General features: G+C 46.9%; 1 protein-coding gene across 1 annotated transcript; it reads left to right on the top strand.

The window, feature by feature from the left end:
- Nucleotides 1-3,820: 3,820 nt before the first annotated feature.
- MREG (melanoregulin) lies at nt 3,821-66,347 on the top strand. The gene is made up of 5 exons (XM_038585112.1): nt 3,821-3,965; nt 24,892-25,051; nt 62,436-62,526; nt 63,752-63,915; nt 64,700-66,347. Exons 1-5 carry the CDS (start codon nt 3,871-3,873, stop codon nt 64,832-64,834), a joined length of 645 nt encoding a protein of 214 aa, XP_038441040.1. The 5' UTR covers nt 3,821-3,870; the 3' UTR covers nt 64,835-66,347.
- The last annotated feature ends 38,688 nt before the right edge of the window (nt 66,348-105,035 follow it).

The raw sequence follows: 105,035 nt of genomic DNA, 5'->3' as shown, positions 1-105,035 counted from the left end.
GTTCATCATCTCCATTTCACAGATTAGAAAATCGAGGTTCAGAAAAATTTAGTGACTTGTCTAAGAGCAAAGCTAGCAAAGGAGCAGAGCGCCTACAGTTTCCAAGGGCTGAAAACCTTTTCTGATTTATCCACTCAATAAATCCAACTCCAGTTGTTAACAGAAGCTGCCAGGCCCTAGCCTGCATCATCTTGCTGGCTGAGTTCACATCTTGGCAGCCCTCTTTACCCACTTTCTACTTAATCTAGGTGGATTGACTCACATTCAAAATCCAATTTTAGGAACTAGCGCATTCTCCTGAGGGGTTTTCCAGCCGGGGCAAGTTTACTGTCAAGAGCAACACTTGGGGGCAGCCCCGGTGGCACAGTGGTTTAGCGCCGCCTGCAGCCCAGGGTGTGATCCTGGAGACCGGGGATCAAGTCCCACATCAGGCTCCTTGCATGGAGCCTGCTTCTCCCTCTGCCTGCGTCTCTGCCTCTCTCTCCCTCTCTCTCTCTGTGTTTCTCATGAATAAGTAAATAAATAAATCTTTAAAAAAAAAAAAAAGAGCAAAACTTGGGGACGCCTGGGTGGCTCAGCGGTTGAGCATCTGCCTTCGGCTCAGGTTGTGATCCCGGGGACCTGGGATGGAGTTCATCGGGCTCCCCACAGGGAGCCTGCTTCTCCCTCTGCCCATGTCTCTGCCTCTCTCAGTGTCCTCATGAATAAATAAATAAAATCTTTAAAAAAAAAAAAAAAAGAGGGATCCCCGGGTGGCTCAGCGGTTTGGTGCCTGCCTTTGGCCCGGGGTGTGATCCTGGAGACCCAGGATCGAGTCCCACATCAGGCTCCCTGCATGGAGCCTGCTTGTCCTTCTGCCTGTGTCTCCACCTCTCTCTCTTTCTCTGTCTCTAATGAAAAAATAAATAAAATATTAAAAAAAAAAGAACAACACTTAGCCTCCATCCTGCCATGGTTGCAAGTGATAAATGATGTGGAGCTGGGGATTGAGCCCACAGCCCTGTGCTGCCTGGCAACAGCTGGTACCCTGTAATGTTGGCTTTTCATCATGGGTCTTTATCCCATCTCCCCAACTAAGTCAAGGTGTTAGGAACCTCCTCTTACTCTCTATCCTTCCATAGCCAGCCTGTCAATGAGCACGTACTGATAAGTTCCTTCAGCTTCATAACGTAGCCAGAATAGGACACAGTTAGGTGTCGCAACACATTTAAAAAATTAATATACTTCGGGCAGCCTAGGTGGCTCAGCGGTTTAGTGCCAACTTCAGCCCAGGGCATGATCCTGGAGACCCGGGATCCAGTCTTGCATCGGGCTCCCTGCAGGGAGCCGGCTTCTCCCTCTGCCTGTGTCTCTGCCTCTCTCTCTCCTCTCTCTCTTTCTGTGTCTCTCATGAATAAATAAATCTAAAAAAAAGAATGAATGCCCATGAGAATGGACACTTGAGAAAATAAACTCTTGCTCTTCCTCCTCACCCCTGCAAACCTGGTCCCCCCACACTCCTCTCTATCTCCATCAATGGCAAGTGAACCTTCATAGCTTGTCAACCTGAAACCTTAGAGTCGCTCCTTCCTTTTTTTTCACACCCTATTTCCAATCCTTTGGCAAATCTCGTTGGTTCTACCTTCGAATTCCATCCAGAGTCCATACCACCTCTACGGCGACCTCCCTGGTCTGTCCCCTGAATCTTTAGAATAGCCTCTGTTCGCATCCTTTGAACAGCCTCTGCACTCAGTTTCTTCTCAAGATAGCAGCTAATGGAGCCCTTTGCCATCTAGATAGATCATATCACTCCCTCTACTCAAAAACTTCCAAATCTGAGCTTAACTCAGAGCAAAGTCCAGCATCCTTGCAAAGTCCTACCAGGTCTCATGTTCCATCATTTCCTATGACTTTCTCCTGGCCCCCTTTCTCTCCAGGGTCCCTAGAATTCTCCTTTTCATGGGATTTTGCACAGTCTCACTCTCCCTGAAATGCTCTTCCCTTGTGATATCAGAGCTAAGCTTGCTCATCTCCTTCAAGTATTGGCTTAAATGTCACCATATTAGGAAGCTTCCTGTGACCAATCCATTTAAGTGTAGGCACCATCCCTCTCCCCAGGACACACTCACATGCGCACACACACAGACACACACACACACCCCTCTCTGGCACTTCTTGTCTCCTTCCCTGCCTTATTTTTCTCCATAGCCTGCATTACCATCCAACACACTAAAGAACACACTTGGTTTGCTTGTCTAACTCTCCTAGAATGTTTGCCCCAAGTGAATAGGGATTTTTGTTTTTCTTGTTCACTGCTGTTTCCCCCAGAGCCTAGCACAAATCTGGCACATAACAGATGCTTATTAAGTATTTGTTGAATAAATCAGTTTGGCAAAGATGAAAAATTAGATGGTACTGATTGGTGGGGGGATAGGGAAATAGCTACTTTCATATGTTGCTGGTCAGAGTACAAATTGCAGTCGCCTCCCCAGAGAGCAATCTGGCAAGATGCATTAAAATTTAAAAAGGCGTCTTACCAAGACCCAGCATTTAGCTGCCAAGCATTTACTCAATAGATGTACATGTCCAAACACATGATTCAAGGATGCTCATTGCTGCATTATTTTAATGACAAAAGGCCAGAATGAACTGAAATGTCGGTAGATGGGGGGTCTGATGGAATAACATATGGGCATCCGTATGACTGCATAATAGGAAACTTGAAATGACAGAGGAAGATATCCACTTATTGCTGTGGGACAGTCTCCAGGATCTACTGAGCGGAACAAGCCAGGGTGCAAATGTGTGCAGTGCACCACTGTTTGGGGGAAAAAAAAAAAAAAAGAGGGGGATGTAAGCCCAGTACTTCCAAGTTCCTACAAGCATACATAAATAGATACATGAGTACATAACAGCCCTGGAAAATGGCAAGAAACTAATGGCCTGTTCTGAGGGATCTATTTTTTTTTCTTAAGATTTTGTTTATTTATTCCCGAGAGACACACAGAGAAAGGCCGAGACACAGGCAGGGGGAGACGCAGGCTCCACGCGGGGGGGCCCCATGCGGGACTCGATCCCGGGGCCCTGGGGTCACGCCCTGAGCCGGAGGCAGATGCTCAACCACGGAGCCACCCAGGCGTCCCTCCGAGGGAGTTATTTAAGGGCTCGGGGGCTTGAAAACGCCTAAAAAAAGAAAAGAAAAGAAAAGAAAAAAACCATGGTGAATATAGGACTTGGAAAAACCCCGCTTCTGGGGGCGTCTGGCTGGCTCAGCCGGCGGAGCGTGGGCCTCTCGATCCGGGTTTGGGTTTGGGCCCCCGGTTGGCGTGGAGAGGACTTAAAAAATGATAATAATAATAAAAAAACTGTGAAAGGAAAGCAAGCCCTCGGTGCCGTCCTGCTTTTACTCCGCGGGGCAGGCCCGGTGCAGAAGGAACGGAACGCCCCCCTGCGCTGAGGGCGGGGTGGGAGCAGGGCCCTCCCTTCCCGGGGAGCCAAGCCCATAAAACGTATGAATGGATGCGGCCCAGCCTCGTGCTGCGTGACCCCCCCCGCCCCCGGCCGCCCCGCCGCGGTGCCCGCCGCCTGCAGTGCCCGCTTCCTCCTTGGGGCAGCAGCCGCGCGGCGCCCGACGCCTCCCCCCCCCCGCCCCGCACCTGCGTCCGGGGAGTTAAAGACCCGGGGAGACGCGTCCCTAACGAGACGGGGCGGGAGGCGCGCGGCCGCGCAGCTCGGGCCGAGGGGGCGTCCCGGCCTCGCCCGCGTCCCCGCCGCCGCGTGATGCGCTCGGAGCCGGCCCCGCACCTGCACGCCGCCCCGCACCTGCACGCCGCCCCGCACCTGCACGCCGCCCCGCTCCGGCCGCTCCGCCCGCGGGGCTCGTCGCCGCGCATGGGGCCGCGGGGCTGGCTGAGGACCGTGTGCTGCTGCTGCCCGTGCAGGTGCCTGGAGGAGCCCGGCGCGCCCGAGAAGGAGCCCCTGGTCCGGTGAGCGCGCCCCGGGGCGCCGGGACCCCCGCACCCCCCCCCCCCCCGCGCCGGAGCCCGCCCTGCAGCCCCGGGGCCTCGGGTCGCACCTGCGCCCGCGGGGAGGGAGCTGGGAGGGGCGCGGGCCGCGGGGGGGGAGGGGGGAGGTCGCGGGGGAGGAGGGGGAGGTCGCGGCGGGCCCCACTGGGTGACGCGTGGTCGCCGTGGATTCACCAGGTGGATTTCGGTGACGCGGGCGACCGTGCGTTTCTGCTTCGCCCGGGCAGAAAGTTGGACACTCCGCATTGCATTGCGTGCTGTGACCAAAGAAAAGGCGACTTAGGTGACCGAGCCCTGGAGATATTTTTCACATTAAAAAAAAAAAAAACAGCCAGCACCCCACAACTGCGCGTGTCTGGAGGGCGCAGCCTGTCCCGGCCCACCTGGCGGGCTCGCTCAGGGAGCGCAGGCTGCAAGGTGCGCGCCTGCTCGGCTCCGGCCCCCCCCCCCCCCCAGCTCGGGGCTGTCCCCGTCGTGAGGACCCCAGTGGAGGTTCCAGGACACAAGCCCTGGATTTAAAATGAAACTAGGGACTAGGGAGCGGTGCATGAGGCCCGAAGCCGAAGCCGGGGTTGCTTGTGAGACATGCGGCTGCCCCGAGGAGCCTTTCACAACTTCTCAAAAGCATAATTTACCTTTTCCTCCTCTGTCAAGTCCGAACACTTCCCTTGACTTTTGAGGCCTTACGTCACCCCTCACTGCCTGTCCGCTGGCATTTTCCAGCATATGAAACACTCCTTGCTCCTTGATTTAATCGGACAGGCATCCTGGCAGCTCTGGGAACGATCCAACCTTCTGATTCCCCCCAAGCTCGCCTCAAGGAGTGACCTTTATCCTTCCTGCCCCCTCCTAAATGCTGGTTCTCAAGCCTCTCCCCACCCCGGCAGTTCCCTTGGATTGCTTTGTGCTTATTCATCCCCCACTCCTATGATTTAGGATTTCAAATTGACCATCTGCCTGTGCAGTGAGCGCACACGTATGTGAATATACGTGTCATGTTCGTCTTATATATAGAAACAATTGTACAGGGGATCCCTGGGTGGCTCGTCGGTTTGGCGCCTGCCTTTGGCCCAGGGCGCGATCCTGGAGTCCCGGGATCGAGTCCCACGTCGGGCTCCCTGCATGGAGCCTGTGTCTCTGCCTCTCTCTCTCTCTCTCTCTCTCGAATAAATAATAAATAAAATCTTAAAAAAAAAAAAAGAAACAGTTGTACACACTCTTGCTGACGGTTTCAGCCAGAAACCTAGATTATGAGGGTGATATGGGCAGGGGGGTGTCTAGTAAACTACTCCAAATCTTAAAAGAAGTAGGCAGCAGGGATCCCTGGGTGGCGCAGCGGTTTAGCGCCTGCCTTTGGCCCAGGGCACGATCCTGGAGACCCGGGATCGAATCCCATGTCAGGCTCCCTGCATGGAGCCTGCTTCTCCCTCTGCCTGTGTCTCTGCCTCTCTCTCTCTGTCTCTCTCTGTGACTATCATAAATAAATAAATAAATAAAAAGTAGGCAGCAATCTAGAATTTCATGCTCGATTGTACGTGCAGCTTGTCAACATTCACTGTAACGAGAAATAACAGCACTCATCCTCGGTGCCTTGGGTCTTTCGAATTTTCCATCCCCAGATGGCTATTTGAGTTAATAGTGTTGGTTATTTAAAACTCTTGACCTGCCCCGGTTCACATCGTTAAGTCGATGAATTTTGCAAGGGATCTTAAGAAGACAGAGTCGTTCGGGACGGAATGGCGTGGTATTCGTGAGTCGGATTGCCTGGGGTTGAAGATCCCAACTGGGTGACCGGGCACTAATTATGAAACTTATTTGTGCCTTAATTTCCTCATCTGTAAAATGGGGGAGGATAACAGTGTGTACCTCAAAGGGTTGCAGCGAGAAATGAAATGAGCCAAGCCACGTACAGTGGTTAGTCGAGGGTCTGACACATAGTAAGCGCCCTGTAAATTCTAGTTATAGTCACTCATCGTTGTTATTCCTCTGAGCATGTGACCAGGAGTGGACTGGGCTTCTGTGGTTTCATGTCAGCTCTGGCCTCATTTCAAGGCAACACAGATTTGGGAAGAAGCAGGGTTAGGTGTGTGTATGGGTTCCTGTATCTTCCTTCCTACTCAAGTCATCAGCAGGTCTAGTTGGAAACTTTTTTTTTGTTTATTTATTCTAAAGTGGGAGGTTCAGTGGTGTTTCGTGTATTGACACCGTTGTGCAGTCATCAGCACTATCTAATCTAGGACATTTTCATCAATCCCAAAAGAAACCCCACACCCATTAGCAATCCCTCGCCACTCTCCCTGCCTTGCCCCCACCCCATCCCCTGCACCCACTGACCTGCTCTCTTGTCTTCCTGGATTTGCCTAATCTGGACGTTGTGTATAAATGGAATCATACACGATGCGGCCTTGGCACCTGGCTTCTTTCACTCAGCATTGTGTTTTCGAGTTTCATCCGCATTTTAGCATTTATTAGCGCTGCATTCCTTTTTAAGGTTGAATACTGTTCTTCTGTTTGGCTTCGCTGCATGTTATTTATCCATCCACCAACGGATGGACGGTTTGGGTTGTTTCCCCCTTCTGGCTGTGAACGTCTGTGTACAGGTTCTTGTGTGCACGTATGTTTTCAGTTACCTTGGGTGTATACCTAAAAGTGGGATGGCTGGGTCATACGGGAATGCTGCATTAAACTTTTTGACAAACTGCCAGGCTATTTCCCAAAGTGGCTGGTTTGAAATCTTGATGTGGTGAAATCATGTGGCCAGATGGTCTTAATTTTTATTTTATGGAGAACTTCATTCTTTAGGTCTTTTTTTTCATTTATTAAAAAAAAAGGGGGGGGGGTTTGTGTATAAGCTCTCCTCCTAACTAAATCCTTTAGGGTAAAGCAATGGTTTTCAAGTATTGTTTCATGCCCCAAGGGACCAGTGCCTGGAAGAGGTGTGGTTGGGGGAATGATGTGTGTCATTTGTGTCCACGGTCACCTGCAGGCCTCTTCCAAAACGCACCAGGGATTCTTGTTAGTTCAAGAAAAGCAGCTCTTAGAGTCTCATCTCCTTTGCCGATCTGATCATGTCTTTTATGTTTCGACCTCTTTCTTTTTGCCTTTTCTGGAACTTTATACCTGAAGGGAAATACCTGTTCCTTGTCTGGTTTGTCTATATTTCTTTCTGTTCCACTAGTTCTTTCTTTCTCCTTTTTTCTGGAAATATACTGAGGCCTCCCCCTACCTGGAAATTCATCCTGATATTGCCAAGCCCATCAGTTATCATCCTCTGCTTTTTTTGTGTGTTGAGCACAAATGTCTTGAAGGGGTTGTCAACTGTGCCCCCCACCCCCACTTTCTTCTTTATGACCCATGCACCATGAAATCTGGTTCCTCCCTCTCTCTTTCTTTCTTTCTTTCTTTCTTTCTTCTTTCTTTCTTTCTTCTTTCTTTCTTTCTTTCTTTCTTTCTTTCTTTTTCTTTCTTTCTTTCTTTCTTTCTTTCTTTCTTTCTTTCTTTCTTTCTTTCTTTCTTTCTTTCATCTTTTTAAAAAAGATTTATTTATTTTAGAGGGGGAGGGGCAGAGGGAGAGAGAGAATCCCAAGCAGATTCCCTGCTAAGCAGGGAGCTGGGCACAGGGCTGGATCCCACGACTCAGATCATAGCCTGAGCTGAAATCAAGAGTTGGAGAGGCTCAACCGACTGAGCCACCCAGGTGCCCCTTAAATCTGGTTTCTGGCCCCTGCCCGATTCCATGAACATTGCTGTCTTGAAAGTCACAAGGAAGAGAAATCTGATGTTCTTTTCTCAGTGTGCGAGCCATACCTCTGTGCTGACCATCCGTGCCTGCTTTCACGCTTCTTTCCCTGGCTTGTCTGATTCTGCATTCTCTGGTCTCTGCCTGTGATGGGTCCAGTCATGCAGATCCCCCCGCCACCCCGGGGGCTTTGCTGATCCCATATTTGTTAGCCAGGCATCCTGTCCTGTTTTGTACTTCTTAAGCTTCTACTCTGGTCTTCAGGCCCATTTCAGTTGCCACCTTTGTGTGGAAGCCTTAGAAAGTCTCCCCAAGCAGTTGTGGCGTCTCCTATTCTCTCTTTCCCCGCTCGGGGCACTTACCTCTGGTTATTACAGTTCTCAGCTGGGTGCTGCAATCCCAGCCAGATTGGAGGTTCTAACCTAGAATGGGGGGGCTCAACCCAGCTCACCGGACTGTTCCTCGCCGTGCCCAGCACAGTGCTCGACATAAATCAACTGAAAATCTACTTTTTGATTGGTAATGATTACAATAAGAGCTGTTCATTTGTTAATTTCTATGTACAATTTTTTTTTTTAATGTATTTAAAACAAAATGCTATAGGGGCTCCTGGTGGTTCAGTCATTTAAGCGTCTGCCTTCAGCTTAGGTCTTGATCCCAGAGTCCTGGGATTGAGCCCTGCGTCGGGCTCCCTGCTCAGTGAGGAGCCTGCTTTTCCCTCTCCCTCTCCCCCACCCCTCTACTTGTGCACTTTCCCTTTCCCTCTCTCTCTGTCAAATAAATAAATAAATAAATAAATCCTTTAAAAATTAAAAAAATAAAACAAAATGCTAAAAAGACTAGTAGAGCCAACACACGTATACTCGTCCACCTTAAGAAAACAGTTATAGAATTGAAGCCTCTCCCCATGTGTCTCTCATGACTGCATCTACCTTCATTCTTAACTTTATAGAAATGGTGAATCTTGGGCGGGTGTCATTGCACCAATGAGGTTTCTTTGCATATCTTTTGTCATTAGTCATCCCTAGGACTGGATGAAATAGGAGTTATTTATCTCCATTTTATAAAGGAGGAACTCAAAGCTTAGAGAGTTTAAATGGATTCAAAGTCACATTTGGTAAGTTGGAGCGCCAGAATTTGAATCCATGTCTGTCAGGCTTCCAAGTTCATGCCTGGCACTGTAGAAAATTCAGAAAACTACCAAATATTTTCCAAAAGTAACTCGTAGTATTTATGCACAAGAAACGGGTGGATATCAGTAGCCTTAGCTCCCGTGTGTCTTGGCCCCTTATTCCTTCCCTTCTTCCATGTCCTTCATGGGTGTAGTTCTTTTACCTAGAAGTGGAAGCAACCTGGACCTATGACCCAAGCCCAGTGGGACGTAGGAGACCTGAGTCCTAGTTTCAGTTATTAACTAACTGTGGGATTTGGAGGAGGACCTCTCTTACTTTCCTCAAACTTTAGTGTTCTTTTTCTTCTACAAAATGGGGAAATCAACAATTTTTTTTTTAAGATTTTACTTATTCATGAGAGACACAGAGAGAGAGGCAGAGACACAGGCAGAGGGAGAAGCAGACTCCCTGCGGGGAGCTCGATATGGGACTCGATCCCAGGACCCCGGGATCATGACCTGAGCCAAAGGTGGACGCTCAACCACTGAGCCATCCAGGTGCCCCTAAAAAGGATTCATTTATTTGTTTGAAAAGAGAGAGCGTGCACATGCCAACAAGGGGAAGGACAGAAGCAGAGGGAGAGAGAATCCTCAAGCAGACTTCTTGCTGAGGGCAAAGCCTGATTCAGGGCTTAATCTCACAACCCTGAGATCATGACCTGAGCCGAGATCAAGAGTTGGACACTCAATGGACTGAGCCAGCCAGGCAGGCGGCCTGGGAAATCAGACTTAGAAGTGTGATCTTGCAGGGCTGTTTCAGGCTTGACACAAGTTGGCCTCTTCCTGTGGCCTTGTGTCAGCTGAACTCGTCTGCCTTGGACTCTAGGGGCAGGGAGACCGTCGGGGTCCAGGGAAGGAGCCTGAAGGCCCAGGGCGTGTGAATCACAGCTGCTTGTCCAGCTCCTTAGCTGCCCAGGGCTGTTTCAGCAGCCCTGAGTAGGTGAGCAGTCATCTCTCATGCCAGGCAGCTTCAAAACAGGTCTGGAGAAAGGACCTGGGGCCTGACCTTAACTCCAGGCTTCAGGCCCAAGGACAGCCAGAAGTTTGGTTCAGTCTCAGTTTTCTCGCCTTCACTCCAACTTTAGGACAGAGTCCTAGAAGGCTCTTCTTTTCAATCATCTTGGAAGGTTTGAGGTTCTGCATGCCATTCTTCTCTACCCTGCCTCTGTGCCTAAAATAAATGGTGATCAAACCACAACAAACCGGTGTGCGCTGAGGACACATGGATTGTTTTGGGATGTAATGGCTTTGGTCATTTGTAAAGTAGTGAATGACTTTTTGGCTCAAGATTTCATGCTACTAATTAAAAGAAACATATGGGGTGTGTATCATGGTGTCCTAGGGCTGGCACGATGCATTACCACGAATCTCGTAGCTTAAACCAACCGAAATGTGTTCTCACGGTGCTGGAAGCCAGGAGGACTCTAGGGACAATTGCTTCTTGCAGGTTCCAGCTTCTGGTGGCTGGTGGTGTCCTTGGCTTCTGGCTGGCCACTTCCGGTCTCTGCCTCTGTTTTCTTCCATGTGCTTCTCCTCCTCTGTCTCAAATACGCCTCTCTTTGCTCTTGTAAGGACACCAATCATTGCATTTCGGGTCCATCATAAATCCAGCTTGATCTCCTCTCAAGATCCTTAATCACATCAGCAAAGCCCCTGTTTCTGATGAAAGTCACATTCACAGGAACCCAGGGTTGGGATTTGGGCATGTCTTTTTTTTTGGTGGGGGGGGACACTATTCAACCCACTATAGGGTACCTTTGGGAAAATGTCTGAGTTCAGAGCTTTGGGATTTTTTTCGATTTTATAGCATGGCTTCCTTCCATTGTGGTGAAGGCGTGCTCTTGCATATAAAACTTATAACCCCCCCCCCGCCTCCCCCCAGCATGAGTTGTGGCCCTGGAAATGATATGATTCTGGAGGCACAGCTGCCATCAGCCTTTGAGCGGGGCGATGTCCAAGTGGTCGGGTGCCAGAGTCCACTGCCCTGTGACATCCCGGATGGACAGCCATCGAGGTCCGGAGGGCCATGTGAAGGAAGTGCCATGCAAACGCCACACACTGAGGCCTAGTTCCCAGGGCCCCTCTGAAGCGTTTCTGGGAAGTACAGTCTTAGGCTTTAGTGTTTACCTACTTGGATCTCTGAGTTTTATCAGAACAGGTAAGCCCCGCGCCCGTCCTGTTACTGACAGGCCCAAGGACAAAGGGAGAGAATTACTCTGTGGCTCAGTTTTGGTCCGTGGCTGTCAAGCCACCTCGTGAACCGTGTCATGAGCGTCCACACTTCTTAGCTCCCGGCTCTCCTCCATGCACCCCCTCCCTGAGCCTCTGGTCTTTTTTTTTTTTTTTTTTTTTAAGATTTTATTTTATTTATTCATAAGAGACACAGAGATGCAGAGACAAAGAGGGAGAAGCCTGCTCCTCGCAGGGAGCCCTCCGGTCCCTGCACAGAACTTAGGCCCCTGTGGATCTGCGGCCAGTGCCCCGGGAACAGCCGGCCGTGCCTCCTGCCGCGGTGCCTGGAGTTCCCGGAGGGGGAAATAAAACAAAATCGCACGTGGCCCTGGGGGGTCGTGATTCCGAGAAGGAATGGAACCGGGCCTTGAGGGGGGGCAGCAGGCTGGAATTTCCCGGGCCTCCGAGGGCGCAGTGAGCGCGCCTCCTGCTGCAGCGCCAGCCCAGGGCGCGGGGGGCCGGGCTGAGAGCCTTCCCCGGGCAGCTTCCCCACCTCCGGGGGGTTCTGCTTGGGGCCCACCTCCTGGAGCTCCTGCTTGGGGCCCACCTCCTGGGGTCCTGCTTCGGACCGAAGTGGGCTTGGTACCGTCTTTGGATCCACTTCTTGGCCATGACCCTGGAGGCACACGCGGTTCCTGCCACGCATGGCAGCTGCATTCTGTAGTCCCCGCAGGTGCAGCATGATAGGCTGCTGAACCATTTCTCCCAAATCCGGGAAAATCCAGGGTCAGGGTCCTGCCGGCCGATTGGTCAGCTGCTCACTACGGATCTTATGTTGTGTGTTTCTGCTTCAAAACACCTTGTTGTCTGGATGTCGTTGATTCATTCACGTTGAGCTCCCGGCCAACAGCACCATCACTGATGCCTGAACGAGGCTTATCTAACACACATGTTTTGGGACTTTTGCACTATGCTTGGGGGCCGTCCTAAACAGCGGAATCACCAATAAAAAGCTCGAAAATGAAAAAAAAAACAAGTGGCACTAAAGATACCACGACAAGGACGCTTGTCTACATCGTGAGAGCTGATGTGAGAAATCAGAGCATCGTCTTGTTGGACCCTAGCCGGGGACGTGCCCCTAGGGTGCTGCGAAGGCACCACCAGTATCGGTTTGGGGTGCCAGATAAACTTTAGTAAGTGGGTAAATGTGCAGATATGGGGGCGATGGGGTTCAAGTGTCGTGCCTGTCATCCTGACTCGATGGTTGAAGAAACTGAGGCCCTAGAGCTTCAGGAGCTGGCGCAGAGGCATACCTGGCTGAGCTGGGACTCAAACCCTTTTATGTTTCAGCGCCGTAGGAAGAGCAGGGGCTGCCTAGCACGCAGCGAGACGTGTGACTAGCTGCTTAGGTGGTACGTGTGAGAGATCGTGTTTGCAGTTGAGACTTGCCCCGAGTTGTGGTCGAGAGCTCCTGGGTCCATTTTTCGGTATTGGGGCTGCTGAAAGCAGGTGCCCGTGGGAAAGAAGGGCGGTGGGTTTAAGACACTCGAAAGGCAATCCCCACCAGCTCCGGAGGGACAATGATCCTTTACATGTGCGCTTTCCATCGCACAGCATGGACTCACATGACCTCGGAGCTGAATAAATCGTCTTCTGCCCTTGGAAGGGCTTAAAGAAACGTTGGCTGAAGTGTTTGTGCCAGTGAGATCTCTCAGACCGGGGCCCAGATGGCCGGATTCTTTTCCCAGAGTGTGGGCAGGGCTCCCTGAGCTAACACAGCTCAGCCACGACTCCCTGCAGAACCTGCAGGTGCAAGGCCTGGAGCCCCGGCCAGACGGTGATTCAGAGGAAGTGCCTGCCGAGGCATAGACCATCCCCACTGCAGGGAGGGGCTCCGGGCTTGCTCGAGGAATCCATTGCAAAGCCTGGATGCACTTCTTACCTTCTTGAAAGATGGGGGAGAGAGAGGCGTGGGTCAAGGGCCCAGTTCCCAGAAGGGGCCTCAGGTCTAATGAGTAGGAGGTAAACGCTTTCCCAAGGAGTCACCCAGTCGAGGTTCCCATAAGGATGGCTCATTTTTTGTTTTTAAAGATTTTATCCATTTATTCACAAGAGACACAGAGAGAGAGAGAGAGAGGCAGAGACACAGGCAGAGGGAGAAGCAGGCTCCATGCAGGGAGCCTGATGTGGGACCCGATCCGGGGACCCCAGGATCACACCCTGAGCCCAAGGAGGATGCTCAACCGCTGAGCCACCCAGGTGTCCCGAGGATGGCTTGTTAAAGGTTCCCTTCGTAGGCGACCTCCAGCAAACCCCCTTTCCCTTTTGCGAGTTGCATGAGTCAGCCGCAGAGACTTCGGAAATTCCTGAGAAGATGGAAGTTTCGGTCTCTCACGCATCACGTGATCGAGGCTTTCTGGAAGCTTTCTGTTCTCTAGATATCTTGAAGTGATCTTATCACTACACCTTTGTTTAAAAAGTAAATTGTGCTTCAGTGCTGGGTAAACTATTTTGTGAGTGATCGAAGTCGTTTCTAGCCTGCTTGATGCATATTTGTTTTGTGCCAGTTATATACTGTGCACTCTGTTCTTTTGGGGCTTTTTTTAAGGGAATAAATTTGGCAGGACAGCGTGTGTATCTGAAGTACCGCCCTACTGCCTGGAGGGTGGTAAGAGTTTACTGAATTCCCCTTACTTATTACTTTTTTTCTTAACTTGAAGAAATTCAGGCTTGTATATGTGATAGCAGAAGCTAAAAACATGTAAAAATATGTACAGTATAAACAACTATAGAGTGAGTATTCTTGTGACCACCCCCCGGGGCAAGAGATCGCTATGGGCAGCCCTGTATCCTGCACCCCTGATTGTATCTCCCCTTTCGTGGTAGTGGTTTCCTGGCTGTTCTTTATAGCTTTATCATCTTGGTGTGCACCTTGCAAATGTATTTTAGTTTTGCCTGCTTTTAAACTGTACCCGAATGACATCAAACTAGGTGAGATCCATCCAGGTGGCGGCGTGTAGCTTACCTCGTGATTCTCACTGCTCTGTGGGGTCTCTATGTTGTTCACCTGTTCTACTGTTTGTTTGTTTTTAAAGATTTTATTTATTTATTCATGAGAGACACAGAGAGAGAGAGAGAGGCAGAGACACAGGCAGAGGGAGAAGCAGGCTCCATGCAGGGAGCCCGACGTGGGACTCGATCCCGGGGCTCCAGGATCACACCCTGGACTGAAGGCGGCGCTAAACCTCTGAGCCACCCGGGCTGCCCCTGTTCTACTGTTGGTGGACTTGTGGGCGGCTTCCACGTGAGGGTTGTTACGGCAGGTTTAGATTTTAAAGTCAGCACCATCAGGTGACATCGTTCATCCTTCAGCCACACTGGCCTTCCCTTGGGGCCTCACATGCACCAAGCACCCTCCTGTCTCAGCGCCTTTGCACTTCCTGCCCTGCCTGCTTAGAATGTTCTTCCTCCACTTGACCTATATGGGTAACTCCCTCCCTTTCTTCAAGTCTCTGCTCGAAATCAATAGCCCCTTTTAAAACAGTGGCCTCACCCCCTGCGCCCAGTCTGTCTCTTATTCACCATCTATTCCTTCCGAGCCCTGAGCATCACTTGACATAAATGTATGTGCTTATTGCCTGGGCCCTCCCGTGAGACTATGAGCCCCACCTTCATAAACTTAAATAGCTAAGAAATGTTAAAAGCTTGTCTGTGAGTCTGCAGGCCGGGATTCCAGCCTCCTCTGTACCATTCAGAGCCCTGTGACCTTGGGAAGCAATATTTCATCTTTCAGAAAATATTTATTGAGCATCTGCTACGTGCCAGGAGCTGTTCTAAGCCCCTGTGCTGTAGGCAGTGATCCTCTTCCTGTGGGGCTTTTATTCCAGTGGGTGGCGGGGGAGGGGGGAGGGAAGCAGCAAACAACAGTAAATTGGATGATAGATAAGTGTGTAGGAAATAGAAGGGACAGAGCATGGGCAGGGGAGCACACTTGCCATTGGTTAGGGCAGGCCTCATGGAGGAACTGATGTTTAAACAAAGGTGGAAGGAGGGGAGCGGGGGAGGCATGTGGCTATCAGGGGGGAAAACATTCTAGTGAGAAGGATCAGTCAGTGTGCCTGGGGGGGTGGTTCAGGGAACAGCAAAGAGGCCAGAGAGGCTGCTGGGGTGTCACCTGGGGCCTAATAGAACAGGGTATGACTGGCTTATATTCGAGGTCAAATGGGAGCCACTGCAGGGTTTTGAGGGGTGACACGGCCTGATTTACATAGTAAGGGGATCACTCTTTGGCTGTTGTGTCAGGGATGGAATTGGTGGGGGGCAACGGTAGCAGGAGGGAGGCGGAGAAAATGATGGGGGGCGGATTCCTGTGCAAGACGTGAGACCCACCCCCCCTGGCCCAGCAGCCTGCCAAGCCAAGAGACTCAAGGCCCGCGCAGTCGGAGGGGTGGCGTTTCGGTGATCTGAGTGGAGACTGCGGGTGGGGAGGCGGGTGGGAAGACCGGGTGCTTGGCTTGGAGCGTGGCGAGCTCGAGCTGTCTATCAGTCACCCACAGAGGGGGAAGGAGCCATAGGGTGGGAGCCTGGGGACACAGGTGTAGACTTGGGGATGTTCCTCCTGTAGGTGGTATTTGAAGCCACGGGAAGGGGTGCATGGGAGCAGAGGAGAGGCCAGGAATGGGTGGAGTCGTCCTGAACCCCCTGTCCATGTCATAGGGTTCTGGTCAGGGCTGTCTTCAAGCCTGAAAGCACTAGGAACGCACTAGGAACGCACGTTCGGCCAGGGGAGCGGAAGGCAGCGGGGCAGGGGCAGGGGCAGGGGCAGGAAGGAGGCCCCTGGGTGGTGCTTTTCATGGACCTCGGTGGTGAAAGGCTGAGGAGGACTCTGGCATCTCTGGAACCGTGTTTAGACTGGGGGTGAAGTCACGGATGGGCCAGGTGTGAGAAAGAGCCAGAGTATCCAGCGGGAGGGAAGGAAGGATAAAGGGAGGGAGGGAAGGAAGGAGAGAGAGACATCAAGGAGGGATGGAGGGGGGAGGGCAGGGGAGGGAGAGGAGCTGGGGTCCACCTGCTGCATCACTGGGACGGTTCCTTAGCAAGAGGCAGGGAAAGGTCTGGAAGCCAGGGGGCTCCACAGGCAGACACCCGGAATCAGATGAGGTGTCCTTAGGTAGTCAGGGGGGGTGCCACCAAATAGCCTCCGAGATCTGTTTTTTGAGACGTTTGGTTGCTATTTATTGAAGATTGATTGATTTTTAAAGATTTTTATTTATTTATTCATGAGAGACACACAGAGAGAGGCAGAGACACAGGCAGAGGGAGAAGCAGGCTCCATGCAGGGAGCCCGATGTGGGACTCAATCTCGGGATCACGCCCTGGGCCGAAGGCAGATGCTCAACTGTTGAGCCACCCAGATGTCCCATTTATTGAAGATTTAAATAAAAAAATATTTATTGCTGTATCAGGGGTGGGGAGGGGCAGAGGGAGAGGCAGTGAGGATCTCACGCAGACTCCCTGCTCCGCTGGGGAGCCCAGCACGGGACTGGATCTCACGACTCCGAGATCACGACCTGAGCTGAAACCAAGAGTTTCGCACCCAACCGGCACCACCCAGGTGCCCCACTGGAGATTTTTATCTCCTCGCTGCCTTAGGGGTTTCAGTCTCACATCAGAGATCTCCAGCACGCAGCCTGCCTGTCTGTGCGCAGAGCTGTATGTAGAGTCACTGCAACTGCTGCTGTCACCAGCCACCTGTGCGCATGGTATTTTGTGGGGCCTTCCAAAATCCTGTTGGTAGGGAGGACTCGTGGAAAACTCTAGAAACTCCTGGTAAGCAGTCTGAGTGCCCCCGGGGCACTTTGCACCCCGCAAGCCCCAGGTAGGGAGTCCAGGTCTCCTGAATCACCTGTGAGCTGGAGGTGGGTTAAAAGCAAAGACTCCCTGGGGATTGCGTTCCTGTGCCCCCAGGTGGGACTAGGGGTGGAGTCATCCTACCTTTTGGGAGCAACAGCCCCTTCTGCTTCTAATGTAACTTCAGAGCCACCTCTCAAATGCCTGAGGTTCATAAAATATTTATCACCAGCAGATGGTGGCCGGAGGCAAAACAGCTGCTCTCACTTTCTTTAGGACCTTTTGGAAATCATTATATGGAGGAGGGAGAGAAAGTGAAGTTCCTGGTTCAACACCCCCTCCCTCGCTGCCTTATGTCCTCCCTGGGCTTCCTGGGCTCAGACCTCAGGGCCTTTGCACAGAATTCTCCTTACACAAGCCTCGGAGTCCTTCACAGAGGTTCCCAAGCTGCTTCTCCAGTTGTTTCCTTTAGACACTTCTTTCCTTCTGGACTCTCCACCTTCAGGGTTTACATCTTATTTTATTTTATTATTTTTTTATTTAAAGATTTTACTTATTTATTCATGAGAGCCACAGAGAGAGAGGCAGAGACACAGGCAGAGGGAGAAGCAGGGAGCCTGATGAGGACTCGATCCCAGGACCCCGGGATCATGACCTGAGCCAAAGGGAGGTGTCCCCAGGGTTTACCATTGCAAAATAAAGTGGGCTGATGCCTGGACTGGGGGGTGGTTTAGGATAAAAGGAGCAAGGACTAGCATGCTGGGGCACAGAATCCGGGACCCGGTGAGCCCGGTGGCCTATGACAGAGCCTTCTGAAGGAACCTGCACCCTCCTTGACCTTCATCGTGCCCGGTGGCTGGCTGAGAAGACGCGCGGCCCGCGGCCCAGACCCCGGAGGACGGCAGGAGCCACAGGCCAACAGCACGGAGGCCTTGCTCGCTCAGAGACAGAAGCTCTCGATTCTCTCTCCTGCTGTATGTGGTCCCCTGGGTGTCAGTGACTAGGCAATGTGAGGCTCGTGGGACGCCAGGGCAACACTGCGCCCCATTAGGGCCGCGCTACGTGTGGAGAGGGCTCTGGAGGCCCCCGCCGTCTGGAGACGGGAGCCCTCCCACACGGGCCCTGTTGGCCTTCCTGGAGAGCTGCATTTGGGTTTGCAGACCAAGCAGGAGAGGCTGTGTTTTGCATTGGCTGGAGTCCAGCATGTTCACGTGTGTGTGTGTGTGTGTGTGTGTGTGTGTGTGTGTGTGTGTGTTGGGGTGAGAGAGAGAGAGACAACGAGGTAAAGAGGGAGAGAGGATGGGTCTAGGGGGTACTAGCCAGGAAGGCACCTGTCCTAATCTCCTCTAAACATGCAAAGAAATTGTGGATTTCTAGCAAAAAGTGTCCAGATCTGGGGGGATCCCTGGGTGGCTCAGCGGTTGGGCGCCTGTCCTTAGGCCCAGGGCGTGGTCCTGGAGCCCTGGGATTGAGTCCCGCATCGGGCTCCCTGCATGGAGCCTGCTTTTCTCTCTGCCTGTGTCTCTGCCTCTCTCTCTCTCTCTGTATTTCTCATGAATAAATAAATAAAATATTTTTAAAAAGTGGCCAGATTGTTCATGATCAGTTGTCGCTGGTTGATTATGCAGGTGGATATTAGCTAATTTCCCAGCGTCCTGCTTTGAAAGGGCAGTTTTAAAAAAGTGGTGGCAGTGACTTATGTTTGAGGTTTCCTTTAACAGCTCATTTGTCACATTCAACACAATTGTTGTTGTTGTTGTTTTTATTTTTAAATATTTTACTTATTTATCCATGAAGGAGAGAGAGAGAGAGAGAGGCAGAGACACAGGCAGAGGGGGAAGCAGGCTCCCTGCGGGGAGCCCGACGTGGGACTCGATCCCGGGACCCTGGGATCCCTGAGTGGGAGGCAGCCGCTTCCCCGGCTGAGCCACCAGGCGCCCGTCAGTGGGGATTCTGACAGCGCCTCCTCCGTGCCCGGCCCTGCCAGGCGGTGCGGGGTCAGAAAGCACAGACCACCGTCGCTGCCCTCGGGGAACTCCACCGGCTTGTCTAGGAGTCGAGACTTAGAGCAAGGAAGCTGACCAGGGGCGAGGCAAAGAGCGGTTCCGGGAAAGTCCTAGGGTTTCGTGGCCCCGGAGGGACACGCACGGTGGCATCAGCCGCGGTTGCAGTTCCTGCGTCCCGCCGGGGTCTCGATGCCCGGAGATGCCACCTGGAGAATTGGCCGGTTTGTGCATCCTCGTTACCTGAGCCGCTCCCCTTGGGGGTGGATATTGGAGCCTGGGAGCCTGGTTGCTGGGAGCCACCCCCCGGGGACCTCATCCTGGGAGGACTGTCTGCAGAGGGGACAGCGCTACTTCCCCTTGTGACCCCAGACGGTTGTGAGCCGGGGGGATGGGCCTGTGCGATGCAGTTTATCAAGGGCTGTGAAATGTGCTTGTGCACAGGAACGTGGGCAGCGCCCTTCACGTTAGAGACCCCTTCCCGGGGTCGGCCTCCGGGCCCCAGCTCCCGGCTTCTCACCTGCTCTCTGCACCCCCTCTCCCCGCCCCAGGCCGAGCTCGTCCCCGAGGACTTCCTGGGTCCCCAGGCCCAGCCAGCCGCTGATGCTGGGGTTTGCAGGCCATGCAAACGCCTTTCTCCCAGGTCGAGGCGTCCAGCCCCGGCCTTTTGCTCCCAAGCCCCCGTCCTGACCTCCCCGGAGGCTCACGGCCCACGCCGGCCTCCCCCGAGCTGTCCCACGGAGAGGCGTCCTTGTCTCACAGGACCCTGCTCACACCCCTGGGCTCTGACCACAGACTCCAGCGCTGCCAGTGTCCCCTTGTCCCTCCTAGGACGCTGGAGGGCATCCCCTCGTGTCCATACCCCCCCTCCAGTGTCCCCAGCCACAGCCCCGCTCCTGCTCGCCCCAACCAGTACTTCAGATGCTCAGGATGACACAGGGATCTATTAGCAGAACTCCACCTGCGCCCCAAAGAAACCTTCCTGGAAACTCTTAGCCGATGAGATTTAAATCGAGTGGCCGATCTGGTGGTGGCAGGGTTGTGGGCTTCTGTCCCTGCCTGCCAGGGGAGCCCTGCCCCTCTCCGGCTGCACTCTGCGCCCCCCCCCCCAGCCACCCCTGGGCCCCCCAACAAAGGACCTCAAAGATCAGGTCACGCCTTGGGACAGACTCCCAGGCCACGTCCTTGTTCCTTCCTCCCCCGGAGTTATTTCTAAAACCCAGAGCTGACGAGGCTCAAAATCCCCTTAACTTTTCAGCGTTCACAGAATAAAGCCCCAACTCCAGCGCTGTCACCCATCTGACCCCAAATGACCTTTTCTTCTTCCCATCCTTCTGTCTCCCTCTGTGGGCACAGTGTGCGGTGTCGCCATACAGGGAGGCTTGGAATCCCCCAGCCCTGTGGGCACCTCAGGCCTCTGTGCCCCGCTCCTGCTGTTCCCTCTGCTGGGCATGCCTTTCCCTCGGCTTCTCCTCCTGGCCACAGGCTGAGCATCCCGCAGGTCTGGGTTCCGTGTAGCCTCCATGAAACCTTTCTTGAACTCCCTTCTCTCATCACACAGGTTGTCAGTCCTCCCCTGGTCCTTTTTTTTTTTTTTTTTTTAAGATTTTATTTATTCATGAGAGACAGAGACAGAGAGACAGAGAGAGAGAAGCAGAGACACAGGCAGGCTCCATGCAGGGAACCTGATGTGGGACTCGATCCTGGGACTCGAGAATCATGCTGTGGACCGAAGGCAGGCGCTAAACTGCTGAGCCAGCCAGGGATCCCCCCTCCTCTGGTCCTAAGACATTCTGTTTATACCTAAAAAAAAAAATTTTTTTTAAGATGTGTATGTCTCCTTTTTTTAAAAAGATTTTATTTGTTTATTCATGAGAGAAACAGAGAGAATGAGAGCTAGAGACAGAGGCAGAGGGAGAAGTAGGCTCCATGCAGGGAGCCCGATGTGGGACTCGATCCTGGGTCTTCAGGATCAGGCCCTGGGCTAAAAGCGGCGCTAAACCGCTGGGCCACCCGGGCTGCCCTAAAAAACTTTATTTTCACTTATCTCATTGCATTATAGTCACACTAGGGGCAAAGGCAGGGACAATGTCCTATTTGTTTTCAAGTCCCTGAAGCACCCATCCTGGTGCTCAGTATACAGCAGGCGTCCATTCCATGTTTGTTGAGTCAACAGCTGAAGGATGAATGAATCAATTTGACATCGTTAAAGGCCTGTGTGGCCAGGGCACAGAGGCCTTATTTGCCTCTTCTTTTGTCAGCTCATCATCATTATTATTTTTATTTTTATTTAAAGCCAATTTAGTGGGATGCCTGGGTGGCTCAGCGGTTGAGTGTCTGCCTTTGGCCTGGTGTGTGACCCTGGGGTCCCGGGATCGAGTCCCACATTGGGCTCCCTGCTTCTCCCTTTGCTTGAGTCTCTGCCTCTCTGTGTGTCTCTCGTGAATAAATAAAATCTTAAAAAAAAAATAAAGCCAATTTAGTTATCGTGTAGTGTAGTATTAGTTTCAGGGGTAGAATTTAGTGCTTCATCAGTCTCATATAACACCCAGTGCGCATCACGTCACATGCCCTCCTTAATGCCCGTCCCCCAGTTACCCCATCCACCCACCCTCACCTCCCCTCCAGCGACCCTGTTTGTTTCCTGTGATTAAGAGTCTCTGATGGTTTGTCTCCCTCTCTGATTTCATCTTATTTTATTTTTCCTTCTCTTCCCCTATGATTCTCCGTTTTGTTTCTTAAATTCCACATATAAGTGAAATCACATGGTATTTGTATTTCTCTGACTTATTTCGCTCAGCATAATACCCTCTAGTTCCATCCACGTCATTGCAAACAGCAAGATTTCAACCTTTTTGGTGGCTGAGTAATATTCCATTGTATACAGATACCATATCTTCTTTATCCATTTATTTGGGCTCTTTCCATGGTTTGGATACTGTGGACACTGTTGCTGTAAACATTGGGGTTCAGGTGCCCCTTTGGATCACTACATTTGTATCTTTGGGATAAATACCCATTAGTGCAATTGCTGGGTCATAGGGTAGCTCTATTTTTAACTTTTTGAGGAACCTCCACACCGTTTTCCAGAGTGGCTGCACCAGCCTGCATTCCCACCAACAGTGCAAGAGGGTTCCCCTTTCTCCACAGTGTCCCCAACACCTGTCGTTTCTTGACTTGTTGATTTTAGCCGTTCTGACTGGAGTGAGGTGGGATCTCATTGTGGTTTTGATTTGTATTTCCCTGATGCTGAGTGATGTTGGGCAATTTTTCATGTGTCTTGGCCATCTGTATATCTTCTTTGGAGAAATGTCTCTTCACATCTTCTGCCCATTTCTTGATTAGCTTCTTTGTTGGCTCATCATTCTGAAGAAGAACTGCACTCTACGTTGCGGCCTTTGGCATGTCGGGCAGCCCATATGAGAGCAGGGTGGCTGAGAACAGTGTGGCCGGGCAGCGTCCAGTTCCCCATAGGTTGCTCTGTTCCCAATAGCTCTGATCTCTTTATTTTATTTTTATTTTTAAAAAGATTTTATTTATTTTTTCATGAGAGACACACACAGAGAGAGAGAGAATGTGGCAGAGACACAGGCAGAGGGAGAAGCAGGCTCGATCCCAGGACCCTGAGATCATGCCCTGAGCCAAAGGCAGACCTCAACCACTGAGCCACCCAGGGGTCGTCCCAGCTCTGATCTCTGTATCGAGCCCCGCACCCTGCACCTCATCCTGCAGCTGGAAGGGTTTCGGGGTCCGGTGTCTCGGCCCTCTGTCTGAGGCAGAGAGCTGGCCTCCTGCCAGCCTTGGTTCCAAGATCCCCTCCCCACTTTTGCTCCAGTTTGTTTACAAGCTCTCCTAAGTGTGAGTCTCTGGTAGCCTGACGCCCTCACCCTGCTGCTGAAGCCCATTTTAGTGACCGGCACTTTGCTTCCTAGTGCAAGATTTCCTTAGCACCAGCTTGTCTACATCCCGATATTAACCTTCAGCCCCTCTGCCAGTTTACATCTGTCCCTCCTTCCCAGGCCCTGCTTATCTGGGTGTCTTCCGGTGGTCCTCATTTGTCATTGCCTCGTGTCACATCTGCAGGTGTGCCGGCCACCCCGTGGCCTTAGGGGCTTCCAGCTCTGCTCCAGGGAATGGCAGCTGTCACCGTCCGGGTGAATGGGCCAGAAAGCCTCTGCTTTCTCCACATTCCCCAAAATAGTGCACTTCCCTTCATACCGTCGTTCAGTTCCTCATACCTGTCACGTCTCACCTGAGTCATCTCACGAGTTCACGAATCTCCCAAATCCACTCTTGGCCCTCTAAAGCATTCTCCACACTTTAGCCAGAAAAAGCTTGAAAGATGTAATTCTGTTTGTGTTTCACCATCATGCAGCTTCGAGCCCTTTCACATCTTACCTCGTATTTAGGAATAAAGACCGCATTTCCAATCAGTGTGAGAAAACGTGGCCCTAGCTCCCTCTCCAGCATCTCGTCTGCTTTCTGGCCAATATTCCCATTTTTTCTAATTGGTACACCCTGCATCCTCCTCCCCCAACCCAGAGCCTTTGAATGTGTTGTTTCACTTGCCTGGAACTCTGTTCTTGTCCTTAGCGGAACGCCCAAGCACCCCTCCTTTACGCTGCCTGCCTGACACCTTCCCCCGCTGGCTCTCAAGGCTCCCTGAACTCCCCCCTTAGAACACTTGCCCCATTTTGTTATCATATAGTCACCTGATCATTCATTAGTATGTTTCCCTCCCAGGCTGTGGTGAGATCCGAGGACAGGGATCATGTGTGTTTTGTTCACAATTTTCCCGAGCCCTGTGATTAACATGGAGTCAGAGCTTCATACTTATAATTAGATGAAGGGAAGAGCCCCGGCATGACCCTGCCTGCACCGTCCCACAGAAGCCAAGCAGGGCCATGTAGGAGCACGTCCTGAGTATGAGGCTTTGCTGCTCCCCTCCTCCGTAAGCGCCCGCTCGGATACCAGCCCTGAAAAGGGCAACTCATAAAACAGACGTACTGAAGTTCTTACTCAACATCCCACATTGTTTCCTGAATGTATTTGGTTATGCATATTCATTTCTTCATCTTCTTGCAAGGGTCTTGATAGACATTCCATGCGAGTGTGCTCTAAATGTACTGTGCTCCCTTGAACTCCGGAGCCCGAGAAAAGTTCACCTCTTCATGTTGATTGGCAATTTCTTTTAATCAAGCAGGAATTTTATCCCTCCGTTGGATTTCCTTTTTTTTTCTTTCCCCACTGCTCAGACGTGCAGTGCTAAATTTCATATTGAACGTAGTAAAATCACCCCTGCCCAGGCATCGGGTTACATCTCTTCTGTGCCCTTTCTAAAGTGATGTTTAAAATTGTTCTATGCTTAATTATTATGCATAATTAAAATTGTTCTTATGCTTAATTATTAGAGACAATTGAAGCCTTTAAAAAAAAAGATTTTGCTTATTTATTCATGAGAGACACACATAGAGAGGCAGAGACACAGGCAGAGAGAGAAGCAGGCTCCCTGCAAGGAGCCCGATGTGGGACTCGATCCTGGATCCGGGGATCACGCCCTGAGCTAAAGGCAGATGCTCAGCCGCTGAGCCCCCCAGGCGTGCCCAGTTCAGGCCTTGTTATTAGAAATATATATATGGGGATCCCTGGGTGGCGCAGCGGTTTAGCGCCTGCCTTTGGCCCAGGGCGTGATCCTGGAGACCCGGGATCGAATCCCACGTCGGGCTCCCGGTGCATGGAGCCTGCTTCTCCCTCTGCCTGTGTCTCTGCCTCTCTCTCTCTCTCTGTGTGCCTATCATAAATAAAAAATAAAAGAAAATTAAAAAAAAGAAATATATATGGTATACAGTATATAACACATTTTATTAATATTATAGATTACGTGCATATGAAGTATTATGTATATTGCAAATATTACAAAAGCACTTCTACCCCTTTCCTTGAACACCATAGTGATGGCAATCCATATTCTTCGTTTGGAGCAACTCTGGCGAGAGATGATGAAAAGAATTTGTGGAGCATGCCCCACGATGCGTCCCACACAGAGGCAGACGATGACAGGATCCTGTACAATTTGATAGTCGTTCGAAATCAGCAGGCCAAAGACTCAGAGGTAAGCAAGCACCTGTCGAGATCTTGCTGCGTGCCGGTGATAACGGCCAGTCAGAAATAGCAGTGCCCGAGGAGGCCAGCTTGGAATAAAGAAGGAAAGGTGAGATGTTCGGATTGAGGACAGGTATTTTAGCAGCCTGTGGTGGCTAATTCTAGCTGGTCTTGGTCGACCTGCTGGCTATAAAGATAAGACTAACTTCCAGTTATGACCTCGCTGATGCAAGGCTTTCAGAAACAGCCGGCCAGTGCTGCTGAAGGTGGTGACAATAGTCGATCGTCCTCCATGGCTTAGTCGGTGCTTCTGTAATTTTTCCGGTTGCTTAGCAAGCCACAGCCAGAGAGATTCAGACTGAAGTGGAAGGGTATTTTGCATGATCACCAATCGTGAATTAGTAGGGCCTGAATTCATTGTATTTCCTTTCTCTGTTGATAGCTTCTTAACTGGCACATGTTGATTAGACAGCAGCGTATCATAATTTTTTGTGATGAGGCATAAAATCGATCTTTTTTTTCTGGTAGTAGCAATTTTTGAAACTATTAATTTTTCAGAACAGTTTTTAGGCTTGTAGAGAAATAGAGCAGAAAGTACAGCCACAACCTCCACAGTCGACGGTTTCCCTCATGATTAACATCTTGCATTGGAGAGGGGTGCATTTGGTACAGACCGTATGGATCCATTTAGCTAAAGTCCATAGTTTGCATCAGGTTCACTCTTTGTGGCATATATTGTAAGGGCTTTGACAAATGGATAATGACAGGTACTGAAAGGACTTTTTTTCTTTTCTTTTTTAATTTATTTTTTAAAAGATTCATTTATTTGTTCATGAGAGACACACAGAGAGAGGCAGAGACAGAGGCAGAGGGAGAAGCAGGCTCCCTGTGGGGAGCCCGATACAGGACTGGATCCCAGGACCCCGGGATCATGACCTGAGCCGAAGGCAGATGCTTAATGGACTCCGCCACCCAGGCACCCCTGGAAACACTCTTGATGAACTCTTATCCCCAAGTTACTGGTATGGGAATGATGGATTATTGAAAAGGAGAGAACTATAGTAAGTTAAAAGAAAACAACAGGATGGGTATCATTTTCTGAGGCCTGGGGAGGGGTGGATTGGAGAGTCTGCAGTGGCTGTTGATGAGCGTCCTCTCTTGGGTGTGGAGTGCTGATGAGGACATCTCTGCTAGACATCTGTCACAGGGGCACAGCATCCCACAAGTGGCTGTGTCCTGCACTGTCCCCGGGGAACAGTTCCCTCCTCCGCTAACACCAAAAGCACATCATAAAGCTGCTCCAGCCAAGTCCTGCCACCCTGGCTGCCCTTCTCAAGCATATGGACAGGAGGAATGTGTCACCTTGCTTTCCCTTGGTGAGAAGGGCCAACCCTTACCCTACTAAACTGGGCTGGTCAGTCAAGGTTTCTTTCTGCAGGTGGGACTAGACCTCTTCTGAACCTACCATGTCCAAAAGCTCCTAATAGCAAGAGGGCCCATAATACATCACCCACCCCCCCCTCTCTCCAGGACCCCAAGTAAATGTGAAAGGGTTGTTTGGAGCTGAGCCTGGCAGCTCTCTCTGGAGGAGCTCCTGCCTCTCTGCCTTACTTTTCTTTACTGTTGAAAAGCCAGGGCAGGAGGCAACGCGAGCTACAAAGCACCGTGGATATTGCAGCTTCCCAAGTGGCCTGTTGTGTCATTTCTGTGCTGCTCTCAGGCCTGTGTGTACGGCTGTGCAGGAGGCTTATTTATTTATTTTAGAGAGAGCGACGGAGGGAGGGAGAGAAACTTCAAGCAGACTCCAGGCTGAGTGTGGAGCCTGACGTGGGGCTCGATCTCATGACCCTGAGATCATGACCTGAGCCCAAACCAAGAGATGGGCACTTAATGGACTGAGCCACCCACGTACCCTGTGGAACTTTTGATTTTTAATGGAAGCTGAAAATCCAAATTGACATATAAAATATCCAGATTTTTAGATGATGATGCACATTAAAAAATTGCATCAGCTAAACAAAACATGTTTATGGGCTGCAAATATCTAGGGAACATTTACAGCAAGGGTGACTACTACGTAGCATTAGTGCTGTGCTGTCTGGTATGAGTGAAAAACAAACCCACCATCAATTAAGAAGGTGGAGTTGGGAAGCCGGTCAGGTTGTGTGTTAAGTTTGAAGGAGTTTCCTTGTTTATTACTGTAGCCTATTTTCTTTTTCACAAAGGATGAAACTGGTACAAATGTTAAGGAGGATTTCAGTTTTGAAAGACAAACAAACTTCCTACTGAGGTATAAGGAGCTCTAGGTATTCTTGTATGATACAATTTAGAAACTCAAGCAAGGCATTAAGGAAAGCCGAGCATTATGGTTTCCCTTGAGTAGCAGTAGCATGATGGGAATGTCCATGTTTGGAATTCCCTTAAAAATGAAAAATAATTTCTTTTCTTTTTTTTTAAGATTTTATTTATTTATTCATGAGAGACACACAGAGAGAAGCAGAGACACAGACAGAGGGAGAAGCAGGCTCCATGCGGGGAGCCTGATGTGGGACTCGATCCTGGGCCTCCAGGATCACACCCTGGGCCGAAGGCAGGTGCTCAACCGCTGAGCCACCCAGGCACCCCCGAAAAATAATTTCAAACAGCGTGTGTACTACCTCCATTCCCCTAGTAGAGGAAACGCTGCGAATAGTTATAGCTAAATTCGCTCTGTTTCCCCAAAATGAAAAAAAAAATAAGATAAGCAATGTATGCAGAGCAAATAACAAAGCCAAACGTGAACTTAAAGTTACTTGCAGTCACAGAAGATGTAAAGTGTGACATTATTGAAATGGAAGAGAATGCACTTTCATTTGCAAAAGCTTCAAAAGCTAATTGAAAACAGACTTTCAGTAGAAGAAATAATGCATCTGCAGAGCTCCAAGCGGTGGAAAACTTACTGCTCTTGTCTTTGAATGATGCCGTCAAATACTTTATGTTTGAGAAATAGTGAACAACCTCAAAATCATGCCACTGAATGAGTATCGTTATGTTCATTCTCATTAAACTAATTGTACTTTACTTAATCCACCCTGTTCTAGGGAGCTTACAGGGGTTTATGAGATGTCAATGCCTCTTATTTATTTGTATATGTAATATTAGTCACACTGAATGATCTTGCCTCCCAAGATATCAATAATAATGAAAACAGTGAGGACACCTGGGTGGCTCAGAGGTTGCGCATCTGCCTTCGGCTCAGGTCATGATCCCGGGGTCCTGGGATCGACTCCCACGTCGGGCTCCCGGCATGGAGCCTGCTTCTCCCTCTGCCTGTGTCTCTGCCTCTCTTTCTGTGTCTCTCATGAATAAATACATAAAATCTTTCAAAAAAATAATGAAAACAGTGCCAGGCACGTTTCACCCACTATTCATGTTCACTACATCCTTTTCACAACAGCACGGTGAGGTAAGTACCATGATTATTTCTTTTGGAAGCAACTTGTCCGTGGTCACCCAGCTGAAAATGTGAGCCGAGAAAATGTGATGTCGTGCCAGGGACATCATATATAACGAGTACCATGACTGAAATCCTGAGAGAGGAATAGGTTCCAAGATGGGTGAGCCAAGGCTGTCCAAAGCCTGTTTCTGTGACTTGTAGATACCAGGGATGAGAGCTGTGTTTGAGGTTGAGGATTATGATGTTTTGGGAAGTGTTGTTGGTTGTAACCATAGCACACCTCTCTCAGGTGATGCTTTTCCATGGTGACCACAGCCGGTTAAAGCTCCTATCCCAGGCTTCAGGCTTCTGTTTTGCTATTCTTTTATTATTATTATTATTATTATTATTATTATTATTATTATTAATTTACAAGACATTTTATCTTGTGCCCTTCCATCTCTTCTCCACTTAGTGGTCTCTGACTTAGGTTATTTGATGTCCTTTCTGATGGTTCAGTAACAGTCAACATTATTATTCTGCTAAAATAAAAAAAGGACTTTTACTTGTCTGTCTAGGAAGATAAATGCTAAAAGTCAAATTGTTCTTCTAAACACTTTTAAGCACCATTTTGGCTCAAAATTGGTAGTGTTTATTTGGTGTAATCAGTGATAGACATTCTATGCCTGTTTTTAAAGTTATGCCTGTTTTTAAAGTTATTAAGTCATTATATGCTCAGAAATGTATGCAGTTCTCATGCCCCAGTGCCTGCCTCCCTGTCACCGAGCAAGGCGGTGTTTAGACACCAGCAGGACGTGTGAGCGTCAGATGCTTGTGTGGCTGGAGTGTTCCATAAAAACCACACTCTGCTGAGTCATGCGGAGCAGCTAAATGGTGTTATTCTTTAAAACCATAGAGGCAAAAACAGAAAATGTTCCTGGGTGATAATTTGCTTGCTCTTCCCGTGTGTCAGGATTCTGCTGGAAGAGTGTTGCCAGGCATTGTAGGTAAACAGTTCCTATAAAATGTTTAAAATAGCAACAGCCCTTCCCAGGGGTTGTCAGCGGTGTCTGGATTATACCCTTAGCCTGTCATATCCCTGCTACTGGAAAGAAAGAGAAAACAAGAGTCGAGGGGAGGACCTGGTGGGAGTATGTGAGGAAGTGAGAGGGAGGGTTGTGTACCAGCTATGTCACCGGGAAGCTCGCAGAGACCAGGATAGGCCAGTTGGGCTCTGCGTGACGGTCTGGACAGGGCCCCACACGTGGGGTAAGACGTGCTCTGGCAGGGCCACCTGACTTCTCTGCAAGTGGGCGAACGTCGGCTACGGGTGGAGATAGGATTGCAAGCTCTATGCCAAGCCTGGACAGCAAAATAGTAGAAAATGCAAGCAACTTCTCTGGATAACTCTGGGTTTTTTGCTTTGGGAGCCCAGATGGTCTGGGTGGTTGAAGCGGCCATTCTATTTGCTAGTGGGTATTTGGGTTCATGGGGGAGAGAATAAAAATATTCCTTAGGATCTGAGAATCCAAGTGGTCTCACCCTCAGTTTTCTAGGTAGTAACATCGAGTGCTACACTGTGTGCTGAGCAGCACACCGCACTCTGTCCAGGCAAAGACCGAATCCTCACAGCAGGCCTCGAAGGAGGCATTTGGACCCTCAAGATGAGAGATTTTGAGTCATCGGTACAAGGTGCTGGAGGGAACGAGTGGGAAGTTGGGATCCCAGCTCAGTCTGCATGACCCAGAAGCCAGTAGGGAAAGAAACACTGCTCCCTTCTCTCTAGTGAGGCTAGAAAAAGCCTCAGTGGAATCTTTTTGGTCAAAGATAAATTTACCGGATGGACGCTGACTTCCTGCCTCAAGCAGATGCTCCTGTCTGTGTGTTTGGCATCACGTGCCCTGTACCAGCTGAAGCACAGAGTGACTTTGGTGTTTGTTTAATATCAGTGTCTGTGTTGGCCACTGCATGTAACATCCTCCAGGTGCTGTTGCTTTGGGGCTTTTTAACACCGCAGGCATCATCCCCAGCTCGAAAACCCAATGGACCACGCCAGAAGACATTCTGTTTGTGATGTTTCTTCCTATTTTTGCCCACCTATCCTTTTTTTTTCTTTTTCTTTTTTTTTTAAGTACACATATAAGCATTTCTGGAGATAAGCATTAAGGTAATGTTTCTTACTAGGCAGGTAGCACATCAAAGCTCTGTGTTAGGCAGCAGAGTTGAAATGAAAAATACTAGAAAACTTGATGTAGACCGGGGAAAGCATTAGACCCTCGGTAGGGTGTGAGGTCGTAGAAAGCATGGGCTTTGGAATTAGGTTTAGGGATAAGACAGATACTCTTCCCATGCTTTAGCTGGATGACAGGGTTCCCGGAACAGTTACCATGCGGTTTGGGACACAGTCATAGGGCTTCACTAAAAGGAAAAGGAGGCACTAATATCAAGTATGCCAGGCCAACGATATAAATTGGGGTCACCCCCAAGCTGGGGCGTATGATCACCTTTCTTTTTTTCTGATTTCTCTCTATCTTTTTTTTAAAGATTTTATTTATTTATTTGAGAAGAGAGTGAGAGCCAGAGAGATCACAGAGGGAGAAGCAGAGCAAGAAGCAGAACGAGAAGCAGACTCCCCACTGAGCAGGGAGCCCAATGCAGGACTCAATCCCAGAACCCTGAGATCATGACCTGAGTTGAAGGCAGACGCTCAACTGACTGAGCCACCCAGGAGTCCTGATCACCTTTGTTTTTTTAATTGTAAAATTGTGACATAGCATAAAATGTATCATTCTAAGCATTTAAAGAATGATTTATTTAGTTATTTTAGAGGAGGGGGAGAGGAGCAGAGGAGAGAGAGAGAGAGAACCTTAAGCATACTCTCCACTGAGCATGGAGCCCCGTGCAGGGCTCGGTCCCACCTGCCTGAGATCACAACCTGAGCTGAAACCAAGAGTCAGACACTCCATTGACTGTGCCACCCAGGTGCCCCCATTCTAACCATGTTTAAGTGTCAGTTCAGTGATAGAAGTGCATTCACGTTGATGAGCAACCATCACCACCACGCATCTTTCAGGGCTTTTTATCTTCCCAAGCTAGGGCGCCTGCGTGGCTCAGTGGTTGAGCATCTGCCTTTGGCTCAGGACATGATCCCAGGTTCTGGGATCGAGTCCCACATTGGGCTCCCTGCAGGGAGCCTGCTTCTCCCTCTGCCTGTGTCTCTGCCTCTCTCTGTGTCTCTCATGAATAAATAAAATCTTTAAAAAAAATTATCTTCCTAAACTAAACTCCATACCCATTAAATAATATTACCCCTTACATCTCCCTCCCAGAGCCTGGTAACTACCACTTTACTTCCTGTCTCTATGAAGTTGACTGCATTAGCCCCTCATATCAGTGGAATCCTATAAGATTTGACTTTTTTTTTGTTTTTTTTTTTTTTTTAAGATTTGACTTTTTTTGTGACTGGCTCACTTCACTTAGCATCATGTCCTCAGGGTCTGTCCATATGGTAGCTTATGTCAGGATTTCTTTCCTTTTAAAAGCAGAATCATATTCCATTGTATGTATAGACCACATTTTGTTTACCCATTTGTTTACTGATGGGCACTTGGGTTGCTTCCACCTTTGGGCTATCGTGAGTAATACTGCTATGAACACGGGTGTACAAATATTTATGTGAGTTCTTGCTTTTAATCCTTTTGGGGATATGCCCAGAAGGATCATATGGCAGTTTGCTGTTTAATATTTTATTTTCTTTTTTTAAGATTTTATTTATTTATTCATGAGAGACACACAGAGAGAGGCAGAGACACAGGCAGAGGGAGAAGCAGGCTCCCTGTGGGGAGCCTGATGTGGGACTCGATCCCAGGACTCTAGGATCACGACCTGAGCCAAAGGCAGACACTCAACCAATCACTGAGCCACGCGGGCATCCCTGTTTAATATTTTCCCAGTGCCTGCACCATTATTCCATCAGCAATGCACAAGGGTTCCAGTTTCTCCATATCCTCGCTAACACTTGTTATTTTGATCACCTTTCTTAACCTCTGGATTAATCAGTAAGACAGCTGATGGTTCCAGATCGGTCAGGGTCAACATCTACATAGAGCGGATTCAGTCGTGGCCAGTCCCTGCCATGGAATGTCAGCACTGGGGAGGTGAACCCAGAGAGGTTGATGCCTGGCAGGGCTGCTTGGCTGCGGAAGGGAAGTAGAGAGGTCAGAAAACTAGGGCCGAGCCTAACTTTTCATACCTGAATTCTGCTGTTTTTCTGGGCATCCTTGTACTAGAATGTAATGTCCAGGCCTCTTTCTTTTGCTGCTCTTTAGACTCTGCCCCCCATAGCCTCCTTTCTCTAGGGCCCAGAAGGAGACATGCAAGTCAGTAGATAATGGACCTTGGAGCACCGATGGGTCAGTGTAACAGAGGATAGACAGGAACTTGGGGACCTCCAGGAAAATGCAGGAGGGGGAAGGGCAGGAAGCAGGCCCACTTTCTCCGCATCTGGAACTTCACTGTCCCAGTGACTGATGGCTGTGCCCCTGTGTTTCCTGCATTCCTGTGCCCATGAGGGTGGAAATTTTCCAGAAGAGGCCACATATTTATTGGCAGGTATGTGCAGGATACTTCACTGACAGCAATGGTATCTTTCCATCAGATTTTTTTTTTTTTTTTTACAACTTGACACCAGTTGAGTCTGAGCAGAAAGTGAAACCATGAAGCTGCCATCAAAGTTGTAATTTTTAAAAATTACCATTGACTACTTATCAATTTGAAATACCAGAGATTAATACCAAGTTAAGTCTCTGGTAACCCACCTCAGCGTTGGCTTTGGTTTACATCAGAATAAATGAGATCATCAGAAACATATGGTCAGAGTGCTTCCTACGTGCCTTACCTGGCTCTCACTGCAGCCTTTTGATGTAGACAAACTGTTAAAAATGAGAGAGAGAGAGACCCAAAGAAGTTCAGTGACTTTTCGTGATAGTGTCCAAGCAGAAATGGGTTTCCTATTCAGCGTTCTGTACCCTGGACTACAGAGTAGAGAAGGAAGGCCATCAGGTTTCAAGGATTTAGAGCAGACAGCTGAATGATTTTCTTTGTATTTTATTTTATTAATTTATTTATTTTTAAGATTTTATTTACTCACAAGAGACAGAGAGAGAGAAGCAGAGACATGGGCAGAGGGAGAAGCAGGCTCCATACAGGGAGCCTCATGTGGGACTTGATCCTGGATCCTGGGATCATGCCCTGAGCTAAAGGCAGATGCCCAACTGCTACCACCCAGGTGTCCCTATTATTACTATTTTTTATTTAATTCATTTATTCATGATAGAGAGAGAGAGGCAGAGACATAGGCAGAGGAAGAAGCAGGCTCCCCGTGGGGAGCCTGATGCAGGACTCGATCCCAGGACCCCGGGATCACACCCTAAGCCAAAGGCAGTTGCTCAACCGCTGAGCCACCCAGGCATCCCGTTTTTTAAAGATTTATTTATTTATTTGACACACATAGAGAGAGAACTCGGGCTAGCATGTGCATGCACAGCCACACAGGAGCAGGCCAAGAGGCAGAGGAAGAGGGAGAAGGAGAGAAAGCAGGAGCAGACTCCCCCCCTGACCGTGGAGCCCTATGCCGACCAGTCCCAGACCCAGAGATCATGACCTGAGCCCAAACCGAGAGTCAGATTCTCAACCCACTGAGCCACCCAGGCATCCCTGTCCTTTATTTAAATGTAAACAGGAATAAAGAGGTGTTCAAATAAGTTGATAGCCATAGAACTTTGTAGAAAAATCCACAGTGCCCTGTAGAACATACACTGTCCAACTTATTTCCCTTCTAAGGCAATGCCAGTGGGTGATTGTGTTTTCAAAGGTGTCTAGGCTATTCTCATAGACAAGATTTGTTTCCGCAAAAGCTCAGACTCTGCCTGAAGTGTCAATTTATTGGTTAATTTTGTTTAAAATAATGATGTATCTAATGTTGAATCGAGCAGGTTTGATTTGGAATTACAGTGTTGTCAGTTCTTCATATACCTGAGAGGATATGAGGATATATATCTATATCTATATCTTAATATAGAGAGAGAGCATGATGCGTGTGTGCATGAGCAGGGGGTTTGGAGGGGCAGAGGGAGGGAGAGAATCTCAAGCAGACTCCCAGCTGAGTGAGGAGCCTGACTCGGGGCTTGATCTCATGACCCTGAGATCGTGACCTGAGCTGAAATCAAGAGTCAGACGCGGGATCCCTGGGTGGCACAGCGGTTTGGCGCCTGCCTTTGGCCCAGGGCGCGATCCTGGAGACCCCAGATCGAATCCCACATCGGGCTCCCGGTGCATGGAGCCTGCTTCTCCCTCTGCCTGTGTCTCTGCCTCTCTCTCTCTCTGTGACTATCATAAATAAATTAATTAATTAAAAATTAAAAAAAAAAAAAGAGTCAGACGCTTAACTGCCTGAACCGCTGAGACACCCCAGACTAATATTTTTTAGTCTTGATATTAACTCAGTGTCAACAGTGTAGGAGGGTTCTTTTCTGTTCTTCCTAGATCCCCCACCTCTCAACTCAGTAGGAGAACTAACTGGTTGGAACTTCTATTAAGTTAGTTCCTACTTTCATCATAAAAAGGACTCACTTCTAGCTTCACGGCTATTTTTAGGCCAGCGTGATGGGTGTGTATGTGAGGGAGGCTGGGTGGTTGTTGATGCAAACAAAGCTCACAGGCTTGCGATACCGTGGGCGGTGTCACTTCTGCCCGAGATCTGGTGGTCAGTCTTTGCACTAGAATTTTTCAGGGCATCTAGAACCATATGAACACAGAGAGTAGTATTAGCCAGAGTTCTTTGGAGAAAGAAGCCACAGAAACTGTCTATCTAATCTATCTACCTATATCTATCCATCTACCCCATCTATCTATCTAATTTATCTACCCCTCTATCCCCATCTATCTTTTTTTTTAAGATTTTATTTATTTACTCATGAGAGACCCAGAGAGAGAGAGAGAGAGAGAGAGAGAGAAAGAGAGAGGCAGAGACACAGGCAGAGGGAGAAGCAGGCTCCATGCAGGGAGCCCAACATGGGACTCGATCTGGGTCTCCAGGATCACGCCCTGGGCTGAAGGCAGGCGCTAAACTGCTGAGCCACCCAGGGATCCCTCTATCTATCTATCTTATCTATCTATCCATCTATCTTATTTATCTAATCTATCTATCTATCTATCTATCTATCTATCTATCTATCTATCTATCTATCTATCTATGTATCTATCTAATTATTGACGGATATTTATTTTAAGGAACTGGCTCACCGTTGTGATGGCTTAGTAAGCCCGAAATCTGTCGAGGGAGGCTGGCGGGCTGAAGACTCAGGGAAGAGCTGCAGTTTAAGTCCAAAGGCAGTCTGCTCGGCAGCATTCCTTCTTGCACGGAGATTACTCTTTATTCTAGTAAAAGCCTTCAGGTGATTGGTTGGGGTCCATCCATATTATGGAGGGTAATCTGCTTTACTGAGAATATACCAATTAAAATATTAATCTCATCCCCAAAATACCTTCACAGAAACATCCAGAATAACGTTTGACCAAATATCTAAGTACTGTGGCCCAGTTGAGTTGATGTAAAAGTTAACCCTCCAACGGGGTTTAACCAGCAGTAACCCAGATCATAAGAGATGGTTGTATAAACCCAAATGCATTTAACCATTTGGTGGGCCGCAAACCTGAGTGGGCCCTGCCTCTCTCCCCTATAATAAAATCTGTAAGGGAAGCCAGTGACCAGGCGAGGAGGTAGCTTGGTGAAAAGGAATCAGACAATGAGGACAATGGCAAGGGGCATTTATGGAGCCCTTAGTGTGTACCAGGTGCTGCTCTAAGGACATTACATATCCTACGCTAACTACCATTGTCCTCCACGTGTGATCATGGTCTCCTGGTGCTTTCACCTCCGGTATAAAATTTTTCGTATCATTTGATTAGGACATCTTGCCCCCGGCTGGTAGTAGCTAGATATTTCTGAACACCACTCCCAGGAGAACAGTAGCCTCAGACACTGGACTCAGGCATGGATCTGGGAGGGCAAGCAGCAGAATGTAGAATCAAGAGAAATCTAGAATAATGCAACATCTCTAGGCATTGTAGTCCGAAGGAAGCAGACAATTGCAAATAGAATTTAAGGCACTGCCAAGCCTCGGCGAGTCCCACTACCCCATTTTCTGCCGTGAGACCTCTTGGCTGTTTTCTCAATTAAATAATGATATCCTCTTGACTCATTTTCTTGATTTATTACTTAATATATAAAGCTGCATGTAGGACACAGAAATCAATGAGGCTATTGAGCTCTGAGGAATCTCTGCCCAAACAGAATGTGCCAGAATTCAGTAAAGACCTACATTTTTTTCTCTTGGCTGAGACAGGGAGTTAGTTCAGGAGGAGCTGGATGGAGAATGCCCACGGGAAGTGGTTGCCCCAGAATGGGATCCCTTGTGATCAAAATAGCGCCTCTGCTTCCCCATTTGTCAGGTTGGCTCCATTCACCAGCCTGAAATTCTCTTTGTTAAGGTGGCGTAGCCTAAATATGGAATCTGAACTAAATCAGGTCCCTCAGCAGTTTCGCTGTTGGGAGACCATCCCACGGATAGTCTCACGCCGTTAAACAAAGATCTACGCTTTCCGACGTATTGTTTTGAAAAGGAAAAATCTGGAAAGAAAATACCCAATGAAAGTCGTAGTTAAAAAATCATGGGGGAGGGGCGGTTCGTAGGTACTGACTTCGAAAGGCAGTTACAGTCTGCTGCTAAGGGGGTGTGCATAGTGTCATCTCGTTCGTGTAAAAGCTAATGCCAGTATATGGTAGTGAACTTTCTGGAAGATCGCCCATAAGCTTGTCAGTCGTGGTGACCTCCGGGCAGTAGCAATGGGAGCAGGGAGGAGACCTTGGTTTTCCCTTAACTTCACGGTCTCTGTACTGTTTGAAACCAGTTTTAGATCACGCGCATGTATTATGCCACGTATGTATACTTCGTGTCATTCATTCTTTGCCAGCACACTCGGTGGTGGAGGTGGCGGTTTCCCTGGGGCCTTGGAAATTGTTGTGCTGGGGAAAGGGGAAGGGGAGGAGGAGGGACAGGGAGTTAGTTCAGGAGGAGCTGGATGGAGCTCTGAGGAATCCTGCCGGAAGCAGGCCAGGGGCAGAGTGTGCAGGGAGCCATCACTCAGTATTTCTCTCTGCAACATTGTCAGGTGCTTCCGCTAAGCCAGGCTCCTTCTCTGGAGCTCCCTTCCTCTCCCGACTGCCTGGTGCACTGGGTAATTAGCAGGCCCTTCTTTTGGGCGTCTTCACCTCCTGCTCCCCCCTCAGCCACCCCCACCCCCGCCCCTTCCTTTGAATGGTTTTGCTCAGCACAGAATAACCAAAAATGGCTCTTAATTGCCCAGCACCAGTGGGAGTCGGGCCTGCTGGCGTGCTGGGACGTCATGTGAATGTGCTCAGCTGGGTGTGTGTGTGTGTGTGTGTGTGTGTGTGTGTGAGAGAGAGACAGGCTGATGGGGGGTGTCTCCTGGAGACTTCTGGAGAGCTCTCCTGGAGAGCCATGTGGCTTGCTTTCTGATGCTGATGATTGACCTCTTGGGGAAGGTGGAGTCCTGGTGCCCCCCCCCCCCCCCCCCCCCCCCCCCCCCCCCCGCCTGCTCTGTGGCTTCTCAGACGCAAAATCCCCAAAGTATTCTAGAGGGACACTTCATAGAAAGACACCCTCTCCTTGGGTGCCCCAGCCCTGGCCACCTGCTTACCCATGATCACGCTCTTTACAGCACGGGAATGAGCTGTGCCATTGGATGGTTTTGCAGTATTAAGAGGTTGGCCACGTGGCTCATGGATACAGACTGTGTCCACCCTCTTGAGATATTTGTTGTGTTTAATTACCGATTAGTTGGGGTAAAGCCATGCCCAGGTTCTTATGCCACGTTGTTGCCATTGTTAAATAACTCGATTTGGGGGAAATCTCAGTAGACGTGAGTCACAATTAACCTCCTTCCTTCTCCCGTAAATAATGTTCTGTGGAGGAGGCCACAGGCACAGGTTGCCAGGCCTGGCCGTGGAATCAGGTTTTTCAACCGGAACCAGCAGAGCAGGTGCTCTTCTTGCTGATTATCCAGGCCCAGGCCCTGAGCGAGCGGTGAGGGCGGGAGGAGCGCAGCAGGAGTCAGGCTTTCGAAACAACCAGAACATTTTTGTCCGGCTGTATAGCTGAGTGCACTCCAGTTTGAGCTGATTTGCTGATTTTCTTCTTTTTCTTGTCTTTTCCTTCTTCTTTTCTCTTTTCCTTCTTTTCTCTTTTTTCTTTTTTTCTGATGGGAAGTCACTATAGTACAAACCCTGACGCGGCGATGCCTCTGCCTGTCGGGACCGAAGTTTGGAGGGATGTGGGGCTCCCCCAAGTGTGGGGCTGCAGTGGACCGTTCACGGGGGCCCAGGTGCCCAGAGGTGTGTTTGCGAGCAGCAGGGCGGCAGCCTTCACACTTCACAGGCCTAACCCTCCCCTGCCCCTGGGCCCCTCCTGACTTCCAGGGGCCCTGCAGGGCCTCGGGTTACCCCTCTGGCTGTGCCCTCTTCCCCAGGTCGGGCTCTCCCCCACGGAGTATCCCATTCCTAACATTTTTTTTTTCCTCCCTTCTTTCCACCCGGTTAAACATCCCTTTCCTCCGTGTAGGCCCTGCTCGGCCAGAAGTTAAAGAGAAGCGGGTATTGGGAGAACACCAGAGGGATTCAGTGAAGCGTGTGAGCGATTTGAAAGAGGAACTTGGGCACCCACATTCATCACAACTGGTGCAAATGAGGGAGAAGAGAGGTTTTCTGAGCAGAGAGGTCAGCTCCGCTACGTGCTTCTTTGTGGGGCTTCCAGACCTGTCCACGCACATGGCCACTGTGGCTTGTGGTCTTCCCGATTTGGGGTTGGCGCGGCTGCACCACCTTGGAAATGCTGCTGGAGGCTCAGGGTGCAGGATCCCTGGGGAGAGGCCGAGGCACCAGAGGAGCCACATGGCTTCTCGTCCCAGAGGATCTTGTGGGGCCCTGGGGCTGACTTACTAGAGGGGTGACCGCTGGCACGAGCTGGCCGGCAGCATGGAGCAGGTCTCAGAGCTGCACAAGAACGTGGGTAACTACCTGGGGGTGCCCAGGCGTCTTTGAGGGGTGTGAGGCGAGGCAGGCGGGGGCATTTGAGAAATGATCTCCGGCAGATCCCTGGCTGCTGTTGAAACACTGCCTGCCCTTCATACCACTGGCTACACCTGTTCCTCCGCCCTAGTTTTGAAGGTTTTTTTCCTTCTCTTCTTTCCCTGCTTCCGATCCCTTCTGACTCTGCTTCCAGCCACCGAAAGCCTGGAGCCGGGCTGTGCAAAATAACCAGGAAGGGAAGGGAAGCGAGCCGACCCCTGCTCATCCCCCTTTCGTTCCTTCTGCTTGCTCAGAATGTTCTCAGGGCTGTCTCCGCTTGTCGTTGGGTAAACGTCTCAGCGGACACAAGTGGGTTCTCATTCCTTGAGAGGTACTGGCTCAGGCCCCGATGGACCCAGGCTTTTGATCGCCGAGGGTTCAAAAACAGCATTGCATGGACGCGTTAGCCCTCGCCTTAGCATTTTAATCCACGATATAGTATTTCTCTTTTTACCTGTTTTAAAGTGACATTTAGGGAATAGAAAGCACCTTTGGGTACGTAGAAATGTTTCAGAGGGATGATTTTCTGCTGAACTGCTGCCTCCAAGAACGGGTAGCAGTTGACATTGTTTTTCAAAATCATGGGGAATGTGCCTTCTGATAAGGACACCAGTGGGGGCGCCTGGGTGGCTCAGTGGTTGAGCATCTGCCTCCAGCCCAGGGCGTGATCCCAGGGTCCTGGGATCGAGTCCTACATCGGGCTCCCTGCTTCTCCCTCTGCCTGTGTCTCTGCCTCTCTGTCTCTCATGAGTAAATAAAATAAAATAAAATAAAATAAAATAAAGTAACAGTAAAGGGCAGCAGTCCTACTGGATTAGGGCCACCCTAATGACTTCATTTTTAACTTTTTTACCTCTCTGAAGACACTGTCTCCAAATAGGGTCACAGTCTCAGGCAATGGGGATTAGGACTCCAGTAGAGGGAATTGGGGGGCGTGTGCAGTTCAACCATAGCGGTAGGTAGACCATCCATAGGATTACACGTAGTTGTCTCTTTCGGTAGGATGGGGACCCTGTGGGCACAGCCGTGAACAAAGGGCCTGCCCTCAGCAGCAGGGGGAAGACTGAGGGCAGATACACACGAAGTAGGCTGTGATGAGCATTTTGAAGACCAATTAGGCAATCTGAGGGGAGAGTAGGTGAGTCCGGGCTGGGGAGTGGAGGCCTGAACAAGGTGAGAGAGTGAGCTTCGTGCGGGACGTCCCGGGCAGAGGGAATGGCCGAGGCAGGGACCAGACTGGGAACGCCCGCTGGGCCATGGGGAGGATTTTGAATTTTGTTCTAAGAGGGGAGCGCTTCCTAACCAAACGAGTAAAACATGCTTGTTTATTTGTCCCTGTGCAGGATTTGTTCTTTCTCTCTGGCCCCTGTCGTTCCCAATCTGGGAAGCTCACATTCCTTGGGAGTCCTGAGCAGGCCTGGCCTTAAACATTGCAAGAGAATTCTCCACGAATCTCTTTTTTTTTTTTTTTTCTTTCTTTCTTTCTTTCTTTCTTTCTTTCTTTCTTTCTTTCTTTCTTTCTTTCTTCTTTCTTTCTTTCTTTCTCTCTCTCTCTCTCTCTCTTTCTTTCTTTTTCTTTCTTTCTTCCTCCTTCCTTTCTTTTTAAAGATTCTTATTTATAGGAGAGAGAGAGAGAGAGACAGAAGCACAAGCAGGGGGAGGGGCAGAGGGGAGAGAGAGGGGCGAGCAGACTTCCCGCTGAGCGGGGAGCTGATGTAGGACTCTAGTCCAGGACCCCGAGATCACAACCCGAGTGGAAGGCAGATGCCTAACCTACTGAGCCACCCGCGTGCCACTCCATGCATCTCCTGGTCTCTGCACATGCTGTGAGCAGAGGCACTGCCTGCCTTTTGGCCTGGCCTGTCCTTTCGGGGGTGTTTCCACAGTGACCAGCTCTGGGAGGTGTAGGTCATTCTCTCCCCAGAGCAAAGGGCAGGCAGGCCCGTGGTTTGTTATAAAAGATTCAGGTTCCCTCGGTTTAGGGTTCCTTTCCCGTCATGCAGGCTGCTGCACCGCGCAGCTCGTCTGACCCCCTTTCCCATGACGGCTTTGGAATTGGAGCTTGGAGAACCACCATAAAAAAAATAAATAAATAAAAAACAAAACAAAATAAAATGAAACCCTCCTGAATGGTTCTTGCTGAGTCCTTTGTCTCTTACCAGGAGTCTCGTGTTTTTTTGCCGTGTCATGTGCACTCATGAAAGTGTGGCAGGAGAACTTGTTACCTTGTAAGGGAGTCAGACTTCAGATGCTTCACGATTCCTGGCACCCTCAGAATAGCGTCTGTGTTGGCATCGTGGCTGAGACCTTGACCATGGGCCAGTGCTTTGGCGTCCGTCTATGGTTTTTAAACTTCTTTTTAAAATGAAGTTGGAGGCGCGCCTGGGTGGCTCAGCAGGTTAAGTGTCTGCCTTCGGCACAGGTCATGATCTCAGGGTCCTGGGATCGAGCCCTGAGGATCGGTTCCCTGCTCAGTGGGGAGCCTGCTGTTCCTTCTCCCTCTGCCTCTTGCCCCTCTCGTGCTCTCTCTCTCTCTCTCACTCCATCTGAAATAAGTAAATAAATAGAATAAACTTGGGACTCTTCCTGCCCCCCCCCCCCATGAAATCTACTAGGAAATTGATAAAAATTACAACTACTCTGGTGGAAGATTGCCCCCATCTTGGGCAACCCCCTGCCCCTGCTCAGGTATCCTGGGACAAGTCACTCAACGTGATCTCAAGAACACTGTGTTGAGCTCCTAAAAAGCCCCTTTAGAACCCAAATCTGGTATCTGGGAGCAATAACGCATTAATCCTTACCAGATCCTGATTACGCACGTCTTAGCAAAAACGGACTTAGAGGTCATTAATATCGTTCACAGGTTGGCACACATTCTGTCCTCATGGGGGGGGATCCAGGGCTGAGATGGCAGGATAGGGACGGGGCAGGGGCTGGGGGGCAGCGGCCCTGCCGTGCTTGGCCCTGGGCATCAGGGGAGAACTGCAAAGTAGAGGGGAGGGTGGCGGAAACTAGAGGCACCGAGAGGCTAGCGGGCGTGCCCTCCGTGACACCCACCACACTGTTCCTCTGTGCCCGCCTTGGCAGTTCTCCTCTGCTCAACTTGTCTTTTTTTTAAGATTCTATTTATTTATTCATGAGAGACACACAGAGAGACAGAGAGGCAGGGACACAGGCAGAGGGAGAAGCAGGCACCATGCAGGGACGGAGCCGGATGTGGGACTCGATCCAGGGACCCCGGGATCACGCCCTGGGCTGAAGGCAGACGCTCAACTGCTGAGCCACCCAGGTGTCCCTCTACTTTTTTTTTTTTTTTTTTTTTTTTTTAGTCTCCTTGATCTTTATGATCCCTTCAGGGAGCCCCACAAGCTTTGAGTGCAACCAGGCAGAGGGAGAGAGGCACCCTTCCTTCCACATAAGTTTTATATTGGGGTTCGGCCTGAGAGATCATTTGTAAAAAAAGGTGAAGGAAGACTTCTGTCGCAACAAGTTTGAGAGCTCATCTATTTCTCTGTCACCCGGGCTCTGGCTGTGGTTATTTATTTTTTTTTAAGATTTTATTTATTTATTCATAAGAGAGACAGAGAGAGAGGCAGAGACACAGGCAGAGGGAGAAGCAGGCTCCATACAGGGAGCCCGACGTGGGACTCGATCCCGGGTCTCCAGGATCGTGCCCTGGGCTGAAGGCGGCGCTAAACCGCTGGGCCACCCGGGCTGCCCTCTGGCTGTGGTTGTTAAAAAGGGAAGCAAGCGCTTATTTCATGGGGCACGGGGAAGAGCGTGGTGCTACAGAAAGGGGTCCTGGGGCCCAGGCCCAACTCTGCTGCCGGTTCCTGATTATACTGCTGCTTTGCTGTGTGACCTTTAGCAGGATACTCAACCTCTCTGGGCCTGTTTTTTTTTTATTTCCATGTGACAGAGGGAGGTATGGAGGTCAGGATCTCGAAGTCTTCATATTTAAAGACCTGTGAACTATGGAGCAGCGATGTGGCTTTTAACCCAAGAAACAGTAAGGGTCGCCCCCCTGGGCGCCTGCATTCTACGGAATGTGACTTCACTCATGTCCTCTGAGTGAGGTACATGCACTCTGCTTGGAATGGGACTTAGTTCTGAGAATAAAACAGGTAGATTTGATTCCTTCATGCCACGTTTTCCTCCACATTTTGGACAAACAGTGGCTCACAGGCCCAGATCCAGGTTTTGTTTTGTTTTTCCAAAGCCAGTTTTACCGGAGCACAAACATGCTCATTTGTTTGCATATGCTCTTTGGCTGCCTTAGTGCTTTCGTCACAAAGCCGAGTAGTTGTGGCAGCGACCTAGGTCTTGTAAATCCTAAAACATTTACTGTCTTCTTGAGGCCATCCACGCTTGGCCTTTGATTTGGTGCTCAGCACACTTTGCTCGAACGATTGTGTGCATTTTTCATACGAAAAGGCCACATAACCAACTCCTTTGACGAAGGCCTCCTCTCCCCGACGCCTGCCTCCCTTTGTGATCCTTTGGAAGAAGAGATCCTCTTTAGAAACCGAGGGACCCCTCTCGCCTTTTCACATATGGGTGCCAAACATTTCTCGTTTCCTGATGATTTTTTTTTCTTTTGCAAATGGCTACGCAATTATCAATTACGTGAGACTTGTCAAAAATTTAACAAATACACCACAATTGCCAAACTTATTGAATGTGCAGGTGGCTTATTTTCCCTCCAGGCTGCGGCACCACATCATGCTTGAGACCGTCAGGGTAACCCCCAAACACTCAAGTAGGGGAGGCTCAGCTGAAGGTTGGAGGCGAGTAAGCGGTGGGCAGCGAATGAGATCGTGGCATTGTAAGGAGAAAAAAAGTTTTATAAGACTTGGACTTAAAAACTCCTAGCTTTTAATGGAATTGTGTTGCCATTGACAGATGACACAGGGAGCAAGCATCTCTTGCCTCTTGTGAAAGGGTCATATGACTTGGGTCATGTTCATGGGGTTGTCATAGACTGGAGAGGTGCTTGGTACGACAGGGACAGTGGTTTGGTGTCCAGCAGCGTGTCTTAAAAAAGGATACCAATAGCTTAGAGGAGGTCTAGGGTGGATGATGAACACATGGAAAAATAGAACGTAGGAGTCAAGTGATGGGGGACGGGTGGGGTGAGCAAGACACAGATTGTCAGATCGGAGTCACACGCATCGTAGTGCTTAGCCAGCCAGCCTCAAGCTTTCCTAAGACTTTCAAAGCCACAGGCGATCGAGAGGTTCAGGCTGAAGCAAGGAGAGGTCTGGGACACTGAGAATGTCACCCTGGGACGACCTGTCCCCCCACAGGACATGCACCTCTGACTCCGAATGCTAGAAGAGTCTAAGTGAGGTTCACCGGGCTCCCTCACACCGTGGGGAGCCTTTGAATTGTGAAAGGGCTGCATTTTGTACCCTTCATTATTTTGTAGCAAATGTGACATTCTCCAGGGAGCCGCACCCCCAAGAGGTTGGGTGTCTTGAGTCTCAGGAATGCTTTGGCCCGAAACCTTGTGCTCAGGGCATTCCGTAGACAGGGTTTCTTCCTCCTGGCAGGTATCATTCCTCTGCTTACCAGGAGATTTGGGCGATAAGGAAAATTGGATCGGGCCACCTTCCAGGGTCACCAGTCTTCTTTTATTTTTCCTTTTTTAAAAAAGATTTGTTTATTTGAGAGAGAGAGAAAGGAAGAGAGAGAGAGAATGTGAGTGGGGGTTGGGGGAGGAGAAGAGGGGTGGCGGGGAAGGAGAGGGAGAGAAGCAGACTCACCGCTGACCGTGGAGCCCAACGTGGGGCTTGATCCCATGACCGTGAGATCATGACCTGAGCTGAAACCAAGAGTCAGATGGATGCCCAGAGGACTGAGCCTTCCAGGCGCCCCTTCTTTTCTATTTCTCAGAGGGCTTACCCCTCCCCCAAACACACACACTCGAGCGCACACATACACAAATGAGTAAATGGATCCCAGGCCAGCTGCTGATTTAACTCCTTCCTCCTGGGGGGCAAAGATGAAAGAGACTGGCAAGATTCAGTGCCAGGCAGAAAGAAGCAACCTGACAGCTCTCAAATACAGAAAGTACAATTATTAGTAGGGTCCCTGGTGATAAGATTTGCGGGAAGAATAATTGCAAAAGGTTACCACATGGGCACCTGGTGGCTCAGTCAATAAGCATCCAGGCTTGATGTCAAGGCTGTGAGTTCAAGGGTCATGTTGGGCTCCACACTGAAAAAACAAAACAAAACAAAAATGTTACCACTACAGTAAGAAGCGTTTGGGTTTAAAAAAAAAGAGAGAGAGAGAGAGAAAGAGAGAGAGAAACTTCTGGATTTGTGGGGTGGTGAGCTTAAAAAAGCAAATTATAACTTCCTGGTTTCTCTCTTCCCTTTCTTTCTCTGCTCTTGCGTCTACCTGGCTCCCCTGAATGCGCACCATCCCCAGAGGATCTCAGGTCTTGGGGCTCCTTCCTCACCACATCGTCTGGCCCTTGCTCTGCCTCCTTGCTTTCTGCCTCCCTGCTCCTCTTTAAAGCTGGCAGAGATCCTGGGATGCAGAATAAATGGCCCACAGAAGCCGCAGTGTTTTCGGCTAAATACTGAGACACACATACACACAGGAACTCGCACATTTATCCACGGGGTTTTCAATGTAACAGAATTAATTGAAGTCATATGAGCCGAGCAGGATCTGTGAGTTGCCATCCAGGACATAGTGAATAGGTCTCTAGATAAATTCAGATGATAATAGTACTCGTAACGAGGCTTTTTCATTTTTGAGGTCAGTAGACATTAGGTTGTGTTAACAAAGGAAGCTACAAAAATAATTCTTCTTGGGTATTTTAAGGTTTTTGTTCTGGGGATGCCTGGGTGGCTCAGGGGTTGAGTGTCTGCCTTTGGCTCAGGGCGTGATCCCGGGGTCCTGGGATCGAGTCCTGCCTCGGGCTCCCTGCAGAGCCCTCCTGCTGTCTGCCTCTCTCTCTGTCTTTCGTGAATAAATAAATAAAATCTTTAAAAATAAATAAATAAAATAAAATTACTTGGGTGGCTTGCAGAATATTTGTACTGGACGGTGCTGATCTAGTTAATACGATACCCAGTGGTTTAATTTCAAAATGTGGCAAAACTGTGGGAGTTAATGAGTCACCACTCCTTTTATTGCCAGTGCACCTTTCAGGTTTATTTTTTTTTTAAGATTTTATTTATTTATACATGAGAGACACAGAGAGAGAGAGAGAGGCGGAGACACAGGCAGAGGGAGAAGCAGGCTCCATGCAGGGAGCCCGATGTGGGACTTGATCCAGGGTCCCCAGGATCACACCCTGGGCCAAAGGCAGGTGCTAAACCGCTGAGCCACCCGGGGATCCCCATCTTTATAAGAGTCCTTTCACACCCATAATCTCTACTGATACCTACACCCAGGCAAATGTCCTATTACTTCGAAACAACCTTCAAGACAATGGAAAAGTATATCATTTGACTAAGTAAAACCCCAAAACTTTTCTTTTTTTAAAGAATTTCATTTATTTATTTGAGAGCATGAGAGAGAGCACGAGTAGGGGACAGGCAGAGGGAGAAGTTGAGAAGCAGACTCCCCGCTGAGCAGGGAGCCCGAAGTGGGGCTCCACCCCAGGACCCAGAGATCATGACCTGAGCCAAAGGCCGACGCCTAACTGACTGAGCCACCCCAGTGCCCCCAACCCCCAATTTTTCCACAGCAAGGAAGGAAAATAGTAATACAAGGGTAAGCAACCTGCCGGGGAAGGTGTTTGGTACAAATAATAGCAAGGGGTTAACAGAGAAAGAAAAATCACACTTGCGAACGAGAGACATCAAGAGAGAACTCAGAAGAAGATTAGGGAATAATATTAGCTTTTCAAGAATTCTCAGTAAAACAGTGAATTTCGTGTTGCTGCTGCTATCTAGCCAAATTATCTCTGAGAAATAACAACCAACGAGAATGCCCCAGGCTGGGCAGGGTGTGAGCAAAGGGGGGCTCCTCCATTACCATTGAGAGTTCTAGAATAGGCGTTGTTTAATTTTTTTCACAAATAGTGAAAACGATTGGGCGGTGTGTTTCAAATATAAAATGGGTAAAATACCTAATCCAAGAATTCTAGCTACAAGAATTTATCGTAAAGAAATAATCTCAAATACAAAAAACCGTGAATGCGAAGAATGTTCATTGAAACACAAACTGGAAATGCAAAAGGGTGAAAAGACCTTCACACCTTCACATCAGTGTGAAGTCAGAGTATTTATTTATTATAATATATGCATTTTTGAGACAGTTGCATACAAAATCTATATACTGTATATGTGAGTACAGTATAAATTACATGTGTGTACGTAGTGTGTGTGTCTATGTGCGTAGACAATGTCTCAAAAATAAGAGAAGAAAAATGCAATAAAATAGTACACTAATATTTATCTCAGGGTAGAATTATGTATAGATGATTTTTTTTCTCCTGTACTTTCCAAATTCTCCACCGTGGTTATGTACTTCTTTTATAGTCAGAACAGAAACTTTATTTTTTTTTAAAGATTTTATTTATTTATCCATGAGAGACACAAAGAGAGAGAGGCAGAGACACAGGCAGAGGGAGAAGCAGGCTCCCCGCAGGGAGCCCGATGCAGGACTCGATCCCAGGACCCCGGATCGTGACCTGAGCCTGAGCCGAAGGCAGATGCTCAACCCCTGAGCCAGCCAGGCGTCCCCACCCAAGTAATTTTAAAGTTTCTACCAGCCACGTGAAAAAGGTAAAAATAAGTAGGTGAAATTGAATTTCATAATATATTTTGTTGAATACATTCAGCATATTATTTCAACATATAGCCACTGTAAATAAATGGTTTTTTGTTTTGTTTTGTTTTTTTAGGGTTTTATTTATTAGTCTGACAGAAAGCACAAGCAGGGGGAGTGGCAGGCAGAGGGAGAGGGAGAAGCAGGCCCCTTCCCTGAGCAGGGAGCTCAGCTCAGGGCTCCATCCATCCCTGAGATCATGACCCGAGCTGAAGACACTTAACCCACTGAGCACCCAGGCTCCCTGCTGGAACTGCTCTTAGTGAGCTATTTCACATTCTTTTCTCCCCCCCCCCCCCCTTTGGTATGACGTCTCCAAAATCCCATGTGTATTTTTACACTTAGCATGCTTCTCGATTTAGGCTAGCCCGTCTCCGCGTGCTTACTGGCCGCGTGTGGCTGCTGGCTGCTGAAGGGTAGCTGGATCTTTGTTCTCTTCTAGTCTCTGGATCCAGACAACCCATCCTTGAATCCACTTGGCTCAGTACTTGGGAGCAACAGCCTTCCTTGCAGGTTCATGCTTAAGGTCATTGGACGAATGGGTTATTTCTACCTTGCCAGAAATTTAAGTCCCCCTTTCCTCTCCGTGAACAGGCATGTAGTCTTATTATCCTTTGCTATTGGTGACAGCATCTAATTGTCCTTCCCTGCAGTGACCTGAGCAGCAGAACTTTGAGCCGGTTCCAGTTAGTTGATTAGAAATAACAACGTCACATGCAAACTCCAAGCCCCAGTTCTTCCCACTGGCCATGTTAGCCGACTCAAGTCCTGAGTCTGGCCCTTCTCCTAACTCTGAAGCAGGAAGTGGGCTGGAACCCCCCAGATTAAACAGAACTGACGTGAAACCTCATTGCTCAGGAGCCCCCGTTCGCTCCATGGCTTTGGCTGGCAGACTTTGGCAGCAGGAGCTGTGAGCTATCCTGTGGCTTAATCTGGTTAAAACCAGATAAAGAATTAGGTCAGGGGCCTCTGGCTGCAAAGCAGTCTGTTTCCAGAAGTCCGGCAGAGCCTTGAAATGAAAATAAACAAGGAGAGGCTGGAAAGGCAGTGGCTTTTGGCATTTATGTCTGGCTTGTTCTAGGTCCACGTTCTGGCTGTAGTTCTAGGTCAAAACACACGAGCACTGCAAAGGGCACTGGGACTGTGTTGGCAGCCAGGGTAAGGAGGTGCCTCCCCAGGGCCCTGGCGCCCCAAGCAGTAACGCCACGATGGTGTCAGGGGTGTGAGACCCCGAGTGGTACGTAGACTCAGACTGCTCAAACTGCCAGACCTTAAAAAGTTTCGCTTTGCTGTCTTTTAAGTGTCAGGGCATCTGGGGTGGGGCCTTGGGGCCTGGTGGTCAGCCCAGCAGGCTGGTCCTAGACCTGGGGCTACCATGAACCCCACCAGGCCCAGCTTTCCTTGGAATTTGGAAGATTTCCAAATTTCCTTGGAAATGGATAATTCTGGAAGGTCTATAGGGAGGAGACCCTGATGGAGATTTGTACCCGGAGGTTAGCTCTTCTATCATTAAAGAGGTGGGTCTGATCAAACTTGGAAAAAGAGAACAGCATGGGGGTCTGACCTACCCGTCCGAAAAGGCTCATTTCCATCGACCTGAGCCACCAACAGATAGACCTTTCTTGGACTGAGTGCTCCAGACTGATGAGGTGTCCAGGCCAAAGTGGTAAAGCCAACCCTTGAGGGGAACAGCTGGAGGGCCCTCCAGGCCCTGGAGCCCCCAAGGACCTAAGTGCCAGGCCCTGGGCCCTCCTCGGCTACCACGCATCACTACCCCCTCCTCCAAGGGCCGCCACGTCTGTTGTTTATCCTTTATGACGCCGAGCTTCTCTGCTCTGTCCCTGTCATTTGATCCTGTGCCATTTGGGCCAAGGTGGAAGCTGAGGGCTAACGAGTGGCCTGACTGTCTAGGAACAGTGAAATCCAATCCTGTCTTTCCCACTTACACACCATATCTGGCAGATGGAGACAATCGGCTTTTATAGTCCTGAAAGAGGATGCCCCCCCTGGGTAGGGGGCCTCGACACAGTTCAGAGCCAGCTGTGTTTAAAGGAAGCAGCTCCTCTGCATAATGGACCCCCCTTCCCAGCCAGCTGTCCCCAGCCTGGCCCTGCGCTGGGATCTGGCCGCCCTGTGTCTCCTCCCGCAGCCAGGCAGTGAGGACTGTGTCGCCGAGGGGTAGCTGGAGAACGGAGGACGGGACCTGTCTGTGTTCAGGACCCGAGTGGCTGTGCCAGAAGCCACTTTGGCACGTTACGTTCCATTTGTCTCTTTGTGTCCCAGTTTCCACACTGGCGACAGGGAAGGACTATATAGTGGGCTACATCTGAGCCTAATTGGGTGGCAGCTTGGGATTCCAGGGCTATGGATTCGGACAGACTTGAGTTAAATTTTCGGTTCTCCTCCTAATCGCTGTGAGATCTCAGCTGGGTTATTTAAACTGTCAGAGTCTCAGGACACCTGGGTGGCTCAGCGGTTTAGTGCCTGCCTTCGGCCCAGGGTGTGATCCTGGGCACCCGGGATCGAGTCCCACATCGGGCTCCCTGCAGGGAGCCTGCTTCTCCCTCTGCCTGTGTCTCTGCTCTCTCTGCCTCGCTCATGAAAAAATTAATAAAATCTTTAAAAAAAAAGGCACAAGGTTCAAGGTGGGCTGGGGAATAGACAGGTGGTCCCGTGTAGCAGGTGCACACAGACGTGGGGGGGATGTGATCGAATGAGACTGGAGAGTCAGCAAGGGGAGCCTGCTTGGGACGGCAGCTTTATTCAGTAAGCGGGCACCACCCAAGTGGCCGAGCAGAGAAATAACCCCACCTCCCCTTTAGGAGGACAGCTGGTTGGGAGACGTTAGCTTCTAGAAGCAGAGGGACCAGGTTTGCAGCTGTTCAGGCCAGGTACGGCTGGGGGGAGGGCAGTGGTGTGGGGGAGGATGGATCAGCAGGAGCAGATGCCTGGTGTGGATGGAGGGGGAGCAGGGAACCAAGCTGGGGGCGCAGGAGGGCAGGCTGTGGCTCGAGGGAGGCTGGCAGGGAGTCTCGTTGGTTCTGTAGAGTGTGACCCCGGGCAGCAGCCGGAGGGGCCGGAGCGGCCGGTGGAGACCCGCTACTGAGGCTTGGGGTCAGGGTGGGGTCGGGGTGAAGGAGATGGGGAGTGAGCCACAGAGCACCAGTGGGCACTGGAGCTGACGCCCAGGGCGGATGGAGGGGAGGAGGCCAGAGCTGAGGCCCGGGTGGATGGAGGGGAGGAGGCCGGAGCTGAGGCCCAGGTGGATGGAGGGGAGGAGGCCGGAGCTGAGGCCCAGGTGGATGGAGGGGAGGAGGCCGGAGCTGAGGCCCAGGTGGATGGAGGGGAGGAGGCCGGAGCTGAGGCCCAGGTGGATGGAGGGGAGGAGGCCGGAGCTGAGGCCCAGGTGGATGGAGGGGAGGAGGCCGGAGCTGAGGCCCAGGTGGATGGAGGGGAGGAGGCCGGAGCTGAGGCCCAGGTGGATGGAGGGGAGGAGGCCGGAGCTGAGGCCCAGGTGGATGGAGGGGAGGAGGCCGGAGCTGAGGCCCAGGTGGATGGAGGGGAGGAGGCCGGAGCTGAGGCCCAGGTGGATGGAGGGGAGGAGGCCGGAGCTGAGGCCCAGGTGGATGGAGGGGAGGAGGCCGGAGCTGAGGCCCAGGTGGATGGAGGGGAGGAGGCCGGAGCTGAGGCCCAGGTGGATGGAGGGGAGGAGGCCGGAGCTGAGGCCCAGGTGGATGGAGGGGAGGAGGCCGGAGCTGAGGCCCGGGCGGAGGGAGGGGAGAAGGCCCAAGGCAGAGCCTGGGTGCAGGGCTGCAAGGGGAAGGGGCGCAGGAAGAGGAGGGGGCTGCCAAGGAGAGGGCAGGCCAAGGGAGGTCAGCCGCAGGATGCTCCCACCGGAGCTGCTGGATCTTTCCAGGGGAGCCCCCGCCTCCACCAGCCTCCCTGCCTCCCTTTCCCGCGGGCGAGGAGGGGCGGCCAGCAGCTCATGGGCACAGCTCAGTGCTTGCCTCCCGCGGTGGCAGGTCCCAAGGGGGCCGGAGGTGGGGGTGGGGGGAGCTGGCACGGAGGGGACCAGGGGCGACGACAGAAGGAGCTGACTCCTTCCCGAGGCTCCTCCCGGCCGCAAGGGGCCTGTGAGCTGAGGCCGTGGCCACCGCTGGGGCAGGTGCTCGCCTGTCGAGGGGCTCGGGGCCGACGGTCATCCGGCCACCTGGCGGGGTGCTGCGCCAGGGGGGGGACAGGAGGGAGGGGACAGGGGTTGAGGCCCCGACTGCAGCTCTGGGAGGGGACACAGAACTGAGGTCCCCAAAGGAAGGGGCTGGAGCGCCCCATCCCACAGAGCCGACCCTTGAGAAGGGTGTCGTTGGGTTTGGCAGCAGGTCTGGGGGGGCCCGGCCATACTATTCTCCAGAACAGTTCTCTCCCAAGACTTCAGTTGTGTTTTCTTGGTCCCTCCTTGGGCACAGCTGCCGTGGCTTAGGGTTGGGTTCCTGTCTCATCAGCTGTTCTTTTGTGCACTTGCTTTCCTCCCGTCCCACCTCCCCACCCACCCGCTCCCTTCCTGTTCTAGAAGGCCCTGCAGCCACACTGTTGGGATGTGAGGTCCCTGGGCTCACTCACGAGTGCGGGTCCCTCATTCCTGAGATGGTATAACAATTTCCATCTCCCAGAGTAACGCCTGTTACACAATCAGCTGCGTAAATACACGTGAAGAGCTTAGAGAGGTGCTTGGGAAGAAGTAAGTGCTCCATATAAATATTTTCCCTACTTATTTATCTATCTCTACTTTTTTTGTACATGCCTTGAGATCCTTTTGGATTTTTGTCCAGTGATATAGGAAAAATATATTATGTTGAAAGAACAGTTCTAGAAATGTCAAATTATATACAGTTGACCTATGAACCACAGGGGTTTGAGCTGCACGGGTCTACTTACACAAGAATTTTTTTTTTTTTTGATAAATACAGTACAGCACTGTAAATGCATTGGCCCTATTTTCTTTTCCTTATTATTTTAATAATATTTTCCCCCTCTAGCTTACTTTATTATGAGAATGCGGTATGTAATACACATAACATGCAAAAATGCGTTGTTAATTGACTGTTCATGATGATGGTAAGGCTTCCGGTCAACAGGAGGCTATTAGTAATTCAGTTTTGAGGGAATCAAAAGTTATGCACGGATTTTTGACTGCCCTGGAGGTTGGCCACCCCCTCCCCCAACCTGAGCTGTTCAGGGATCAACGGTGGTCTGCTTCCTGTAGAAATTATCCCTGAGACGTGCAGTGCTGAAGGGCTCGTTATCTTACCAAGACCTCATTCTGAAAACAAAGGTCCTTCTTACATTGATCGACCTTCCTTCTTGAGGCTTCTACCTATCAGTCTTACTCTTGGATTTTGAGTGTATATAGGGAAGAGGCAGGAAAAGGAATCCTTCTTCCATAGAGCAACTGTTTAAGCTTGAAGGACACTATCACGCACTCCCAGAGCCCTCTGGTCTGCAGATCTATCAGCCAGGCCACCACGACGTGGCTTCCAGGCGCCTCATGTTGTCGGGGTCGCTCTTCTCCTGGCTGTACCACTCATTGACCAGATGCCTCTTTAGGCAGCTCCTCAGTTGCTCTGTGCAGAGTGTAGGGATTATCGTGATTAATGCAGTATGATATACATTAGTTTGGGGGGCTCTATTTCATGTCTTTAGGGCTCCACGTGCTATTTATTTTGGCGAGCCCACACTTGTGCTTGGCACAAAGCAAGTACCTGATAAATGCAGACTGAATGCTCCATTTGGGGTGGATTTGGAACTTTTAGTTGCTTCAGACGCTACACCTGTCTTTGATGTGAACTGCTGCGTAAGTGGTCCCTGTATCAGGGGTGCTTTGGTTGTGTCCACTGTGTCAACCTAACAGTAGGAAAAATCTCCATTTATTCCTAATAAATTTCAATTTATAGATCTTATTTATTTATTCATGAGAGACACAGAGGGAGAGAGAGGCAGAGCCACAGGCAGAGGGAGAAGCAGGCTCCTGATGCGGGACTTAATCCTAGGACCCTGGGATCCTAGAACCCTGAGCCAAAGGCAGACGCTCAACCACTGAGCCACCCAGGTGCCCCCAATGTATAGATTCTATTTCATAGGCTTTGTTTGTTACATATTTTCTGATCTTGGTCCTCTCATGCCATGTATTGGCCACCTCTCCTGCCTCTGTGTGGCCTTTGATTTCACGAAGTCACTGAGACTGAGCCTCCTCACGCGGTGCTGAAAACCTTTCTCCAGACTGTCAGCAACAGTTCTGAGTCCCTCAGTAGTTGCCAAACTACCGTCGTCGGCATTAATCATCTCACATTTCCCTGTGAGAAGCAAACGTGAGAGGATCTGTTAGCAGATATCCCCCCACGTATTACAGATCTTTATCTAACTTCTCTGATATTTCCCACCACATAGGAAATGAAAGAAAACTAGAGATGCAGTCAGTATGATTTCTGCATCCTTTAGAGAACCTCTCTTCATCATAAGTAGAAAATCGCATGAGATGATATAAACTGGCAAACACTGAAAGAAAGAGATAGCGGTTAACAATGTTCAGAGGGTTCACTTTACCAAGAAGCTGTCATTTTCAAGTAAAAGTGTTGGGGTGCCATTCCGCAACGTAGATGTTTCACTTTCATACAATGCAGTGTTGTTATAGCCAACGTGTCAGTCTTGAGTTGAAGTGGAAATTCCCGAAGGGAAATCTATGGTGCCTGACACATGTGAGTCCTTAATAATTTTTAACGACGATGCTAGAAAGAATGATGGGAAAGCAAAAGGTCTCAAGACATTTAAGTTTTAAGGCACATTTAGGAAAATATTTTAAGTTTTTTAGGGGGCCGTTTTCTATGAAACAAATGCCTATACATTTTAAAATGATTTTTAAGAAAGGTTTTATTTATTTATTTGAGAGAGAGAGTGAGCATGAGCAGGGGGAGGGACAGAGGGAGAGAAAGAAAGAGGGAGAAGGAGAAGCAGGCTCGTGGAGCTCAGTCCCAGGACCCCAACATCATGACCTGAGCTGAAGTCAGACACTTAACTGACTGAGCCACCCAGGCGCCCCTTTAAAGACTTTATTTTTAAGTAATCTCTACACCTAATGTGGGACTCAGACATATAACCCCGAGATCAAGAGTTGCACGATCTACCAACTGAGCCAGCCAGGCACCCCCAATATACATTTTTATTATAATTTTGTATCTGTTTACATCAGATGGTAAAAAAAAAAAGTCAAGTTAAAGAAGGATCTGGAACCTTATATTCTGATGCAGAATAATTGCTAAGATATATTAAGTGTAAAGTACAGGATATAGTATGCCACCACTTATGGGGAAAAAATGAAAGGGTGCAGGAGAAATTGATAGCATTCATTATTTGTAGAAAGGACACTGATCGCTGGGGGACAGGGCTTTTATTATTTTGGATTGTGGGTCACATGAATATATTACCTAACTTAAAGAAGCAAACAATAAATATGCAACAAAAAGGGAAGCTGTGTTGAGGTAGCAACAGTAACTAGTCATTCTTTTCTGTTTCCTTTTTTAAATTAAGGATATGTGGACTCTGGAATTAGATTTGAATTCTGGCTTGACTGCTACTGGCAGTTGAGCACGAGGGAAGTGACATAACTCATGCAAGATTTAGGAAAGACTCTTCATGCAGACCAAATATAATGACCATTTCTTAAAGTTCAGTTTGTGATTATCTGATCTTGGGTTATGGAATGAAGACGATGAAGCAGATTTAAGCCTGGGTATGAGCATCTTCTTCTGAAGATGGATTTTGACCATCCAAGAAAGACAAAAAACAAAACTATTGTAATGCTTGGGTTTCAGATGGTGAATAGGTTTTGACTCAAAGTTATTATGAACAACCAGAAAGATTCAACATGTGTTTGTAAGTAAGGGAGTTGAGTGGTTGAGTCAATGGTAGTTAGACTCCTGTCCCTCAGATCTTTGAAAGAAATTACCCAATGAGCTATAAGCCACATCCTCTCCCCTGTTGTAAGAATAGTCTTGCCCAAATTAGAAGTTCTGCTCAGAGGGACAGAACTCGGGGCGGGGGGGCACCCAGAAAGCAATCCCTGGACATAGCAGAGGACTGCTTGTATATCTGTGTCATTGCCTGAATCACTTCAGGGACAGAAAGATTGAGCCATTAACACTGCAGTCTCTGTAAGCCATAACCTCACCCGGCTAAAAAGGTCTATATACTGAACATTGTCCCCCAGGAACAAGAGGTAGGAAAAAAGGAGACCAATATTTTGTGTGGCAATTATAGTTTCCTTTTCGTTTATGTACTCAGTGAGCGCACTCTGTGACATGAATCCTTCAGATGGGCAAGGACCAGAGAAAGAACTCCCTCCAGGTGTCTAAACCCAAATGGAGTGGTCTTGGATGACAGAGAGTTCCAGACGTAGGAATGACTTCTGATGAGATAGGATCCCGAGGCCCACGAGTCCTCAGGCTCCATCTCTCTGTGATTCTTTCATCTTTGTTCTCCTCCGAGAGTTGACTTCTCCCTTAGGGTGACTCTTCTCAGGGTGGCCAAAGCGATGGGAGCAGTTCTAGGTTTTGTACCCTCGCACCACGTTGTTCACGGGGGCCGGAGAACATCTCTCCTGGTCGCTCTTGAAAGCCTCGCGGATTTAGCTGCGTCTCCTTTGCTGAGCTGGGTTATGTGCCCATCCCTGCCCCACTAGGCGGAGGCTGACTGACTTAAGCTACTGGATTTCAAACCTGGCACCCCTTCAGAGGATTCTGACTTCAGCAGTCTGGGGGATGGATCTCGTGCATCCTATTTTAAAATGCTCCCCAGATGATTCCAATATACAACCAAAGTGGATATAGTACTGGCTTAAGTCGATCAGCGCCCCCTTTCAGAGCTGGGACTGTCGCTGTTCTCCAAAGGAAGGTCTGAGCGAACAAGGCAGATTGGTAGAAGTGGAAAACAGATGCTGGGGAAGCAACCATCAAGTATGTGTTGGTGGCAGGCATATTACTTGCCTACATATTTGCTGCCCCAGCGACCGGATCACACCTTTCTTCCTTGCTTCCAGAGCCCAGCTTTGGTTTGGAGCAGCACGGTGCCAGCCCCAGTGGATAGATCGCGATTGGTCCAAATACTACTGGCAATCTGTGTCCCCACTTTTTCTGCCTCCCTGGCAACGAGAGACACAGAGACAGAGAGGGAGAGAGGGAGAGAAGGAGAAGAACTCAGTTATTCTTTGTCTATCGCAGGCGGTACAAAGAGAGTTTAAAGCTAACCCATGAGAAATTGGGAATGTAAGCCTGATACCTGGAGCTACAGAAGTAGCTCCCAGAGGAGGAGATGGAGAAGAGGAGGAGGTGGAAGGAGGAGGACAAGAAAGGGGGAGAGGGAGGGAAGGAGGAGCAAGAAATGTCCCAGAGTACTGCTGAGGAATAAGGCAAGAACAAGACGAAGGGGAAGCAAATTTTCGCGTTCATTTCAGACCCTTCTGTTCTCTTTGGGTTCTTACTAATATGTGATTATATTATTTTCGCAACTAAAAATAAGTTGATTGCTTTTGAAGTTGTTCCTAAGAGTTTAGGATGACTTAACATAGATGTGGGCTCCTGTTAAAGTGCGTTTCTCTACAAACATCACCTTTTTTAGCAAGATATGTGAAGTACATTTTAACTGCCCCATTCATGCACAAGCTCACGGTAATACAGGCCTTGGTTCTGTCTGTCTTCTTGTCGCCACCACTTCATTCTCTGGCTCGGAATCTGCTGGGCCAACGACCAGAGAGGGGAAGCACCTCAAAATCTACTATATGCACCTTCAGTTACTCATTTTCAGTCACGTGTGTTTTACTTGGACTTGGCTCCCAAGTATCTTATGTAGTCAATTCTGCACTCTTTCTCCTCCTCCTCCCCCTCCTCCTTCTTTTTTAAAGAGAGACAATGAGAGTGAGTGGGAGGGGAGGGGAGGCCCAGAGGGAGAGGGAGAAAGAGAATCCTCAAGCAGACTCTCTGATGAACGTGGAGCCCGATGTGGGACTCCCTCTCACAACCCTGAGATCATGACCTGAGCCAAAGTCAAGAAATGGACCCTTAACTGAGCCACCCAGGTGCCCCCTGCACTATTTCTTTTAGTACAATTTTGCTAATTGACTTATTGTTAAAGTTTCAGGCCATCGTATCACAATGAACACAATGTACTACATCAGGTTCTAGCAAAAGACAAACAAAAGATTATTTTAGAAAGTAAGACGTCAACTTTTGATGTCTACTGGGTTTGAATTTGAACTCACTTGTGAAGAATATTTAATTGGTCTTTGTTTTGTTTTCAATTAATTTATTTTAGGGAGAGCAGATGGGGAGAGGGAGAGAGAGAACCCCAAGTAGATTCTGGGCAGAGCACAGAGCCCGACACAGAAGGCCTGATCCCAGAACCGCAAGATCAGGACCTGAGTGGAAACCAAGAGCCTGGCACTCAGGCGACTGCCCCACCTGGGTGCCCCTGGTCTTTGTTATTTTAAAACTATTTGCTTAAAAACAAATTGTGATGATTTAAAAATTGTAGAAGAACAGCGCAAGACTTGATTTTCTCTAGTTTCAGGGAATAGGTGAGTTAGTTTGTTTAGTTGTGGGTAAGATTTTGTACATCACCATTTCTCATTTGTTGCATGTAGATTCTGTTTTTTGGGGTCATATGTTAAATTTAAATTCCCCTCATCATTTATTTTATCAAAAGCCAATTCTCAGTTAAAACCCTACCCAGAACTTTAAATTTTGCACAAAACTTCCAGATACTTTCATATGTGATTATCCATGACCATTCTGTCCAAAGAAGACAGTAATAATACGGATATACGAAATGCTTGGTTTCATTCCATTAATCTTAACAAGCACCATGAGCAAGCCAGTCAATGCATCATATGTGGATTCATCCTTAGCAGATTTTTCTATGTCATAGTGTCACTTCTCCATCAAACACTTTTATCAGAGTAACAGATACTGAAACAGAATGAATTTGTATGATATGCGGTGTTGGAATTTAAGAATAGCGAAATAGCTGATAGATGGACAGCAAGAAGAGAAAAGTTAAAAAAAAAAAAAAAGTCTGAAGCTTGGTCGATCCAGTGATGCTGGGTCTCTGAAAAGATAGAATTTGGCTACATTGAGTTGAGGAAACATATTCTGGGGCATCAGGGTAAGAAGCCCGGGAAAGCTTCTCAGAGACCTTAAATCACAAGTTAATGAAGCCACCTAGTGGTTTGTCACGTAATTTGAGATTGTGTGAAGACAGGAGGCAACACATCTGCGGGTTGATTGTGGGAGCCTCTCTAATCAAGGGTTTCTAGAAGCCTGATCACTCTCCATTTAAGGAGGGTCCGTTTCATTGAGAACCCGTGGAACGCTGCTCTGTATAACATCTTCTTTTTATCAAAAAGGGACTGAAGCAACTCACATGAAAAGACAGTGAGAGAGCACAAACCAGAGAGAGAAAAGGCATGAATAAAGACACAAAAAGCAGCCTGAAATTTTGGTCGTTCAAAAATGCTTACAAAGTCCTATGAATGTTCCGTGAAAGGACTCTGTAATTTCACTTAGTGGAAACCGATCAGTTATAAAATTCATAATGTCCGGAATGGTGAAGCAGTTTTTGGGAAACGTAAAACCATCCCTGATGAGAGCAGAGTAATTTTTCTTCTGGATGTCCTCACAAATAGCGTCATATATGTGCCCTCAGTCCTCATAATAGAAATCATCCCAAGCCTTGGAGGATTATTTCCTAATTGTGTCTACACTGACTTGGAGGGAAATGTGCATCAAAGTCCACTTTTAGGGCTTGCCTTAACACATTGGATCCTCAGAATAAGCCTTTGAGGTAAGCAGTACTGGTATCTCTGTACTGCACACGGGGCTGTGAGACATTTATGAACTTGCCCAGGGGCAGCTGTTAATAATATGGAGCTGGGACCCAAACCCGGGCAGTATGGCTCCAGCACCCTTGTTTTTTTTTCCAAGATGCTATACACTGAATGGCCAGTTTGGTACAGCAAGGCCCATCCAACAAGAACGACAACACTTTTTTTTTTTTTTTGGAATTTTATTTATTTATTCATGAGAGAGGTAGAGACACAGACAGAGGGAGAAGCAACCCCCCTGTGGGGAGCCCGATGCAGGACTCGATCCCAGGACCCCAGGATCACACCCTGAGCCGAAGGCAGACGCTCAACCACTGAGCCACCCAGGCATCCCAAGAACAACAATACTTGAAGTCCTCCCCCAACCTGCACACTCTGTAGGCGATTATGTATATCATGTACTTTAACAGGATACCTAAGATGAGGTCAGGGTTGGATAGTTCCAAGATGACTCAGTTAACTTTTCTTTCAGGCCACAGGCTTCATCCCTGACCGCAGTCACCACACACTCGTGCTCACACATGTACACACACACTTTTGGTCCTCTCCCCCATCCACCCCCCCAAGAAGACCAGGGAAGAGTACTGAAATTCCCCACTTATTGGCTCCTAGGAAAATGGCTGAAATCCTATGCCCTTTTGATGGCATATCCTTAGGTACAAGATCTAAAATGCAGTTATAACGAAACACCCTTTATTTCGTTGGCTTTTCTTTTTCCAAGTGATCTCTATAAATATTTGCGAATGGTTGCTAATCTGATGTCTCAGTCGTGAGAGTTGATTAGCAGTGAGCAAGGCCAGCATCAACTGGAACTATAGGGAAATAGTGTCGTCACTGAAACATGTGCAGTTAGAGGAGACAAGACCTACCTGAGTCTTAAGTTGAGCATTAAGAATGATGTTCTTTTAAGCTGTGCATTAAAATAGTTGTGTGGTTAATGCTTTTGCTGAAAGGAGAAGGTATCCTCTATAAAATGACTGTTCTGTATAGAGAAGGCTCCTTAGCAATAAATGTCCCTGCCATTTAAAAGAAACACTTAGCTTAATGACGATTCTAATGCTCCCGGAAGATTCAAGGTCTGTTTGGGGACCAACATGATGGCCTACTGCCCATAAGATTGAAATTTTCAGAATGATAGCTTTTTAATAGTCTGCAGAATGCTTGAAAGATTCGCCCTCTCATGGAACATAAGTGAAAGAGCGCGATGCTGAGATATGGTGAAGAAAACGTTGGCTGGGAATCAAGAAACGTGGGATTCCCAGGTCTACTTTACTCTAATAAAGGAGGAAATAAATTCGTTGTGTGTGCCATTTTTCTCATGAACTTTGGAGTCAGAACTGGATTCAAATACCAATTCTGGTGCCAATTAGCTGAATGGTGTCGGATTCCCCAGTTAACCTCTTTGGGCCTCGGTTTCTTAATGTGTAAAATGGCTTTGGTCTCACATGGATTTTATTAGGTGCTTACTGTGTGCAAGTACTGTGCTTTTATATATCTTTTCTTTTTTTTTGCTTTTATATACCTTTAATCTTTATTTTTTGAAGATTTTTATTTATTCATGAGAGACACAGAGAGAGAGAGAGGCAGAGACCTAGGCCGTGGGAGGAGATGCAGGCTTCCTGCAGGGAGCCCGATGTGGGCCTCTATCCCAGGACTCCGGAATCATGTTGAGAGCCAAAGGCAGATGCCCAACCGCGGAGCCACCAGGTGCCCCTACACTTTAATCTTCATAACAATCTTAAACGACGTCACCCTTGTGGTTATCCTCACTTTATAGGTACGATCACTGCAACTGAAAGACCAGGCAATGGCAAGAGTTTACTTAGCATCATTTATACCGTGTGACACATCACTTCCTACAAGCAGATGACCTGGAAATGGTAGCCGACGGATTCCTACTGACTCCCTTCTCACCCGTGCCCTTCTCTCCCTTTAGAAAGGTTTTGAAGACTAGCGAAGAGGAGGCCCACATGCTTCAGTAGCTTACGTTTGGAAATTAGATAGCAGTGTAGGCCAAGGGGTAAATATAAAACTGGATTTGTATTTTCCTACAGGAGTGGCAAAAGCTCAACTATGATATCTACACCCTGCGACAGATTCGAAGGGAAGTGAGAAATAGATGGAAACGCATTTTAGAAGATTTAGGTGAGTCCAACAGCGATTGTGGAAAGGTACAGATAACCAGTGGCGATCATTCCTCTTCCCTTTCTTCCACGTGTTCTGTATAAAAGGCATGTCGGTCACTGATAAGAGCTGCTGGTACTAATTACTGTCCCAGTCCTGTCCTCCTTGCATCCTCAAGCATAAACATCTGATATTTCTGTTACCACCAGCCCATGTCTTGAGGACAGATTTTGCTATGTGTTAGTCCATCTGTCCTCAGTGTGGAGGGTCACAGGGCAGGGGAGCCACGTGGGCACTACCCCTGAATGTTTGGGGTTCGTACGTAGACTGGATTGGAGGAGCATGACTGGCCAGCTGGTGGTTGCTGTATAAGGTGAGGCAGGTGGGAAGAAATACTTTTTGTAAGAGAGACGATGGCAAAACTCAGCATAGATTTCCAGAAGGACTGAAAGGTAGAGAAGCTTCAGGGTTGTTACAAATACCCGTGGCATCAGAGCAAATACTGGGGTTTGGTCTTTCTTATTTCTGCCGGGGTCGTGACACAGTAACCATGGCCCCTCACAGTATAAGATGACCTCATTTTAGTACTTTAAAAAATGAACTTCTCGATTTTGAAGCCCCTCCGTCCTTCTGCCTCGAAAGACAACTGGACATCTTGGCATCACACCATTTCGATTGTGCTGTAGCAAGCTGCTGGCCGCTATTGCTTTCGTTGGGACCCACTGGGTTGGGGATGGACCCCCTGCCCTCTTTACTCACCCACTATTATTGTGACGGAATTGTCTCCCTTTACAATGTGAGTTACTCCAGGCGGATATAAATCTCTGAGTCTTTCGTATTTTGGGGTAATTTTAACTAGATGAGCATATTGCCTGGGGGAAAGGAATCAGGGCTTGGAGAAGCCTGGAGACCAACGCTTTGCTGGTTCCCGACTGCAGAGGCAGGTAGGTGAAGAGTGAGGAGTCGGAGGAGGATTTCAATCCAAAAAGACGGGCAGCAAGCTGTCAGCAGGTAAGGATGTGAGGCTTACCTTGGAGGGAAAAGTTATCGAAGAAAATTAAACAGGGAGAAACCTCAAAAGAGCTTTATTCAAGACCCTGCCAGTTGCACCAATGACCTGGGAAGCAGCCCATGGAATGTTTGTCTGGAGTCCACGTCTGGGTGCCTTCTTCACCTCCCGAATGATGGCCATTTCCTGGGACTGCTTCACACGAGGGGTACATTTTTTTTTTTTTGTCCCCTGTAGGTTTTCAAAAGGAAGCAGATTCTTTGTTGTCAGTGACAAAACTCAGCACCATCAGTGATTCTAAAAACACAAGGAAAGCTCGGGAGATATTGTTAAAACTGGCCGAAGAAACCAATATTTTTCCAACAAGCTGGGAGCTCTCGGAGAGATACCTCTTTGTTGTGGTAAGTGGGTATATTTTTTTATGTGCCCTAAGTTTGCTTTAAACTTTTTCTTTTCTTTTGTTTTTTAAGATTTTATTTGTTTATTTGAGAGAGAGAGAGCAAGTGAAAGAGAGAGAGAGAGAGAGCAATAGCCGGGTCAGGGACAGCGGGAGAAGCAGACTCTCCACAGGCACAGGAAGCCCAATGTGGAGCTCAATCCTGGGACTCCAGCATCATGACTTGAGCCAAAGGCAGAGGTTTAACCGACTGAGCCACTCAGGCACCCCAAATTTTTGCTTTTCTTTTATTCCAAATACTCATCATTCCAGCACCACCAGCACCACCACAGTCTGATCAAGTGGCAGATGAAGCTGGCATCTTATCGCTGATTTCCAGGGGCTGGAAGGATCTGAAGCACCTGCAGGGCTTTAACTATTCAGATTTCTGGATTGCGCTCAGACTCTTGAGGCTTGGGTTGTGGCTCAAGAATCTGTACTTTTCGGCCACTTCTGCTATGCAAGTCAGCTTTTTGAACGATTTGTCAGTCAAAGAGATGTGAGGAACATTGTTTGTAGGACCGAAGATGAAATGAAGCATTTGAAGGGCCTCTAAGAATGTGGGGTGTTTCTTGGATAATGTAACTAAAGAGTTAAGGGGCATCTCTACATTTGCTGAGAAAAATTTAAGAAGTGTTTTACTTGCTCATGATTATTTCTAGGATGGGTCTTGTTATTAGATTAGTTTTTCCCATGGGTGTGGCTTTGTTCCCATCTTGACAGCATCTGTATTTTAAAATCTTTGGCAGGACCGTCTCATTGCTCTTGACGCAGCAGAAGAGTTCTTTAAAATTGCCAGTCGAACTTATCCCAAGAAGCCTGGAATCCCATGCCTGGTAGATGGCCAGAAAGAACTGCACTACCTTCCACTTCCAAGTCCCTAAAGGAGAGTCCAGGGGGCAGAATTGGGATCCCCCCATTGGCACTCAGCAGCCAACCCAAGTTGGACAAATGCATATGGAAGACAGTAAGCAAGTGGAGGCCTAGCTAAGTGAAAAAGGAGTCTAAATCCTATAAAAAAAAAAAAGAGGGGTTTGGATATTTGGTCTTCAAGGGGATGTTACTGTAAGAAATACTCGGGTTGCAGTGAAACACCCTGGTGATCTTGTATCAGGGAGCTGGTCACTGGGATCTTTCCTACTGGGCGATTAGATTTCAAGAACCCACGGTCCCCATTTTGGTTTCGATTATACAATAAGCCTATTGGGAGAATGGGTTGTTCTAGTTAAACAAACAATAAGGTCGACACAGCTATCACTGAGCCCAAATATGGATTACCGAATTTTAAATGATTGTTCTAGGACGTAGGCTAATCCCAAAATAATACCAGGCATCCTGTGACCTTTCTTCGATCTGGAAAATCCTTCAGAACCTTGCAGGTGTCAGAGGCATCATCTCGAGTATAAGTCATGAGTATTCAGAGGTTCAGATGTCGCAGATAATAGAAATATCTAGCAGTGCTCCACAGAAGGGAGTTCCAGATAGATCGATGGCAGACGGAACTCCCTGCAGCTACATGTTAAAAGCTCTGTCTTCAGTGGTGGGACAGGCTCTCAAATTCTCCACATTATCAATACCTGGTTACCTCATTTTTGCGTATCGTCCATTTCTTGGTATGTTATCTGGGAGAGCATCTCCAAACTGCAATGTTGGACCTCCACTTCCTTCTCTTCTCCTTAATCTGCTTCTGGCCCATCAGCCAAGAGTTGCACCTGCCCAGCGACCTGCAGCGCAGACTTGCAGCTCTGCGTGTGCGGGCAGCGTTGCGCAGAGAAGGTCATTACTGGACTCTCTTCCATTTGGAAGAGGATTTTCAAGACGGAGCAATGCTGCCAATACAGTTCGCTTCTAGCCACAGACGGGGAAGTCCAGCCTCAGAAGTTAACTTGCCACTTGAGCAAGGAGCTTGCCAGGAAGTAAATCATGGTTCGTATCATTGAAAAGACTTCCAGGGCCTGGCAGGTGTGTAGGTAGATTGCTGAGAACACCGGCAATATTTTTACTTCTACAGACTCTGCTCTTCTCTCTTCAGGTAAAAAGTAACTTGTGTTTAGTTTGTCCAGGGGACTGTGACTTGAAAATTGCTGGCCAGCTCTTTTGGTAGTGTACACAATGTTTGAAATATTTGTTAGGGGAGAAATGTGTTCTCCATGTATTAATGCATTGCAGACCAATTTAACTGACCTTTTTCAGGAAAATTCTTTCTAGTATAGTAAGGAAGCTGAAAGTTTTATTTTTTATATTTAATGCTTAACCTCCCTCTCATATTGTTAAAAATTAGCCTGCAGGTAATTCCCCTCACTTCTGTGGGCTCTTGGGAGATACCCGTACGAAGAGTGAAACAAGTAAACAAAAACAAAAACAGGCAAAAAATAAACAACAGATCTTTGAAAATCGTACTGTTTTCATTTCATTTTATTTCTGTCCTTGGAATTTGTGTTTTCTCTTTCTGCCTTTTTTGTTGAGATTGTTTGCATCTATGGGGAATCAATTGTAAACATTGTCTTTCTTTTTGGTGATGAATGAATAAGGATAAGAATGTCTCTATGATTATAAGCAACATGGAATTATCCAGGAATTTTTCCTTGCAAGGAATTAGAAGGTTTCTGTATTTACTTTTCAGTTGGATGTGTGTTATATTTCCAAGAAATAAGGAGCAGATCATTCTTTCCATAATCCCTTCAAAGAGTAAAGAAGCTGATAGACAAGTGGGTTTAAAGACCTCTCCCTTGTCCTAAAGCCAGTCAAGGGGCAGATCTGTGCTCAAGTCCAGGGGAAACCACTGTACAAAGATGACTCCAGGGATCACTCCAGAACTCAGAGACTTACCAGAACCCAGATCCGCAGATGTGCAGATGGCTAGAGGGTTTTCCCACTTTCTAAATGTCTCCGTGTTGCCCACTGTAGTACTTCTCAAAGGCTCTTCTGTGTATGCAGGGTGATTTCAGATGGTAGAGACGAATGGAAATTTCCATATTAAGAGTTATTTTAGTTTAATGTGCACTGAGGGGGAAAGCCTTGTAATTTGCAGACCAATACCTGATTTCCTGTTTCATGGATATTATTGCAGTAAACAATAAAGTATTTATATTTTCTTAAAGGGGACACCCGGGAAGGCGCAGTGGAAATGCTGACCAAGGTGATAAGGAATGCACCTTGAGGGAGCAGTCACATCCCTGAGAAACTCTGTGGTAGGCCCGTGGTCCAGATGCTGATCCAGAAGTGGGCTCAGTAATAATACTGGGGATGGAAGAAGAGGGGCCCAGGGGCAGTGCTTCACTGCCAGAAGCAAAGTGGGCACAAATATCCTAATGAGTGGCCAGGTTTGAGGGTAGCTGCAGGGAGAGTTGGAGATGGTTAGTAGAACGCAGCATCCCTAGATGCAGAGTAGATGGGTAGCTGATAAAATATTGCTCAAGCTATACCATCAAAGGATCTCAAGGTTGGATGACCAGGAGATAGGTAGGGCACAGCCCCCCTAACAGAAAGTTGTGCTCTCTTGCCAAGTTTCTAGACCTTAGCTATTTTCCAGACCCCAAAACTGCTGACTAAAGGGAAGTCTAGATTCCCAAGCGGAGGTCTTTGCAACACCACTCACTGCAAGTACATATGGCAAAGACTCCCCTAGTTCTTCCTCAAAAGGACCTATAGTTATTTATCTGGATAACTGTATACTGGGGGAAGGAGTGTACAAAAACACTCTGAGGATGTAGGACACAACATCCAAGTTGACACTGATGCTCAAGGACAAGAGTGTCATGATAGTGTGCTTTTTAGAATGGAGGCATATCATATTCCTGGAGTCCTATCCCAGGTCTAACTCGCAATAGGTCCATTGAGTCCATGGATCCATTCAAAGGTCATGTCCCACTTCCAGAATAAATTATGGGGCTGAATATACTGGGGACTTGGGAGGACCACTATTCACTTCTTGACCTGTAGATTATTCTAGTGAGAGAGCTTAATGGAAAGCTCTGAAACTGCTCCATCCCCTGGCCTTGATAGTAAACCAAAACCAATATCGCATCCCAGGGAAATGGCAGAGATTAATGTTACCCTTAAAGACCTAAAGCTTACAGGAGCGTTGGTCTTGACCACAGTTCCGTTTAATTCACCACGCTGGCCCCCATGAAAACCAAATGGATACCGGAGAATGCAAGTGGTTTATTGAAAACTCAACCAAGAGGTAGCCTTACTTGCAGATGCTGAGCTGGGTGCAGAATCTCTGTGAGAACAAATTAGCTCTGACTCAGCTACGTGGAATGTGGCCATTCATCTGGCAAATACGTTCTTTCCATACTCATCAGATTAGCAGACCAGAAATGTTTACATTCACTTGGGTTGGGCATTTATAGACTTACTCCAGAACTAGACTCTCCCATCCTCTCTACTAGAGTCCAAAGGGACAGGTACCATGCGGTCATTTTGCAGAGTATCACATTGGTCATCTGTATCAATGGCATTAGATCGGAGGAGTGCGAAGTGGCAAATGCATGGAGGCCTGGGAAAAAGACATGCACTTCAGAGGATGGGAGATAAATCCTGCAAACTCTCAGGGACCTATCACTTCAGTGACATTTTTAGGGGTCCAGTGGTCAAGGGCATTGCTGGAACATCTTTCCAAAGGACAGATGACATTATTTCACCTTTCACCTCCCGCTCCTAAGAAAGCAGCAGAATGCTTGGTCGGCCTCTTTATGTTCTCACCTGGAAATACTGCTGCACCCCATAGAGCTGGATGACATGAAAATCTTAGACCCCTGAGGGAGGCCTAGGGCAGGAAACGGCTCCAAAGCAGGTCCTCCAGGCTACGACCCTGCAGACACTTTGGTTTTAAGTCCTGGGGATAAGAAAAGATGCTGCATGGAATTTATGGAAAAACTCAATAGGAGAAGAACAACACAGACCTCTAGGGTTCTGGGGGCAAGGCCATGCCATTTGTAGGTAATTACACATCATCTGAAAAAACTGCTCATCAGGAGCTGGGTTTTTATCAGACCCACCCACTCATAAGTAATCCAATTTTTCCTTATTATTTTTAAAAAATCAACTTAAGTTTTAGAATAGTGTTAGATTTCCAGAGAAGTTGCAAAGATTGTACAGACGTGCTAAATGCCTCACACCCAGTTTCTCCTACTATGAACATCTTACCTTACTATGGGTACGTTTGTTGCATCTAATGAGCCAAGGTCAATGCATTCTCATGACGAACTAAAGTCCATAGTTTATTCAGGTATTAGTTTTTGCCTAATGTCTTTCTCTGTTCCAGGATCCCATCCAGGACATCGTGTTGCATTTAGTCTCCATGTGTCCCTAGGTTCCTTTTGCCTTCAATAGCTTCTCAGACTTTCCTTCCTTTTGATGACCTTGACAGTTCTTTTTTTTTTTTTAAGTTTTATTTATTTTTTTCATGAGAGACATAGAGAGAGAGGCAGAGACATAGGCAAAGGGAGAAGCAGGCTCTTTGAGGGGAGCCCAATGTGGGACTCGATCCCAGGACTCTGGGATCACAACCTGAGGCAAAGGCAGATGCTTAACCACTGAGCCACCCAGGTGCCCCAATGACCTTGACAGTTGTGAGGAGTACTGTTTAGGAATCTAGAGGAGAGAGATGATGGTAAGCGTGAGCGTGGCCCTGAGGCCAGCTGCAGCATTGGGGATGTAAGTTAGCCTTCTTCACTTCTAAGGAATAGAAACGTAGCAGGTTCGTGGAGGAGCCTTTCCCAGAATTGGCCATCCAGAGCCAGCAGATCTGAGCATTGCAGGGGTGGACTGTAGCAGGTGATGTGGGGTGGCTCAGGCCACCCTCCTGGGGCTGAAAGATTCCCTCATCTGCTGGTGGTCTTGGTGTCTGAGCTTTCAGATGAGTTTCTCTCTGGGAATTGCCCTCAACTGATGAGAGCTGCCTCTCCCGTGGTCCCCAGCCTGTCCGGGAACATCCTGTATCTATTGATGAGTTAGTGCAAGTGTATAAAGGGTTATCCCAGCTCCAGAACCCCCGTTAGATTGGCTGAGGCCTTTGTTGTGACCCCATTTCAATGACATTTCCTCCCATCCTGACTTCCTTCTCACTTCATAGGTGTTTGCTGATAACTTCGTGCACGGCAATCTCCATTTCTAAACCTTTCCCCCAGGGGAACTCGATTGTGACACGTCTGAGCCAATAACACAATACCCGAGCCTGTATTTGTATATGACACCTACATAGTGATTTTTTTGTTAGTAAATTGAACCGGAGCATTTATTTTCTGAAATACACATTATTTAATTGCAAATAATTTCAAAATGTATTTATCTTTGAAATTAAGACATTTAAAAATTTTTTTAATGTTGTGTGGCTATCATTATCTGTGAATGCATTTACCATAAGTGGTTAAATGATTTTTAAAGATGATCATTAAAATGACTTTTTTATTTTTTTATTTTTTATTTTTTTTTTTAGCTAAGGCATTACAGCTAAGTTTCACTGGGGTTATCAGTTTAAAATCAGTAACTTCTGGAAGAGGCCTGCATTGACAGCTGCAGAAATGAGTTTATCTGACCACTCTTCAGTGATCACAGAGGCGTCATGGCACAGCCCTGGCTTCTTTTCCTTGGGAGTAATGCGTTAGTTCATTTCCACTGATAACTTTCTATTACTAACATCACAAGACGTATGTTTAAATTTGATTAAGTTGCATAGAAAGGAGTATTCTCAATTTCCACATCACTACCATGTACAGAGTTAAAATGGCCAGCCACTTGGAACTTTCTGTTTACACTCTTTCAAGAAGTATAACTATTTGCTTCCAGAAGTATTATTCCATGTTCTGCTTTGACACACTACAAAAGGGTACATCCGATCTCTATTTCCAAATCCCTTGCTATTTGGGCTTTTTTTTTTTTTTTAAGATTTTATTTATGTATTTATGAGACAGAGAGAGAGAGAGGCTGAGACACAGGCAGAGGGAGAAGCAGGTTCCATGCAGGGAGCCTGACATGGGACTCGATTCTGGGACTCCAGGACCATGCCCTGTGCCCAAGGCAGGCGCTCAACTGCTGAGCCACCCGGGCGTCCCCTTATATGGGCTTAAGAGAGTAGGTTGTGGAAAACTGAGTCAGGGATCCAAGTCTTAGCTTGAGTGTCATCCTTCAATCATTAAGTATAGAAATGGGGTTAATTTGATTTCCTACTCATCTACATTTTAAGTATTTAGTGAGATTAAATTCAGAAAGAATAGTATTATAAGTATGAAATGACACTCCTAATAGATAGAACACAGACCTATAGACTATTCCTTTGTCAAAAACCAAGAGTTATAGTTTCTAGGTAGCAATTTACTTTAAAAATTCTTCAGCATCAGCAGTGTGAAATGTGTAGGTGAATGCCATCATCCATCCTAGAGACATGAAGTTAGCATTTAAAGTATCCTATCAGGAATCCACTCTTCAAATGGCTATTTGATCATTTCAATTATCTTTAGCAAAATTTACCCCAGAAGGTTCATTAAATTGCATAAAGCCTGTTAGGAATGATGTTCCTTTTACGAAATGAGTAGTAGCTGAGGTAAGTGGTTAGCTAGGAAGACTGGCCGGTTACATCATCTTTGCAGGAAGATGATGCTAAGAATCTGTTAAACCCAGTACAGCTCAAGGACTAGAGCCCTGTCTGTCCTTTGCCTACTTCACAGACCTGGCACTGTGCTATGTGATTTGGTTATCGGGGTTCTGTTGCGTCTGCCAATGCTCAAGTTTCTCTGAAACTTTCAATATTGTGGGTCTTGAGAAAAGAAAGGGTGGATTCTCTGACATGACAGGAAGCAAATGTGTAGCTCCTGGCTAATAAGTGCAGTATGTTTAGAAGAATTTGGGTGAAGAGTCACTTTCACACCATCTGGTTTGCAAGATGACAAGGAGGAGAAATAGGCCCTTTACCTTCCTCTTCTAATTGCTGGAGAACACTGATATTTAAGTAAGAAACTGGACATTTGATGAAAAGTCACATTAACTTAGGTCAGTCTCTCTTGTTTTTCTTCTTAAAGATCTTATTTATTTATTCATGAGAGACACACGAAGAGAGGCAGAGACATAGGCAGAGGGTCCAGTGGGGAGCCTGATGCGGGACTCGATCCCAGGACCCCGGGATCACAACCTGAGTCAAAGGCAGATGCTCAGCCACTGAGCCACCCAGGTGCCCTTCTTAGGTCAATTTCTAACCCATTTACAAAATTTGAAAGTCATGCAGAAAATTTTAAAATAGAAAAAGACTAACCACAATACTATAATTCTACTATGATCATTCATAACATTTTGGGAGATTTCATTCTTTTTCATGTGCATACTTTAAACTATATCCTGTTAAATTTCGGTCAGGAGTCATGAACTGAAATGTCTCCCAAGGGTCCCTGGGTGGGGACTGTGGATCAAAGGGGTTTAGGTGTTCCTTATCTAAAGGGAACAATTACTACTCAGCCCCAAGTGATTGTTGGGATGCAAATGGACTCAGTTTTGCCACTTACTCTGATTTTTTGAGAAGAGCCAAACAAATGTGATTTTTATGTAAATTTTATCAATTTAAAATGTTGGTTACTACATTAAATTTTTAAAAGCATTTTCATAAGGCAAAGATAAATACATGAGCTGACAGTTTACCACATTTCCCTGGTCATAAACATTTTCTGTTACTAAGTAGCCTCTGAGAGCATCATTTTTACAAAGCCGCATAATAGGACATTGTGTAGATGTAACACATTTTACAGTCTTTCATCTATTTTTGCACATTTAGAGGTTGTTTCCACTTTTTCTCTGCAATGAACATCTTCATGCATACTTCTTTGTTCTGTGTTGTTGGTGGAATTACAGAATCAAAGGGCATGATTGCTTAAATCACTCTTTATGTACCTCATCAAACATTTCCCAAAAGGTTTGTATGAATTTATGCTCCTTCTAGCAGGGATGTATGAAAATATAATTTCACCTTATCTTTGTAATTGCTGGAATATACACCAGGATTAAAAAAAAAAAAAACTGGCAAAGGAGAAAAAGGTACCTTCTTGTTGATTTAATTTGCATCCCTGTTTATTAGTTAGAGTGAACATTATTCCATATGCTTGTTTACCAGTTTTCTTTCTTTTGTGAACTGTTTCCTTTGTCCATTGCCTATGAGGAGAACTCCTACTTTGAAGTCTTAACAATGTCAATCCATGCAGCAGCCAGGTATAAATAAACATCAACACCTGCTTCATGTTTAAAACATCTGTTTTAGGGGGCTTTTCTTTTCTCTATTAGTTGTCAGCTTTCATCCTTGGATCTCTCAGTCTCACACGGCAGCTGATCCAAAACAGAGGCAAAATGATACTGACTGTGGCTCCTTAATTCATTTTGCGGGATACAATTCTCCGGAATTAAGACTGCTGAGGTTTTCCATCTATGTTTTATGAAAAAATACTGAAGGAATGGTTATGAATTATTTTGACTTTGCAAATACAAGTCTTAATACTGTGATACTAGGCACAAGACTAATTCCTGGCCTTAAGATCCCAGACTCAAAATTCCAGAGCTCAGAGGGGGCTTACAGGTTATTTATTCCAAACTGCTCCTTTTGCTAATGCAGAAATTGACTTCAGGTTACTTGTCCAAAGTCACACAGCTAGCAAGTAACTGCAACATAGTTTATTATCTGGGCCTCTGGTCTCTAGATTAATTTACCTTCCCTTTAGCCATGCTGCTTTGCTCCGGTGCTACATGCATTGCTATTTTTTGCAATATAATTTGATCCTGATATCTCTGAATCCAGCTCATGAATTGCTGCATTTCTGTACACTTATGTCAGAAATCCATTACAGAAAATAATTATTTCTCCCTGTCAAGCCTGATGAAACATTTTCATAGAGCCATGGACAACCTTCATAAATACTGGTTTTGTTACTGTTTTCTTCCAAAGGATATGGTGGCAACAGTGGGAGCTAAGAAGAAAAAGTAAATCATCAAATTTTCAGTTTATTAATAACTGAAGTCCAGAAATGCAGCCCAGATACTTTTTTAGAGGTAAAAATTTGCATCATTACTGCAGAGGTTCAAACCCAGTTTGGGGGCAAAAAAAAATTTGAACTGGTGATTTCTGTACAAAGATATTTGGTGTCAGTACGGTACACACAACACAACAAAGCAACTGCTTGCTTTATTCTTAAGCTAAAGAGTTAACTATAGATAGCCCGAACGTCCCTCTCAGTTAAAAGGTCTATATTTTTCTCTGTGGCTGCTGAGCAGATGACCTGAGGGTCTGCCTTTCTTTCTTTTTTTGGGGGGATGGGGGGCGTCTTGCCTTTCAAAGGTAGCAGGGATCCCAAATTAGGCCCAAACTAGTTTTCACACTTAAGGGTCTTATTAGATATTCAGGTGCCCGGGTCTCACTCAAGATAGGATGATTCTGTAGCACTAGCATGGAGATTGGGAATATTTTAATAGACTTTTTTTTTAAGATTTATTTATTTGTTTGTTTATGATAGACAGAGAGAGAGAGAGAGGCAGAGACACCGGAGGAGGGAGAAGCAGGCTCCATGCCAGGAGCCCCATGTGGGACTCGATCCCAGGACTCCAGGATCACACCCTGGGCTAGGCAGGCGCTAAACCACTGAGCCACCCAGGGATCCCCTATTTTAATAGATTTTTAATGTTAGAATAGTTTTAGATTTACAGAAAAAATTTTAAAGATAGCATAGGAGATTTCTATCCACCCCACTTTGAGTTTCCTGTATGAATAACATCTCACACGAGCACATTTATTACATCTAGCGAACTCCTACTGATACGTGATTATTAACTAAGGTTTTATCCTTTATTCATATTTCCTTAGTTTTTACCTAATGCCCTTCTTCTGTTCCAGGATCCACGTGACGTATAAGTGTTGTAGCTTAGGCTCCTCTTAGGCGTGAGTTTCTCAGACTTTCCTTGTTCTTGAGGATAATAGTCAAGTATTTTGCTGAATGTACATCGGTTGGGATTTACCTGATATTTTTTCTCGTGACTAAGTGGGGAGGAAGGCCACAGAGGTACAGTGCCATTTTCATCATATCATATTGAGGGTACACACATCAACATGATTTCTCATGACAGTGCTCACCTTGCTCACTTGGCTGAGAGGCTGCAGTTTTAACTTCTCCCACTTCGGGAGATTTCCATGCAGGTGACCTCTGGAGCTTGCTTGGAGGAAGACCGGATGCTGTGTTCACTCTAGAATGCAGGCATGTTTGAGGGTGTTGGAGGGATTAGTGCGTGAAGTGAGGATTATAGAGAATAATAGAGAACCCGACACAGGAGAGCTTGTCTGATGCAACAAGAGGTCTGGGGATGGACAGTCCATACATCAACTGTGTAGTCTGTGCCTTGCTTCCTGCTCTTCATTCTCAACTTGTGACCAGAAGAGGGTTTTTCCCTCCAGACTTCGCTTCTATATTCAGGGAAGGAGAAGGTGGAAGGTCAAAGGAACAAAGGACCATGTGAGCTGTGCCTGCCTCTTTAAAAGAGTTCCACTTCTATAAAACAGGATTGGCCAGACCGGAGTCCCTGGGCTGGCAGTGCCTCAAAGGGATTCTCAGAAGGTGAATAATTTTAACTGAGCACATTACCACTTTGCACAAAACCAGAATCCTGTGAGTAAGCAAGAGGGGGTGTACGGCTGTTAGGTGTGCACTCGGCAGTATCTGCTGCAGGGGAGCTACCGTATGATGTATTTAGATTCCGCAAACAGTCCACGCCTTCTCTGCACCCTTCGTCTCATTCTTTCATAGTGGAGCAATCTTCTAAAAATGCAAATAGTTTCATGTCCCCTACTGCTTAAAACAACATTATTTTTTAAAAAAGATTTTATTTATTAGAGAGAGAGAGCATGGGGGGTGGGGAGAGGTAGAGGGAGAAGGAGAAGCAGACTCCCCACTAAGCAGGGAGCTCTACACGGGGCTCGATCCCAGAACCCTGAGATCATGACCTGAACTGAAGGAAGATACTTAACCAACTGAGCTACCCAGGCACCTAAAGCAATATTCTTAAGAAAAAAGCCCAAATTCCTACACATGCCCATGAGGTTCTACAGTCTTGGACCTTGCTTTCTCTTCAGACGCACTCACAATGTCTTTCTTTAGTGGTGTAGACACACTCTGCTCCTTCTTCCCAGGCCACAGCCTGCATGCATGTTGTTCTCTCTGGAACACTCTCTGGTTACCTGCACACCATCTCCCTCTTAGCTGGTTGCCGCTCTTACCTCCTATTTGTTCTTCGCATCTTTATTTCTCAGTTGAATACACAGTCACCCACAAGGCCTTTTCCAACCCCGCACGCTAGCTTAGGTCCCACTGTAATGTACGGAATCGCACAGCATCGTGCACTTTTCCTTCATGGTCCTTAACACAGCTGTCGTCTTGAGTCATTCGTGTTATGATTAGGTTGATGATTGTCTACTCCCTAAATGCAAGCTCCACGAAGCAGGCAAGCACCGCATCTATCTTTGCCCACGATTCCGTCCCCAGTGCCTGCTGGAGTGGCTGGCATATGGCATATGGAAGATACTGAGAAGTATGGGTTGAGGGGATGAATGAGGCAAAGCCCACACCACGAGGGAAGAGAAAGTCAAGAGGCAGGCTTTAAACTCAAGCACAAAGGATCAGTGATGGAGGGGAGGCATTCTGAGCCTCGCTCGGTTTGTCACAGATGTTTCCCTTTTCCATTGCCACTGCGTGCTTACACCTCTACATTTTAAAATGAAGAGACCCCAAAAGAAGAGAAAACAATGAAACAAGCTATTTTCTGTGCCCTCCCTCCCGGGCACCAGCAGCATCACCAGTAGCATAAAGATGAGCCATCCTTGCTCATCTGTAGAAATTGCACAGTGTCAACTCTGATGAATAAACTTCCAGTAGGGATGACAATGCCATTTTCCACATGGCTTACCAAGTGCTCACGCCTCTCTTGACCAAGTAAAGGGGACCAAGAGGAGTTTTTTCTGATTTTATTTTCTGATAAAACCATACGAATGCCATTTTGGTTGTAAGACATGGCTGTCATTTTCTTGTCTCGAAGACGATTTTAATTTCATAATCGAGAGAAATAAGTGGCTTCTAGCCCTCAAAACGCTGATCTTTTTGTTTGGATACTTTAGAAGATGCTTGATGACTCCCTCTTTGAGAAGGAAGACATGAAGGATAATTATAGAGAATGCTCCAAGGTACAAAGTTTCAGGAATGTGTCACAGGCAGGCTTTGAAGCATGGGATTAGGGGTTGTTGTCCCTAGAACACTGACCTTGAGACGCTGACCATTCCAGTAACCTTCAGAAGTTTGCTTGCACGGTCACAAGTTAATTACACTCATGGGAAGACAGGTGGGAAGTCCTGGGAGAGGAGCAGGAGGATAAAGAATCTCCCAGAAGCAAGGCAAGCAGTTTCTCGATGGATCGGATGGCATTCTCATCCAAAAACGTGGTGCCATTAGCAAGGGGATAAGGAGAAGGGTGGGGTACCTTCATGGATGGAGAAGGAAGGGACGGCTTGTCTTTCCAACTGGAGAAGTGCTGTCCAGCCTCATTGCTCACTGTAGCTCTCTGTGTTGAGTAAGTCACGTCTTTTACCTACATTACCTTGCATCCTTCGTGCAGGTCTGCAGGTGCTTTCCTCTTGACAGCCGCCTGAAGAGAATAGATCTATGTTTAAAGGGCTTGTGTTGGGAGGAAGTAGGGCTCTGCAGGAAAGCCTTGGAGCTGGGACCAGGTGGGGCTGAGGTTACTGAGATGTGAGGCGGGTGGCTGAGGGGGAGCAGGTGGGGACAGGAGAGAGGAGGAGTGGGGTTCTAGAAGGCTGAGTGAGTGGGGATCCAGTTCTTCCACCCACCTCTGCTTTAAATAGGGGAACTATATCTCACCCATTTATTTTTTAATTTTTTTTTTTTTTGAGAGAGAGAGCGGGCATGAGCTCTCTAACAGGACAAGGGGGAGGAGCAGAAGGAAAAGGAGAAAAAGAATCTTAAACAGGCTCCAGGCTCAGCAGGAGCCCAATGAGGGGCTCGATCTGGAGATCCTGAGATCATGACCTGAACTGAAATCAAGCATTGGATGTTTAATTGACTGAGCCACCCAGGCCCCCTCTCACCTATTTTATCTGAAATTTTCCATGTTTTATAGCATTGCTATTTAAAAAAATAATACTTCACTCTTTCTACTAAAGAGTTCCACTGCTAGTAAAAAAAAATAATAATGTTGAAAATCTCTGGTATAGCTAGAGAAAAGATAGCCCCTTCTTTATAGAATGTAATAGGTCAAGTGGTTTGCCCCAGAATGCTTTCTTTGTTGAGGAGTTCAGGATCTCAGGAAAAAGTTATTGCAAAACCAGGATTATTTCCCAGAGTTAACAAGATCTATTCGGTTTACACTCGGAGAAGGCTGTTAAACAATCAGCCGGGGTTCCTGGCCTCCAGGGACTCCCAAGGCTTATCACCCTGTCTTTGAACTTGGGATTGAGGGGAGGCTGAGGCAGAGAGGATGGAATGAACTCCTTAACTCAAGGTGTGCTCCGAGGCTGCGAGATGTTGCGTTGTCCCTGGAGTGAGGACAACCCGAGTCGTTTCCCCGTGATCACCCATAGGAGCAGCACCGTAAACGCTCGGGTGAGCGCACCTCGATGATTTCAGCACCTTCGTTTCATGTAACAGTTGCATCACGTAACACATCCTGGATCCTGTCTCCATCCAGGAGCTTTGCAGGAAGAATCCAGTTGAACACTAGATGCCACTGTTGACTCACTCTGTTGCCAATTAGCTGTTAAAGTGTCTCCTTGTCTCAACAAGGAGATGCAATTAAAAAAAAAAAAAGCCTCAATAAATATGCTAAGTTTTGTTAAATTTCCTTTCATTTAATGACTGATTTGAAGGTTTTTTTAAAAAAGGTAAAGTTCGGAGGTTGTCATTTTCTAGAGAACGTTTGACAATTGGCAGATAATGGAAAGATAACAAGGCATGAATGTTTCTTAAAGAAGAAAGGTCAACTTGCACTAGAGATCTGTAAAGAAAATCACTTTGGTACCTATTAGTTTCTACCCCAAAAAAGACTCCAGTTAACCCTCAAGCCTGCTGTTTCCTTAGCATATCAGATATGCTTGTTTTTGTGGCATAGCAGACTGTTTCCAGCTTTGGTATTTATTTGAACGTTATAATGGGGTATATGCCTAACAGTTGCCTTTATTGCTCAAGAGACCAGGTTGTTGCCCTCATTAGAGAATTTTTTCTTTTCTTTTCTTTTTTTTTTTAAAGATTTTATTTATTTATTTGAAAGAGAAGAGAGAGAGACTACAAGTAGGGAGGAGGGGCAGAAGGGGAGGGAGAGGGAACAAGCAGACTCGATCCCAGGACCTTAGGATCATGACCTGAACCGAAGGCAGATGCTTACCAGCTGAGACACCCAGGTGCCCCAGATTTATCCCTTATATAGACTTTATTTTTTAGAGCCGTTTTACGGTTCACAGCAAAATTGAGCAGAAGCTACAGAGATTTTCCATATAGCCCCCACCCCATATGTACACAGCCTCCCCCATTATCAGCGGCCCCCACCAGCGCTGTGCACTTGCTACAATCAATGAACCACAGTGACACGTCATTATCACCCAAGTCCACAGTTTACCTCAGGATTCACTCTTGGTGTTGTCCACTCCATGTGTTTGGGCAATGTGTAGTGACGTACACCAACCACTGCAGTTGGTGTACAGAGTTTTTTCACTGCCTTCACAATCCTCTATGCCCCATCTATTCATCCTTCCCTCCTCCCTATCCCCTGGCAACGCCTGATATTTCTCTGTTGTCTCCAGAACTTTATTCTCCATTACTGTTTTTTCAGTTTAGTTTTTTTTTAAGCTTTCCACTTTAAAAAGTTTTAACACACAAAAAAAATAAAAATAAAAAAAATAAAATAAATTAAAAAAATAAAAATAAATAAAAAAATAAAAAGTTTTAACACAAAAGGAGAAAGGCTAGCCAACTGCAGGAACCTATCCCATCACTTTAAAAAATCACCAAATTTTGCATAATCATCTATTTAATCTTCCTTTCAGGCAGGTTTTAGCGACTTTATTTTGAAATAAATCGTGAAACTGAGGATCAGAGACTCGAAGCAACCACCCTACCTGATGCAGCTAACTGATGGTGCAGCCTGATTCAAGCCCGATTCTTTCTATTTCCAGAAAGTGTTTCTAGCATTCTTCAGCTTGATTTCTACCAGATATGCGTGCATATCTGAATAGCTACACTCTCTCTTGAAGATCAGTCCTACATAGACATTTTCAAAAGCTTTTAAAATACATTTGCAGGAATCTTCTGAAGAGAACAATGTATTGTTACGCGTAGTTCTGGCTGGGTTTCTAATAGCTATGTTTATTGTGAATGTGTGCATGTTTAAGCATTTTATTCTCCAAAGGAATAAAAAACTACCAGAATATATTTGTGATCCCTTGAAAGCTATATGCTGGCCCACCATTGGGTGTTGCTCATGTTGAAGACAGTACAAGGTCCTCTCCAGCTTGCATTGCCAACATGGAAAGGCCCCTGGGAGAAGTTCCCTGAACATCTGGCCATTCACAGAGCCCAGCTATTTTTAAGTGAAAGCTGTGCTAACTCTTATTCTCTATAGTCAGTCATATTCCATCTTTAAAACTATCACAACTTTAAGTCCCTGACCCCTCCTGTAGAAACCCCAGGTAACCCCCAAGCCAACTATGGTAGCTTGATTTTTCTTCACATAGGGTGTGGTCTGGGATGCCCTTTTACAAAACTGATCAGGTTCTTTTTTTTTTTTTTTTATGATAGTCACACACAGAGAGAGAGAGAGAGAGAGAGGCAGAGGGAGAAGCAGGCTCCGAGCACTGGGAGCCCGACGTGGGATTCGATCCCGGATCTCCAGGATCGCGCCCTGGGCCAAAGGCAGGCGCCAAACCGCTGCGCCACCCAGGGATCCCTGATCAGGTTTTTTTGACTTCCTTTCATCATTATTATTATTTTCAAAGATTTGTTTATTTATTTATTTATTTATTCATTCATTCATTCATTCATTCGAGACACACAGAGAGAGGCAGAGTCAACGGCAGAGGGAGAAGCAGGCTCCCTGCAGGGAGACTGATGCGGGACTTGATTCCAGGACCCCGGGATCATGACCTGAGCCAAAGGCAAGCTCAACCACTGAGCCACCCAGGCGCCCCATCTTTTTGTTATTATTATCATTTTGGCAAACTGAGTGCTAAAGCCACACAAGCGCGATGCCTCTCTCAAAGAGCAGATCACTATGAGTTATTTGGAAACACAAAATTGCAAGTAACAATAGAGAGCCCTCGCTCCATTCGAGTCCTCAAAATTCCCTCATCCTTCCAGAACAAATCTGAGCAACTCAGAGACAGCTCTTTGGTGCTCCCTTTATAAGGTGCTTAGAGCATTTATCATATTGCACTGAAATACATGTTCCTATGACTGTCGTTCCCAGACACGGCATCCTCTTGAGGGGCACCAAACCCTGGTCATCGTAGTACCGCTGGTGATCTGATCTTTTCACAGCGCCTGGCCTGGGTTCTCCAACCCTGACTTCATGCTAGAATACCTTTGGGGTTGGACATGTACAGATGCCCAGCCCTCCCTGAGGCCTCCTGAGTCAGAATCAGGACTCAGGTCCAGCTTGGTGGAGGGATGAAAAACAGGGACTTGGGCAGCCACAGTTCTCCAGGACACCTGCCCACTACCCTGCTTCCCTCACCATTCACTCCTTGCCCCCTCATTTGATTGAAGTATAGGCAGCTTTTCTTATGGACACCCTCAAACAACTGATTTTAAAATATGCCCATATAATTCTTCTGCCACAATAAGAATTTTTGAAGACTATACATGAATTGTTATCCCTTCAAGTCATGACTTGAGAAAAGTAACTCGGAGACACAGACATTCAATTTTAGAAAATCATCCAACTTTAGGATGAAGAATCACACCCAGAAGAAAAATGCCTCCTTAGTTCATATTATCCATACACAGAGCAGAACAAATGTATAAGCATCTCTTTGGAATTGTTTATGAGGGAAATAGCAAAATGTTGAATCCAAACTAGGATAATAAGTGAGGAAATTAATTGTTCTAAACCCCATATTGTGAATTTACATTCCATAAAACGTTGCAGATATTCTCTTTGTGTTGTACACTGTTGTTATTATTTGAGTTCAGTGACTATAAAAATCCTCATAACATCTTTCATAGTCTCACTAGAATCTCAGAGCCCTGTTTTTCTCATGATTGTGAATTTAAGTGTGCAGGAACATAGCACCTTTGGTGGATGCCTCTCGAACCAATCTCAAAATATAGAGATTTCTAGGGGCTTTCATTCACTCTTCCATTAAAAAAGATGTTTATGCTAATTATAAGTATTTTATAAAGAAAACATTAAACCTCGGTCGTAAGGCAAGGTCCAAGGCGGGAGTAGACAAACAGGGTAACTACAAATTTTGATAAAGACCGTGAAATTGAACACTGGGACCCCTCTACGTGGGCATGAGGGACATCTCTGAGAGGGGACATGTGAGTTGAGACCTAAAGGCGAGGGACATCCAGTCACACAAAGATTTGAAGGAAGGCTGGTCCAGTCAGACAGACTAGCACGTACAAAGGCCCAGAAGTGATCAAGAGTTTGGCATAACCGAGGGGCAGAAGAGAGAGGGGTGCACCTAGAGTCGCATAAGGGTGGGATGCTGGGGCAATTGTGAAGGTAGATGTTGTGTCCTCCACTGGGCAACTGCTGAACAGGTTGGTGCCAGGGAAAGCCACAGACTGATATCCATTAAAAAAAAAAAAACACCATTAAAAAAAAATCACTATTGCAATTTATAGGAAAGGGATCAGAGGATGGCAAGATCAGTTGGGATTGAGGGAGGGTAAAAGCGGTTTGGATGAGGCTACATGGGCAAAGTTGGAGATGAGTATTGGAGATGTAATGACCAGTAGCTGCTGGTGGATCTGGATCTTGGAGGTGGTACAGGGAAAGGACAGATCAAGGATGGCTCACGGCTTTCTAGCTGTGGAAGAGTGTGGCGTCATATGCTGAGAGAAGGAAGACGAAGGAGAGGGGCTGGATCATTTTCCACGGAGTGTCAGGAGGTTTTTTTCCCCTTAATAATTAAGGAATTCATTTGGTTTCTAAACACGCATGTAATACTGTTTTCTTTTCTTTTGGTAACAGCTCTACTGAGTATAATTCACATCCCATCCAACTCACTTATTTAAGGTATATAATTCAATGTTTTTTTTTTTATTTTATCCACAGAGCTATGCAGTTATGACCAACAGTTGCCTTTATTGCAGTTTTAGAATATTTTCATTATTCCAAAAGAATAATGCTACCTTTTAGCAGTCACTCCCTCATCTTTCTTCACCTCTGCCCTGCCCCCGCCCCAAACTCTTGGCAGCCGCTCATGTATTTTCTGTCTATATGCATTTATGTATTTTGGGCGTTTTGTATAAGTAGAATCATACAATACGTAGTCTTTTGTATCTGACTTCTTCACCTAGCATAATGTTTTCAAGGTGTATTCACATTAGCATGTATCAGTATTTTACTCTTTTTTTATTACTGAGTAATCCTCTATGGTAGGACACACCACATTTTACTTATCCATTCATCAGCAGATGGGCATTGGGGTTTGTTTCCATTTTTTTGGCTGCAATAAATAATGCTGCTATCAACATTTGCGTACAAGTTTTTGCCTGGGTATCCGAGAGTTGTTGTGTTGGTTTATTTGGTCTTTTTTTTTTTTTTAATTTGAAAAATATATTTATTTATCTTATTATTTTTTTAAATTTTATTTATTTATTCATGAGACACACACACACACACACACAGAGGCAGAGACACAGGGAGAGGCAGAGAGAGAAGCAGGCTCCGTGCAAGGCCTCGATCCGGGGTCTCCAGGATCACACCCTGAGCTGAAGGCGGCTCTAAACCGCTGGGCCACCCGGGCTGCCCTATTTGTTTATTTTAGAGAGTGTGAGCGAGCATGTGACTGGAGGGTGGTGGTGGAGGTTGTGGAGAGGCAGAGGGAGAGGGAGAAAGAGAATCCTCAAGCAGACTCCCCGCTGACCAGGGAGTTGATGCAGGGCTCAATCCCAGGACCCTGAGATCATGACCTGAGTGAAAGTCAAGAGCAGGATGCTCAATGGACTGAGCCACCCACATGCCCGTTGGGTTTTATTTTTTAACACGTGAAGTGTGCAGTCTTTACAGAACAGCCAAATGGAGGAGCCAACTTGCTGCCATGATTCCATGATTTCTTCTTCTAGCTGACCTTGTGACTTTTGTCGTTCTATATAAGAAACTGTAGTCTGCTGTCAACCAACCCACCTGATTTCTCAGATGGCCACATCGGGACTCTTTCTCTTCTGTACCAAGGCTGCTAAATCTTTCAGTGGGGGGAGTATCGTGCAGGTAGTCAATTGGTGGGCCTTCCATGCTGGAGTGGGCTCACACTATTATTCTCATGGGTGGCTTCCCACGGGGAGGGAAGGGCACCCTGACACAGATTCCCAGAGGTGAGGTGTATGAGGAGGATGAGCTGCATCAGTGAGGCGGTCCTGGGTTGGAAGCCCAGCAAATTGCTTCAACCTTCTGGCCCTCATCTGTAAAAATGGCAATAGTCAGCAATATTGATCTCACCGGGCTGTCGTTAAGGGTAAATAAAATAATACTGAGCCTGTCCTGGTGCAGAGTGGTTTCTCAGTAAGTGATTTTATTATTATTATGCAGCCACCTCTCCATGTAACATAATACGAATTTCCTCTCTGGTCAGTCTGGCCTTTACCAAGTCTGCTTAATATCACTTTCCGCATCAATAATACATGGATAATAATAATAACACATATCTCATAGCTTACTATAAAGATTAAATGAGATAAGAACTGTAATGGATGTGGCATAAAATATCTGATCAGCAAATGACAGCCCTGACTTTGGTCAGCATGTATCTTTTGAGCACCTCCCAGGAGCTGCTGTTCGGGTGGGAATACAGTCGTGAAGAGAGTGAGTCCCTGCTTTTGTAGAATCTGCGTGGTTACCATGATCGTTATTACTGCAAATCTGGTCTGCGTCACCATGCACTAAGGGGAGAGGAGGAGCAAGCATATCTCAGATGATGCCTAAGGAGGGATATTGACCACATTTCGACTTTACCTGGAAAAGCAGGCCCCCTTTCCTCCTCCTTAGGAGCAAACAAAAGCCTCTAAAGAACTCAAGCTGGTGCAGTGAGAGCCCCTGACCCTCCCTCCAGTGGCCTTTCCTGGAGTCCTTGTCCAGGTCCTCCAAGAGCCCCACTGCTGTCAAGGCTGTCTGCTTGCAGACCCCAGTGTTGGTTTCTGCTCTGTGTGTACGGTTTTAAGTCAAATTGCCTGCATACTTGGAAACTATTATTGATGTTCTCAACTGTTTACTAATGTGGCAGCGGCTGTGATTTGTGCTTTAATATATTTTTTTCAAAGCCCATTTACTTTGTAAGTGCCGTTCTAAACTGCTCTTGGGGACTCCCGGGTGGTAGATGCTCGTGGACGTGTGTGGTGGGATGGTTCGCCAGGAGATGGCAGCAGAGGCACACGATGTTGGTCTCCAACAAGGGGCCCTGGTCCTTTTAGGCAGGGTTTCTCCTACTTGTCCAATGTGTTGTAGCTCTCGTGTGGCTTTCTGATGTAAGCATCCCAGATCTTCCCCCAAACAGGACATTTTAGGGAATGTGTTTGGAAACGTGAGCAAGATCTTTGTGGATAGTCTTACCTGCCATCACAATTGCCCACTAAATGGTCGCTGATGGACCGAGGGTAGTACGTTAAACAAGCAAAGTGATGGAGGGAAACTTGCTGCAGTTTTAACAGGACATTGAAATCATATTACAGGTTTGTTAACAATGGAGAATGTATACACGGAAAAAGACTTGCGAAAGAGGATAGATGTGAAAGTTGATTTTCTTTGATTTCAGGTATTAAGATGCTTCCCCTGTGTTATTGTTGTCATTTCTGTGAGGTGATTGGAACAGAGCCCTACTGTCTTTGTAGCGAAGGACACCATCTAAGTGCCTCCAGCTCCTTTCCAGGGTCCTTTTAGAAAACGTCTTTTTATGTCACATATAACAGGATGCGGCCTGCTGCTGGCTGCCTTCTGTGGGTATCCTAGACAGTTTGATGGGGAAGGAGGGAATGAATATGCAGGCATTTTGAAATCTCTAATACAGGTATGTTTTCCAGCTTCAGCCAAGTCCTAGAAAGAGGTTTCAAAACAGAACCAGAACAGGCACTGCATAGAAGGAAAATGTTGGGGCAAAAAGAAGGTACAGTGGAGAACATATGGTCCTGCTCCAGGCAAAAGCCAAGTCTTTCATGTGCATGCATTTGCCTGCAGGACTAGCTGCACGATTTGTGGGTCCAGGGCAGAAAGAAAATATTGGATCCCTTGTTCAAAATTATTCAGATTTCAAGATGGTGACAACAGGGGAGACTCTCAAATCCAGGGACTCTTCTGAGTGTGGTGCGTTATGCAGCTGCGTGGGTTTTACACTCATGAGGCCAGCCCTGTGTGTGTGTGTGTGCATGAGAGAGAGAGAGAGAGAGAGAGAGAGAGAGAGAGACAGAGGGACAGAGGAGGGAAAGAGGAAAGCTTTTAAGAATTTCTGTTTTCAATGCATAGTCTCCTTAAGACAGTGTTTCTCAACCTTAGTACTACAGACACCTAGACCAGATCATTCTTTGTAGTGGGGGCTGCCTGGTGCAGGGTAGGGTGTTTAGCAACATTTGTGGTCTATCCACTAGATGCCAGTAACGCCTCCCACCCCCCAGCTGTGACAGTCAAAAATATCTGGAGACATTGCCAAACGTTTCCTTGTGGGGCAAGATCACCTTGGTTAAGAACAAATGCTTTATGGTAAGGTTTTACAACACTCCCAAAGATAGCCTAATGCTTTATCTTCTTTTTTCTTTCTTTTCCCCATCCAAGCATGAAGAAAAATATGAAATACACTTCCAGGCCTATGCCCAGGGGTGTAGAATACCAAACATGCAGGCCAGGCTCCTCTGGCTTGGGAGGCTCCTGCAGGGTTCAGGGCACACCATGGTTCTGCGCATGTGTAATTGGTCCTGGTTGCCTTGGGTGGATATACATTTCACAGAGTGTCTGTTCTCTGAGCCCTGGAAATGTATCCTTTAATCTCTGACTCAGAAAACCCCTTGACTCTGGGAGGAGGCACCAAAGGCCTTCTCATGACAGGCAGGGAGAGGGCTGTTTGGATTGCTAATTTGTTTTCACTCTTTAGTCTGTTTTTCCTTCATGCTGATGTTCCTCTTTAGACCTTGAGTATGAATAATTCCGCATAGCCTGAGGGAAGAAGCAGGAGGCCGGCTTGTAGAGTTGTTTGTACTGTAATGAAATAGAAAGTTTAAAAGCCCAGTGAAGCCTGAACAGTTGGAAAAGGAGGGAGGTCTAGAATGTACTTTAAAGAGCATTCATGAAACATGGCAAACTCTGGAAGCCTCTTGGAGGTCAGGGACATAAATTGCCCACTCACTTTAGAGAGGCACCCACAAGCAGAACTGCACCCCCCATTCGCAAATGTCAAGTCTCCATGCAGTGTCCCAGTCATTTAAATGCTCTTTGAGATATTTTTATTAATCCCGTCTTTTAGGAATTGTCATTTTGAAAGCCCAACTCCGCATTGACATTTTCTGGATTGTGAGTAGTGGCTTGATAACTAGCCATCTGATAGATCTGATCTCTATTATTTTGTATTTGGGTAGGTTCTGGTATGGAGGTGATTGGGTTTAGTCTAATTTAACGGCAAAGAAGTCAAGGACTGTAGGCCTGAGTACTCTTCCAAGTCTTTAGTTGTGTTAATTAGCCACAGGCTGGACATCTTCATGATAGTTATTCTGAAAATGTACAGGTTTATTAAGCATTGTGTAGTTACGTGATAGTATAACTATGAATTTATGTGGTGGTGATTCCTCAAAACTGTGAGCTCTTAGAGGTTTATAAATTTCTAGCAAATAGAACAATACTTATTACATAGCAAATGCTTAATTAATGTTGAGAACCAGTTGAGAGCCATGATAGAAACTGGATGAACGAGTAGGGTGGATCAATAGAAGCCCTCTTCACTCATGGAAAGACAAATTATCAACATACATTTTTATTAGGAAAAGAAAGGTAGCATAGAGTGGTAGAATGGGGTTTTAAGCCCTTCCTTCCCATCCTCTTTCTTGGAGGGGATCTTTGACAATTGAAATGAGTATACACATGAGTTTTGGTCCGATGGGTCACCAATACTAGCAATAGAAACATTTGTTTTCTCTGTGGCTGCTATCTACCGAGGAAATGGAAGAATCAGAATATTAACTCTCCTCTCTTTGGATGGGACTGGCTGCCTGAAAGCCTGTCATGGGGATAAATGATGAAAAAGAGAGAAGACTCTAAGGGTGGAGGGTGGGGAAGAGGACAAGATGGAGACTGGAGAGGAGCTTCTTGATGCCCACCTGAAGGGAACCCCATGGATTCCTCAATGAGAGAAGTAAAGAACAATTTTGTACTGTCCACTGGATTCCTTTTTCAATAAAATACAAGCATGAATCTCAGATACAAAGTTAACATGTTAGCGATGTTACTGGAGTCATTAATTAATGAGTGAGCCAGTAAGAAGTTACAAGTGGCTCTAAGGAGAATTCAAAGAACCAGCAATAATGCCGCAATAAACCTACAAATTGATGCAAAACTCGGCTCATTCCACAGCAGGGGTGGGAAATCAATGGGATTTTCAGGGAACAATATTCATTTGCATGTCCGTCGACACGAATCATTTTCATTACTGTCAGTTATGTACAATTTACAGTTGTAAAACAGTTCAAAGTCAATAAGAGGCACAGAGGTCTCATAGAGTCAAATAACTCATGGAAGATAGTACTTAGACAATGCCTACCTTTCCACTGAGGACAACTTGGAATCTTTTTGGTCCTTGTCAATCTTTTACAATTTTTTTTCCTGCATGTATATATGTTTAATTGTCTAATAGTGACATTTTCCTTCGGGAAACAGACTCTACTTTCAGGAAAAGCACCTGATCTATGACTTCCTCTTCAAACAGCTTCAACAAGCCAGGATGAAACGTGTGTGGGGAGCATTTAGGATGAGTGGAGCAGGCTGAGAAGAGAGTTGTTTAACCACAGGGTGTAAGGTGGCACATGTCCTCAGAGAAGCCAAGCTTTAGACCAAGTGTTACCAACCTGAGTTTCATCTCACTTAGCCTCTGCCCTACCTTGAGCTACATTCCGGGGCACATGAAAGTCTCGATGTTACAACTTAGAGCTCCTTCAAGAACAGAAGAGCCCAGCATTGCCCTTCCACAATTCTTTGAGTGCTCTTGTGGGGCTGGCTCTCTGTGGGTTGAAGGGGAAGGATTGTCATTAGAACAGTCCTTCATGTGATTTGGAGGGCGGGAAGGAAGGACTGGGTATGTGGAGGGCAGAGGGGGACCTTCAAAGTGGAAAGAACTCTACGTGAGGAGGATGCTAACAACCTTGGGCGGTAATGGTTTTTCTTTCATCAGAAAGATCCAAATATGGGGGGGAAAATGCAACATCTGAAAAGTCAGTGCTGACTGTTTTTTGTTGACTTCATTGCTCAGACAGAAAGAAACCATCTGAAGTTGAGTGGTAAAAATAGGAAAAAAACCATGCTTTTAAAAGAAGGAGATATAAATATTGGTGGGGAAAAGCAATGTGCCTGAGGTGGCCTGCTATCTGAATCATGGAGTCATGGATCCCAAGGGGAGTCATACACAATATCAACCTCCAGGCTTGGGGGTGAAAGGTGACCCTTGCAAATTTACCTTTTTATGAGGAATTTGGCACAAACCGTTGCTTTGAATTATGACGCTCTATCATCCCACTTATTTTCCCCCTTCTTCCTCAATAGGCAAACAAACGTTGGTGGGGAGCTTCTAAGTCTCTCCTTGCTCTCGATGTTTTGAAAATCCATGAGGAATAATAACAGTTCATTCCACGTTTTACTGCCAAAGAGCTTGAACCAGTTAGTCTGAAGAAGAGGCAAGAAGAAGACACAGAACTTCTTTTAAAACCATTAAAACTCTTTTAACACCAAGTGTGGCTAAATTACATCCGTGCATTAGAGAGAGTTTAAAAGCCAGATGCCATATGTGGTTTTAACTCATTTTCATAATTTTAGCTTTAATTCAGAATAGCGGGGGTTCTTGGATTGGTTTAGAATCTTCCTCTCATTGTTAATTTAAATATGAAAATGAAGCTGTAGACTTGCTCTTTCCGACTAAACATACAGACTAAAATACGTCTGGAAGCTTGTGAGCATTTGAGGATTTTTTTTTTCTTATGTGAAGAGTTGGAACAACAACAAAGTTAAGCCAGAATGGAGAACTGACTTCTTCCTGCACTGTATTTATGTCACTTCCGACGTCTCAAAGAGAAGTTGGCTCCGAACCATTCATTTAAAATAGGTCGTCTGTGAATTAACAGAATGTAACATCCCCAGTTCTCAGCTGAATTAAATAAATAATCCAATCAGGGCCCCTGGTGGATACAAATGTCTGGTTTAGATCTCCCAAGTTACTAGGAGAGTGACGACTGAATCAGGGGAAAAAGGAAGAGGGAGTTTGACACATAGAGTGATTAATAAGTCCCTATTGGGTGGAAAAATCAGTGAAAAATTAATTCAAGTTTTACCTGCATTATGTTCTCTTTCAAACCGCATGAGGCTTCAGGAATGGTCAGTATATTAGATGTGTAGAGATACAAATGCACATCGTGTGCCTGGAGGTACTTCTCCTCTAGGTGAGTCTTGATGGATGCATGAGGTTGGGGGAGTGTAGAGGAGATATGGCCTCCTTTTCCTGATCATGCCAGAAGTGGAAGCTGAGAAAGGAGACTGGGTTATTGAAAGCACCTTAGCATTCTGAGGTTGTGAGGGGCCCAGAGAAAATGGGAGTGATGGTTTCTGAGTCCATATGCATACGGACTTACCACACTGCCAGAAAAGTTGGAAAGAGAGGATAGTGAGAAAAACAGACACACAGAGAAGGGCCCCAGTTGTCCTGCGGTCGCTCCTTCGCAGGTGACATGGCAATGGCCAGGTCCTCAGCTGTCATTGGTTCTCAGGTCGTCTGCTGCCAGTGAAAGAGATTAAGAGCTCAAGTGCTCCCCGATGGGGTAGAAACATCCACTTTTGCTTGAATTGATAGAATTTTAAGGCCGGAATGTCCCTGGATGGCTGTTCCGGAAGAGCCAAAGTACCAATCCTCTGCTGTTATTCTTATTATTAAAAGTTTATTTCCACTTGACAACAGTGGCTGCTGTGATTTCACCTTCTCCGGTGACAGCTCTTATGAGGACCAGGGCTGCCTGGAGTCCCAGCCTGTCTGCGAATGGCTATCTTCTGTGTGCTTGGGGGATCCTGGTCTCCAGAATTATCCCCTCTCTCCTAGGATGTCAGGTTGATAGTTGAGAAAATGCCAGGTTAGGGGGCTCCTGAGATCACAAAGGTATTCCGAGCCTGAAATGGAAGATCCAGATTTGTTATGGTGCCATAAAGTCACAAATGAGTGTTGAGAATAGAGAGCTTGAGGGGTAGCTGAGTTGGTGATACTGACATTCAGATGCCTCCTACCCTGGTGCGGGAGCAGACTGGCTGTGGCTGGGGAATGGTACTACTTACACTCCATACATACATATATTCTAGAACCTGTAGCACAGAAAAATATTTCATGGAGTATTGAGACTGTCTCTCAGAAAGTCTCCCAGGGATAGCTGATGACCATTGTATGATGTGAATTAATGGGACTGACGTTTGGGTATGGATGAACTAAGTGTGCCTTCTTTTTATAGAAACACTTCATTTCAAGTTCTGAAAACCAGCAGGAGACAACAGAAAAACCTTCCACTGCAGATCAATGGCTGAAATATCTCAATTCAGAGCTGGCCCACCCAGACCTCTCAAGTGTTGTAGCAACTCTTCACACTTGGCTGGGAAAAAAAAAAAAAAAAAAGTTTAAATTACAGCAATTCTTTACACATAACTGAGAAAAAAGATGTTCAAGTTAACCCAAGCTGTTAAAAAATTATTTTTATCTAAAAATTTAAAAAAATTAAAATATTTGCACAAGGCAAGATTTTGAATGAGCACCTAAAAATGTAGAGGGAAAATGTTTCCTTCCTACCCCAGGCCCTCAGTCCTTCATTCTTCTCCCTAAAGACAACAGCTAAGAGAATTTCCTGGTATAAGCTGCCAGAGACAGTCTTTTCAAATCCAAAGGTTTATGTGGTTTATGTGTATGTTTATGGGTCTATCGTCTTCTCAAATGCAAATGTATGTGTGTGTGTGTTTACCCCATGTCCATAAATATTAGCACATTGTACATATTGTTCTGCATTCTGCTTTTTTACATATCTTGGAGATGATTTCATATGATATTTGAGCCACCTCATTTTTAAAACACTGCAAGGAATATTACAACATACATTTCTTTGCACATAGATATGAGTAAATTTGTGGGATTAATTCTAAAAGAGTGGAATTGCTGGGTCAGTTGCACTTTTTATTTTGATATATACTCACAAATCTTCCTCCAAAAAAGTGTGATCCATTTACACTCATACCAGCAGTGCATCGGAGTGTTTTTTCCCTTCTGCTCTTACTAACGTAGCCCAGGTGTTTGATAGAGCTAACAATGTCTTCTTTTGATCTCTCCTCCATCTAAGGGAAGTGGGGCTTCTGTGTAATATTAGTTAACTTCCAAAAAAAAAAAAAAAGAAAGAAATTGTTGTTTCCTAGATAATGTGGCTCTTCTTACTTACTTCTCCTGTTCCCTGAAGTCATGAGACTTCAATATTTGGAGAATTAGTTGATTCTATTTGGTGGAATGGTTTGGATTCTATTTCTTATTTGATTCTAATTGGATTGCATGCATGTCCTCAGGCCACTATTGAAAATGAGAGGACATAGCTCTTACTTTCAGGTAGCTTGAAATGTTTAGCAACTAAAAGGAAAACAGAAGACCTGGAAAAATACTTAGTAAGGTGCTTTGATAAGTTTGTGGAGAAAAATATGTATTGGGATACATATATTTTCTTGGAGTAGAGGTCAATATATGCTTGCTTGCTTGAAGTCTTGTTGGAATCAGAACATGGTAAAAATAGAGGAATTGAGCAGCTGCAAATGGAAGCTGTCCCTTTGGTGGGCAATCTCAAGGAGCAGCAGATAGGAATTGAGCAATAGGAAGTGTGTAGTTGGAATCTTAGGAACTTAGCTGTGGCTGGAAAGGAGAAGGAGGGAGTCAGTGGAAGACTTGTCTGGGGGTAGCCCAGAGAGGGCGGATTCCCAAGCATGGGTGGAAAAGACAGAGGACACTTCTTGGGTGGTTAGTGATGCCAACTGAGACAGCTCAAAGCAGGGGCAAGAGAAGTTGAAGGAGTTCATTTAATACAGAGAGTAAGGGATTTGGAGAAGACTCAGGTATAAACCCTGGATCAACCCCTACAAGGTTGGTGACCCTCTGCCTGTCTGGGTTTCCTGCTTGTGAAGTGGGGGCATTCTGCTTTTCTTAAATTCTGGGAATCAAATGGGCTAGTGTATGTGAAAGTGTCTAACATAGTGCCTGGAACAGTCATCTCTAGTAAATATGGTGGATCTGAATCTGAAGGCTAAAGATTTGAGGCATAGGAAGATGTCTGGGTCCATGGTCTGGGAACAGCATGGTAGTGAAAAGTGGGTGATGGGGCAAGTGAGAGGTATTGGAACATATAGGCAAGGACAGGTAACATTTATAAGCACATTTAAAAATTATACTTTTTAATATTTGTCTGCAATAAAGGAACAATTAAAGGAAAAATCCCAAGCAGTTAAATGAATATGGTTATTTATAGTCAAACAGGACCATTTTTAACAAGCAATTTCTTCTTGTCATATAGGCAATGCACATGGCTTAGGAAAACTATGGGCAGGACCCAACCATAAAGCATGGAGGTGTGTCACACGGATGGTCTCTTGTGGGCAAATCCATTCATGTTCTGAATCATTCTTTTCATATGTGCTGGTCTTCAAAATACAATCCATATTGATTTAGGAAGAGCGTTGCTTTTATTCCATGATAGGAGGCTTTGGTTTGCTGGTAGAGACAGAGCAACAAGCCAGGAGGGATTTAGGAGATATTTCCTCTGTATTTATTTATCCTGCCTCTTTTTTTCATATTGATCAGTATCAGATTAAATTTTCTCTTATGCTGAGATGTGTTTTCTAAGAGGAAAATGAACACAGGACTGAAAAGAAATCCATTGATATGAAAGGGGTTGTTGGAATCAGGTAGGAGACCCCAAAAGGCAATTGTGATATCAGGGTTCCGCTAATCCATCACAGATTACTGCTCTTGCAAGGATATCAAAACACACCATGAGCATAGTATTATTTATTCTATGTCATATCGATCATGAGGAGGAGCAAAAAAAGAACAGATTCGATCCTTGCCCACACTTAAAGACTCAATCTAGAAAATGCATTACTCCCAGGGTAAGGTCTCAATGAATTTTTAAGGAGTCAGAGCTTCCAAAGAAGGAGAAAACCAAACCAAAGTTCCCTCACCAGGGTTTATATTCCTATCCTAGTTCCAGATGGCTACAGCTCCAACCTGGCTGAAAATGCGAGAAAGCAACTTTTGGCCCCATCTGCCATCTTGAAAAAATGCCATGGCTCTTGATTGAGGGTAACAAAGCCCAGCTGCGGTGCTTTTCTCTCCACTAGCTCTTTTGAGGGGAAATGGGGCTATAAACCCAGACCCCTCTTGAGGCATGGAGGGAAGAAAATGTCTGGGTCCTCGCTTGACACCTGGACCTCACTGCAGAGCAAAGTGAAACTCATCAACTCAGGTGGCCGAGAAAAGCAGATGTTTAGCACGGCTAAGTGTAAAGTGTGGGGGAAATGGCTTTATGGGCCTTTGGCTGAGCTACTCACATTTGAATGTTACACACAGGAAGTCGTCAGGTAGTGAAATAATAGAAACAGACCTTACTTCATGAAGTAGTATATTTTGGATTGGCAGCGGCAGCCACCACCTCTAACACAAAGGAACATAAGGATAGACTCTTTATGCGAAAGAGTTTTCAACCAGTAAGAGCTGCTTGTGATCAAAAAGTAGTGGCACTGTTTCCTTCATTTTAAACATTTATTCATCATCAAAGGGGATGATGTTGACTTGTGACAATAATATTTCCCAAAGCACTTTCAATGGTATGATTTTCTTTAGTTTCTACAACCACCTATGAGGGAAATAGGGATTGTTGCCTATAGAAATTGAGGCTTATGCTGGTCAAAAAAAATCTGTTCAAGGCCACACAGCCGGCGGTAGGTATGGAAAAGCCCAGAGTTCTTGCCACCCAGGTGGTGTTTCTCAAGGTGTGGTATGTACCCCTGGTGGTGCACGAGAAGATTTGATGTGGTATACCAATTAAAATGGAAACAATTTAATGGTGGGATTGTTATTTTATTCTGCATTAAAATTGCAGAATAACATTGTGGTTAAGTCACGTTAAACTCAAGTTCCGGAACATTCCTGCCTAGATATTCAGTCCCAATTCTACTATAAGAGGCTGTTTGCTTCCTTCCTCATCAATCCAAGCCTAAATGGCCTAATGTATAAAGTGGAGAAGAAGCAGCCCCTACCTCACAGGGCTGTGGTGAGGACTGGCTGGGGCCTGATGCACCGTAAAAGATCTATGTTTGTTGAGGACATATTAACAATAGCACATTAAGTTTATGATTGCGTGGATACTTTGAATTTGGAGAGGGTAAATGGGGATTTATGTTAAAAAAGAGATGGGAATAATTTTGAGATAAAATAGGTGACAAATAGTACAGGTGCCAGTGATATGGGAAGAAAGTGATGGCTCTCTGGAAAGGCTAGTCCATCCCTCAGGCTGGTCTGAGCCCAGTGGGTGGCCCAGGGGGCTGCGCCTGGTTGACTTTCTTCTGAAGGCAAAGATGGCAGTGGAGTCTCAGCCTGTATCAAGACACTTGCTATTTTTCCACATCCATCTATCTTCTCACCTTTCCTAAATAAGTCATTTTCTGGGCAATGTTCCTTAGACTCAGACAGCATGCATGAAAACCTGCCTTAGCAAGAAATACGGGTCACGGTCACCCAACCAGAGCCAGGATAGGAAAGCAGCCTTGGTCTGTCTCTCTCTGCTTGTTTTATTCAGAGTGTCAGAAGCCAGAAGGTGGAAGTCAGATCTGCTGCAGGGTGTTGGCGGAAAGGGACTTGGGGAAGCTGGGACAAGGGAAGGAATTATCAATTAAAAAAACCAGACGCCATGGCCAGAAAGAGGAGACAGGAGGAGAACTGCCTTCAAGTGAGTCATCCTGCCTCTGCCCCAGACAGTTACCTCAGTGACACGGAGGGGTGCAGATCCGCTGATAGCATCACCCTCATTCACTGAACCGGGGGGAGAAAGAAATGAATATGCCACTTGTGGTGCAACCCCTTTAGGGACAGATTTACTGCCTCCTGCCCCTCCCTCGACTGAGGTCTGTGCTCTGGCCCAAGGTCACAGAGGGGAAGCATCCTGGCTGTGTTTACCTGGGGTTTCACTCCCCGCTCCCTAATGAGCTGCTTTAACAACTTACTCTCTCTGAGACAACTCTCTGCTTAGATCCGTGTGCTCCGAAAACATTCTTCCCTCAAGTCACTGGTAAACACAGAGACCTCAAATCACAGAGTGAGGTAAGCAGAGTAACATGGCTTCTTCCTTTTGCACCCTTGGCAAAGTCACATTAGGCTCTGGATTGGAAGACACATCAGCTTCAGGTTTCACATCATTCTGGGCCAGCAGGGCGCATTGAACGTTTTGGGCTCTCCTTTGGCACTTAGAAATCTGGTGCTCACAAGAGTCCTGAGAGTTGGGTCAGGTAGGCTACCTGGCTCAGACTGGCTCCTTCTTCTCTGAGTACTCTGGGCTAATTGGAGTTGATTGGCTGCAGTAGAAAGGTGCTCTGCTCAAGTTAAGCAAAAGTTCAATTTACTAGAAGGATTATTGGTAGCTGAGAGAAGAAGAAACAACATAATTAACTTTTGGAAAGGAAGGAAAACACAGGCAGCTCCAGAAATATACAGTAACTATAGCCAGCATTTACTGACTGCTTCCTGTGTTCATGCTAGCCCTTGTTCAAGCCCTTGACACATCCTAATGAATCTGACCCTCACAGTAATGCTTTGAGGCGGGTACCATTACTATCCTTGAGTGGAAGGGTTAACAAAACTCAAGTCCCCTGCAGCATGACAATCCGACCTTTTATCGACTGCCTGACTGTTACTCTGGAAAACCAGATATGATGGTATGTATGTGTCAGCAGTAATGGTAGGCAACATTGCTTATGGTAAAAATGATCCCTGCTTGGTAAAGGGCTCCTAGACTGGGACAACTATAGACACCTGTTAATGAGCTGTCTACTGTTTTGGGCTTCTTTGACTCTTGCAATGGGCATGTCCTCAAGTGGGAACCTGCAGGCTGTGCCTGTGGAATTGTTACAAGACCTACTAGCTCTTAGAGGGGAGGAAGAACTGGGAACTCATGAGATTTTTAACCAGAGAAGTTCCCACTTGATGTAGATCTTGGCATCTTGGACTTAAATCTTACTGTGTGGAATATTGTAAGGACTTCTGTGCTGAAGAATGTCTGGTATGCTTTGGGGGAACCTGGTGCTGAACGCAGAACCATTTGCTATCCTGTGAGTCTGACTCTTTATTTGAACCTAAGAAGAACTCTGATGGGCATTGCTTATTGCTTTTATACAGAAAAGGAACCTGAAGGCAGCCCAGGTGGCTCAGCAGTTTAGCGCCACCTTCAGCCCAGGGCATGATCCTGGAGTCCCGGGATCGAGTCCCACATCGGGCTCCCTGCAGGGAGCCTGCTTCTCCCTCTGCCTGTGTCTCTGCCTCTCTCGCTCTCTGTATGTCTCTCATGAATAAATAAAATCTTTAAAAAACAACAACAACAAAAAGGAACCTGAGGCAGCAAGGAGCTAAGTAACTTGGAGCTATCCAAAGACACCGATATAATACATGATGAATCCCCGTTTAATTCTGGATAAGCTGGTTTTAGTACCCACGTGGTGCCATGCTGCCTCTTAGACAATCGTCCAGTCTCTGTAGGGCACAACCTTCTGGAGGACTGTGCTCCAGTTATTTACATTCTCTGGTCACTCAACTCAAGATGCAAATCCTTGGAGGAGACAGGCATGGGTGGCCTAACTGGACCGTCAGCCTGTCTCTTGGTTGCTGTGCCTTGATTGAAATTCTCCAGGGAAAGTCAGAAGAAAGGGAACAGATGCTGATTGGAAACAAGAATGCATGTCTATGGTTACTGGGGTCAGAAAGGGCTCCAAGGACAGATGCCTCATGGGCATTAACCTCATGATATCTTTAGTGTTGATATTGTTGAACAACTTCTGTCATTCAAGGGAGCCTCTGTTTAGTGGTTTTTCTCAACATCTTTGGTCAGATCCCATAAAGCATTCATTTGTTCCCTCCTTCCTTCATTCAACAATGCTTAGAGAGTCCTGAGGATGAAGGAATTCAGCAGTGTGGTTTTGTGACATCCGATAGGAAGGGGACACGTAGCTAAAACTGTTAACTAGAGTCATGAGGGGTGCAGAACACCAGGTGTAGCTGATAATTTGTAGTTAGAGATGGAAGACAGAAGAAGAGGGCTAGTCGAGGGAAATCTTGGGAGCGACTGGAGCTCATGGGCACAGACTGAGCTGGATCAGCAAGTGAGGAGGCAGCAGGTGGACAGGCTTGGAGCAGGTGGCATCGGGAACAGGAGACAGAGCAGGGATCACAGGATGGGGGTGATATTTGGAACCAGGTGGTGACCCCGAAAGTTGGGCATTTAGAGAAGAAGAAAGAATTAGTGAGTTAGCTGGGTCAGGAGCAGATGCTGAGGACGTGTGCTTGGGAAGCACTCCACACCAAAAGCATGTCTAGAACCACAGAATCGAATAATGATGGAAGTTCAAGGCTTCTTGGATGGTTGGGTCTGGTGCTGCCGACTGGTTACTCTGGAGCTGGGGACTCGGCAGTGGGTCTCTAACACTGGGTGTGTATCTGGGTCTGTCCTTTCCCACTGCTCCAGGTCTCCTCCACTTTGCTGTGTGTTCTCTCTGGACCTGGCCTCCTAGTCACCCCATACTTTGGAATTGTTTTTCTTCTTCACTCCTAACCCCAAATCTCAAGGTATCACCTGTTGTCTGGTTAGCTAATTTGTAAAATGAACTCAAAGAATGAGGTTGGCATTTACGCCAACTCAGGTTTACGTGTTCTAGAGACTGTATTTACATTTAACCAGTCCTTGAGAAGTCGATGTGGGTACTTCAGACATTGAGCCATTTCTGGTGGTTGACGGAGAGAAATATTTTTAGGCAGAAAGACCTTGGAGCAGACCTCAAACCCTGGCAAAAATCTGGCTAAAATCTGACCTTTCACAGAGGAAAACTGGCCCCAAATTATGCATATTGCTTTGTGAAGCAATGGACCGTTTGTCACTGAATGTGTAGAGGTGGAGTGATTACCAGTTAGAGTTTTCTCAGAGAGTCCACTTGGAATGGACTGGATCTCAGAGGCATCCTTTTAAAAATGAATTTTTCTGTGGGAACTCAATACAAGGAATAAAACAAAACACTGTAGTAGAACTTGCAGCCTTTCTCCATATTCTCTACCTTGTAAGGAAGGATTCATGCTTGCTGTGCCAGGGCCTGGGCTTTCCTATATGGAGCAATGAGGGAAAAGCCCAAACCCCAACCAATGAGGCCACAGAAGCTAAGTTGAGCTACATGGTGGAGAAGTGAGCCAGAGAAGGGAGGGGGGCAGTTAACCATACTGCCACATTGGATGTCATGGAAAGTTTTTCGTCTGGCTTTGAAAGTAGGGAGGAGAGTAGGATTTCAGGAAGCAGCTGCCTTCTGTGTAGAGGATCTTGAGAGTGGCGGAGAATGGGAGTAATGGATTTTAAAGATCTCTTAGTGTGCATTAAGAATGCACTGCACCCCTTTGGCTTTTTTATTTATTTTTATTTTTTTAGAGGCTGAGAATAGATTTCAATCGCTTCAGGTTATATATATATTTCTAATGGACAGATGTTTCTTTGAACATGAGTTCATGCTGACGTCAGACCACAGGGCTGTCTGGTGGCCGCAGGGAAGAAGCCAGCTATAAAATCGATAAATGGCAAGCCGATCTCGATGAATCCAGAATGGGTTGGATTCAGAGCCCACCTTGGCCTCACCCTTGTCCCCCGGGATGCCTGCTCTGACCCCTGGGGCTCCGCGAAACCCGGTTGGAAATCTCCCTCTGAACACACCCCGCGTTCCCTTCCACCTCGGCGAGTCGTTGCGCAAGGCCAGCCTTGCCTCTGTCCAGTCAGGTACTGACCACAGGGCAATGCCGACTCTGGTTACACGTCTGTGTTGCCACATTCTGGAAAAGGTGCCCTCAGCACGCCCCGGAGCCTCTCCAGGCTCTGGGCTGCGGGGTGTGGTTTTGTGAATGGGGCTCACTGTGGTTCTCTGGAGCCCAGATTGCGTGAGCCAGCTCCTCCTGCCTTGCCCCGGGGCGGACGTCTAGTTACACCGCAGCCAGCCTCTGGACAAAGCTATTCTCATTATGCAGGATTTTCCTCTTGCCTTCAGACATGACTTCTCATAAATCCCTTTGCTGTATCCCGTTGGAACAGGGCTCAGGGGTTTGGGCCAGTTTGTTCAGAGAGGCTCTGGATGTCCTGCAAACAAGGAATCATTTGGGGTAGACTGCGATACACTGATCTTGGGCAGGCAGGCTTGCAGAGGACACTGCAGATGGCCTTCTAGGGCAGAGCCTTTCGAGGAGTGGACACTTGTATGTGGTCCCTGGAGGTTGAAGGCACAGCCGAGAATCCCAGGGGTGGAGTGCCATTTGAGAGGCAAAACTGGCTCCTGGGATGATGTGGCATTGGTGTCCACCGGTGGATGACATACGTGTTTTTCCACACTTCCCACCGGACCAAGCCGGGATGGCATTTCACTGAGAATTTCCATACAGTCATAGCACGCCTGTGTGAGAAGCCTACTTGTATCCTCCGGGATAGATCTCTTTTTTAAAAAAAAAAGACTCGTGATTGATTTTTTAAATTACAAGAGCAATCCATGCTTGCTTTGACCTCAGAACTGAAGGAATTTAAAGGCATCCCATTTTGTTCTCCTATGACCTGTCCTCCCAGAGGTGACTGCTGTTAACTTTTAGTGTATGCCCTTCCAGAATTTTTTCCACGAGAGGCCTGTCTTCCATTTCAGAAGACAGGACACTACAAAGTGCTGATGCTACTGTTTTAGGTCTTAAGAGACAAGCAGGAGTTGAGTGATTGGGCTGATTGAGGTCTGGTGAGATGCAGGGGCCAAACCCAGTTGCTTGTTCCGAGCCAATGACTTTTCCAGCAACCTGTTCCTGTCTTGTGGGCTTCGTTTGCTCATATATATTGTTTTTAATGCAGTTTTAATAGCCCAGACCTACATTTGATTTATCTGCTCATTCAGCAGGTGGTGACAGACTCATGAGCTGCATCTGGGCCTGCTGGACTGTCCTAGGTGAGCAGTTGGTAACTCCCCAGTGGTTTCCTGATGAAGAGCTACTTTTAGTTTCTGAAGACCTTTAAGATTTTCCTAATGATCACAGGGATGAAGTGGTGGTGGGAAGCACAAGGTGAGGTCCAGGCCCAGGACAGTACTTTCTTTTCCCTGCAGGAATTTCCAGGAGTCTTGGGGGAAAAGGTATGCTCTAGCTCTTTCTTTGGCTACCACCCAGGCCAGGCCTTAGGACTGCTGGTTCGGTCAGAACTTGTCAGTTAAAGGTCCTTGTTCTAGAAACTCTGTGGGGGAACGGGGAGTGTTAGATTAATAAGCACTCATGCCTGTGCAGTGCCCAGCACAGAGTGGGCCCTCCTTTCCCCTCCTCTCTATTTCAGTTAACAACTCTGCTTTTTCCATATACTTATTAGCCACCAACAACATACCAACATTATTATTATCCTCGACAACAATCCTATCAGTAATTTAATTATTAATCAATCAGGAAACCAGTCAATTAATTATGTTTATTGTTAATTAAGGATTAGTTCAATTAAGAAATTATCAATTTCTTTAATCTATTTGTAAGTAGTGTTATATTATTAACAGTGGCTATTTATAGAGTACCTACTATATGTTAGGCACTAGGCATATATTGAACAAAAAAATACTCTTGCCCTTGTGAAACTTATAACCAGCGGGATAAGACAGATGTGAATAATAGACAAAATAATCAGTAAATTTTATGATATCTTGAATGTTGACAAATGTTGTGGCAAAAAGAATAGGGAAGTTGGCAGTGTGGACATTGGGCAGGGAGCAGATGTGGCTTTCCATAGGGTTACTCAGGGCAGACCCCATGAGAAGATGAGATTGGAGCAAAGCCTTGAAAGAGGTGAGGGAATTAGGGAAATTTCCAGGGGGAAAGAGACTTTGGCCATAGTCCCCAACAAGGGCTTAAATTTTCAGTGCTTCCCTTCGCTGTGCCAGGCCCAATCCATCATGACATTCTCATAATGTTATGGAACCAAAGTGGTTCATTAGGAAATGACTCTGGGGGGATGGAGCAAAGTTTGGGGGCTCCATGGAAGATGCTGAGTTTTGGCTCTCCCCGAAGAAAGAAATGACCAGTTACTGACAATGATGGAAACTTGCATGGCAGCCCAGCATGGCGGGTGGCTAAGTGCCAAGCATGGCCAGGGAGTAGGACTGGGACAGCATGGCTCTTAGGTCTGGGGTTGCTCACTGATATCACTGCCGGTGGTGGTAGGGGGGAAATCCCAAAACATCTCTCCATTTCCTCCTGCAATTCTGTCCTTTGGGATGATTTCTTTTGGTTTCCTCTTTAAAATTGCACATAGCACTATTAAGAGTAAAACATCAAACTGCATCAAAATCATGTTAGTGCTTGGATCCATTTTTTCCCTTTGCTTAGGAAAGACTGAGGATATAGGGTTCCTGGGGAGGGAAGGGGGGTGATGGGAAAGGATATGGAAAGGGGAGATCTGGGCACTGCAGCAAACCAAGCGGGCATCTCTAAATCTGCCCAGCTCACTTATATCCACTCACTGATGGAGAGCAAGAGCAAAGTCAACCACCAACACTGATGGATTCCTGATAAACAGAAATACACAGCAGTCAGTTTTTGAGAAGTCAAGAAAAGCCTGGCAATTGAGAACTGATGAGGAGAGAGTGGTTGCTTTCTTTTAAATCCCTCACTCAGGGAGGGAAATAGACTCAATTCCAGTCACTTGGCTGATTTAAAAGCTGGATCCCTACTAGTGTCTGCAAGTCGAGATCTTGACTTGGGATTCTCAGTGTCCTGAGGATAGGTGATTTCAGGAGATTGATTAGCCTGTATTGACTGCCCTCTCCCGGGGATGCACAGAACAAACATAACACTCAGTTTGGCCCTCTCGCAGCTCACGATTTCTCTCTAATCCCCCCTTCAAAGATCTCTCTTGGAGGGAGGACCCCTCCTTGCCTGTCATAGTCTTAGCATTACATTGATGTGTTTGATGGCAGTAGCATAGTGCCTTTCAGCGCGGTGTTGCATGTAGTAGATGCTCAGGATTGGTTGCATGACTGAATATGTTGGTGAAATAGATGATTGTAACAATTTATGCTCAGTTGTCTTCAGCAGCTGTCAAAAAGCTTCTACACACAGGTACTTCATTTAATCCTCACAACATCCTGGTGGAGATTTTAATTGGTCTCGATTCAAACTGAAGAACACGCTCAGAAAAGTTGGGTGAACTATCAAAAGTCACATAGCTGACGAGCAGAACTTCGCCCCAGTTCTAGAGTCTTGCTGGGACTCACTAATCTGAGTGAAAGTTGGTCTTTCCATAATAGGCATCATGAATGCAACCTTGTCCTAGAAGTTTGAATAGACTCTATAGTACAGATAATCAATAAAAATATCAGTATCTGTCCTCATAATCTTTTTTTAAAACGTGAATATTTTTTTCTGAATGACTCAGAGATTAGAAAAATAAGAAGGATTTCTAGAAAATTCTAATCCTACAGGAGAATCTCTCACCCTGGATCATCTGTAATCCTTGCCCCCACCCACCCACCAAATTTTGTAGATGTGAGACATGTGATTACAAAATGATTTCAAGTGTACTTCACACAGAAAAAAAAGTAATGAGCATTTGCTTCAGCTATTGGGCATTTTGTGATCTGTGATAACATTCACTGTTCAGGCTTGGCTTAGTACAGAGAATTTTAGTGGGCACGAAAACAGCCCAAGGGACTTGTTCAAAAATCCAGATTCCCTAGTCACACTTGCTATTTTGTTTAGGAGATCTGTATTTAGCAACATTTCAAGGTGGCCCAATAGACACATTTGCAGGGATATTGATTTATGTCCACTCAGAAAACCACACTTCTTACGTGACGTGACTCAAGACTTTAAGGACACCGACGAGGAGTCCAAAAGTCACTACCTTGTTCATTCTCTTTTGAAGGCTGGCTTCAGGACACTTTCAGGGTTTGCTTACATTCCTTACCTTGGCTGATGGCCGAAGTTTCTTACCACCCACTTGCCATGTGTGTGGGTTTTTTATTTGGTTGGAACCATAGGGCCAGGGAGAGGAGTGGATCTCTTCTTAAAATGCTTCCTACTATTTATAGTGGTCAAAAGCGCTATCTGTGTCTGAAGGTGACTGACCCAAATGTCTCCCTGATGACTCAAAATGGTGCAAGGAGTCGTTACCTATTGCCCAAATTCTGCACCTGCTTCTCTTCTTTCCTTGTTAAATATTTGCTGTCTGTCTGAATTGGAAAAGGATATTTCACACCAAAAGCAAATGGAGATGGTTTTGGCTGATGCCTCTTTGTACTTTTTGAGGTTTCATTTTCTTGAGAAATGCTCAGTGGGTAGAAGTGCTGTCTATGCTTCCTCCTAAT

The sequence above is a fragment of the Canis lupus genome, chromosome 37, assembly GCF_011100685.1.
Source record: "Canis lupus familiaris isolate Mischka breed German Shepherd chromosome 37, alternate assembly UU_Cfam_GSD_1.0, whole genome shotgun sequence".
Classification (NCBI taxonomy): domain Eukaryota; kingdom Metazoa; phylum Chordata; class Mammalia; order Carnivora; family Canidae; genus Canis; species Canis lupus.
Note: the sequence above shows the minus strand (reverse complement) of the source record. Positions and strands in the feature narration are given on the sequence as shown.

Coding starts and splice junctions, on each gene's coding strand:
- MREG (XM_038585112.1), top strand. CDS start 3,871: ATGGGGCCGCGGGGCTGGCTGAGGACCGTGTGCTGCTGCTGCCCGTGC. Junction 62,527..63,751: donor ACGCATTTTAGAAGATTTAG/GTGAGTCCAACA, acceptor TGTCCCCTGTAG/GTTTTCAAAAGGAAGCAGAT. Junction 63,916..64,699: donor AGAGATACCTCTTTGTTGTG/GTAAGTGGGTAT, acceptor AATCTTTGGCAG/GACCGTCTCATTGCTCTTGA.